The sequence below is a fragment of the Rhamphochromis sp. 'chilingali' genome, assembly GCF_963969265.1.
Source record: "Rhamphochromis sp. 'chilingali' genome assembly, chromosome: 10".
NCBI classification, from domain to species: Eukaryota; Metazoa; Chordata; class Actinopteri; order Cichliformes; family Cichlidae; genus Rhamphochromis; species Rhamphochromis sp. 'chilingali'.
In genome coordinates this window covers 29441280-29574986 of record NC_137937.1, presented here as the reverse complement: position 1 = coordinate 29574986, position 133707 = coordinate 29441280, and the positions used below count along the sequence as shown (strand labels likewise).

The 133707-nt window shown below is 38.3% G+C and overlaps 3 protein-coding genes across 6 annotated transcripts; all 3 read right to left on the bottom strand.

Moving 5' to 3' along the window:
• Positions 1-23356: 23356 nt before the first annotated feature.
• On the bottom strand, positions 23357-59255 carry tmem8b (transmembrane protein 8B). Its single transcript, XM_080894822.1, has 13 exons — positions 59100-59255; positions 54437-54626; positions 53494-53701; positions 50110-50243; positions 49239-49507; positions 44112-44494; positions 38118-38214; positions 37803-37926; positions 35224-35366; positions 33720-33898; positions 30641-30787; positions 27307-27423; positions 23357-24461 (listed from the first exon to the last, which is right to left on the bottom strand). The coding sequence occupies exons 1-13, from the start codon at positions 59182-59184 to the stop codon at positions 24126-24128; spliced, it is 2412 nt and encodes an 803-aa protein (XP_080750948.1). The 5' UTR covers positions 59185-59255; the 3' UTR covers positions 23357-24125.
• A 4731-nt stretch (positions 59256-63986) lies between these two features.
• On the bottom strand, positions 63987-82056 carry mccc2 (methylcrotonyl-CoA carboxylase subunit 2). Its single transcript, XM_080893998.1, has 17 exons — positions 81845-82056; positions 79881-79947; positions 78752-78836; positions 78365-78466; positions 77980-78107; positions 77070-77182; positions 75586-75699; positions 75342-75406; positions 74004-74103; positions 73815-73910; positions 71738-71810; positions 71545-71621; positions 68437-68503; positions 67984-68140; positions 66954-67068; positions 65534-65619; positions 63987-64398 (listed from the first exon to the last, which is right to left on the bottom strand). The coding sequence occupies exons 1-17, from the start codon at positions 81974-81976 to the stop codon at positions 64281-64283; spliced, it is 1695 nt and encodes a 564-aa protein (XP_080750124.1). The 5' UTR covers positions 81977-82056; the 3' UTR covers positions 63987-64280.
• A 7292-nt stretch (positions 82057-89348) lies between these two features.
• On the bottom strand, positions 89349-133392 carry LOC308403493 (transducin-like enhancer protein 4). Of its 4 annotated transcripts, XM_080892956.1 has the most exons (21): positions 133099-133392; positions 132708-132901; positions 132280-132377; positions 130091-130154; positions 129856-129900; positions 116726-116788; positions 111898-111972; positions 111192-111393; positions 106629-106645; positions 101795-101917; positions 99907-99960; positions 99665-99817; positions 98629-98761; positions 98201-98388; positions 96786-96862; positions 96391-96640; positions 96032-96279; positions 95678-95825; positions 94649-94799; positions 94355-94431; positions 89349-93553 (listed from the first exon to the last, which is right to left on the bottom strand). In XM_080892956.1, exons 2-21 carry the CDS (start codon positions 132750-132752, stop codon positions 93446-93448), a joined length of 2319 nt encoding a protein of 772 aa, XP_080749082.1. In that variant the 5' UTR covers positions 132753-132901; positions 133099-133392; the 3' UTR covers positions 89349-93445. The 4 variants fall into 4 exon arrangements, with proteins under 4 accessions (XP_080749082.1, XP_080749081.1, XP_080749083.1 ...); XM_080892955.1 differs by having other exon boundaries at positions 132708-133392; XM_080892957.1 differs by having other exon boundaries at positions 111192-111390; positions 132708-133392.
• Between the last annotated feature and the right edge of the window lie 315 nt (positions 133393-133707).

Here is a 133707-nt window from a genome sequence, read left to right as displayed (position 1 = left end):
CATTTATTACATGCATTGCTTTATTCTAAGAATTTCCTATTGTATTTTTTATTAACTATAATCATTTGTGTGTTAAAATTAGACTTCACTGATCCTTGGGGTAATTTCATAGGCTACCCACCAGTACATAGCATAATTAGCTTGACCTTTAACAGCTGCAGCATTAAAGTGAAGTGCACAATAATTTCTGTTTAATTTAACAGAATGGTGTACAGTATTTTTTCATGCTGCATGGGTGCTTTTTTTTCTTAGGGTTCTTCAACTATGTTTGGATTAATAAAAAAATGAATGCATGACTATACAATAGTAGAGTGAAGTACTGCTCATGGTAGCAATTTATAATCAACAATAAGCTGAAGAAAGATATTTTATCTATAATAATATCCAGAATAAGAGTTAGAATAAGCAAAACTCAGATCCATATGGATCAGTACAATATTTAATATTATCAACATTATTAATATTATTAAAGTGGTAGTAAGTTTTGTATTTCCTAAAAAAATAACTATTTCAGTTTTGTTTGTTTTAAAAAAAAACATGACACTTTTATTTTCTAAATAGGAACAGCATGATAGCAGCTGTGGTATTTGTCTCCCAGATAACTAAACAAAAACTTGATGCTTTTTTTTCTGTTCTTACTTTATGAAACAGATCTTCCAGGGCACAATAATCTATTCACAAAGAGCAGCGAGGAAGGTATTGTGGAACATAAAATGAGACATGGACAATTCACCAGCACCTGCTGCAGAATCCTAGTAATGGAAGGGGAACACGAACCAAAAGCCAGTGAACCAGAAAGCGCATGAATAAAGCAGTAGGGAGATAGATGGAACGGGGCTTAAAGGCCTCCCTCCCTCCTTATTTCCTTTGGAGCAGGTCAGGAGGCATCCTTGGCTTTAATCAGGCTCACCTAAGCATACCTCAGCACCGCTATGCCAAAATGATGGATTGCCTGGAGAAATACCTGTAATGGCAAGCTCTGTGCAATGTTTTCTGTTTGGCATAGCAGGTGTTCACTCAAAAAATATGGTAGAGAACCGAAGGAGAACTACAGACCATGGAGTCATGTTCTTTTACATATTCAAGCCTTTCCCCCACCTCTTAATTTTTGCATTCTACCACAGTATGTTGTATCTGGGGGAGATAATCAACTTTAAAGCTCCAACCTGGTGTCTTGAAGAACAGTCAAAGCCACGAAGTGCAGGTGTTTGGGGCATTTCTGACATTTTGTCTGATATACTACAAATGTAGCGTCGTTCCTTTTTGCCTCTGGACTGACAACGTGTAGGGCTGATAGAAAGATGTCTTTTCACTCAGTCTTGAATGATACATTTTGTTCTTTGAGAAGTGCCAAAGGCTTGGTTTAATCTATTCACACACTCTTTTTTCATGCTGTTGCCTTCAAGGGCTACTGCTGCACACAGAACAGCTCTTGTAATTGTAATAAATAATGTATGATTAATATGGCTGATTAAACAGTCTGGGAATCCTCTCCCTGTGGGCAACACTACTTCTAGCAGAATAACAAAGATTACCTTAGAGCTTTCCGTTCTTGTGACACCATTGTCTGATAACCAGTTAGACAGCTGCAGCAGATCAAAGAACACCTTTATGAAAGTACATTTGCAAGTTACTTTTAGTTAGTTTGAAAGTAGTATTATAGCATACTGTATGCGGTTTAGGGAAGTAAAAAGTTTGTGCTAAAAGCAGCCTTTGCTGTATATGTGTAGCCAGTTATGGCTCTCAGATTTGTCAAATTTTATTTACTTATTAGTCCTTTACAAATATGTAAATATGATGCCACCTGAATCACACAAATCATATTGGAAAACACTAATGAGGTCACGGTGAAAGCTTCAACAACTGTAATTTAATGTCAGGTGGTATTCTTAAACATCAGTTTATGATAAACAAACTGACGGAGAAGATAAATGTTGGCATTCTGCATTATTTGTGTAACCAAATATTAACTTCTCTCCATTGAGGGAGGCTATGAGAAGACATTTGAAGTGTTCAATGCTGTGACGCAGCAACCATTCAGTGGGACCCCAGTCACATACTAACTGGATAAAATGGTTCATGGCAGATGAATACATTTACAATAACAATCACTGGCTCTTAAATTATGGGGGGGAAAAAGGTAGCAGGACCCATTGCTGCAATTGCCTCTTTTCAGTAAATCCCATGGACAGATGCTGATTTCTGTGACAGTTCAATCTGGAAGATAGAAATTGGCAATGTATGAGCGCTTTCTTTTCTGTGCTTGTGTTCTCGTAAACAAACAACTTTGACATATCAGCTCAGCCAAGCCGAGCACGACAAGAAGAGCAATTCATTCATGTATTTGTAAGAGGAAACTGGCACACGTAAGGAGCTATGTTTGAACATCTTTTGAATATAGCAAATAGCTTTCAGTGGGCCAGTAAAAAGATCCATTTGCATCACTACTGAAACAGAATTATTTTTCCAGCACAAGCAGGAAGTGCAAAAAAAATATAAAACACTGCCCTCCTTTTTTCAGTTTGTGTTTCTGGAAAAACAAAGTAACATTACAGATGCTGGATTATGTATATCACAAATGCAGAGTCAATATGTTGTTTATACAGCCTGTCACTGTAACATTAATTTAGTCAAAATTTAATTTGTCATTATTTTAATGTGAGTAATCTAATAAAATGTTTCCCAGTTATATTTAACCATTCAAAGCATGGCAGAAAACACTTGGTCAAGGTGCGGCCAGAGGAGGTGTATTTTGACATGCTAAACCGTGGTATTCTTGAATTCTCGAAGCTTCCCTTGAAGAAATCTTATTTTTTTTAAGCATAGCTTCTAAAATTAAAAAGGCAAAAACAATGGATACTGATAATCTGTGACAAGTTCAAAAACTGTGACAGAAATTAAACAGTAAACTATTAGACGAATCACTTATCATTAACATTTTTACCTAAGTGCAGAAGAAGCAGGGTTTCAACCACCAACCCCATGATCCAGTTTTCTATCTTAGCCACCCTGGCATTGTAAAATGCTCCTTTACAAATGTTTGCATTGCAGTACAGCACATAATACTGTTGTTTTATTTGTGCCATGCATACCTTTGGATTTAATACTTCAATACTGACTGTATGTCACGTTTTATTTATTTTACTCTACCATTTATAGTTTGGTAATGACAATAATGACAATTTTGCCTCAATGTTAAAATTGTCAGTTGGAAAATTGGAATTTTCTGCACCCTAAAGGCCCAGACCTCCAATGCTCCCTGGAGTCTCACCTTCTCTTCTGTCCTCTACTCCAACCTTCTCTTGTAGCTGGTAACACATCATCATTATTTGCCTTGATAGAAAATTTCTCCATCCTCCATTTCTCATTTTGAGATATTTCTTTCTTCGGAGAAATTGTGGAGTGCCCTTCTGTAAAGACCCTCGAGTATAAGACATAAAGTATGAAAAATTATATTTCTTGCTTGCACCACATAATGCAGAAAACAGAAAAACTTTTTTTTTTGCTATATACTGTCTTGTTTCTGTGGACTTGAGACAAGGTCACAATCTTTGTCCACAATAGACCCCTGATGTATAAAGCAAAATGCTATTACACGCTGAACCACTTTTGAGGGACATAGTCTGTGACTGCTTTTTGGCTAATATACCTGATGGGACTACTACCATGGGCGGTCAAGTGAGTGAAAGAATGGCGTGTTTCTAATTTAACTGCCATTGTCTTTGACAGCCATTGACCTTTGGCAGACAGAGGTCCTTAAACACTATTACAGGGTTTGGGGGGAAATAGAAGTTGTTTAGCCTAATGCCTGGCACAGACACTTAGAAAATCCAATAAAGCAGAAGGTTACAGACTGTCCATTCAGCTCTACAACAGAGAATCTGAAGAACACTTGCTATGTGCTGTGTGTTATCATGCTAGGTGTCCTGCAATTCTAACTGATTTGACAGCTCAAAATCGAAGAACAGCCGTTTGATTTAATGTAAGAGAGCTTTGAAGCCCTAATAAGCTCAGAGAAAAGCCTATTTGTTATCCCTTTTCATAAAAAGAACTTATTAGGTGGGTAGTAAAACTGCAGAGCAAAGGCACAAAGGATTCCTAATGAAACCCTTATGCCATCAACCCTACTAAACCATATCATTATGTTAAATTCACTGTAACCTCTTGAGAAACTCTGCCCCACACCACCGATGCTAGCTTCAGTTGCAATTACAATATTTTTAACCTTGTCTTATTTCCCATATAATATTCAAATACATGATTCAGACTAAAGTGTTTTCTGAATTTCTTTAAGAGAAAATAACATCTCTTCTGATCGTCAACTGCAGCTTCCTATATGGCTCGCATAACCTTGATACCGTCTGTTTACTGATGAGGAGCACAGACATATATATACAGTGTATGTTATTCTTTGGCAAACATATTCTTTGTTCTCTGAAAGCAAATACATGCTGCAAGGCAACTGCAATTGTTTTTCACAGACTACTTGAACAGGAGTATCCTGGCCTCAAAACAAAACACGGTGAAGTGGAATATGTGCAAACTGTCTATGAAAGAGTGTGTAGGAGGCGCTGTATATTTTTCAGAATTTCAAGTCTGGTTATGTGTGTAAATAAATGCAAAAAATATTTTCTATCAATACAAAATGGTAAGTGAATCAGACGGTGGCGGGGGTAGGACGTCAGTAATATTATTTCGTTAATACCAGTGGTATGTCTGTGGTAAACCTCCATACTGTAAATTATTCATCGTGTTGTTTTTAAGCAGGGGCCTGAAGTATATCACCACTGGGCAGGCCGCCAGTTAATAACAGGACTGGCAACAATAGACAGTCATTCAAACTCTCACTTTTGGACCAAATTGTATTTTCAGTACAAACGGCTTGCATGTGTTTGGACAAACTCCAAAAAGTATCCACACAAGTGAAAATATTAAAATGCAGCACAGCAATTGAGTCACTGTGTCTCCATTTTCCATATACTGCAAGTCAAACCTTTGAGAAGCGTCTGTTTTAAGAAAGAAGAAGAAGAAGGACAGTATCAAGGTTAATGGCCTGGCCTTCATGACTTTGGAGGGTGATTACTTTTTGTGGTAATTTGCTGTTTATATAAATAGCAAACCCTATTAATAATGGAGCCTTGCAGAGTAACAATGTGATTATGGCTTTGGCAACTCAAGATAAGCAAGCTGCGTTGCTCTAAGTAAAAGCTTTCCCAGGATTCACTTTCCTTGACCTAGAAAGTCCCGTCACTCCCACTCATCCACACACTTATTTTCCCAAGATGGTTTAAGAAGTCAGTTACACTCCAAGGCACCAGGTACTTTATTGCCCAAAGTAACCTAACTCTTGATCTTTTTTTTTACAACTACATGTAGCTCTCACACTAAGACTTCTACAAGGGTAATAAACATCAGAAACAATCTATAGTATTGAGACTGATTGAATTTTCTTTGAGTGAATTTCTAAATGGCTGTCATAAAGTCGTTGCCAAACAATAATCTAGACCAAATATCTCAGTGGGTGTTCTCTGTGATTGCCAGAAAGGATTATTAGTCAGATTTCTCAGAGAGTTATTCCTTAAATTATTAAAAACAGAAAATGTTTGATGATATTGTCCTTGAATAATGCAGCCAAACTGCTAACAGCATCTCTGTTGTTTTGTCTGTTAATTCCTTCCAAAATTAGTCAGGGCTGAAATACCTCAACAACCACTGGCTGGTGTGAGATTTAAGAAAGTCTGCAATTCTGTGGGAAAAAAAAAAAAGACTAAAAAAATAATACAAAGTTGAAGTATATGAATCCAAAAAGGTGAAAATGCAAGTTATTTAGTGGGATACAGTTTTAAATAAGTAGGACACAAACTGGACTCCAACATAATTATTACAAACTGCAGCATTGTGACGAAAACTGGCTCACTTCCCAATACTTCAGGACAAGTAATTAACATTGGTAAGCCAATCAGCACCAATAGCGGGTCAAAATTTAAATTTGTTAACATTTTGGTTTCTGAATAAATACCCAGTGTTAATGGTCTGTGCCTGTCTTGGTGAAAGGATCATGAATTCACAGAGCTGCTAGCACAGCATTAGGCTTATTCTTGTTAAATAATGTCTCCTATTAATTTACAGTCTAACATAAATGTAAGTACTTGCTGCAGCCATTATTTCACTGCAGATAGTTACCCTGCAAATAACAAAAGGAGATGTGTTAGACACTTCTAATTTACAGTGTATTCTTGCAGAATGGGGAAAATGGCATTTTGGATTAAAGGGTATGAAATTATTCCAGCAATTATGTTTCCGTATCATTAACTAATAAGATACAACTTTAAATTGACCGCACAACACTTTTAGGGACATTTTGTTGTGTCAGTGTGTTTTAACCTTTTGCACCGAGAAGAGATAACCTTGAATTTCCTGACAATCAAGTGTATCTTGTATGCTGTAGCAAAAGCAGCAGAGCATTTGCCTCTTCTTTGCAAGATAAGCAGGCCTGGCCTTAGTGACTCCTGATGGCCACTTTAATATTTTGTTGCCTTTTGAACCCCCTATTCCTGAAATGAATCCAGCACTCTTGTGTTCTCTTTCCAATCTGCCATTTACCTTGTCAAGCTTGAAGTTGTTATATATGTGAAAAGCAGTACTTTGGTCTAAAAATCTGGAGCAGCACTTTAAAAGGTTAGTTCCTGTGAAGAAAATGATTGACTTTTACTGATTTATTTATGACGAGCTGTGGAGCCACAATAGCTTGATTTGGCTCCATTACTCTTATGTAATGCAGCTTCTTGTGAAACATGCAATGTTTTTTGTTTCAAGTGAGTGATATATGTTTGCCTCTCAAGTGAAAAACCTGTGTGACTCATAGAAAAATCAGGGTTCAGTGTTCAACGTTTACTTCTTATTAGTCATCTAACTAATAAGAAATAAATGTACTGCATAAATTACACGCTGAACCTGCTTTTTTGAGAGCGATTTCTTCAATGCAATGTTTTTCAGCACAAGGACAGGCTCTGCCACTATTGATCATGTTTCCTAATTGTAGGTATATGGTGACGATTTGTCACCTAGCGTAAAATGTTACGCTTTGGGAGTGAGAACGGGTTGTGTGAACTGGTTCACATTTTGGGATCTGTCCATAATCTGTCTTTGCTTATTCTACAGGGGCTTCAGGGGCAGTGGAGTCTATCTGAGCTCAGTATTGAACTGACAACACCGAGCATTACATGAAAGAAGCTGGTTCAGGTTTTACAATCAACTTAGCACCTTAGGCAAGGAACACATTAAAAACTGCTCACAGTGGACTGAATCCATTGACTCAGCCACAGTGAAACATAATGAGCTGAAAGAAACTCTTCTCACTTTAAACGACAAAAAATAATTAAAAATGTACATACATGCAACAAACAGTGCTATATTACATCATTGTACTGCACTATATACACTATATATACTTTTTGGTATCACAGTGATGAAACAATAGTGTACTAAATTCAGTAGTCTCATTACAGTTACACTTACGTCACTACTTGCATTGGAACATTGATTCTTTCATAAATTGTGGATAGAGAGAAAGAACCATCAAGCATTCTTTTTTCTTGCTGTGGACTTGAGCTCCAGTCAATGATTTTAGTTCATTTGCAGGAAGCATTGAAACCTTGAAAAAGTACAGTTCAAAGAAATCTAAAATGTCAAAAAAAGGCCAAACTTTCCGCGACATTCATGTCCATGATCAGAGTATTTAAAGGTTTGACCACAACTGTGCGTAATCAGGGATTCAGTGTGCCCGACTTCAGGCTAAAGTTTCTGTGGTTCACTGGTAACAAATTACAGAGTACTGCAAAAGTAATGTAAACAGTAGTGTAACAATTTACTTTTTCTTACGAGTAATTGAGTAGCATAATGCATTACTTAAAAAAAGCTACAAACAATGTGTATGACATGACTTTTCTGAGTAACCATCTGATTGTAGCTGTATATACCATATATCATATCGAGTGATATAAAATGATATGAAATAAAAAGCCGCAATATGTGCACATATGTGTGATTTACAAGGTTCAATCTTTACATTTTTTGCTCCTTTCTAAACACTTATGTTGACTTAAAAATAAGAAGAAATTAGAAAGCACACAAGCAGGAAGACAAATATAAAATGAATCAAAAGCTTAAACTGTCCATAAATGGTAATAGCTTGTTGTACTAAAGGAAAGAGGTGAAATAAATTTGAAACCCGGACAGCGTGGGAGTAAAGTGTTTTTAGCTGTGAGAAAAATACCTCCATTTCCAAGTAGCTTTTGCAGATTTAATATCTACCTGATGAGAGTGAGTGATCCGTCTGTCATCATGGTGGTTTTGCATCTGTCACAATCACTCGATCAGTACATAAATGACACCAACAGATGGAAAGTGTGTTTCAGAGCTGTTTAATGCACCTGTTTTTAGCAACCTGCTCTATAGGCCTTCTGTTTTCAGCAGTATATCTTCTCACTAGGCTGTGATATGGAAATAATGATTGTCAGCACCATCTTCTTCAGTTTCTAAACTTTTTTGGAGTGGCTGCACATTAAAGACATGCAAGACTCTTTACAAGTGTCTTTTCTACTGTTAAATAATAAAACAGGGTCACAAAATTTATGCGTGCTGTGATGTACTGGCTGTTTTTTTGTTGTTATTGGTAGCTACAGTTAATAAGAAGAATATGTGTTTTGTACTGGATGCGTGACCTTTTATAGAGTCTCATTCTGTTTTAATAACATGCTGATGTGCGCATCTGCACAAAGGAAATCAGAGTAAAGCACCAAAATGTTCTCTACCTGACGCTACTTCTTTTCATCAAATTGTTGTCTCTATAGCCAAAGGAGTCCACGCTGGAAAAACACATGCACATTTTTAAAGCAGTATTTCTTGTTGAAGCACATATTTCGACCCCAGAGTAAAACATTTTTGTCCAACACAACTGAAAAATAGAATCAAGCATTTTTCTTATCAGCTTGACAATAAGACAAAGATAAAAACGAGTCTGTATATTTAATAATGAACCTTGCCTTTAAATAATTTCCACCCTGCAACTCAAATGCGGAGTCTTTTTGTCTCACACCACTGGTACAGAGAGGAGTACTTCTGCCTCATCATGCCCCCAGGGGGTCTTAAGACTAATCTGAAGGGTTACAAGTATAATAAAGGCATGAAAGAAAATCTTTCAAGTTAAAATAAATCATATCAGGCTTAAACATTTATTGTAAGGATAATTGCAAAGGTCCCCTATCTTTAGTTGTGCTTTTTCTAACTTAAACCTTAAATTTAATACAATCTTCACACTGCCAGATCACAGTGCAGATTTATTCTTCATTGTTAATTTTTACCACTTCTGAAAACAATGCCAAATTAAAAATGGCAAATTGTGCCATTCTGATAACAACATTCGAACATGCTGAAGGGGAGTTGCAAGTGATATTTTGCTGATTACTGTAAAGGACTTTGTTGGGATTTCCAGATAATTTTACATCTTACAAAGTCTAAAATGTATTCAAAAGACTCAGTCTGGGAAACGTAGATAACTCAAAGGATTTGAGTAGAGAGGAACTCTGTTGGATTTGATTTTACAGATACAAATACGGGTTAAATAAAAGGGAGTTTTGTGTTATGATCACATATGTAAACCGAAGTGTTTGAAGCCAAAGGGAATCGTTGTGTGCAGGGTGGCTAACACATTTTCCTTGGCTTTTGTCACCCACAGTAGTTTAACTTTACTGTTTGCTTCACCTCACTCAGTTATTAATGAACACATTCTGGCTTCATTTTTAACCCTGCCAACCACTTACCTTGTTCTGGATTGTTTCTGACTTAATTTCCCCTCGCTTATCCTAAGCAGATGTCACCCTCTCAGCAAATGACTTTGCTGAAAAACACCATCAATATCCCTGAGAGCTAATTCCAGGTGAACAAGATGATCGAGGCCTGTGTGAGATAACACTGGGAAATGGAGCCAGAGTTTAATATACTGCTGTCTTAATTTCAAAAGAGATCCATGTTGCCGCTTAAGCAGATGTTGGTACTACCCCATCATTTGCACTTTCCCACATCTAAAAAATAAAATAAAATAAATGCGATTCTCTACTGTGTGAGTCTCTTTGATTTCCAAAACAGCTGCACACTGTCAAAGATGATGAAATTTGCCTCACAGAACACTTGCACATTTCATTTCCACACTACTGTAGAACAATAACACATCATCTTCTCCACTGAGCGGCCCACAGAAACAAGCAACAAGCTATACAGAGCTGACCAGCCTCAACCCAGTGATTGACCCAACCTCCTGTGCTCCCTGTCCCTCACCTCCTACTGCAATACTCTGAGCGCCTAATTGGGAAGACTGTGGGCTTATAGCAAAGAATGAGCCAATCAGAATGTCTTCTTCTCCACAGGAGTGGAACTGCATGCTGGCTGTGGAGCTTGTTAAGCCATAGTTACTGGGAGCATCATTGGAGCAGGAGCACACAAACACACACCAGACGTACAGCACAGTTACTCAAATCACTGTCTATACACCATTAAAAATCACTGAGTGTAAATTTTATGTGGCACATTTGAGAAAAGTACATAACATCACAGTGAAAGAGTCTGTAGTTAATCATAGCAGGCTACCTCTCCAACCTTACAAATGAACAGGATGGGGTCAAATCAAACAAGGATTTGACAGATTTACAATAAAGGAAGGCAGCATTTAACAGCACAATTAGGGATTTCATTTTAAAACATGGAGCTAATGCAGTGTTTACACTAAGCAGCTGCACTTCTCTGGTGTTTAAAGGCCTGTAAAAGTGAGACTTTTGGAACCATCACTGACCTAGTTTTAGTTTGAAAACTCTGTGTTTTAGACTTTTGGGGGGGAAATGATGCAGCCACTTACATTCACTTTTTGACTGGATCTTATCAGTCACAAAAATTAAGCCAAAACATTACATCTAGGCTCACATATCTTTTGTGGTTTCATCTATCTTGTCTGGGAACTGTTTTTCCAATCTAGTGGCTTTCTTCTCTCTCTCATATCTCTCTCTCCCTTTGCTTCCCGGTGACTACCAATTTATTTTTTTCTGCCAGAGAGCCTGTTTTATACTCATGTATTACTTGTAAACAGACCTTATAGGTTTAAGCTAAGAAATCTCTGGTCTTACTGTTTGTCATTGTATTTCCTCATCCATAGTTTCTATAAACCCCAAATCCTTTTTTTGCATGCATGTCAGTGTTGAAAGATCTTAATTCTGAAATTGTACTAAAAGTCTGACAGAGATCATCATTGGATTAATTTGGCCTTTAATCTAATCATTTAATCATTAGGATATACAAAGTCCGAAAACTGCAATCAAGCTGCAGTTTTCAGAAATTGTATTTCACTGAATTCATACAGATATTTGGACGAAAGTGGTCAGTCAACTGACAGATTTAAAGTGTGTAAAAGATCCACCTTTTGTTGAAATCAGTCTAAAAACAAAATTATAAGAAAACCTAAAATATCAAGTCATTTGAAGGAATGTGACCTCACATTTCAAAAGCTGTGAAACAATCCAAACCCCCCAGAAATACTGAGGGTGCGAGAGACAAAAAAAAAAAACCCATATCTGTCATACTAATTTTAATCTTCTCATTTTTATGATTCCTGTACAAGTCAACCCATCCACCAGGCCAGATTTTAAACACTAAATAATAAATTGTCTTCTATGACTCGAGAAATAAAAGATGAGTCAAATAATGCCGATGTATGTGATCACAGTTTCCAAAAACAGGACATAGTTTAGCATGAAGGGGTTAATTACACCTGTCGACTTTGAAAAGAAAAGAAAAAAAAACATGTACAACAAGCACTAATGAATGACAGCCTCACAGGTACAAAGTTTGTTAGCAAAGTTTAGTTCTTTTAATCATGTAATTTAGAGTGATTTTCATAATTTCACAACACTCAACAGCTGGCACAGCCAGCATGTGGTGTGCTGATACTATTTAGCATAATGCATAACACCTCTGGAAGCTACAGGGAGGACAGATGTCTCTCATGATATGAAATAACTCCCAAAAACCAGAGGGATATTTGTGGCTCCACTGCAATTATAACACTGGAGAACTTTTAGGGAAAGCTAGAGTCTAACAGCAACATGCTTTTAAAAATGGAAATGAAAGCGGTGGGCTAAATGATATCAGAGTGTACAAAAGTTGCAGCAATGTGAGAGCTGGTTGATATATTTTGGAATGAAAGTTCATTTTTGGTGGCGTGTGCAACACAATAATCTCAGCTCAGGGGTCCACTAAGCAATTTTGGATATTTATATTGTAATGTGTATCTCATAAGAACATTTTAAACTGTGCATTTAGGTGCGATTTCATTCAGGTCTTCATCTGTTCTATAAATGGTGCTGTCTAAAAGTACATTGACAGCACAAAAGAATTTCAGCTACTTTCAATATTAAAATTTTAGATCAAAACATGACAGGGAGATGACGCTTTTACAGCATTGATTTGTGCAAAGTTTGTCATTGCACAAGGAGAAATTTTAATGTCCTCTTTTTTGATGTGCACAAGTAAGGGAACACATGAAAGGAACACAAACAAAAAGGAATGGAGTCTAATATTTTGTCCCTTGATGCAATGACAACACAAGTCTGTGGTGCACTGTCTTCACTAAAAGTTTACTAAATGCTGCTGTTTTTAGTTGATGTTTGCTGCATCCCTATTTTTGCATCCACTGGTAAGATGCTCAGTTGGCTTTAATTATGATGTCTGCCTTGGTCTGTCTACCACTTTCCAGTTTACATCAACAGTAAAATATGTTTTGCACGGGATGCAGATTTTGAACCATTGTTTTTGTTATAAGACGCAATCAATAATGATAAATGAGCCTCTTCCAAATGTAGCCATGTGCAAACCACGACATTAAATCTTTCCATATTTCACTTATAAGATGGAAAGGTTTGAACATGGGCAGCCCCCATTAACAAAAAAATCATCAGATTTACAGAATTGCAAATATTTTTGAATAAAAACTTTCCCTGAAAAAAACATTCATTTGACACCTATTCAACCCAGACTATGAATTCATGAATTTATCCATTTTATCCATTTTTTCATCTTTGAATATATGATCAATTCATATATGAATGGGTCTGATTATTTCTTATATGTTTGTTAATATTATTCTGCATAAACAGTTGCGGCAGATGACTGTCTCTCCCTGAGCCTGGTTCAGCTGGAGGTTTCCTCCTGTGAAAAGGGAGCTTTTCCTTCCCACTATGACCTAAGTGCTTGCTCACAGGCACAGTCTGATTATTGGGATTTCTCTGTCATATTGTAGGGACCTTAGAATATTAAGTGCCTTGGGGGACTGTTGCTGTGATTTGGTGCTATATAAATAAAATTGAATTGAATTGAAACTGTTTGTTTTGATAAAATACCAGAAATCAACCTTATGTTTGGTTCAGCATTGCACAATTTAATAATCGAAGGAAGTATTACATTGTTGTAAAATGTGGAAAGGGCAAACAATTTAAGATATTTACAAAATTTTTCACATGACTGTCGGCCAATTGTTTGTCAATAGAATCCAGAGAAGCATTTCCTGAAATATAATGCACATCTGTACTTGGCTTTGGTTAGTTTTAGGCATACCAGAACTGTATTTTAAAGGTAAAAGGTCAGCATTTATGCTCAAATTGGAGCCAAACAGTACAAACCACAACTACAATGGTTTAAAAACCAACTATTTATCGTGCTCTTTTTTCTGTGTAGACTTTAATGTTAATTCCGTAATGTTTCCTGTCATTAACTATTATGGCTGCTATAACCCACAGTCACATAAACTGCTGGCATTTAAATTATTTGTCAGAGGACAAACAGTAATTTTGCAGGCTAGAAGCTAATCTACAACTAGAAAAAAAACTCAATAAAGCTGAGGGAGTGAAGCGATTATGCTCTATTGATCATTTGCACATTGTTTTTACTTTGTCATTTCATACACTGTTATTATGAAAATATTGATGACCACTACTTAAAAAAGTCTCAATAATTTCCACCACTGCAAACCCATACTTGATGTTTTATAGGACATCAAGTATGAATACTGATTATGTGAAGACTCCATTTTTAACTGTTAATTTGGATAAAAATGTGATAAACTTTGAAACTCACTGAAAGAGTTGGCATCTTAACAGAAACCACAGAGTGCTGACAATGAAGAGTTATATTTCTTTCTGACAAGCAGCAGTCAAGGTTGAGACTCCTAATTCACAACTCCTAATATTATTGCTTGTTAAACTACAAGCATCATAAGGACTCTAACAACCCCGGGCTTTTTACTGTTTCAAAAGACAGTCATCATTTAGTTTTTTATCACAGACGTCTGTGTGGGGCTGCACATTGCCTATACCACAACAGACTTTATTAAATCTCACAGCTCCAACATTCAGCCGATCCCTTTCTACACAGCATCTGAAATGTAGCATGACCTTTCTGGTCCCATCAGACTGCCAGGCTGTCTGCTTGATGTGTTTGGGTCCAGTATGTGCTGACAGGAATCTGGAGGAGGAGCAGAGCGGAGCCAAATCAGAGATGTGAAGCTACTTATTCAGAGCAACCCTGTTTTGACAGTTTTCTCCCCCTTCTATACCCCTGTATTAAGGACACCCTTTAAATCCTCCTTGCTTTAAATTTAAAGTGACATTGACTGATCAGTATGTAAAAGATTCAGACCACTCAGAAACATAGACTCTATAAGGAACCCAAGATGTCTTTATGATGATCCATCAGCTTTCACTTTTATCTCAGGGTAACATGACCTAAGTGTTCATGGGACACAGATTTGAGATTATCTGTATTCAATGCGCATAGATGTCATTAAATACTCCATAATTAGACCCCTACTTCCTTTTTAAGTGTCAGCAATGGATGAATGCACACTCTCATGCATGTTCAATTTGTCTCATTTCAGTTTAGTACTTGAGGCTGATGGCTTGCAGGCAATTTCCAAATCTTGTGTACCAGGCTAATCATGGATTATGGAATTAAAAAAAATGATAGGAAATGTGCAACAGGTCTTTAAAAAGCATTTATGCCAAATCATAATGACGCCACATTTTTTCTCATATAGATTTAATTCATATTACCAAGTATGATCATAGCAGTGACATAATTAAGTAGAGTTTATATTAAGAATACACACTATGATTCAAATCGATGCAAGTCGAAATTTACCTTACACTGTTGCATGTGTGCACAATCATGTGCGCCTATTGTAGCAAATTATTTCATAAATCTCAACCTAAAGTTTCAGAGAACACTGCGTGCTTCACTGGACTTACCTGGAGATAAGAAATATGATGATATTTAAAAACGCACTCTCTGCCATCAGAGTTAAAATACAAAAAAAGTTATAGTTATAATTTATAATAAGCCAGAAGAGTTATCAATATTAGGTGATAATAGCTAATAATTTTACTTGCAAAACAAACCATATATTTGTTTTGCACATTTATTTACATGCATATAACTAATTACATGTTATTTTCACTAGTTTCAAAAAATGCACTAGTAGCTCAAGATGTAGCATTGACCGAACAAAGCTGTGTGAGAATGTTGTGAAAAACTGTTACACTGTAATTCAGTATTTTCGGAGTAAGCACAAGGAAACATGGGAATCTAAAGGATTAAGTTTAGTCTATTAATTTAGTAACATTGTGATAATTTCCTCAGGCTTCACTATTATTTTGAATGTGTGATGTGGTTTTCAGTTCTATGGTTTAGCTAGCAGTTGGCCACCGTGACTGTGACTCCTATAGTGATCAATCACACCCAGCCAGCATTGTTTAGGCTGTTTATTAAAATGTTGAATACAGCAGTCTCTTATAACCATGAGCAGCAGGGGAATAACCATGACAGGGGAACTGCTACAAAGCTGATAACACTCAATCAAGACAAGAAATGAATTCAAGCTGCATGGTCGAGGACATTAAGCTACAATAAAGTAATAAACTATTTACAGTAGCAAATGACAATAATGGCTGGCAACCAAACCACTGACAATATCATACTCATCAAAAATCATATATTTTATAATGCATGATATCAGTAATAAAACAGTTGTTGTAGATTACAGATGGCAGTACTTGTATGTGCATGCGGTATTGTAATATCACGATAACTACATTGTATAAAAACAAAAATAAATTCAGATTTCTAACAAGAGAATAAAAATCTGATGTGTTGAGTCTCCTGTTATTCCCCACTGAATTAATGGACATTTGCTTGGAAGTAATACAACCTACCATAAAATTTGGAAAAGCTGTAGACTGAATAATATATAGCTACACTCACTGGACACTACCCAGTGTTACCGAGGTACACCTTGGTAAACCTTGCTAGCTCCATTTAGTCTACAGTGCTGAATAGTTTCAACAAACTCCTACAAACATTCAGTGATTTTTGTCTGTATCGACACAATAGCATCACACAATTGCTGCACATCCACAATGCAAATCTCCTGTTGTCCCACATCCCAAAGGTGCTCAATTGGATTGAGATCTGGTGACCGTGGAGACCATTTGAGGACAATGAACTCACTGTCATGTTCAGGAAACCAGTTTGAGATGATCTGAGCTTTGTGATGTGCTGTGTTTTCCTGGTGGAAGCAGCCAACAGAAGACTCATGTTGTTTACAGTTCTCACCCTACCACCTGGAAGTTGTCATCAGACCAAGCAACATTTTTTCAGTCTTCTTTTGTCAAGTTTTGGTAAGCCTGTGCAAACGGTAGCCTTACTTTGCTATTCTTAGCTGAAAGGAGTGGCATCTGGTGTGGTTCTGCTGCTGTAGCTCATCTGCTTTATGGTTTGATGCATTGCATCTTCAGAGATTCTCTTCTGCATGGATGCAGGCATTATTTGAGTTCTGACAGACTGAAGTAATCTGGCCGTTCTCCTCTGACATCTGGCACCAACAAGGCATTTTTTTTTTCTCAGAGCATTGACATTAACTATGGTTTCTGAAATACTCAAACCAGTGCATTTCGCACCAAGAACCATACCACGTTTAATATAACTTAAATCAGCTTTCTTTCCTATTGTGGTGAGTGTATGTGAATAACAACATGTAATATTTAATACAGCAGAAACAAACACTTTGGGACTTGGCATGGGTGTTGATTGCCTGCACACAGGTGGCCAGTAGGCAGTAGCGGTAAAATGGGCTGCCAATAGGGACTGGACAAAATAGTGTCAAACAGTGTTCCTTTAAGAGGTCTGAAACTCTGTTGACTTCTTTTCCCTCCACCTAATACTGTGGACTTGTTCCCCAGTTCAGTATTTAACCTGCTGCCCCGAGGTCAGTAGCTGAGATAAAACTCAAGACTCTCAACTTTCCCTGCAGTCTCCGTACTGTTTGCTCCTGCAGTGAAAGAAGAGGCTCTCTTCCTCCTCCAACTGATAGAGTCACAGTAGCTGTAACAAATTAATCACTAGTTCTGCTCTCTTTCCTAACTTTTAATCTCCCTCATGGACATACACTAATCTCTCATTTATATTTAAATCACAACTTTATGCAGAATGTGTGGCTCATGAGGAAAATGAAGCTCATTACTGTTTCAAGCTCAATTTAAGTGAGTGATACAGTGATGAGGATGCTGGAAAAGTCGATGTTTCCCCCCCAATGGTTACACAGGAACACTAGCTTTGACCTCAATGAAAAGGTCAGTGAAACATAGAAATAAGAATAAAAATGAGAAAGAATAACATTTTCTTTGTGTATTTTCACTGTGATTGAATTTGTCTGTTCAAAATGTAATACATTCTTTATTAATAAACTAACATCATTACGAGCTAGCATTTGCACCCCAGAGTGCATCTGGTTCTGTAAAATGGGCTCATTTCCTGGTTGCTATGCAGTCATGCAGAACAGACACTGGACCTAATGACCCCTACCCAATGGACATCTTAACCACTGGAGACTGACCAACATGACGTTGTGGGTTAACTCGCTCTTTTGACTTTTTTCAAATTTAAACCCTTCCGAACGAAAAGCTACTTAGTCACGAGCCCTCGGGCATTTCAACTGCTTCGACCGCATTATGCATCTTTGTGTTGACCTTGTATATAAACTGTGCTCAGACTGCCTTTCTGTTCCTACTTTGGGATGCTCACGATGTGCAGCTCTGTTGACACCGAGGTCAAAATTTCTAACATGAGTAAAGTTGAAGGCTAAACTGTTGTTATTGCTGGGGCATTCAAAACACATAAAAATGTGCTTTGAATAAGTTTAATCGTTTCAGCAGTGTTCCCTGTACGGCACCGAGGAGTTTTTCTTCATTCCTTCAAATATGCATATTCTTCGTGTTATTGACTCATGTTATTAGCTCTGTGTAATGTTTTTATGTTCACATCTTCTGCACTGCTGTGCCGTTTGCATGATTCATTTTTATTTTTAATGTTTTAACACATTATTTAAATTTATGCTCTCCATACGATTTGTGCATCTGTTATAATTTATAGCTGGAAAAGTGCTCATTATAGTGAAACTATTGTCGATTTCTTACAAATGAAAATCCAATAGAATCATAACAAAAGTCATTACATTAATCAGTTCAAACTGAACCTGATGGAGAGCCTATAGACATGCTGATGCTTTGTAGGGTATATGTTAAAAAATCAGTTTGTGCCACCATCATCTACCAATTAAAACACCCTGTGAACTCCATATTTTTAAAACGTTTATGTATATTTGGGGGAAAAGTGAGATAACTGGCACCTTTGGGTTTAGGTTGCATTGCTTTGGAAAATATGAAATAACACAGCAGGCAATCATTTTTCAGTCAGTCCAAATCATAAGATTGCTGCATGTGCACTTTTTTTGCTTGGAATCATTTGTATGAGATTCTCTCTGGATATACTCCAAAAACTGTGTAGTCCAAAAACATACTTATCAAGTTAATTGGGGAATCTAAATTGGCCGTAGGACTGAACATGAGCATGAAAGATTGTCTTCTTCTCTGCGTTCGCCCCGCAGTACACTGGAGACCTGTCCAAGGTGTACCCTGCCTCTCCACCGTGACAGCTGGGACAGGCTCCATCCTCTCATGACCTTGAATCAGAAAGCAGCTAAGAAAATGAATGGATCATTTTGAAAACATGACTCTGTTAGCCAAATAGCAAGCAGAGATATTTGGCATGATCGCTAGATCTTATTTTTTTCGTCAAATTTCCTAGTACTTTGTCTTTGCATCCTCAAACTGCAGAAACTAACCTTGGAACAGCCATGTAAATAAGTGAAGACTAAATAGCTCTCCCACTGTAGGTTATGGAGATGTTTTAAAGTAATAAAAACCCTGTTATGTTAGCCAAGAATCTATGATAAAGATGCCTCTTGCAGCTTTGATTTCATGTGTGATGGAAGTAAAAGAATATCCAGTGTTTGAAATTTCAATATCTAAGACCTTGTCATTTTGGTCTAATTTGTCTCATTAAGTACAGTCTGAGGCTTTTTATTCCCGCCAAGGGGTGCACTCTGCACTTGGAATATTGAGTCTCTTATTACATGAATTTCCATTTCTTGGCTTTTCATTGATGTGGCAAGGGAGTGACTGAGAAAATGCCCTGAAATATACACAGCTTCACAAAGTTTTGTGTTAACTTAACCATTCTTTCATTTTGAATTTTAAAGGCACTTTATTTTCCTGTTCAGTACCAACAAGATTTTTTAAGAATAGTGCCTCTTAAATTCTTAAAATAATAATAATACAGAAAAAGAAAAAAAAAGGATGCTTTGATGTTTTGATGAGATGTCGAGTGCAGCAAAGGCTATAGGTTGTCTAGGTTGTGTGGAATATGTGGGCTGTACCTTTGTGCATTTAAAAATCCCTAATGAAATTCTATATAAAGAATATGAATATAAATATGATTCAACAAACATTTTAAGCATAAATAACTGTATGAGTCATTTTGATACTGTTTCTTATTTAATAGCACCGTAGCAACACAGTGTAGACATCGGGCTCCTGCGCCTTTCCCTTCAAACAAAGAGAAGAAAATTCAATGTAAGGACTTTATATAGCCTTCAGAGACCTCATTCTGTTATATTTTAAAGCTCAATAGTCTCTCTCAGACACACACACACAAACATGTGTTTTTATGATTTTTTGGAGGTCTTATTTGGACATATCCTGACACAACTCTGTTAATGGGCACAATCGTGCCTCAGTTTGTGAGAGAATAATGTAACTGTATGCCATGAAATTCTGCATGGACCTTTGCTGATTTCCTTGCACTATATGCTAGTCTTGTTATTTAGCTGGAACATAAAAACATACACAAACACACAAACACACACACACACACACACACACACACACACACACACACACACACACACACACACACACACACACACAAACACTTGAGAAATAATTAGCTGCAGTAGTTTGAGGCTTTAGTAGAATCTTCTATCTTCAGCTGTAAATAAAGACTTTGCTTTTAAAGGTAGAATTTAAAAAAAGAGTTGTTATTCAATTATAAGTGTTGTTAATAAGGCGAGTTAACATTTTAAAACAATAGAAGAGGTCATGTGTAGGAAGTAGCCTTAAAAAATAACCAAAAAGAAAACATCAGGTGGCAGGTTTTCTTTAGAAATATTAGTTTCCAGTTGCTATGAAAGTCTCCTTTGGTAAGCTCTGGTAATCCTCCGTTCACACATACTGTAGGTGGAGTTAAACAACAGAGACAGGCATGCTTATAGAATTCATCTCATACATTTTGCATGCCGGGCACATGTACTGTACATAAAAGATGGACATTTCCACAGTGACATCATCTAATAGACTTCAGAGATTCTTTTGAAACCTTTTCTTTGACATTTTGGCTGTTGGCATTTGTTTGTTTGTTTTCTAAAAATTCAACATAACCATATTTGGATCACGAGATAGTACCGAGGAGCTAATGCTAGTACTAGCTTAGTTTCCAAAAATCTAACGTGTGACTCTGTTGACTGATGATAAATGTTTTAGATGCCCAGTAACAGTCTTAATCTTGTTTGGTGTTCAGGTGTTGGACCTGTTTCCAATGCTTACCAAAAGAAACATTATGTGATTTGATATCATTTCAACCTCAGACACCTTGTCGCATTTATGGAAAAGGACATATAAATTATAATATAAGCACATATACAACGTGTGTTTTTCTTGTGTGTCTGTGTTCCAACCCTCCAACTCTCTGCTCCTGCATTCCTGCACATTTTACACTCTGTTTTGTGAGAACTACTCTGTATTGTTTCACATTCTGTCACAACTGTAAATCAGGGACAGGAAACAACAAGTAGCTGTGCCTGTGCCTGCTTTTCAATCAAAATGGTGAAAATATTCTCTAAGAGAACTTTGTGATTTCAGACAAAAGAGAAAGTCTGGAAGAAGATTTTTCAGTACAGAGTCCTTTTGCCTTTGTTGGATCCCAACCCTTCTTTATTGGACAGCAGGGTTGGGAGAGGAGGGGTTTAAAATACAGGAAACAGTCTGGGGCAAACTCAAACTCGTCCTGTGGTAAGGACTCTAATGTTCAATATATGGCTCACCTACTCAATCAAGTGAGCTACAGCAGGATCATTAATTCGGAGTATAACAGTGAGTTTGAAAACACCGATGAGACTGACCATCATTTTGCTCCCAAACAGTCCCATCAGCAGCCATCAAGGGGGGGAAATGGATGTCAAAAATGGTGAGAGCGAATGGTCCTCATGCCCAAGAAATAAGCCATCCCGCATGACTGCCACCACGATGCAACCAGGGCCAGCGCAAATGGTGTGACGTGAAATCTTTAACTTTATATCCTAGATGGCATCTAGAAAATCATCCTGACTGTGAGATGTTCCTTGATATAAATTCTCCTCCTTATCAAGGAGCAACAGAAGCATGTAAGAGGTGTGTGGGTCCAAGATAGACAGAAAGATAGATAAAGTGCATGAACTAAGTATGCAACACACAGAGCAAAACTCTGTCCCTTGTGTGGTTTATATGCTGGCACCAACAGGCTATTTATTTAATGGGAGCTGAACTACAGACTGAGATGAATTGTTTGGAATTGGGACAAAGTAAACATATGTTAAGTATTTTTACAGACTGTTATGACTAAATTGAATAAAAAAGACCCAAAATGCTAAAGTTGGCCAGGTATCAAAATGTGAACATCACATAAGGGAAACATCACATAAGGAAAATGCAATCAGTGGAGAAACTGAACTGATAACTGCATGGTCTCACAATGTCTTCTGACTGAGTAACAGGCTCATAATCATGAGATAGCCTTCACTCTAAAGCATTCCCTTCTTTATCATATATTTTATTCTAAATGAGGATCATAATGTACAAAATGAGGATCAGGCACTGATGAAGCCTTGAAACTGGCAATGGTGATTAAAAACTCATCAGGAAAAGTGTTTACTGAGGCCACAAATCAAGTGAAAACTAGGATCATTTTCTTATAGACTTCTTTACAATTGGACTTGTGTTTTTATACAGCTAGCTCTCTGCCTCCCCAGAGGCTATATTTATCTTTATATAAAGTCTAAGGTCCAAAGACATGAAAGTGTATAACGGTAAATAGATATTATGTATGAGGGCAACAGCAGTGAGAATAACCTAATATACTATATAACTGCTTTGCTTTTAAACTCTCAGCTGACTGCATTTACATGTAAAAAACATCTGATACTGTAGGTTATCAAGCTAAGACTCAAAGAACTCTTATATTTGGTTATTTAATATGATGTAAAACTGTTATTCCAGGTTTTCTGTCTTTTTTGCTGTAGCTAACAGCTACAGGGATGCTGTATCAGTCAAAGGATTAAATGAGCGTACTTTCAAAATGTCTCTCACTCTGAGCACTGTGATCATATCTTATTGGAGGGCTATCAAGCCCAGGTACAATTTTCACTTGTACACCTGCCAAAACAATAAATTATTTAATCTATTCTGAAATAAAAAGAACAAAAACCTGAAACCACCCAGAACGATAAATATTGAAGAACGACTGATGGATCATGCCTAAAAGGAATACAGCAAACAGTAATAAAACTTTCACAGCTTTTCTTTTCTTTATATAAGAAGAGAGTCTACATATAAACAGTATGGACTGAAGCGGCATTCATGCTCCCGCTCTGTAGGAGAATTATTTATCTTTAGCTCTATTCCTGGGAGGATGCTTTTGACAACATCTCATCTCACTGTCTGAAAACCACTGCCATCCATTAGGGCCAGGAATTGCACTACGATGTCTTTGTGGGAGGCTTTGCCAGTTGCACTACGTTTAAAAGCTTCGAAGGAAGCAAAGCAATACTGAGGCAAAGAAAGAAAACATTTATTGTTCATGAATGTGGTGTCACACAGGTCCTGTCAGAAAAGAGCAGGGAGGTGAGGTCTTGGTTTGAGGTCTCTGAAGTAATCCTGCCTCCCCTCTTCTCTAAGCACAGGAAACTGGACTTTGGAACTGTTCTTTTTCAAGAACAATCAGCACATTCGTGTAAAAGCAGTACATTGCAAAAGACAGTCTAACATTCCACATGACAGCTAGGTTTTACATTTGTGATGCCCACTGTAATTTATATCCTTATAAAAATTTACAGAATAACATTTTTTGTGTCTCAGTGCAAAAGATATATATTCCAAAAGAATTTCAGAAAAGCCGTGCCCTTGTTAAATGTCCGTCCATATCCCTCCCCTTATCTGTACCCCTACAATAGTATAATTGGCCTGTTTACTGTACAAGACCACCAATAAATAACTAACAGAAGCAGTTTTACAGTCACTGTCAGGTAGCAGCAGTGTTTCAGCTTAGACTTTAAATACATATTCACAAACAACAGTGTGTCACTGTACACCCACAATTCATCAGAACTTTAACTATAGATAATAATAATAATAATTACATTTGTATTGATAGTAATTACCATGACAATAACAACAGAAAAAAAGAAATACATAGTGTCACATCGGCATTAAAGTATTTACATTGCTTTTTCAAGTTCTGTGGCTTAATTTCCCGTGTGTGAATTTCCCAAGTAAAAGAAGGCAATGAAGTGTCTCTAAGGTAAAAGGTTGACAGTGGGGAGTTTATCAGCTGGTGCAGATGCTATTGATGGAAATGATGCCTGGGTCCACCAGGCCAAGCTCCTCATGCTCATTCACACACAGCTGATAGCCACAGCCCCGCCTACGCTTCAGTGGGGTCACCTTGGCATCAGGCTTGGCTCGAGGTGGCAGGAGAAAGCCCACACTCCCTGCAATCAGCATGTGCCAGATGCTGTGTATGTAGAAGTAGTTCTCCTCTGTCTCCACAAAGGCGTAGAGTGCCACGGCAGATGTGGCAATCATGGTGCCCGGGAAAAGGAAGAACACCCAGCGCTTCCAGGTGGGCGGGTAGCAACGTCGACGCCGGATGGTGCGCACAGTCTGACAAGGTCCACAGACACATAAAAAAAAAGATTATCAATATCACTATTTACACCTGTTTTTTTCTGAAAGCTCACAAAGTAACATTTTCCAATGGGAACAGTTTAATACCCACTCATAATTTCATACAGGAAATGACAGCTTCCAAAAGAAATTCCATGAAAAGAAAAACACAGCGCCAATCCTTTACTGAGATCCATTTACAGACCAAGAAAAAGACTTAATTTATTCCCATATGTGCTGTGGTGCCTGCAACCAATATAACCCTAGCAACAACCACTAAGAACCTGAAAAAATCTATTTTTGTATTCATGTGTATCTGACCTCATCGCCACAGACTAGAAAGCAGAGTTATAATGTGCGCTTCCCAGGGCTGTGTGTAAACACGTGTTTGAACACATTGTCATGTGTGTTTCTTTTATGCTCACATGTTAACAGCATGATGTGTGTCAAAGGCAGCAGAGTCTCGCGTAGCAAACCACAAAGTGTTTTATATAGTGAAGTTTATTTTCATAGATCATAGTTTGTTTTCCACATGAATTGATCTCCAAGGCCTTGTGTTTAACGGTCTTACTAATTTAATTTAATGAACTTTTTTATGTAGAAAGAGCATATTGAAGTGGGAGATCACACAGGGAGAGTCATTAAAGAACTGAGACCAGTGGGATTTCAGCGAGGGACCACTAGACATCTCTATTTTATTGCAGGTGGAGAGGGATGGTATTCTCTGTGAATCTCTTGTGGTTTTATTGTATGAAATTTTGTATTCATGCCTAGCGCCGCAGAAAAAGTCTATCATCTGGATCAGCTGATGGATTAGTGACGTGCCTGTCAATGCTTTATCTGCTTTTTTATGTTTCTTTGCTGGAGCTGGATATGAAATCTATTTTTGAGAATATGTGCTAATGCTTTCTGTAAGTGTCCCATGATTGCCTCTATTACAGCGCAAAGAGAAATGAACATTTAATTTCATTCAGTCTCTATTTTCATCGCTTCATAAACACTGATTGCTTGAATGATTTTTTTTCTTTCTCAAAAGGTTATTATGAAGAATTTGACACAATATAAGGGGAAACGTAAGCTGGTCGTGAATGACAAAAGTAATTACATGCACGAAACGGCTCTGTATGCATTTAACAATGAAGAATGCAAAATCCTTGCATACTTTTGTGGTTAAGCCAAATAATTCTAGACCAGGATTGTGTTTTTATGTATGAGGCAGGGACCTCATTTAGTTTGAAGAATTAGGGATATTTGGCATTGACAGAGTTGAACTTCCCCCCCTTCCTCTTGCTGCTAATGACACCCCTGCACAGCAGCAGACGCTCTGTGCCCTCCGCTTGACTGATCTAATTCGGTTGTGTCTGAGAACATTCAGAATGCCAAGCTTTGCAGAAACATGACAAGCTGAAATGAAAGGGCTCTTGTAGAAAATGTGCAGTGCTCAGACTCGGAGTTGGAGTACGGAGCGGAGAATGTTGAAATGCAGACATACGCTGTTGAACCGCTGATAAATTATTAAGTGTCAGGTAATCAAAGCAGAATCCCGGGTTTATCTTTAAAAACTGCAACATTAGCATGAGATTCAACTGCCTTTTATGGAAAGGTTGCTGTGAGGAGTTTATTCCTATGCAGTCTGTTGTTTCGTTTGCCAAGGGAGGATGAGATTATCTGTCTCTGTTTATACTTCCAGTCCGTAGACACTGTCACAGTATATCATTTGCCACTCGTCAAATAACATATGTCAACAAACCATCTATAATTGAATTACAAATCAGCCAAAGACTAAAGAAAATCAGCCAAATATTGAAAGCCGGTAGCTTTACATACATTTGCAGTGATTTATTTTAAAGCATTTAGAAAGAAGATATTTTTGACAATAGTAAAAAATACACTTTCCTACTTATTGTGCTAAAGCTGCAGGGTTTACATGGTGGAATTAAACAGTACTTCGTCTTCCAATATTTCTGTAGGATCCTCCAGCTCGCAGATAGATAACTCTCAGAGCTACAACTCCCACATTTTATTCAGCACAAAGCTTTCTCCAAGGAAACCACAAACCTTGTTTTCAAACTCATGTCAGAGGTTTGGTGTTAAAGGCTTTTTTTTCCACAAGAACCTTGCCTGAAAGACTATTATTTTTTATCTTCTCAGTTCAGGGAGCACATTATGACTCGAAGAAGAGTCAGTGAAAGTACAAGCTGAGTTATAATGGAACTACAACCCATGACTAATACCCACAGGCTGCAAAACTTTTAAAGCCCCTTCAATACTAATGTAAAATAGCTTCATTGGTCAGAAAACCACCAGTTTTTTATGCATGCACATGTTCCAAGCCTATGTTAGCTTACATGACAGATTTAATCCTTTTATACTTACTATCATCAGGGACTCGAGGGACTGTGGAGACGCATTTTATTTGCATGTCTGAACCAGCGTGAATGTTAAACACAAATTATGTATTAAAGTAACAGTTTCATGTTGTGCATAAATATAAAATAAAATATCTCCTATTGCACAATAATTTTACACCCTATAAATACAAGCAGAAATGCTTTTACACCTGATTAATACAGGTTTAATTTAATTTTAATAAGCATACATATAATGTGATAAAATACATTTTGGCACAAGAAATTTTTTTTTTACCCAGCCCACTATAAATTTTCAAAGGTTATTTATATATTGGATAAAGATTTTTAGTGTGATACTTGTAATATCCACATTTTTATTTTACTTTATATGTTCTTACCTTATATCATATCATATTTTTATTTTTACTTATTTATCGCTTTAGACTGTTTCTCTACAGTTCCTATAAATAAGGAGATCATTTTTCTCTTACCCATGCCACGGCCATGATGCCCAGAGCAAACAGGCTGGGTCCCAGCAGGTTCCACAGACCATGACGATCCAGCTGCAGTGCCATGGACAGAGACATCGCCCCCAGCAGATACAGAACCTGACAAAAAAAAAACCATGGATCAATAACTGCCCTCCATAAACACAGTCAGCATTGTTACATGTACAAGCAAGAACATATTTGTGCGGTCAGGCGATAGCACAACTCTACCTTTGGAGAGGTAAAGACTATTGTCAGTGTGGCAAAGCTGTAATCTTTTTTCCATACATATAGGAAAAATGGCTTTGCATCAAATCTCTAAACCATCAGGTGATTCATGTGTGGACTATACTTTCACGTTTTCTCTGTTTTGAGCTGACATCCTGTTATTTGGCTTTCAGAGTTATACTTTTCTTAACACACGTGTTTTTTTGCCATCAAGTTCTATTGGAGATCATAGCTGTGATGCTCCACAGAAATAAGTGCCTTACTAAAAGAAATGTTGTTGTGCTTTGTCAACAAGTTCAACAAGGCTTTGGATGTTGTTATTTTCTACTAGTCACCACAATAATATATTACAAATTTTAGTTTTCAGTTAATAGTCTGCTGTCGCATGTTTACGTGTAACATTGAGCTATTATTAAAGATGTCCATGTTATGAAAGAACAAACAGGTTCGCGGTTGAGAATCATAGACAGTTTGACAGTATTGACAGATGGTTTTGAGGCACTATAGAAGTATTTGTTCATGTTATCTATTCAAAACAAGAAAATATAAAATAATGGCAGCTATTTACTGCATTGTTAACTGCCACAACAAGCTACCTTTAGCACACAGCATGCAAGTCTGTGCTCCAAAAGGTAAAAGCCTCTCATTATGTAAATATACAAGCACTTTAATGTACCCGTAGGGAAAATAACTGCAGAGTTCAGGTGAACTCAAAATGGGTATTTTAAAGTGCTTATAGAAAAATACACTAGACCTCTTTTGAAACAGCTGAAAGCCCCAATAAAACAGTGAAAACAAAATGCTAACAATAGAGCCACATGATATATAAAATCAGTTATTTTATTTTATTTCATTGCCAAGCTCACAACTGGACATAAAGCCACAGGATATAAAAGAGATAAAGTGAGAATGAAAAAAATCAATAAGCTGTGCTACACATGCTCGGGGAGAACTTGAGCCCATCCAGAATGCCTAGGGTCTAGTAGGCAATGTGAGGAGGAATCGGGGATTTTTGAGCTGGTAAGAGATGACCTGTCTGCAGGAGAATAGAACTAATTGGCACACACCAAGGAGGAAAGGAGCAGCATGGTGCAGCCTGAGGACTCTTTGCAGCAACAGTCATCAGTCATGCTGCTCTGGTGGATCACACAGTGGCACAGAAACAAGCATGCATTGCATGCAGGCATGAATGCATAGTGACAAATGAGCCTGCAGGAATTCTAAAAAAACAATAACAATCTATTTTTATCTGCAACTTATATTTTCATGCTTAATAAGATATATAGTGTGTCAGATTTAATGTATATAGTATTGGTGCATGTCTAATGACCGTACCACACTGAGGTGTCATATAACGGCCAAGGAAACAGTATGTGATGAAGTGGAGCTAAGTAAAGGTCAACTTATCATCTTTTAAATAAAAATTTCATAATTAAATAATGCTGGAACCAGTAATATATTAACATATGCCTATATAAAACATTTTTACAAGGTTGTACAGACATTTGATGTACTAAGATTCCTGTGGATTACTGCTAATAACTGCTAAATTATTAGCAAGGTTACATACTCATTCATTCTATAGTATATTTTCAAATTTTCAAATTATTTGTGAAGTCACTTTACAAATATTAGGAATAATATCGGTTTAATTTCATATCATGAAAAGCAAACGGAAACAGAAAATTTGGAGCATCAAACACTGAAACAGAAAACAGCGCTTCTATTTGCAGCAGATATTTCAGGCATACCTATTTAGCTACTAGTAATTAAAATCATGTGGCTATTTTTTTCTGATTGACTGAACAAACATGTTTGATGTCCTACAGTGCAATTACATTGGTGAGAACAATGTTTTCAGAACTGTTCAGTAAGGAAGGGGCAAAATTACAAAGATGTGATGAAGTGTAATTATCTTCATAATTGTGATCCAGAACTTTCACCAAGTTGAGACTAACATCCCTCCTGGTGCTCAATCTTTATGTGAACTAGCATAAAATGATTTTCAGCCAACATTTTTGTGAGACATTAAGAGCTTTGCGGGTCCAAAAGTCGCATACTACACAGCGAGACAAACAATATTCCATGCTCTTAGGTCCTTTATCCTCTAGTACTAGTGTAACATACAAACAAACACACACATACACACACTCAGTGTCTCTTTCAAGTACACAAACGCACAAAGTCCCACTTGCCAGTCCTGACATGTGCGATTTGATTAGTGACTGCGTACTGCAGCGCTAAGCAAAAATGAAAACTCTAGAGGACAGCAGATGTTCATGCACTCCCCACCCTCCTCCTACCTCACACCCTCTCTCCACTCTCCCCCCTCTCTCTGTCTCATTTATGGACATGGACACACATTTACACATACGCACACACTTTCCCTCAGACTGCTCCATCTTGGTATGCAGCCAGGGAGTGACCCATGGAGAAGGTGCACCTGTTAGTGTTTACCATTACCCACACAATATGTCAGCAACCAGAGAATTTAGTGCCATGCAATGCTGATTTTAACACATTGATCTTTTCATTTATGACTGAAAATTGAGGCATATGAGGTGCTCGTTTATAGCGCTACAGCCTCTCAGTCCTTTAATCTAATCTAATCTAATCTCTCTTTGTTCATGGTCTGGGAGAGTGCAAAGGCATCAGGGTCTGAAAACGTCTGTTTCCGGATGTCTGAATCTACTGACATCTACCTACGACTAACATTTTATTAAGTAGCAAATGTGACAGGCTGAGTTGTTTTTCTAAATGGCTGTTTATCCATTTAGAAACATAATCTCCACATAAAAGGGTATGACCTAAGCTGCACTTCATGTGTCCAGGCTGAAGTGCCGCTTATTACTTTGCAGCTAGAGTGGGGAAAATTAGTGTGTTTATAAATATGCACTGTTAATGATGACATGCATTTTCTCAGTTCATTTGTGTTGAGATCAATGTATCGAAGAACTGTTGATATCACTATGCAAGCCTTACATTTTCATCTTTATCTTTATAAAGGGAAAAGTTTCTATTACAACAGGACTTTTCAGTTTTATAGAAAGAAAACAAATATCCAGTCTGAGTATCAGTAGAAACAGGCTTCGCTCAGAATTACACATACCTGTTTGATGATGGATTTTAGCCTAGCCATTGCAATGACGGTGACCCACACTGACATGAGTGACCCGAGGAAGTCACAAAACTGCAGAACATCATACTCCATGATGCAAAACACCACAATACCTGGCTGGTCGCATGCATGGTAGAACTGTGAGAAAAGAAGAGAAAGGCACAAAGGTTACAAAAACACGCAGATGTGTCAGAACAATAGACGGCACAACAGCACAAAAGTATTGATTCTGTAAAAAGCTTGAGCTGAATGATAAGCTGAATAAAATAAGCAATACCCAGGTTATTGCTGGTTACTGACAAAGAAGCTATACAGACTCTATTTATGTATGAAATCCCACTAGCATATGTTTGCAGCTATATTTCTTGCAATTTTATTTTTACAGCTTTGTTGAAAGAAGAAAAAAAAATTCCGGTATGAATACATTATCTATAAAATGTCTACTCACTACTGTATACACTATCAATAAATGATTATATACAGTGGGGCAAAAAAGTATTTAGTCAGCCACCGATTGTGCAAGTTCCCCCACTTAAAATGATGACAGAGGTCAGTAATTTGCACCAGAGGTACACTTCAACTGTGAGAGACAGAATGTGAAAAAAAAATCCATGAATTCACATGGTAGGATTTGTAAAGAATTTATTCGTAAATTAGGGTGGAAAATAAGTATTTGGTCACCTCAAACAAGGAAAATCTCTGGCTCTCACAGACCTGTAACGTCTTCTGTAAGAAGCTTTTCTGTCCCCCACTCGTTACCTGTATGAATGGCACCTGTTTGAACTCATCATCTGTATAAAAGACACCTGTCCACAGCCTCAAACAGTCAGACTCCAAACTCCGCCATGGCCAAGACCAAAGAGCTTTCGAAGGACACCAGGAAAAGTATTGTAGACCTGCACCAGACTGGGAAGAGTGAATCTACAATAGGCAAGCAGCTTGGTGTGAAAAAATCAACTGTGGGAGCAATCATCAGAAAATGGAAGACATACAAGACCACTGATAATCTCCCTCGATCTGGGGCTCCACGCAAGATCTCATCCCGTGGGGTCAAAATGATCATGAGAACGGTGAGCAAAGATCCCAGAACCACACGGGGGGACCTGGTGAATGACCTGCAGAGAGCTGGGACCAAAGTAACAAAGGTCACCATCAGTAACACACTACAACGGCAGGGAATCAAATCCCGCAGTGCCAGACGTGTTCCGCTGCTGAAGCCAGTGCATGTCCAGGCCAGTCTGAAGTTTGCCAGAGAGCACATGGATGATACAGCAGAGGATTGGGAGAATGTCATGTGGTCAGATGAAACCAAAGTAGAACGTTTTGGTATAAACTCAACTCGTCGTGTTTGGAGGAAGAAGAATACTGAGTTGCATCCCAAGAACACCATACCTACTGTGAAGCATGGGGGTGGAAACATCATGCTATGGGGCTGTTTTTCTGCCAAGGGGACAGGACGACTGATCCGTGTTAAGGACAGAATGAATGGGGCCATGTATCGTGAGATTTTGAGCCAAAACCTCCTTCCATCAGTGAGAACTTTGAAGATGAAACGAGGCTGGGTCTTCCAACATGACAATGATCCAAAACACACCGCCCGGGCAACAAAGGAGTGGCTCCGTAAGAAGCATTTGAAAGTCCTGGAGTGGCCTAGCCAGTCTCCAGACCTCGACCCCATAGAAAATCTGTGGCGGGAGTTGAAAGTCCGTGTTGCTCGGCGACAGCCCCAAAGCATCACTGCTCTCGAGAAGATCTGCATGGAGGAATGGGCCAAAATACCAGCTACTGTGTGTGCAAACCTGGTAAAGACCTATAGTAAACATTTGACCTCTGTTATTGCCAACAAAGGTTATGTTACAAAGTATTGAGTTGTATTTTTGTTATTGACCAAATACTTATTTTCCACCCTGATTTACGAATAAATTCTTTACAAATCCTACCATGTGGATTCATGGATTTTTTTTTTTTCACATTCTGTCTCTCACAGTTGAAGTGTACCTCTAGTGCAAATTACTGACCTCTGTCATCATTTTAGGTGGGGGAACTTGCACAATCGGTGGCTGACTAAATACTTTTTTGCCCCACTGTATATCACATTATCGTAGTAAGACATCATTCATTTTAAGGAGAACTGGGGTTTTTATCATTTTATAAAGGAGGATTTCTTTTGTTAAATAATATTTCAAAAAATTACACAATAGGCACTTTCTCAACAAAAGCATGTGAAACCTTTTCTTCAAGGAGAAATATTAAATTAGTCCCCTGAGATATGAAAAAGCATGGTCTGCTTTTAAATGTAGTTTTCTTTCACTCTATAAAACGCACTCTTCTTGGTTAGGAGGCGGATAAAATGCAGCAGATTATTAAAAAATAATGATGCCATACCGAGCATTGTTTCTGGCTCCAGCAAGATTTCATCCTTAGCATCAATAGTAACGTTTATTGTCAGTATTTCTTAATTGTAATTCTGTGCTAATATACTAGATGTAGCTTTTTAAAAGGTACTGTAGCTGAAAGAAACAAAACAAAACAAAAACAAAAAACTTCATTTGATTCTAACAGTTCTAGTTGCCAAACGGTACTTTTGGTGGGGGTGAAATAATTTACCCAAACTTAATTTTGTCGTCATTTTTGCAGTGAAAATGTTTTCTAAAACTCGCTGTTGCCTGGGGGAAGTTCCCGTAGTGGAAAAGTAATAAAGTTATGGCTCTGAGCAGGGGATCATAGTAGAGATACTGGAGCATTTTTGTTTTAATGAAGGACATTCATTTTAATGCTTCCAATGCAGAATAGAATTGTAAGCATAAGTATTTCTGACTGTGGTGTAGTTTGGAATGACTTACTCAGAAATAGGAGTATGTCATCTGCATACACGGGAATTTGATGCAGAATGTGTTTCCTATTAAAGCTCGCCTTGCCACAATCTGATGACTTTCGGAAAACATCTGCTTTTGTGATTCTTTCTTTCTTTATGCTTACTTTTGTGCATTACTGATACCAACTGTTTATTAGCAAAGTACCATGCTTAAATAAAAGGAAAATATACTTTAGGTTATCACTTTTCACTCACAGTGGAGAAAAACATGGTGAAGATGTAGACCGAAGCCTCCAGGAGGTAGTGGCTTCGGATGGCGATGGCCACGGGCGGGACAAACATCAGGTTACTGAGACAGAGTAGCAGGGTGGAGAGGAGCTGGAAACTGTACGAATAGGCTTCTGAGTTGTCTGTGCACCCCCATCCATCCCAGCCTAAAATACCAATACACACAGACCACCTTAGTAAATCTGGTACTTTCACCTAAAAAACTAAAGCTCTAAGACAGGTTTTTGTTTTGTTTTTGTTTTTTAACAGGCTTTACATGTTGGGAAAAGCATAAATGGTGCCTGACTTCCTTAAACCCTCAATCAATTCCAGGAAAAACGTGGTTTTGGTTTATGAATGAGAAGAGTTTCCCCAGCAGGTGAAACTGTTTGTTTCAAACCCTTAATCTCTTAAAATGTATGAAATATTTATTATCTCTTGACAAGAATAATGCCTTAGCAGCCTTTTGCTATGAACAGACATTTCTCTGCAAAAATAATCAAAAACAGATATGTGTGAAGTTGTTTATCCTGCATAATAGAGCCTCCTTGTGTGAACTCACTTCTATTTTAAAACACCCCCGCTTTGGTACATTGGATCTTTATCAAGTGGTTGATTGAATAAGACAGTGTGAATTAAATATTCGTGAGCACTGTTGAACAGAGGTTTTGCAGTCTGAGATGGGCCAAGGGCAAGTGCTGAATGCAAAGCGTCTGCCAGGAAGTAGTCACACATGTGAAGTATGACAATGAATTTAACTGAGGAGAAACCAACTCTGATAAAAGAAGATCAAAGGCAGGATTTAAAAAAGCCTCAGAGGACATGCTTTGTTTAGTTTCATAAGCTCATCTTTTATTGAAAAGCTGTTGGTAATTAAGACTGTGTTTTATTGTCTTATCAAAATGCCTTATATTAGAAGATTAATACCAGGCCACTGAATGAGTCACTGAAAAGTGGCACATACAATTTAATTGCAGAATTGTCAGCTCAATTTTGGAAAATGACCTGTGCCATCCCACCTGGCTCGCTCTCATTTTCTTGTCACTCCGCATGATGTATTTTCCAACAAATTAGGAATTCTTTGCAGCAGTGATGACCTATTTTCTCAAAGAAAAGTTCTGTCTTATCTTTCATATGCGAAAGAATCTTTTGACAGACAAGTGTAATTATACATTCAGGGTTGCACTTGCTTGCTGTTTATTAATTACTAATTAATTACTGATAAATATTTAAGGAGGTTGTTAAATATATACAGTACTAATTATTTTTCCCTTACATAAAACAACTTCCGCTCTTTTATTAATAACTGCATGACTTAGATATTAAAACAGAATCAAAAAAGACTTTACCGGACCACCTCGTTTCAATTTAATTGACAGTGTGCACTACAAGTTCAAATAAATAAACAAGGATTTAACAAAGCTGTCCATTTAAGCTGGAAAAAGTAAGACACTGTGATGGACTGCAATAGATTTTTAAAGTAAAATGTTACCTGCTTTGCATTCACATGCAGCATAAAGGTAATTGTTGGTGCGCAGAAGCTTGCACTGTCCATACGTCCCACAGTCATTGATGCACGGAGTCAGGTATGCACGCATATAAACCTCTGCAGTTACATTGCTGCATTGCTCAAATCTGGAAAAGGCAAAAATATATGATTGCAGGTGATGCCTTCACTGTTTTTCATCTGCATAATGATTTTTGTTTATGGCCAAATGTGTCAGATCTATAGACTGCATAGCTGTGCACACTTTTTAGCATTCCAAATTAAGCTGGTAAACAATATACTTACTAAATACAAATATAACAGCATTGTTATTGTGAACATGTTATCAGCTGACATTCACATATCACTCCAAGCTCTTTTAGAGCTTTGTCTCACAAAGCCGCTCAGGCGCCTGCAGGGTTTTGTCTAGTTTTCTTGTGTCCTCCAGAAGCCCTCATCACCACAAAACACTGGAGATCAAAAGGTTGTTTCGGCATTGCTAGATGTCAGACAACTTCATTCTATTAGGCCTCGGAAATCTCCAGCTTTATAACGCAATTACAAAACTAATTTTCTGTAAATTATGTCTATTCCACCAAGGGTTCTAGTTTAACTGTCATTAATTATTTTGAATAGGTAACTCAGCTGTAATTTCTCACAAAACTCTAAGTCTACAGGTGACTGCATATTCACAGACAGAGGTTACTTACTTAATTTGCTCATCTTTAACACTACAAAAACAAAAACTGCTAATCAATCAGTTAAAGAGAATAAAACTTCAAATATGTTTCTTTATGTGTTTCTGCAACATTTTATTTATTTTGTTTTTATTTAGTTGTATACATCAGCTTAACTGTATATTTGAAGGGCACCTGTCATTTACCATCTAATGACACCTGATTGGTTTAGTATATGCAAATGCGTGGAAATCTAGCACATAACACTCTGATCTTTGTCTGCATTTTCATACATCAGCTAAGTGTTCGTGTGAGGATGAGTCCACGTCCCACACCATCTGTTATTATCTGTTATTCAAATTCAATTGGAACTCCCAAGTGGGACGGGAAAAATCTGCTTAATTTCATTCTGTTCACATTTTTGTGCCATAAAGGCTTCGCCAGAACAGCTCAATCTGCTGAATTGCTAATACTTACGAACTCGTATATAACATTACAACAACAAAACTTAATGAAAACATTCGCTCTAACTTCTCTCTCTGACATGATTCGCACCGACTTTAAATAACCCTCAGAGAAAAATACTTTACTTCTTGAATTCACAAGTTAAGTAACACCTACATAAACATGGAGAGAAAAACAGAAAGAGAGGGACACTGGTGTGGCCTTTGCAGTAGGCCAAAGCCTTATTGGTACCTACAAAGTATACTATTAATATCCAAATACCACTACCAATAAAACAGCGTTGCAATAGCATTTTTTTAAAAAAGCTTTTTGCAAACTTTTCTTGGACCCCTTGAATTAAAACTGGATGTGTGCATTTCGATTACAACTTGATTGTTTGATTTAAAATTCACTATGACGTGTGCAAAAAAAACATTTCTTAATTGGTAAGTGTGAAAATATGGATAAACCTCAAAATCTACCCCTCCTTTATGTCATATGCTTGGTGTGCACCATACACACATTTATGAAGCCAGTGCCAAATCAGTCTGCTGGGTGACAGATGGCAGAGGATGTGGTTCAATGAGGGAGGCTTCGTCATTCAAACAGAAAGCATGGTGTCTTCATTATGGCAATGAATTATTTATTTTGGTAAACAAACTAGTGATTGTGTTATGCTGACAAATTCAGAAGATATGAATGTCCTATTTTGCAATTGTCTTTGTGTAATTGACAGCAAATATTGTCTCGTAGAGGTTGCTGTGGAGCATTGGGACCTGGCCGAAGAACTGATTATGAGAATGTCATAAATTTATGTCAAAATGTATGACGTTCAGCTTGTTTTGTTGAATTCCTGCTTGTAAAAGATGTTTTTGAGACTTTCTAGGTTGAGCACTCAGGAGATTATAGTTTACACAATTTTAAAGAATAGTTTAAAGAAGGCATAGCTGTAAGGATTCTTACCATTGGACCCAATTTATCAAGCCTTTTTGCCAAGTTTTTCAACCTCCTGTTTGACAGGAGGTTCATATTTAGTGTATAACCATAAAAGCAAGTATCACAATTTTAACAGAGCAAATATTAATTTCCAAAACTGAAATAATGTCTCTTTATAGGCATAAAAACACATACTAAAACTTGGTTTAATTCAGCGGTCCCCAACCTTTTTTGCGCCACGGACTTAACGATAAAAACGATTAAAAAAAAAAAAAAACAATAAAAACGATAAAAACGATAAAACCCCTGAAAACCAGAAATTTCACACCCTGGGGGTTGGGGACCGCTGGTTTAATTGATATATATTTAGGATAAGATGAGATGAGAAAGTTACAGCAGTTACAACACTATATGTAAAGCACAGATAATATATAGCAAATATGGAGACTGGTATGAAGCTCTATAAAATAGAATACATAACCAACAAACAGGTAAAGTTCTCAAGGGAAGCAGTGCTTTCTGTCTTACCCATGTTCAGTAGCACACAGAGAGCGCAGACTGAGGTACCAGGTGCCTGTTTGTGGGTAGGGAATCCTCAGTTTGGTGATATTAGTGGAGGTGTTCACAGAGAGGAAAAACCCTGCCACTGATTCTGAAGAAAAAGGTAACACAATAAAACACAGTCCAAGCTGTGACAGAGAAGGTTCATAACTAGATAAGTTTTGCGCATACAAGGCAAAAATATCGATTACTTGTGCTGTTCTCACAATTCTACTAATAAACTTGCTTAGATTCAAAATCACACACTATGTGGCTGTTTTGTTTAAGCAAAATTTGGCATACCTGATTCACATTTCAGTGATGTGTTTTCGCGTAAGAAAAGTGGCATCCTGTGGTTGAGGCAGCCAAACACTGTGAGATTAGCTCCTTTCAGCGTAGACTGCAGGAAAAACACATAATCAAACGTCATTCATCCGTCCAACCATCAACCATCTGCTGCTATCATTCTGGTGAGCTAACACTGTTCATGATTACCTTTAGGTCTATTTTCTGCACAGCCACGAGATAGTAAACTTTAAAACTAACAAATCAAGTAAAGTGCTCTCTCTCTGTCTGCCAGAGGCACCTACAGTAAGTGAAGATGTTGGCAGTTTATCACCTTGAAGCATCAATTATACATTAACATGCTCATGCATTGAAAGAAATCCAGGAGAATTATTCAAGCGTCGGGAACTGCATATGCTTATACAAATTGGTTCATTCTGCAGAGAGGTGAAGGGAGGCCACAGCTGTCCAAATTGGTCTATTGGTAAACAATAAATAGCAGCAAACTGGATGTGTCAATTTGCACTCAAGCACCAAACTTGACACTTTATTAGTTTTAAAATGCCCCTCCATTATTTACCCAGTCTCCATCTTTTGTTTCTGTGTGTGTGGGTGGGTACAGCGATGGGTCAGTTACTAAACCACAAAGTATGCTAAAAATCAGAAGACTTTCTGACGAAAACTTTACATTCAGAAATTCACCACATTATATACATTTGTGGGATAACTTTAGACAATTATTTCTTAAATACATAAGATTTCTATCACCCCCTTAGCAAAAAATGGGCATAATGTATATATAGGGAGTTGGCAAAGTTGTTGATTAATGCAATGACTAACAAACACTTTGCCAGGTGCTGAGATTTCAGGCTTCCTAAACTCACCATCTGGCCTCTATTCTCTTGGTGGGAAGACTAAATCACACCCAGTGGCATTTTGAGAGAGCCCCACACCCTCCCCCTCCTTCATCCTGGCTCTCCTCTACAGTTTGAGGATAAAGGATTAAGCAACAAATATCAAAGTGGCTCACCAGATGCAAACACGGGGAGAGCAAAGCAGGCAAGAGCCACCCCAAAGCCAGATAATATGATTCTAATTGGCAGGTCAAAGAGCTCCATCAAAGTAGAGATGTTTGTAGTCAATGTAGCTAGATGGCAAGGTTGGTGTGCCAATTGACCAGTCAAGCACTATTAGAGGGATTATTATAAAAGTACAAGTATGTACACATTAATTTTTTTGTGATTTCTTTCCTCTGACTTTTTCTTTTGTAACAAAGGTTTATCCAGCCATTCATGTCAGCAAAGGATGATTCCTGGTGAATCTTATTCGATAATCTTCTCCCTTGCTCTTAAACACCACTAAACGGTTAAATTTATACTTTTACTGTGATGTATACCCTGTGATAAACTGGCAACTTGTCCAGGCTGTACCCCCACCTCTCACCCTGTGACAGCTGGAATAGGATCTCCCCCTCACCCTGAATTGAGGATGGACTGATGGAAGGATAGATGGATAAGCAAAAAGTTCGGTATAGTCTGATACCTTAATGAGGACACATTTCAGTGACACTGATTTCCTAACTTTTCATTCAGAACAACAAAGCTGTCGGCTGTTCTTGTACACTAGAAAGCTCCACAAAGCTCAGTGTAAAAGTCAAAAGAGACATTTTTTAATTGAGCAAAATGAGAGTGTGTGAAGCGTTAATGATGCAAAGGAAATAACAGAAAACATACTTTAATTATTAGACATTTGTTTTTTAATTAGGGCAATTAAGATAGAGGAATTAAAATAAATAAATAAACATCCATATTACTTTATTATTATTTTAAGCATGTATGGGAAATTACGGCATCACAAACCAAAAAAAAAAAAGACATACTAGAGGTAACTGTAAATTCTTAGCATCTTGAACTGTTGTGATTACAGTCCCAGTCTTTTCTCAAAGTTAACTTTTTTGGAATTCACTCTTAAAAAACAAGTTACCAATCTTAACTTCCTTTTTTGCTGGCCTCATATGCATTCCTGAGCATCTGTTGATTCAGTAATACTGCAGTATTAAAGCCGTTTAAACTGACAGAATCGTGAGGTTTTGCACTGTCACACAAAATATACTTTGTCAAGGTTTAGCGAGGATTCAACTGTATGCTGTCGCATATGAAATAACAAATCCCACTATGGAGTGCTCGACCTACCCCAGCCTGCAATTCAAGCTGCTATGAAAATTGTTACAGGGTTAAAGCTTACATGAAGCCAAAATGTGACGATGTCCATCCTGTTTTTGGTGTATTTACTCAAAATAACATGACAGACACATGTGTGTAAATTATTTGCAAGTTAAAAAAGCACATCTATAATATAAGTGCACCCAACCTGGTTAGCCAAGAAAGCTAAAGATGTTCAAAAATCAATGGAGCATGTGTAGCTTGTTTTCATTTTTTAGAAATTATATCCCCTTTTAAAATATAAAAAACTATAAGACTATTTCAGAATCAATGCACTTTTTAAATATGATTTATTATTCCACCAGTAATGAATCTCAGTGATTCATTTATTCATTTCATTATCTGCCCATAAACATCCTGGTTCCCCAGGAAACACATGCAATTAAGGAAGAAAGATTATCTCAAGATACAGAGATGTGATATATGTGATCACTCTCAAATCTATCATCCAAACCGTTCATGCACTCGAAACAACGATATTCCCTTGCTTCTTTGATATTTTACTGATAACTTTTGAGGCTCATTCTGTCTGAAATAATTTCCCTTCAGCGTGGATGCTGGCTTTCTCAGCACACTGCATCATTTCTGTCCAGAACCCAGAATTTCTAAAAGGATTTCAATCACTTCTTAAAATAGCTTTAGCTGTCAGGGCATTATGTGATGTGTTGTTAATAATATTCTATTCTTGTTCTGCTTTAAGAACACATTGATGTCTGGAATTCTAATGTTGATTTTGTATGTTTTTTTTATTTACTGGCTTTACTCGTAAAGCCTTTTGTAATATGATTGTGAGCATTGCTATATTAATCATGTTTAATGTTAGGATTTATATGCCCGATCCATTATGCAGATGTTAGTTATGATTGGTGAATGTGAGTGGCAGACCCATAATTCAATCAGGGGTGCTATCTACCAGCAAAGTAAGGCTCAAGGTTAAAGACTGAAGAAAACTACTGTGGAAAATCTTTAAAAGGATCACTTCGACAGCCCTGATGCATCAACTCTGATTGCTAAAATAGAGGAGAAAAAAAAGGTTTGATGAATGCCAGTTTGTCTGTGTTGTATACTGACATGTTTTTGCTTTGCTGAGTTTAATAGAAGTTATGCTGATGACATGTGCCAGGCAGTAGATAATGCCAACTGATGCAAGAACATGGACAAGCTGTCATGTGCTGTATATACTGCCTCCATATTCCAGTGCCCAAACTAATTAAACCAAACTCCAATCTCTGTGATGGGTTTTAATTTTAATCAATAATATATCTGCTATCTGGATATCTTTTAAAGCACATGTTTCAGCCTCTGACCACATGAATGCTGCTTAGCAAAAGCAACAGAAGTTTTATTAGTTTGGGGGGTTTTTTTGTAATTTATTTATTGGTATCAATCCAAGTTTATTATTTTAAATAAAAGATACACGTAGTGCACAATTAAGATGTGAAAAATATTACATTTCTTTAGATTCATTATTTATTGTGCATATGTTTAATTATATATTTATGAAGATTTTTAAAATGATTGTTTTAATCAATATTTATTTTAGCATTCAATTTCACACCTCTCCTGTGTGATAATGACAGATGGTGTTGCACAACTCTGCCATAAAAGCGCCTAGTTTTCACTGGCTGATTAAAAATATGAAAATAAATGGCCGTGGAAATACTGGATGTGAACATAAACTTACAAATAGAAAAATGAACATAAGAAATTAATATAGTTTTAAAAAAACATATTTATTGTTTGTCCCTGGCTGTTTAGCTATTAGGACCTAGTATAATATGTAAGCATTATTTTTCATGTATCACACTTATTTATTTTTTAATCTACTCCCCCAAACACTTTTATGCTGCCAAAACAGTTTATTACTGTGACAAAAGTACTAGTGCATAAGGGTTAGCCAAAGCATTCATGAATATGCGCTCATTACACTGTTTCTAATTTCTTTTCTGCGTGAGCCTTACCAAAGGTAAACTTAAACTGATCAACTGCCAGGTGAGGCATCAGTGGGAATAAAAGCCATATGCATTCCTTTCACACTTTTGCACAGAGAGTGATGCAAGGCAGACAAGCAGGTCCAGCTATTGTCTCCTAAAGCCCTGCAAATCTGCCAGAGTCCCCCACAGGCAGCGGCTGACTGGATTCTGCGCCTGTGACAAGCAAGTGACAGATCATCGCCGAGGGGGGTTAAATCTGTTCATAGAATAATATAGCATGACAGTCTCTCTGAAGAATACATCTAACGGCTCATACAACTATCACACCAACCAGGTTTCATCCCAGCATACTGTCTTTGTGACATCTGCAGTGCGCACCCAGTTAAAATTAACCAACAGCACACACTTGGGAGTATACCGGGGTGTTGAATGGAGGGTGAAAGGGGTCAGGGAAAACACTTTGCTACTGCAAAGATAGCACCGATAAATACAAAGAGAGGTTCTGCTGCAAGATAAAGGACAGATACAGTAAACAGGTGAAAATGGGCACACCATGGAGAAAGCCAAGGGGCTCACGTAGCCTTTGTGGGTGGTGACAGCAGCCACAGCAATCCCAAACTCCATTGATACACTGTTAAATGAATTACCGTCAATTATTTTCATTTCCTTTAAAAATTTTCTCTGACAATCTTGGAAAGAAGGCTGTTTGCTTTCTTACCGGGGGTTAGATGAGAAGATCGATCATTAATTTCATCTGTGTGTGCGTGTGTTCAGTAGAGATGATGGATGTGTAGTCTGGCTTATTATAAAGTCTTGAAGCGGTGAGAAACAGTATATAAGCTGCATTTGGACAATTTCAAACCTGTGAGGACAGGATTGTACGGGGGGGAGGGGGCACTACACATAGGGTTTACTTTCATTTATGATTAATCTGACATTAATTTCCTCATTAATTGACTTATCTTGTCTATTAAACCTAGAGCGTAATAGATTTAGTGTTAAATTCAAGTCTGCTGCTGCAAATGCTCTTTTTCATCTTTTTTAATGTCTGACATTTCCTACTGTTTATATCTTTTGTGCTAAATCACTGGTACTGTGGGCAACACATTTTGTTTACCAGTATTTTTACTCTATCTTTAAATGTGGGGAGATAGACCCGATATTTTAAGCAATACTTCCCAAACTGTCAGGATGTTCCTTAGAAGTAAACAATCAAAGCTATCTGTTAGTGTTTTGTGCTTCATCTTGTTGCTGTCTCAACACTGGCTGGCTTTCTCTCCATTAGAAGTAAAATGTTTAAAAGTCCATCTGCCAGCCTGTAGCTCTCCAGTTTCTGGCTCCCTGTAGACCTCCAGAGCCAATGCAGGTGCATTCCTAATGCCATTACTATCTGAAGGACAAATCAACACAGACATATTAAATCCTGCTTGGCTGATTTTTGCACTTTGTTTGCTCTCAATTAGAGACATATGCCACAAGCCCAAACACTGGCGCCTGTTTCATTGTGAACTTTTTCAGTTCCCACAGCAAAGTCTATGACCATACGTGCATCCATATTTAGCAGGCGCGCTCAGCCAGGCACTTTGTGAGCCCAGTTATTCACCCTTGCTAGCTGCTGATTTTCTCCTCTATGACTGTTGCAAATTTACTTTTCTGATAACAATCTGATCCCTGCACAGGATACAGCAAGCGAAGGGTGAGAGTGGTGCCAGAGCACTGTCCAGCATCTTGGGCCAAATCCCTTCCTTGGACCAGGATGATAATACTGATTTGATGAGCTAACAGTGCCTCGCAATTTTACAAATACTGCGAGAAATTATGAAAGAAACAATAGTTGTATCATCTGTAAACCTCACCATGTTGAGTTTGAGCTCCATGTTTAGGACTCCTCCACTGTCTAAAACGGGCATTAGGTTGACGGCGAACACGGCTGCCCTGTCCGGTGGAATCGATATATTTGGACCGAAGAAGACGTAGAAGTGCACAGAAAAAGTGTCCAGCTCATTGCGCAGAGTAGGACGGATCGGCCAGCACTTGTTAGTGTCTGCAGTCGGTGCAAGGTAAATGATGCTGTCTTCTGAGGTGTGCAGGTGACTGCTGTTCTGGGACAGGCTTGGCAGGGCTGCCATTAACAGTGTATCAGATAAGGAGAAACCCATCGCTGTTCCAAAAGACTGAGGCATGTTCATCGAGGAGCTGGGTTGTGCTTGGTCTTTCAACAAACTGGGTTTGGAGCAATCTGTTCAGGAAAAAAAAAGTCAAAACAATGCTGTTATTTAATTTGCACTTATATGCACTATAAGCAACAGAGTCTCTATAAATGTTTGAGCTGGAGCTCTGTGTTTTAGATCCGTGCTTACGGGCAGTGTTTATTGTTTGCTATTGTTCCTCAATATCATTTATTCTCTCTCTGCTCTCTTGTGACCCCCAACTGATCACCAAGGCAGCCGCCCACCCTGCTGTTAAAAACTCTGTCTGTTAGAAGGTGGTTTTTTTTCTCACAGAAAGCATTTCATTAATGGGGATTAATGGGTTTTCTTTAAGGTCTTGACATATATGTAAAGCACCCAGAGTAAACCATGTTGTTGTTTGGCACTATATTAATGGAACTGAAACCTAATTATTTAGTTCAGCTGGCTTCCAGAACATATACAACAAGATTCAGTGCTGTGGATTGCCTCTAACTTGATTGTAGACTGTATGTTTTCCACCAACACATAGAAAATCAATGCAAAATGGTCACTGATGTCGAATGGCAAAGTATCATCCAATACCAACAGTCCCCAAGGGGAAAGGATTTCAAAGGCTTTTTAGCTCAACCTCGTTTGCATATTATTGTCTCGAAAGGGTTTGAAGTATTTTGATGTCCGTACAGGCAGGTGGAGAACGCCTAAAAATACTGAATACTGCAGCTGCAGGTAACATTTGTGTAAAATCTGTAAAGCCTCGTAGACGGAGGACAAAGATGGAGCACTTGAAGAATCCTGAAAAAAATCTATAGAAAAATCTATAGAAGAAGAGGCAAATGTCACCCATCTGTCTCAAAAAGAGCCAACCAGTAATTAAACCAGAAGACATGTTAACCAATTACATCATACACAATACAGATCATGATACGTTCGGCTGTGTGGTGGCAGACATATTAACTTATTTCTGTGATGATATAGATAAGTCCACCTTTTGTTTTTCTTGGCTTTCTGTATCTAAGATGTGTATTCGCATTGTATTTATTCAGTCCTGAAACCGAGTAGGTTTTTAAATTAAGCTGTAAACCTTCCATATTGATGTATATTTAGGTCTTGGTGACCACTACAATTAAAGTAAAAGTCTCTTATTAAAGTCTCTTTTCATTCATTTAGATGGGCAGTTGCTCTTATCCAACAAAAATGGCTGCTGAGAGGCAAGACTAAATGTATATACACAATAAGTACTGTACTGTATTTGTGTGGGCGGCTTTCCCCCCTTTGATTTAGAGCATAACACATGAACCCTGTTCAGTTGTCTGCTGAGGACAGAAAAGCTGCAGTGATGAAATGCTTTATAAACAGCAACAATAAATAATAAAGTGCAACCTAGTTTTATCACACTTTGTATTACTAGCGACCGTGACACCTGTAAATTGGACCAAATTCAACTATGGGCACATATTTCTGAGACAGCTCATAACAACAATAACCAATAACAGAAAGAAAGGTGAGGACTCCAGATGGTCTCCTCCCTCAACCTGAGCTGTTCTCCAATTTAAATCCACAAAAGGTCAAGTAAGATCTGCCTGGCAGACAGGAGGAGAGACAGAGTGTGAATAATTAGTGTCTGTGTTGCCATAGTAACAAAGTGCACTGTACAGTGCCGAGCAAAGGGAGGGGATCGCTACATGGAAGTGGACGTCCCACAGATTTGTGAGCTATCCCCATTGAGGGAGCATAAAGAGTATCTTGGTTCTCCACAACCCAAAAACAGCATGTAGCACTTAAGGATGGTATCATTTGCCTCTTAGCAATCCTGCACGAATCACCTCAGTTTGGGTTCCAGTCTTTTCTTGAAGAAGCCTCTTGATGATCTGACTGTGTCTGGCATCCCTTATCCCATCAAACATAAACTGTCAGATGCATGAGCATTTTGGACAGTCTTTGAAAAACATTTTCTGATTTGTGCTTAGATAAGAGTAGAACAGCCAAGATTTAGTCTTTTATGTGCATCTGAAAGCCATAATCCTCTATACTTTGACTGCATACCTTTGAATACTTGATATGGCATGCTGCAGAGATCCACTCTGAGCTTTTGTTTGGCCTAATTTATGAGGTAAACCACCCAAGCTTGGTCTTTTAAAGCAGCAGGAAGAAAAATAAATAAAATTGCAGACAAACTGCTCATGGATAAACACCGCAATTTATCTGCAGATAATAAGAAAAAAGAGAAATCCAACCGATAAACATCTAGTAAAGCAGTAAAATACTTTAATTGGCAAAATTGGTAAAATAGTTTAATTCAAAAACCTCACAGTGTGAAAAACCTTCAGTTCATTTATAGATCTCCAAATCACAATCACAACAGGCGCTGAATATGCCGTGTCATTAAACATTAAAGGGTAATTTAAATCAATCTATAACACTAATGCACAAAGATGTCTTCACTTTAAAATGTAAATGTAAATTTAAACAGAATACATTTTTTATTTATTAATTTTAAATCTCCATATCTATAAAGGTCAAATCATGAAATTTAGGCAAAACAGAAGGTAAGGGGTTTGTTTTTTTGTTTTTGTTTTTAAATCAGCATCTCAATTTTTAGTTTAATCTAACTCAATATTTTTTTATGTCATTTAAAGCGCACTTTTTTTATTCTTTGCAATTGCTTTTCCAGCACTTGTCCAATTAAACACAATAGATAAACCAGGTTATTAAATATAAAACTAATATTGGTTTGCAATATTTTACTTTCATAAGTTTAAAATCCAGATAAAAAATACAGCTTAATGATGAAATTCTCTAAAAGAAGAAAGAATATATGTGTTTTGTTATAACCATTTTATAAATTTTTTGATCTTTTAATATCTAAATTAATATAATGACAGACATTAAAGACTTTATTCAAATTTAGATGGAAATAATTTATCATTGATGAATGTACTGAATCTGAAACCGAGGAGGAACTATGTTACACCTGTGCATGTTCCCTCTTAAGTGGACCTGAAAAAGGTATAACAGGAACAACTACTCTGTCTGCAGCTGTCTGTGTCTCCATTCACAGCAGAGCACCATCCCCATCTTCAGATGCTTCATTAGAGCTGCTTTTGTAGTCCTTTCTGCCATCTGTTGTCTTTACTTAAAAGCATGTTCAACTGGGCTGAAATCAGGGGAATGTTACGGCTATTTAAGAACATTACATTTCTTTGTTTTTAGAAGCTCTTGGGTTAGTTTGCAGTATGTTCTGAGTCAATATCCCTCTGTGGATCACTTCAGTTTTGCAGCATTTGACTGAATCCCATGAAAAAACAAAACAAAGGCTATATCACTATACACTTCAGAATTTGCTCGACTACTTCTCATCATCAAAATACTGCACTGACCCAGTTCCACTGGTACCCATGCATGCCTATGCCATCAAATTGGCTCTACCATACTTGACAGATGATGCGGCATGCTTTGATCATAAGCGCTCCCTTTCCTTCTCCATACTCTTCTCCTGCCATCACTCCGCTAGTAGTTTGATTTGTATAAAGAATACTGGTCCCGAACTGGACTGGCTTTTTAAGATATCTTTGAGTTAAGTCTATTGTGGCTTTTCTATTCTTGAGCGTTCCCATACTGAGATAAACTATCTTTTGAATGGTAAATGGTCTGTATTTATATAGCGCTTTACTAGTCCCTAAGGACCCCAAAGTGCTTTACATATCCAGTCATCCACCCATTCACACACACATTCACACACTGGTGATGGCAAGCTACATTGTAGCCACAGCCACCCTGGGGGGCACTGACAGAGGCGAGGCTGCCGGACACTGGCGCCACCGGGCCCTCTGACCACCACCAGTAGGCAACGGGTGAAGTGTCTTGCCCAAGGACACAACGACCGAGACTGTCCAAGCCGGGGCTCGAACCGGCAACCTTCCGATTACAAGGTGAACGCCCAACTCTTGAGCCACGATCGCCTCACTGAAGTTGCTGACTACTTCAACATGTCTTTGGATCACATAAGGAGCTCTGTGAGCATCTACCAAGTGCAAATACCAATTCAAGTACAGACCTTGTATCTTCTTAATTTACAGGGAATTAATGCGGATTTGGGTTTTACCTGGCCATGACACTCCTTATCAGTCAGCTGTCCAATTATTTTTAAATCCATAAAAAGGAGTGACTACGCAAAGGAATATTAATTTAAAAAATGTCTATATGGTAATTCGTTTATGGTTAATGCAGTGTTATTATTAAAACCCCTGATTTAAAACGAAAAGTCTAATCTCAGTCAAACCTCAGTTGCAACATTATAAACGGTCACTGTCTAAAGGCAGATTTCCCCCAGACGTCTGTGGGAAATCTGCCTTGTAACTTATGACGTAACAGGAAACGCTTCTTAACCTTGCGATGTAACCTACCAAGCCATTTAGTTGTTGTGAGATGTATTGACCTGTACCATAATATACACATGTAGTTACATTTTTCATAAGATTAAAAGGGGTTTCCAGCTATGTTGTAAGTTACAACAGATTTCCTGCAGAAGTCTAAATCAGGCTTTACTGATCTATCTGAATGACCAGAAGCAAATAGCAGTGAAAGTTATGTAATATTAACCAACAAAATCCATATTCTGACTTTATGACTTTTTAACTTCAGGTCTGAAGCTTATTGAAATGATTGTAATTGAAATGATTTTTTATGTGTTTATAATGTGTTTATTCTGATATAAATAAAGAACACAAATTTGCTACAAACAACTGAAATTAACATTAGCCAGAAAATATGGCAAAAAAGCATCACACTCACCTGTGACCTGCACCCCGATGCGGAAGTAGACGTCAGAGTTACTTAGATATCTCTCCACCAGGATATAATACCATTGCTCCCAGGCAGGTACAAGGGTGACTAATTCACAAGGGTTCCACTCCCTGCAGTCGAGGGCACTTGAGTTATGCACTGGCGGTGCCCGCGCTCTTATCTTCAGCACCACGGGACAACTGTCACTACTCTTGTTCTTGGTGCTGCAGTTTACCAGCTGAACCTTCACCTTTGATATATAATTGGGGATGAACACTCTGCACAGGCACACATAAACACATGTTTTAGGCATTATACCACACAATAAAATGTAGACCTCTACTGAGTAAACATAATGTAAGTCAGCTTCATTGAAATAATTGTCTTTTAGATTTGTTGAATGTTGTGTATCACATCTATTCTGCAAAGGCTTCTATGTTAAATCTATATACTACATATTTTATCATGAGAAAATTAAGATAAAAATAAAATATAAATAAAAAATAAATATAGTATTATAGTCCCTTCACATCATTTATGCAGCACTCATAATAGCAGCTCTCCTTCCTTTAGGCACCATCGCGAAGACCATGAAAAAAATGAAGATTAACCTTGGAAGCAAAATCTTATTATTCCACTCAAAAGACTCAAAGTAGGTGAAGTTGATAAAGGTGTGCAAACTAATCACACACAGGAATTGCACCTTTTAAAATGAAATTGCAAGATACATTAAAAAAACATAACTTAAGAGGCAGATGAAGGATTAGGCTGGGGAAGTGTTATGCTGCAAAAAATAAAAATAAAACGCAATTTTCTCCTGGTGTCTTTTCTCAAAGTCAAGCCCCTGTCAGGTTTCTAGGAGCCCACGTAGGTGACTTACTTATAAAGTGCAGATCTATTATGGACTGGGATCATCTGGTCAATGAAGTATCCAGGGTAAAGTACTGAAATCCCAATCAGCCTCTGAACAATGAGCTGAGGCTGGAACAGATACTGGCATTCCTCAGACAGACCCTACAAAGATAAAGCAGCAGTTGTTCAGATTGTATTTTTGTGGTTAACTCACCAATTTTTTTAAAAGCTGGTAAAGAGGAGATTAGATATCATTCAGACCGACTGAAAATTCCTAATGGACTGTGTGCATTAAGCCTGTCAGCCTCCTGGATTAATATCATTCCGTCCTCCCCCTCCCTGCCACACAGCGTAACATGCACCCACTATTTCACTTGTGTTGTTCTGAACCATTAATGCTTGATGTGCATTACTTTGTGAGATGAGCCGAGTAGACAGACTGATTTAGAGCCAAGAGACCGTGCATTAGTTTCTACACATGATGTGCTGTAAAATTTGTTTGTAAAATGAAGAGAAGCCTTTTGCACCTGATTCAACAGGACAGGTGTGAATGCCAAATTAGGCCCTTCGTTTCTGTCAACTGATCATTGACCCCTCCTGCTCTCGAGTCACAATTACTGTGGCATGTCATTAGTCTGGAAGCTGCTGGGGTGACCCTTTGATTTATTACAGCCTGTCGCTTGGACATGCACATGCACCTTGTGCTTGAATAAAAGCTCAACCAACGTGGGCTTTTGAGAGCAAATGGTTTTACACTGTGAGCCCAAACGGTTTTGATGTTCAATAGCTTTACATTTGACCTTCTTCATACCAAAAGCGATGTGGGCATTCATTCATTTTCCACAGAATTTCACTCTTGGCAAGATGTTAAAGCCTCTAAAACTCCATTAGAGCCATAAAGCACTAAACCTCCCTAATGAAACCCTGTCTAAATGCATTATTTTAGCTCCTTCAGTCACAGCTGCCCACCGAGACGATGTAATTTTAAGGTTCGCTTTGGAATATACAGTATGTCAAAGTTTATCAGGCATACATGGAGAGCTGCAAAAAAACAAAAACCTTTTAGAGCTTGTGTTCTCAACTCTGTTCAATTGTATGCTATTGTATTTAAGATAAGATAAGATAACTCTTTACTGTCATTGCACAGTCATACATAGTACAGTAGTACAATGAAATTGGAAAAACTGTCCTACGTCGGCACTACATATAACACAACACGACACGATATGACACATCACAACGTAACAAACAACACAACACAGTATATTAACTTAGTATAAAAAAGAAGAATAAGTGTATGTGTATTGCACACTGTTATTATTGCACATTAATTATTATTGCACCTTGTTATAAATATAAATATTATTGTTATCGTTTTAAACATTGTTACCTCCCCCTAAAAAGTCCAGGGAGGTATCCAGTCAGGTCAGCTATTTACATTGATCAGGGCTATTGCCCTGTTGTAAAAGCTGTCCTTGAGTCTATTTGTTCAGGACCTCAGCAGCCTGAACCTCCTGCCAGACGGCAGCAGCTTAAACACCCGGTGTCCTGGGTGTGTGCAGTCCCGTAGGATGCTGCGTGCCCTCTTGAGACAGCGAGTGCTGTACAGGTCCTTCAGGGAGGGAAGAGGATGTCCAATGATTTTTTGGGCCGTGTTGATGACCCTCTGGAGTGCCTTTCTGTGTGCTGTGGTGCAGCTGGAGAACCACACACCGATGCAATATGTCAGCACACTTTCAATGGAGCAGCGGTAGAAAACGGTCAGCAGCTCCTTCTTCAGGTCCATTTTTCTGAGGATTCTCAGAAAGTGGAGACGCTGTTGGGCCTTCTTTAAGACCGCAGAGGTGTTAGAGCTCCATTGGAGGTCTGTGTCTATGTGCACACCCAGAAACTTGAAACTGGAGACCCTTTCCACGCACTCCCCGTTGATGCTGACAGGCTGCAGCTCGGACTTCCTCCTTCTGAAGTCAACTACCAGTTCTTTTGTTTTGGTGGTATTGAGGTCCAGGTTGTTGTCTGCACACCAAGTCAGCAGTAAGTATTGTTGTATTGCTGCTGCACTGAATTGACAGGACATAGTACCTGTCAACACATTCTCATCCCAAGGTGTCAAATACAACGGTTTGCCACTGGCATCACAGAGATAAGCAGAAAGCTGTCCCCTTTCCTTGGAAAAGGTGTAGCATTGGCCTAGAGGTTTGTTAGCAAGTAGACCGTGGCTTGTACCTTATTAGGGAACTTTTGCTGACTTGTTTTCTTTTCATTTTTTTTTCATTTGCACTCACGTTTTTATCTTGTATAGGTACCACAACTACCTGTTTAAGTTTAAAAGAACGTTTTACAAATGTACCTCTTCACAATATTAGCCCTTCGTTTATAAAAATGCTCAAGGGCATCCAGTGCGCTCTACAGAGACATATAAAAAGGGTATTACAGAACTCCAATTTTGCTCTGTAAAGAGTAGCATATTCTATTTGCAATAAAGGACATTTCAGCAAATGCAGTTATTCTCTTTGACTCTGTTTTCAGTTGCTAAATCCTTACTTACTCTTAAGATTGGTATTAAACTGAGATAGTTATAAATGCGTCGCACATCTCCCTTTTCTGCTTGCATTGCTTCCAATTGTGTCTATTTTCTAAAGGAAAAACATCTTAGTTGCTAGAAAATTGCTTCAGAAAGCAAAATTTTAAAAGGTTTGTTATTTCCATCTACAGAGTGTGTCATTGGAAGCTGGTCACATTTGAGCCATGGTGGCTTATATCCCCAAATCCCCCAAAACAAACCAATTCTTCTGTATATGTGATGCTGCTGGCAAGTTCTGATTATATTTTTGATTGTTGTGTATTTCAGGTGCACTTTTGCCAGTCAGTGGAAACCACAAAGCACAAGTGAACACCATGCCAGTGACACATAAATTCCCTGAAATGGAAATCAGCAGGTGTTTATGCAGCCAAATAGGAGAACACGATGAGATGAAGAAAAACTCTCTGACACTGTTCAGCCTCTTTAGGTTCTGCAGTACATACTGGGATACTAATGCCAAGGATCACTTAAATCATTTTTATTTTATTTATTTTTTTTCCCGTCACAAAGGGGAGTTAAGCAAGCATGAAGAAAATGATTTACATATCATTAGAGTTATGATACATAACACTCTGACACAAATAAGCTTACATTTTACCAGTCATAAGTGGTGAATGATGTGTAACACAAACATGATGCAGTCTTTTCATTTACAGCTCTAAACAACTGATGCTGGGTGCAGAGGGGTTTCTATTTTTCACAGCGTGGATGTAACGCTGGCAATATTGGTCTAGTGGTTCAGTAGTAAGAGAGATTCATTCGGAGTATTTGTTTTCAGTAAAGCTGTAGGAATTCTGGTGTTTATTTGTGATAAATGTGCAGGCTCACCTTGACTGAGATCTTGCCTTCATCCTTAGGTAAATGTGCCGCCAGGAACCAGTCTCCAGGGAGAGGGCTGGTCACGTTGAATGCTCCTGTTGTGCGGTTTGGAAGAGTCCAGGTCAGAGTCACAGCAAAGGACCCTGGGATGACTGTATCCCGAGGGAAGCGGGTGAACAGGGGGTTGATTACTGGAGGAGCCCCGGACCTGAAGTACCTATTAATCACAAAGCCACAGTTCAGCCTCCTTAGGCCTAATACTGTCATAAACAACAAGAACATCTGCTAAATATTAAAGTTATCCATGGGAACAGCTAACAGCAGAAGTACAGCTGGCATCCTATACACAAATAAGAATCACAGCAACAAGTTCTCAGACCACACGTCTTCAAAAATATTATATATTTATACACCAGACAAAGATGTTTCAAGCAAGGAGTTAATTTATTCAGCACATATCCATCTTTGACCTTTCTTTTGATCTCAGCTATGCACCTGTAGAGCATTGACTGTATCGCGCACAGTTATGACACCACCACACTGACAATCCAGACAGACAGGCATATAAACACCTGCCAAAGCACTCAAAATGGTCTTTGTTCTGGTTTCTGCTAGAGCAAGTGATTCCAAGGCCATGTTTCTGTATGACAAACACACACACACACTCACAGCTGGTACCGTTTCAGATACAGAACATTAATAATAAGCTCTTCATATCTGAATGGAACAAACGCGTCCATTATTTCAGACGCTATATCACTGAGACACAGGAGACTGACAAAAATACATAAAGCTTCATACAGCTAACGGCTTCACAGTTTCTCCTTGCGTGTAGGCTATAACCCCTTATTTTTCTAAATGTATTTAAGATGCTTATAATCAGCTGGAGAAGAAGAACACTTCAGTTGGAGAACAACAACAGAACAGTGTTAAGCCAAACTCGGTGTCTTACACAGTCACATTGCGGTTCGGGCAGCTGTCTCCAAACGTGCCCCCTTGCTCCTTGAAGGTGATGAGATTCCATACAGCCATCATGGTGTCGTCAGGCACATTGAAGTGGAACAGTTCCACACTGGCGAAGGAGTTGAAAGCACTCAGCTTACGAGGCGTACGGGTGAAGTATTCAGTCACAAAAAGGCAATCTGCAGGGAAGAGAATAAGAGGAATGTGTCCCAAAAATATTTGTGATGGTGGATAGCCTTTAAGCCTTATCGAGCCATTACTCTGCTTTGTCACAACTAAAAGTCACTTTCAACATACTGACGTGCGCATCATGTTTGGCATGTTACCAGATTAGTTTAGAATGTTACCAATTTGATCTGGTAACATTTCTTTTCAATGCATACAAACTATAGCTGAGGTTAATGGAAGTTGCAAGAAAATAAAAACGTGACCTAATAATGGTATTATATGAAAAGTCAGGTGATCAAAGTGATGTAGTGTCCAATGCAGGGCACTATATCACAGGGTGGAAAACAGTTTTACTGCCACTATTACTTTAAAGTAACAACGTCCTATAAATCTTGAAGCAAAGTTGCAATGAAAAGATAGACAAGACAGGCGGGTGCTTTGCTTTACTCTGAAGTGCAGTGGTTGGTTTGAGGAAGAGAAACTTTGACTCAACTGACTGAACATCCCATATGCTTTGACTCATGGTTGTAGCTGGGAAACTTAAAACTAAAAATGACATCCATACTGCATGCTACATACTACAGAAGGACTGCAGAGTGTACTATTATAATTTATTAAATGTGTTGCACAGTGTAGTATGACCGCTAAGCTGGAAACAACCCTGGATTTATTTGTATGTTCATGTATTCAGTGTATCTATAGCTCCACGGACATTTATGGTAGCCCATGAAATAACTGTCAGCACATCTCAATTAGGAAAGCTGTGTGCTTGGAACAACCATCTCACTAACAGACCAATATCAACATCGTTGAAAGCATTGAATCATGATTAAAGCTGTTGCTTACAAAGAATAAATATTTAATTATGAACATTTCCCAATATGCCTGTACTATCACTGCTGTGACTAGAGAGCAGTTTTAAGGTGACTCGCTGTAATGACTTACAGAGTTTCACCTCAGAGGCAGCAAATTATTTCTTTAAGAGGTAAATAATCAAAATATGTGATTAAAGACTTTTAACTCCTTCAAAAGAAGCTGCGGGAGACGGATATATGCAGGCTCACTCGCGTCCTGCATAATGTCAAATCCTTGGATTACACCCACCAAAGCCTCTCCATATAAATGCAGCAGACAAGCAGCAGGTGTAATCTGCCACATTACCTACATGAGCTGGGCTGGCATCAAGCACAGCCAGCGGGTGGGCAAAAAATGGGGGAAATTGTGTGCAAGTCACTTAATTGCTACACTAGAACATAAAGCGTCTTTTAGGCGAGGCGTTATCATAAATATAAACTCAAGTAGGTAGAAAAGAAGGCAGCAGATTATTACGGGAATAATGCGGTGGCACTTTGATGTTTCACTGGAGGAAAATGCTTCCACTTGTGGCGCATTCGCTTTCTGCGTGTCAGCCATTAAAATTGCAATACCTGTGGTGACATTGTTTGGGTTTTCTTTTTGTCTCACCTACAATTTGTACAAAAATATAAATAATTTCACACCACTGTTTTCAGAATACAGTGAATCTAAAAATGATGACAGTAAAATAACAAAACAAAACAAAACAAAAAATGATAAATAAAACGAGTGAAAAGGCAATGAGGTGCAGACGTGTAAAGAAATAGGTTGTCTTGAATGCGCAATACTTTCTTATGTTTGCGTAAAAGGAGCAAAACAGCTCTTTTCTGTTCTTTTCTCCCCCCACGACATTATCCACTCACCTATGGAGGCAACCTTGAATACTAAAGATGTACTACGGAAGCCGAAACTGAGAAGAATGAAGTGGTTTGCTGTCAAGAGTGAAATCCTAATCCCATACAAAGCTCCAGGTCTTTATTTGAGCCTCATTCCAGCCTTTTGCTGGACTGTTATCTCTGGTATATGTGAGCCTTCTTTACATTAAGATTCTTCTTTGCCCTTTCATTAACAGACTGTGACTGGGGTCACAGCCTGAAGTGCTATAACTCAAAAGGGTGAGTTTGGCGCTAACAGTGCTGGAGTCTGCAGTAAGCCTACAGTCACTGCTTGGCTGATTAGAAAGAAACAGACATGATTTTTTCTTTCCATTTACAGATTGCAGCTAAGCCCACAAAAAGTGTAGTTACAGTGGATCGGTCAGAAAGAGGTTTAAAAAAAGAAGCACATCTAGAAGTAGGACTGTGAATGGTGATTACGCTATTCAAGAGGAATCCTTAAATCAGAATTAATTGCTAATCGTCACTTTTTCCAGGTGTCATAATCTAAGGTACATGAAAGCCACCATTCATCATCAAAACTACACCTTCACACAGTCTCTAGATCACTAACAGAGGGTCAGGGCTGTCACAGTGGGTCAAGAGATGGTAGAGGGAACTAAGAAAATCAAACTCTTCCTTTTTAAAAACCTTTGCTTATTGTCATTTTGCCTCTTTACTGGCACAAACTAAAATCTTAGAGGGGTTTATAGCCAAAGGATTTTAAAAAATCGTTTTTCCTAAGCATAGCTTTTAATCATCATTTTTATCACAAGTTAATATTTAAGGCTTGATTTTGCTTACACGTGTTAATTGCATCAGTGTCTTGCAAGTACTGAATATCCTGAAACAGGGTGCGTTTCTTTGGCAACTGTCACAGCCTCGCGTTTACATTTTTATAGTTGTGATTTCCAATGCTCTCTAATGTGCAAGCTATACAGAGGTGGTTACCGTCACACTTAATTGACAAGACAGGCTACGTGTCAAACACGTCGAGATCTCAAGATCTGAGGTTGTTGTGACAAAATGAATACAGAAAATTAGAATAATGAACTGACATATCTATTTTCAAGCTACGCGTGAAAAGCTCCGGGCTCGGTGACACTCCAGCAGCCACGCACAGAGACTTCACTTAAGTCTGAAGGTGTAAACATGCCAAAATATCTAAATATGCTTGTTTGTTTGCCAGCCAAATAAAGACGTTTCATTTGAAGATAAAGGCAGCCGAGTGCTTACAGGCTTTCTCATAGTGTGGTTCTGGATTCAATAATCTCTTCAATGAGCACCTCCCTACCACTGTTTTACTCTGTTAGAGGCTTAATATAGACATAATCCTGCTTTTTGTCATCTCAACATGGGATTTATCCATTAATACTTAGCTGGGCTGTCTTTAAACTTTATTTTTTGGAACAGCAAAAAGTAATTGCTGCTTTTCGAAATTCCTCCTCCTCTAGCAGATTTTAAAATCTCTCAAAAAAAAAAAAACAGCTGCTAAAGATCAACCATCTGGAACAAGAGCCACTAAATGACACCAAATTTAATACTGGCCAGCGATAAAGTCAAATTTTGAGTCGACACTATTCTCTCCTCCATCCTCCTCACATCCACCTACAGAAACAAATGCCTCGAAGATAACACGCAGCCGTAAAGATTACTGGACCTTCCACTTCCACAATGGGAGATGCAGACACCAGAGATATTAAACATTAACAATTCATACACATCTAAACATGCACAATCTGCCTGGCAATCAAGTGGGTTAACATAAATTATTTTATGGTAAAGAATAAGCTCTAATTCTCTGTTGTCTCTGTTTTACTGAGATATATCCAAGAAAGCAGGGGGGAAGGGTAAAGTGGGTAAACTGGGCTTTCTGTCTAAAGCCAAATATGTCGAATGAGTTACTAGAATTGATAAAGCAAAACAGCAACAAGTCAGACAGACCTGTATGGTCCTTAGTGGCCACAGCCAGTACAGTCTGTGCTGTAGGTATGGATTCATTGTTATCACACAGGGAGATTTTTGTTGCACACCTCAGTCTTGAAGCAGCAAAGAAATTTTCATGGATAGACATTTAAAAAAAGAAAACAAATCAAGGAGGATACGCTTAGGTTCTTCTTTTTTAAGGAAACAGATAGAGAGAAATAATGAGAGCATGCTGCACTTTTCATACATTTAAAAACCTAAAAACAACTTGATTTTACAAAAGTCAACTTCAAAATTGTCCCATTATCCAGTTAAACCAGTTTAGTCCTCATCTCCTATCAAAGCAGGTTAAATTTAAGACGGGAAACAAGAAGGTTTGACTTAACCTTTCCCTTTATCCCATTACTATGGTCACATTTTGTAGTCAGCCGTGCCAGCGTGCACTAACTTGGCTTTGAGCCTTCACGTCTCCGCAAAACGAGAACAAATGAAAGGTAACAAGAGTCAACACGTCCGGACTGATCGGTTTTCTTGTGACCACATTTAGACCTCCGTATCGTAGCCTACAACCTATAGGAGCTTCACTCAGTGCATTGTGAGCCATAATTAGCAGCATCCTTCCCCATACGTAACGTAACCGAAGCAGGTCCGTGTTCAGGAAAACCGTTTTGTCAGTGGCCGAGACTGAAAGCAGCAGCTGTGGATGTTTCGGAGACTGAATTGAAGCCAGAGACAGGATGAGATGCTGCCGCCGCTGCTGGGAGGATTTCAGCACCCCGACAAAAGGAACAGCTCCGCGAATCAAACACTCACTGAATGGAAACTCACCTCCAACAGCGCAGAGATAGGTGTAAACAAGCAAGAGGAGCCTCGGAGGGCTACATCCTGAGCCCAGGCGCTCCAGTTGCCACATCGTTAAAAGCAGAATATTTTGTGAGGGGCTCCAGCCCGAGTGCAGTTCTCAGACGCTCTGCTGGTCTACATTTTTTCAGATATTTGCCAACGACCAGCTGTTTGTGCATGACGTCATTCAGACGACGACGGGACAGCGCCTCCTCTTTGGCTTTGATTTGACAACCTCAATATGTCGACTTATTTCATTGGACCTCCGGCCCTGTCAGTCCGGCGATAGTGCAGACGTAGATTGCACCACAAGGATTCACACTTCGCCGTCCTGGCCACCCGACACGGGCACGAGTGAGGTGTGAGGCTGCAGCTGCCCCTCGAGCCTGCAGCCTCTTCTGCCAGGACCCAGGACACAAAGTTGGTACTTTGGAGGAATGGAAGACTTCATCTTATGTGGTCGTGCACAAGCCTCAAAACTAATAAAATACGATTTCCAGCGATTAATAAATTCAAAGCAACTAATTTGGGTTTCTGTTAGACTAAAAAAAAAGTAAAAGTGCAGCAACTCCACGTGTCAGTCTAGTTTTAAAAAACTAGCAATATACATACTCCTTAAAATATAACATATTACGTGAGCATAAATAAAATGAAAGGCTAAAAGGATTTATTTTAATGATTCATAGTGGGCTCAATTTGGGCCTCAAATATAAAAGCAGTCAAACCACAGTTAACAAAGCACAAGTGGACAATGAGTCATTACATTTATCCAGTGAAAAATATTTAAAAGTGAATGAATACACAAAATATACTTGAGGAGTTTGAATTTTTCATTTTAAGGATCACGTGGTCATCGGGTGACGTGTTTGTCAGACAATCATCATGCTACCACCAGGACACTGCCATTAAGAATGACTCAGATTTTTATTTCTAGGCCATGGGGTGACATGAATCATAAGTGTCCCAGCTGATTTATTGGGATTGAGTATAATTGATCTGTCATCAATGAAACATTAAACTAAAGCACTAGAGCTGAGCTAAAAGAAAATGTGTGGAGGGTAAGAATGTCAAAAGAATGTTACTGATGTGCCCAACAAGATGTAACTCTACTCATCTAACACTAACTCACAAAGACTTTAATAAATCCAACACACAGGATGGGTGCCAGTTAAATTGCCTAGGGTTTAATTTAAGCAGCAAACTATAGAGTACAGAGTAGCTGAATTTTGTCTAAATTCATTTATGACTAGTACACAAAACAAATATTTGCTTTTTTACATCAGGTAGCTGGCATAGTTTGACATTTCACTGATCTAAAACAGAGAAATCCACTTTCTTCTTATCCTTGACCAAATAAAAGTCAAAGGTTTGACTATGTTACAGAACAAGGTGGGCGAGAAACAAACAAATTCAACACTGGAACCTGAAGTAATAGTGATTGTGGAGGAGCAGAGAGCTAAATAGTTACATATTCTTTAGTTGAAGATTGTATTCAAACTACAATCTAAGTAAAAACTGAGTGCAGAGGTGTAAGATATGCTATGCAAATGTGGTTTCTTATAATTACTTTCATGTGGCGATGGAACAATGCAGCAAATAATAAATAAATAAAAAAATTTAAATCTTTGGTTTGTTGCTATGATTCAGTGCAGTGTCTGCTGCAGCCATAGTTTACTCTGAAGCCTTCCTCAAAGTTCGAAAGATTGCCAGACTCCCTAGATACCACGACCCACGCATGGCAACCCACTGTGTATGGCCGGCCTCTCTATGAGGTACCACAATATTCAACTAAGGTACTGTTCTGTTTCACTGCGACTGACTGAAACTGCCTCTTTTAAAGCCGGCCTTTTCTTCTTTAGCTCTTTCAATGCATTTTGTTTGTGAAGGCGCTCTATACACAGACTCGATTTAGCACACGGGCACAGACAAGATGCACAGCACTCACACAAAAGAGACACAGGAAAGTATATGCTTATGGTTATCTAAATCAGTGCTGCCAGTGGCCAGGTCATGAAAAATCTGCCTCTGTCTTGGAAATTATCCCAACTACCTCTTATTCCTTTGAATCCTAGGAGAAGCTCACATCCTCAGAGGCAAAACGTTTCATAAGTTTAATTGCTACTGTAATTAAAAGTAGTTCAAGTCAGTAGGAAAGATCACTAAGGCTGTAAATAAACAGCTTCAACAAAAGCGAGTGCACACCTGTACCACTTATGTATCACATGTGAAATGAGTCAAAACTGGATCACCTTGCAGTAACTGCATTAACAGACCTCACAGGATGAATTCAATCCAACAAAAGTCACTACACCTTTCATTGTGGAAATTTAAAGCTAATACTTATTTATTTTTTAATAACACTCTCAATCCTTTTTATTGTGAAAGACACAAACATTATAGAAGCTCCTGGAGAGAAATAGTTGAGTCTGTCTTTTCCAGAGAGAATTGTTATTCTACATTTCTCTACTTTCTACTACAGAGGTATTCTGATCCAGGCCAGGCACATGCTTGAGCATTTCATAGTTTTTATTTTTTAAGAACACTTGTGTGAAACTCTTTTGCTGTGCGCTTTGAATTGTTGTCATGTTACACTATTCTTCTTCTGGCAGGCTTCTGGAGACAGGGAATTATCTAGTTCACGAGAATTCATGGTGCAATCTACAAATGTCACCTCTCCAACACCTTTTGCACTCACCAATAACATCAAACTTTGCTTCACTGTCAGGACAATGATTTCAGTCATTGTTCCAGGCCAACATCAGGCCAAACATGCCGGAATCGATCTGAGCCAAACAAAGCTCTCTAGGTCTCATGTGACTAAAGAATTTGCTGCCAATATTCAAGCTATTCTTTATGCTCTATAGCAAAGTTTTATATTGCAGTCTTGTGTCCTTTGTACTAAGCTTTTCAATGGAGACAGATTTCCATTGAAAACCCCTGTGCCAAGGCTGAAGCACTTGACCATCTGTGCTTCAGTGCTAGATTGTAAGTGGTGCATTATCTGTGGAATCATTCTAGGATGACAGCTACTGCACCTCTGATTAGAGTTATTATGCCCCACTCTTATCTTCCTGATTACTGTCACAACTGTGTTTCAACTGATTTTTAGTTGGTCACTGAATCAGATTTTTAAAATTCCATCAGGTGGTTCTTCCCATGAGGAACCATGGTGCAGACATGGAGATAGACAAAGGATATGTCCAAGAGTCGACTTACACATGAGTACTCACCTTCATTTCAGTATTTTCTTTTTAACGTTTGTGTCGGCGATTGCAAGGATAGTCACTTTTGTTGCATTGCATTTCTCCTTTGCCGGATCTACTTTCAGTAGAGTTCTTCTACAGCGTATGCTTTTGATTGTTTGAATCTGTGCTTCAGCTGGATTAGTGCTTTGTTGTCCTGTAGACTCATCTGCTGGCATCCTGTTATTTAACTATTCTTGGTCTGCTCCCATCTTACTTACTGACCTACATCAGTCAAAAATGCGTAGGAAGTTACTGTCTTCCCTCCCAAGACTTAGTTCTTTTATCCATCCCCAAAGCCTCTACTGAATTTGAGAGAGAGAAAAAAGTGTTTTCAAATATGCTGCTCCATCTGCTTGAAATCTGCTGCAAAACCAACTAAATCTTAGGAAGCTGAGCTCACTAAATATGACTAATCTGAAATGACTTGAAGGCTGTCACACCTGTCTAACTAGACATTGACCTACAGTGAAACACATTTTTCAGGTATTTCTATAGTGATATTTTTAATCTCAATACTTCATTTCTTTAATGTATTATGCGTGTGTTGTTCTGTGACTGTTGATTTCTATCTTGTGGAGGACGCTCTTCCAAAAAGGATTCTAGATCTCACGTGCATATCTCCTGGTTAAAAAAAAAAATGGAACAAAAGTAAATTTGACATTTAAGTGATATTTCACTCTCTGATGTATACTCTATGTTAAAACATTCTTAAAATAGGACTTTTCTGAATCATTATGGCTTTTTTACTTCAGTAAAAACTTTGAAGAAGGGTCCATTGTGCTCGGTAAGTCCTCCTACAGTGACATTTGGTGGAACACGAAGGAAGAAATAACCAGCAAACCAGTTTTAAAAAGTGTGTGTGTGGGTGGCATACACATGCATACACACACACCTTCCACACATATCATGGCCTGAGTATTTTTGCTCTCCCCAAAGTGAGGCTCTCACAGCCTCAGTATACCAGGCACACAGTCATACACAGAGGAGCATGAAGGGCTTCCAGTTAAGCATTTTAACCACCTGGCTTCATACAAACATTCAAATCTACTCCTGCACCAAATCCCTGGGTTCTGAAAATCCTTCGGAGGAAAACCTAACTTGTTGCAAGGGGGAATTCAGATGGTCTATACCAATATGTGAACATATCAACTGTGTGCAACATGTTCAATTAAAAAGATAAATTGACAAAATGAAAAACCGGGAGGGCGGGAAAGAGAGGCTGGCCAGCTGGTAAAGTGAAGAACTCGTTCTGAGGCTTAGCTTCGGCACACAGCACACTCTGTCTGCAGCATGAGATATAAGACCACATCCTATTTGTGCCTTTGACACAATAGTAGCACAGCACCTTTCCACAGCAGACATCACAAAGTGCTTTACAATAAAAGAATAAACAAGCAGAAGCCCCAGAAAGCCAGACAAGAATAAACTCTCCAGTGTCTCTAAATAATAAATAATTACACTAAACTTGGAAATCTTCAAAATACTTTTTCTCCTTTTATATACGCAGGTCCTTCTGTGCGTGCTTGTATGCTTCCTCTACACTACCTCAGATATTTATAGCTAAACAGTGCCCCCTTATGAAGATTTCTTTCGTTCTGGCCATGCACGATTGATGAAAAGGCAGCAATTTGAACTTTTCACATTTTTTTTAATTGTTTGCATTTACAGTACTTGAGCCAACAAATGAAACACATTTAAGAAAACGTGCATTTACACTGGAATGAAAACAGTTAAGGCACAACTTAACAGGGGAAGTGTCTCACAACAGTTCCATCATCCAGTCACAGCTCAAGGTATCCAAAGTCGAGCGATCCCAACTCTGTGAGAGTTTTTACTCAATCTGGTAAACTACGAGAAATACTATATAAACAGTAAATCTATACTAAGTCTCGTGTCTCTATATGTACAAACTAAATGAGCATTACATCCGGAAAACTCCAAAACGTGTCTTCGTTGTTGGTGCATTGAGTGCTGCACTGAGGCTCAGACCCAAAACCATACGAGTTTCAGCAGGATCAATAATCCCGTCATCCCACAGCCTGTAAAAATAATAAAGTGCTCCACATTATTAGATGGCACATTACTCCTCACTCATGCGATACTTCTTGCGGTGCTTGTGCAGGACTATAATCAATTACTTTAATAGAGTGTCAAGGTTTTGTCTTCCTCTCTTTGGACAAAACAAATTTCCCACGTGTGGGACTAATAAAGGTTATCTTATCTTATCTTATCTTATCTTATCTTATATTTCATTAAAGAGCAAACAATATGGCTGTTGTTAATATAATATAGTATATGTATATCATAAGCGTATCATCAGATAAATGATTATAATAGACAAGCAAGACCTGATATTTAAGAAACTAATACCAGCTCCTGCTTAAGTCGTAAATAAATGAAGAGATAAATCAGTTTTCAAAATTCTTACTCTTTTGCAGTTAGCTAATTTTTTTTATTCATTAACTGATGCTTCCACAGCAAGCAATTCTGATACAACAGGTTTCAAGCATTAATGACACACATAAATTTGACAAGTGCTTTCAGGGTAGCTTGTGATTAATTAGTGTGTAATGGGGCCTTGATTGCCCCTTGGCCTTTCTCTTTCTTTATATTTTATACAATTAACTGCAAAAATAAGCACCGACATGCTCTGAAATGTGTGTTTAACCTTCATAACTATATTGGTTTTTAATGTCAGTGAGGCAGTTTCCAGTTAGATAAATATGTACAGTATACTATCCATCTCATTTTAAGACGCACATGTAATCACCACATGAGGATTTGTACTCTACGCTTACAAACACACAATGAAAACAGCTCAGGGACTAAATGAAAAGAACACGGCTCTTATTATTTAAACAACAGGACATCTGATGCTAAAGAAAAACATCACAGCATCACTGGTCCTGCATGAATAGTCTTGTGGTTTCTTAGTTCTTGGAAAATAAGGCTAATGTGAGATTACTGAAAAGAGTCTAAAAAATAAATTATAAACACATGCTGGTGGCCTGCTGATAGTTCATTTGTGGCCAGTGCTGCCATTCGAGAAACAACATTTTATCTTAGCAACAGTAGTTAAACCAATTTTGGAAATTCAAAGACTCAGTTATGTGTAGTCCTTCATTTTATCACACACATCCCTAAAATACAACATATTGGATGAGCAGATCTCACCTAGCACTGGAGTAATACGGACTGCCTTCCTCTTCAAACCGCCGCACGATTGGCTCCTTCATGGCAGCCTCTTGCTCTGCTGTGAACTGTGAATATATTGAGAAAATAGAATTAGGCGGTAAGGACCTGCGCCAGAGGCGTTTTAAAGGTTGTCTGAATTATTGAAGGTGTAGTGAAATGTAAAGCTGAAAGCACACAGCCATTTCATTTGCCATGAAGGTCAATTTCCCCAGCTTGAAAACACCAAGCCAATCTTTGTGAACACAATAAAAACAGATCAAACACTCGATAAATAACGCAAAGCTAATCTTTACTGATTTAAATGGGCCAAACTGTTGTAAATATCAGAAACAATTTTTTTTAAAAAGGGGGAAAAATTAAATTAAACAGCAACAAAAATATAAGAAATGGTATGAAGAAAAACTGAATTCATTAAACTGTAATTCAAGGTCTCTATATTGGACTGCTTTAATTTTAACCAGGAAGACATGTTTTCACACATAAGCTCATCGCCCTAAGTTATCCTTTCTCACATGAAGCACATAATCGAAGATAAAATGCTTCAGATGCATTCTCTCTACTGGAAACACTTCATTTGAGGGGTACCTAGTGTAGAGCCTGCAGGAGGCACGACACATGACACCATACTGCACATTCACTGCACAATTACCCCTGCTGCACTCACATGGCTGCAATCGGACACTGCAATTGCACTAGGAAGATGACAAGGAAAAGACCATCCTGTGCTCTAAACGACTGAACCAGATATTTGAGTTCTCACGTAAAGTTCGACTTATGTTGGTTAATCACAAAGGAAGTTCTTATTTTGGTGGAAGTGATGAGTGGTGCAGGCTCAGAATACTATCAATTGTGTTTTCGTGGGGCAAACAACTGTAGTACTGACTGTACACCTAATACATGTTTAACATGTAAGCTGTATTATACTGTATAATTTAATAAGCTCTCGGTAGTTCAACCTGTGTTCCACTGTGAAGACATGTAGAATAAAAGCAGAAAAAAATAAGAATATTTGATACCTGTTCAAAAATTGACCCAATGATTAGTTTTTACAACCTTTTTGAGTTGAAACATTTTAAACATCATCAAAACGGCTGTCAGCAGGGCACTGATGTGAGGTGTCATTCTGAAGCTATTAATGCACTGGTTAATAGCCCCATAACAGCATACCTGACACAGTTTAATGACAGCCATTTGATGGCTACACTATTCAGGATAAGTCATCACAGTCACACTTAACACTGAAATTATTTCACTGTGCCATGTCAAACCATTATTGAAAGAAAAGTGTCTTTCATAATGTTTATGCTGTTGGCAGGAAACCCACTAAAGTCAATTCAAGCCTTTCCAGCGGAGCACAGATTTTAGTCTGCCGTGTCAAGCGATTAACATGAATCATTACCTCCTTTCCCTCACGTGCCCTCTGATCCTTAGTGATGGTAGCCAAGACAGTGGCAGCTTGCTCACCACCCATTACAGAGATTCGGGAATTTGGCCACATGTATAGGAAACGTGGGCTGTGAGACAAGAAACAGTGTCAATTTGAGTATGTTTCGAGAGCCAGAATAGTCACCTAGATCACAACCAATAGGATAACAAAAGAAACCCTGAACATCAAAAATATGATTTGAGAGACTAGGAGGGCTTAACCTGGGGAAAAGTACTTCTTTGATATTTCATAGAAAGACTAAGGGAGGGTGAGTATCAGCTCCAACTTTCCAAAACACTAAATCATTTATGCTTATTTCAATTTACATGAGGACGCTTATTACAGCTCAAATAACCTGATAGGAATTAAACATGAGTGTGCCCACAATAATATTATCATTCCACTGACTTCATACATGCTTAAAGCTATTTGAATGGTAATTTTAATACTGTTAAAACCATTTTTTTCTATCCAGAGGGAGCTGTGCAAAATCTGATAAACTTCCTCAAGTGATTTTAAGACTTCTATCCATCAGTCTATCTACCTATACAAATACACTGCACTCTGTTGTAGAGTGCTCTTCACTAAGGATGCTACACATCAATAATTCAGCTTCTTATCACTCCTAGTCTTTGAAAAATAGCTGACAAAAATTAAAAAGACAAAATAATGATACATCCTCGAGTAATAAATGTCACTTTATTTTGATTAAAATTGATTTTTTTTATTTTAAAATACTTCTTAGCTTTGAAAGGGTTCCACTTAGAAAGTCTCTTTTACTGTTACAAAAGGTCACTACCACCTACACGCAAGAAGTCCAAGGCTATCTGATGCACAAAATGAAAGGCAATTGCATTTTGTACATTTTGTACACTTGAATTTCGCAGAGAAGCAGCTAATGTGTTTTGCAATAGTTCACAATGAATTAATTTACTTTAGCTGTTACCAGGGCTGCGTTTTTATTCCAACAAACCTCTAATCCCTACAGAGAATTTCTTCATACCTGTAGGCTCTGCCACACATGCCATAGTTTCCCGCACCATAGGAGCCGCCAATGATAACAGTAATCTTGGGTACACTGGCACAGGCAACCGCAGTAACCATCTTGGCTCCATCCTTGGCAATTCCTCCTGCTTCATACTCCCTACCCACCATGAAGCCTGAGATGAAGATGAAGACAAGAGATAGCCTAAGCCTGTGTTGTTATTTCAAGGAGGAAAGTCTGGCTGTGTTAATCTTAAACACGAAATAAGTCAAACTGGGAGATTAATGAAACAGATTTGTACATCATATAATAAGATTTGGTTATGATGTAAATTATAAAATTATCTGTATGATCACAGATCACATTGCAATTAAAGTAAATAATATTCAGAATTGTTTGCCGAGTAACAAACAACATCTAAACCCCACAACAGAACAAAATTACCGATGTAAATAAAGAATTCCCACCAACCTGTTATGTTTTGGAGGAAAACAAGTGGAATGTTTCGTTGGCAGCATAATTCAATGAAATGCGTCCCCTGAAAAGAATTTCAGATATTCATTACATGTAGTACATTCTCAGACCTAAAGAACAACTGCCCAGAGTTCAAACATGTATTACCTTAAAATAGTACAAGATGGTAATGATTTACTTTTTGGGCCTCTCAAGAAATAACCAAGAGACCATAAACTTTAAATGAACTGCCAAAGGAAAGAGATGTGTAAATTTTTAAGAAAATATATTCAAAGCACACAAGTTTATCCAGTGAAGTGAAATCTGGGTAATAACCCACTGAAAAGTTTGGATTACATCTGGAGTTTGTATTTTCACAAGAAGATGTAAACTGTCACAATGTTGCCTGAGGTGATGCTTTTGAATCTTGCATTACACCTGTTAATACAATAAATAAATAAATAAAACAAGCAACAGAGTTCATGGCCTCCCCTCAATCCATCCAGAAATAACAGAAACCAGTTACTTTGGGAGCGAGCTCACCTGCCGCTACACTGACTTTGTATTTTCTGTATTCTAGTTTAAATACGAAGGCGGTGAATGGCCTTCAGTTATGTCAGAAAAAATCACTGCATAACACAGAGCTGCCAGGAAATATTGAACAGACAAACACATACAAAAGACTGAACTATGTGGAGACAACTCATTTCCATATATTTGTATTGCTGAATTACTCAGGTGTTTTCTTTATTTTGGCAGTTTCCTCCACTGGCTCTCTTTCAGTGAAGCATTTTTTTGTGTGTTGCAAAGTGCAAACAACAGTTGGAAACAATGTGAAATATGACTGCTTCTCTGTGAAATTATTCAATTTCAATTCAACTTTATTTATATAGCACTAAATCAAAACCCTTCTTTGAGCAAGCAACAGTGAGAAGGAAAAACTCCCTTTTACAGGAAGAAACCTCCAGCAGAACCAGGCTCAGGGAGGGGCAGTCATTTACTGCCACCAGCTGGGGGTAAGGGAAGGGAGACAGGACAAAAGACGAGTAGCTGATGATTAAATGCAACACACTCTTTATTAGTATAAACACAAAGAGTGAAAACAGATGAGTGAAGAAGAAGAAACACTCAGTGCATTATGGGAAGCCCCCAGCAGCCTAGGCCAATGGCAGTATAACTAAGAGTGTGTTCACCTGATCCAGCCCTAACTATAAGAACAAAAGCCTAATCTTAAAAAAAGAGGGGGTCTCTGTCTCCCAAATCCCAAACTGGGACCTGGTTCCGTAGAAGAGGGGCCTGAAACCTCCTGTTCTACATTTAAATACTCTCGGAAACACAAGTAAGCCTGCAGTCTGAGAGCAAAGTGTTCTATTGAGATAATATGGTAGCATGAGGTAGTATGAGATAAGGTTATCTATAACATTGCTCCTGACCCTAACCCTGCCCTCCAAGGTGCTCAGGAACTTTTACTCCTGCACCATAGAGAGCATCCTGGCGGGAAACATCTTAACCTGGTTCGGGAACAGCACCATGCAGGACAGACGAGCTCTACAGAGGGTTGTGCGGTCAGCTGAGCGCACCATCCGCTCCGAGCTCCCTGACCTGCACTCAATCTACAGCAGGCGGTGCTGGACCAAGGCCAGGAAGATCGTGAAGGACCTCAGCCATCCCAACAACAGACTGTTCTCTCTGTTGAGGTCAGGAAAGCGATTCCGCTCCCTGAAGACCAACACAGAGAGACTGAGGAGGAGCTTCTTCCCGCAGGCGATACGGTCTCTCAATCACACCACCACACAGTACTGACCCACACATACAGTTCTTACACACACTGGACATTCTGGACATTGTTTCACTTCATTACTTAAATCACGCTGCTGTTATTGTGTATATGCTGCTGTTATTGTGTTTATATTTCTTCATACATTCTTATATAGTTCTATATTGTGTATTTTGTTGTACAGTTATTTTATTTTCAACTTTAATTTATATATTTATCTTTATCTTATTCTCCCAGTTAAATTTACCCTTCATTCTAATTTGTGTTGTACAGTTATTTCATTTTTAACCTTAATTTATATTTTATTCCTTCCTAGTTAAATTTACCCTTTTTAATTTTTCATATTTATTTCCTATCTTATTCATAGCCTTTTCCTTTTTTGTTTTCTTTAGGTCACGAGCAGTTGTCCAAGCATTTCACTACATATCGTACTGTGTATGACTGTGTACGTGACAAATAAAATTTGAATTTGAATGTGTGAACAACAGAAATCTAATCGTATCTCTGATACCTCTCCCTTTTATCAAAACAGAAAAAAATGGAAAAAGCTTTTAACAGTTTAAAAGTTAGCATAATGGAAGCCTGGGCATGTCTTTAGCGATGACAGCGTGTCTCAGAAATGCAGGTACTGTATTGATTTTTCTTGAATATGCTCCCCGAGCATGTCTGTTCCACATCTTTGTCTGAGGCACTGTATCAGACCCTTTTGAAAGTAATTATAGTGACGAGATAGCCAATGCTTATAATGTCATGTTGAGACCTCGCAAAAAATAAAAAATAAAAATGAATGAAAGAAATCTTCGTTCAGGTCAAGCTTGTAATCCAATTCAAAACGTGCTTAGAAAAACTTATTAGTCTATAATCACAAATTCGGCCCCTCATCTTCCCTAAGCCTGTATAAAGTTCAGCTCTGTGCACAGCAAATTGGCTTGAGAATTAAGTGAATTACACTGAATGAAAATTATTACTGTTCTCCGTGCATGGTTTCTAAATGCTATCATAGTTATCAGACTACTCGTGAAAGGATGTAAAGGTGCATTTTAAGGCTTCTTGCATAGGAGAAACACTACAACTCTAATGTGAATGAGAAGTGCAAATAACCTACAAACAGAAAAATGTTGGTGTTCATAAGCAGCAAATATCTGTGGAGCACGCTATCTGTACTATTTCCACACAGTGTTTAAAGTCCTTGACATTTTGAGAGGCACAAAAACAGTACAAAGCTCAGTCTCCTGGAAATTCAGCTTTTAACTTTGTATAGGTTTTATTTATTTATTTATTGTATTGTTTTTGCAGATAAAAGACAGTTTTTACAGTTTGATTTATCTGTAGCTATAAAGTGCCTTTACCTTTTTTGCAGACTCTGAGAACAAGACTCCATTGTTCCCAATGATTCCAACGGGATAACCAAATATCCTTGAAAATCCTTAAAAGGTACAAATTCACAAGAATGAACTCAAACAATGGTCAGGTTTTAAATTTAGAGAAGAAAAAAAAAATCAACCATGTCTTGGAAATTGAAATCAATACTAGTTCACATACCTGTAACAAGCGTGTCTCCATAGAATGCCTTGAATTCATCAAATTTACTGCCATCTACAATTCTGGCAATGACCTGCAATCCAATCAGTAAACAAAAGTTATAAAAAATGTGATGCAATGTCAAATAACACAGATAGTGACAACTTTTCAACAATTTCTACTTATTTAAGTGATTTTCACTCTGCTAAAAGCAATGCTACACTTGAAAAACTCCTGTAAAGAGGCTGCACTCAGTTGATCTTACAACCTTAAATGGACTGCCAATACTATTCTACACTACAAACACTTTGGCATCTGTAGAGTAAGCAGTAATTCTAGCTCGCGGGTCTACATCAAGAATCAAAGGGCACAAGCTTTAAACCAATAGAGAATATCTGGCAAGCACTGCCACACAGCAGAAAAGCAAAGTGACTGATGCCAGCCACCTTATTATTGATTCAGCTGCTGATAGGAGAACATGACAACTCAACATTGTTAAAGTGCATTCTGAACCTCTGACAGCCAGATTTATAAATAAACCAATCAAAATTGGTTTATTTACAAATCTTAAAGCAGTCATAGCACTTCCACATTGTGTAAATCAGTCTTTTGGCTGTATTAAACAATGAGATGAATGAATGATTTTATTATATTTGACTCACATTAAAGAAATAATATCATAGCAAAGAAAAGTCGTATTATTTATCTCACCATTTTAAACTAATTACTAAGAGGTTCAACACAGTATCCTACAAAATATCCAAATAAGATTCTGAAATGTTCAGAAATGGTAAAGAAATCTTCCAAGCAGTCCTGTGAAAAGCTTAGTACACTCTTATTGCTTCAAAGGAATTCCATAGGAACAGGATAAGTAGCAGCCAGGTGTTGCTAACCAGAAGTATTTGATTTACTGATCATCAGCAAGTGTGACCTATAAAAGCAGAAGCTTTGAGAGTTTGTTGTGAATTGGAGCTGTATAAATAAAACTGAACAGAAATTTTCTAGTCTGGAATATTCAGGTGTGTGTTAATACAATGCCACAATCTTCCCAGGAAATCGAACCAAAGTTCAGGCCCAGCAATGCTCTAGCTTCTAGCAGCTGCACCCATGGTAAAGATTTCCAAATCTGCATCGCATCTTTCTTGAGTTATTGTATTTACAATTGTGGGTGCCCACACTGCCCACCTGCCCACTCACCCAGGAGGGTGACAACAATACTCCATCAGCCTTTTATTTCTGTGGCGTAAAAAAAAACAAGAACTTCATCTCAGATTTTACAGGGTCCAGTTAGCATGTTAAATGTTAACATTCATGACAATACAATTAGAAATACAAGGGACTTGTTTGTTAGTGCAGCCTGGAGAAAGCCTCTGCTCTCTGAAAAGAACATGGCAGCACAGCTTAGGTTCAAAAAGTTGCTTCTGAACAAACTACAAGACTTCTGGAACAATGTCCTTTGGACAAAATCAAAGTGGAGATGTTTGGTCATAATGCACAACACCATGTAAGGTGAAAACCAAACCCAGCAGATCTGCACAAACACCTCATGCCAACTATCAAGCATGGTGGAAGAGAGATGATTTGTGCTTGTTTTGCAGCACTTTACAGTCTCTGAGTCAAGCATGAACTCCTCTGTACACCAGCATATTCTAAAGCCAAATGAGGCCATCTGTCTGACAGCTAAAGCACGGGCACAACTGAGTTGCGTAACGGGATGACGATCTCAAGGACAGCAGAAAATTTACAACAGACTGGCTGAAAAAGAAAAGAATCAAGGTGCTGCAACAGCCCAATAAAAGCCCAGACCTCAAACTGATTGAAATGCTGTGCAGGTATGTTAGGAGAGCTCTGCAGAAATCAATGAACTGAAGAAATGTTAGAATAGTGGGACAACAATCCACCACAATGATGTGAAACACTGATAAAGTCACACTGAACATTATTACTCCAAGTTATTTCTAGTTCTACAAGCTAGTGAATAATAGGGTGTAGTCCATCACAGATCTACACACACTCCTGTGAAAGCGTATCACTTAATATAGAAGGGAATTTTTTTAAGTGCGACTTGAAACCATCGTTCTGGAAACTGGGCAATTACCTCTCTGACATCAAAGTTACGTTTCAAGTTATCTCCGACTATGCCGTAGAGTTCATCTGCAGGATAGAGAGGACTCTCAGGAGGTTCTATAGTAACCTAAAAAAAAAAGCAAACAAAAAGACTCAGTGTCAATGAAGCTACAGAGAGAACAGTTTGATTTAAATTGTCGACTGTAAACAACAGACTGACCTCGATATTTTTTCTGTAGTTAAGGCTTCTCACTGTCTTTCTCGCTAAATGAAGAGCGTGGTTATCGTCTAAAGCATAGTGGTCTGTCACTCCAGATTTTCTGCAAAGTAAGAAAAAACAAAGGCAGTCATTGGAAATATTACCTTATAAATCATTACTGTGGGGGAAAAAAACCTACAGTACTTTCTATGTAGTACATAGTGTAGGTAGAAAGTTTCCTGAACATTTCATGCTTTCGATGAAAGGGTTAATAATCGGATTGAGTTCATTTTTATATGAAACAAAGACAAAGCCCAAAATGTATTTTGTTAATTGGTTCAAAATAAGAAAGAAAGAAACTGAGAAACACTTTAATTACCCAAGTCAAATCAAATCCTTTGCTATGACACTCAGAGCAATGATCTTTGAGATGTCTATATAACTTGACTGGATTCCAATTGTGCCTAACTTAATTAAATAGAAATAATCAGGAAAGGCACACACAGCAGACTGTAGATGAAAAAAACAAGTCATGATGTCGAGAGAACTATTGGTAGGTGTGCTAGATTGGATTGTCTCAAAGCACAGATCTGGGGAAAGACACAATAATATCCAAGAGAACAATAACCTCCATCATTCTTAATCCTGGAACAGTCATCCTAAATTTGGCTGCTCAACTGAATTGAGTCATCTGGGAAGAAGGACCTCGGTTAAACAAGCAACTAGAATCACACAAGACTAACCTGAAGCATACTGCCAAGAAAACAATGGTGTTGCTTGGGGAAAAACTCTGTCAGGGTCCAGACCTGAACCTAACAAAGCATCTAGAGATGTCTAAAAAAAAAAAAACCTGGTGAAGCTTCTACCAAACAACTATCAAGAGTAATGGGACACGTGTCTAAAATGATGGTGTTCCAAGCTTGTAGGAACTTTCCCAACATGACAATAAGGGAAAATAACAATAAGTAGTTGGATATTTAAGTAAATGGGATATTTGGATATTTTAGTCTTTTTCTTTTGTGTAACAACACTTTGTCATTGTTAAGTACTGCCTCCTCATTGACACAGAAACAAGGAAAGTGAATTTGCTTTAAGGATCTGTATAACATTATGATTTCAGTAAGAGAACAATCTACTTTTCTATCAACCCAGCTTGTAATTAGCATCACTTGAATACCCAAACTGGACGTATAACACAAGGTCACAGAGGACATTAAATCGTCATTTTCAGGGATTCGAACATCAAGTCCTGATGTATATATTTTGCGAAAACTATTTAGCTATCTCTTTGGTATTTAAAAGTCAAGATGAGAGCTAATATTGAATCCCACATATCCCATAAAAATGATCTGTTCATACTTGCAGTGTAGATCAGCACCACCAAGATCTTCTGCAGAAACTTCTTCCCCAGTGGCAGCTTTGACCTATTAAAGAATTATATTACCAGGAAATATGCATTTCATCTCTTGTATTCAGTACAAGTTCAAATATATAGCTTGCTATATGAACAAACATTTAGCTCTATAAAATGAAACACAATATTTGTCTGTTTGTCAGTTACTTAATGTTAAATAATAACAGAAATAATAAAAAATTAACAAACCAGTGGAGGTCCTCCAAGAAAAATGGTTCCTTGCTTCCGTACGATGATGCTCTCGTCTGCCATTGCTGGCACATACGCTCCTCCAGCAGTGCAGGAGCCCATCACGACAGCAATCTTGAAGAGAGAAGAAAAATAGTTAGGTCTCATATCAGACATGTACAATATTAAAACATATCCTTCAGGCATTTTCAAAGATATCTTCATTACTCTGCTTTGAATAATTTGCATATGATTAGGGGGTTTTTTCTCTTTAAAACTTCAATTAACCTTATGTGCAGTTATAATGCCACCTATGACTACTCCATTACCAAAAAAAAAATCTGGTTATAGTTTCACTTGAAAAGTTTAAATACTAGAAACAAAATAGCCATTACATCACTGAACAACAACTTTTAAGCTATGAGTACTGCAGACTTTATGATGCCTATTGGACAGGGAATGGTATTCAATTTAGATGTGGGAACTACAACTCTTATTTCAGGTGGGCTCATAGAAACATTCCATTTTCAAGAAAACCACTCTTCCAGAAATAAATTCTGAACATATATTATTCTGCCAAGAGAAGGATAAATTCCAAAAGAACATTACACTGGCCAAAACATTTTATAGCTCTGAAAAACTTTCGTCTTCCTGCAGATGAATTTGAAAACAGCTTTCTAACTAACACACAGTGAAGGTCGGTTTGGTGAGCAATATATCCTGCTTTTTATCATCCTTGAATCAATAGAGATGTGACTGCAAGACAGGTGCAAAACCGTGCACAGTGCAAAACCGCTGCAGTTCTCTTCATCATCATATATAAGATGGATTTGAGTAGCCTGCAGGTGCAAAACATGAAGAGCCTTCAAGCGTGGAATTCATTTGAATATACCACCTCTGCTCTTTGATATTTTTCTTGTTTCAACAAGGATGTAAACACACGTATGGTTGAAAAAAGAGAGAGCTACCAGAACTGCAAAAAATACAGACACTGAGCAGTATAATGTGATATAACCCTGGTGATAAAGGCTCTTCTGTGTTCTTAAATAAATATTAAATTCAATTTAATACAGTTTATCATGTGATTGCTGTCAATTTCTGTTCATGGAAGCTTTTCCCACAATGTTCCAACAGGCCATGAATGCCCCTGCTGCCATAATTAATTTCTTTTGTGTATCTGTCGCTCAGTATTTTTATTGCCTTTGCCTTGCAGCAAAATGGCCTTTGCCCCAAGACAGCATGGTGAAAAAAATTAAATAATTTAAAAAATACATAATAGAGGACTGTGACTTTCATGTATATTCATTTATATTGCCTTCTACACGTATAGAATGAAAGAATAACAAAAGTCATTATTTAAAAGGTAAACAAATATATCGTGGAAGCCCAATAATGGGCTTTAGTAAAGATGTAATCGGGGGAGGCAAGCAAATTATAAAGCCACTCCGTTAGGGTTTTATCATTCTGCTTTTGTGCCCATTAAATGAGTTAATACAATGCATCACCTGTGCTATTCCCTCTGAAGACAACCTGGCCTGGTTGTAGAAAATGCGCCCGAAATGATCTCTGTCTGGAAAGACTTCAGCCTGCCTGGGCAGGTTAGCACCGCCAGAATCCACTGAAGGAGATAAAAACATTACAAACTCACTTATTATAAACATCTCGACTATAATTAGATTACAGAGACAGACTTCCCTGCTATCCTCAGGCAGGGCATTCTGGGATGTCTCTGGTGTAAATATTGACCAAAAAAAAAAAAAAACAACCCAAATATTAGGATTTTTCCCATAAGGTCCTTAAGAAGCTGTTATAGGGTTTTAAGCCCAATACTGATACTAATATTTGGTGATTTAAAAATCTGATATACTGGCCAATGTTTTTTTTTTCAGATGTGTGAAACAAACAGATTTCCCCAGCAGTTATTTATGAGTGTTTACTAAGATATAATGAAAATGTAGTTTGGTTTACTGTTACAAGTCATTGATTACTCATTTACATTCTGCCAACAACACGGGTAAGCTGGTTTGTTGTGTTTGTGGTGAACCAAATAAGTGTTGTCAACAGGGAAATTGCAGAGTGTCCTCTGGTGGACAAACTATGCAACACCATCACTTATAACACAGTTAAAGTGTTTCATCCATCTCGCTCTTACTTTTGAAATGTTTATTTTTTTAGCCATTATAACATATTGCATATATCAGTCAGGCTCTACTTGCACAGGTGAACTGACAAACCCTAACCCAACAGTCCTACTGTATTTTAAAGTTAAATTCTAACAGGGATAGTAGAAAATTATTATTACTATTATTATTTTTTATTACTAATAATTATTATTAATAATATTATTATTCTTTGATTCTGTAGATAATCGTTTATTAGTGTTTTACAAACCCTTACAAATATGGAGATACTCACCCAAGTAAATGCATGGCAGATGGTTCTGCTGGGCTATTTCTTGTGCACGAAGGTGTTTCTTCACTGTAATTGGGTAGTATGTTCCCCCTTTGACAGTAGCATCATTTGCAACAATAATACACTCCACTCTATGAACATTTAGAAAAGAATGAATAAATAAATATTAGATTATGCACCTGGGGTACTCAATTGAGATTCTAGTGGAAAACCTACACTGTAATTACTTTGGATCTGATCCTGTGGTTAAAAATATAAATTTTCATCTGTGACAAATTATTAAACTGAACCATTTTTACATATGATCATCAGAACGAAACACTTTCACTATTTTTTAAAGGCATTACATTCAAATCTGGTGAATATCATAAACATTTATAGCACTTGCCCTGAAACCCGCCCAATTCCAGTAATTATACCGCCTGCTGGGACTTCCTCTTTTCCATACAACTCATATCCTGCAAATTGGGAAAATTCCAAAAATGGAGACCTGCAATAACATGAAATAAAAGCGGGGAAAAGAAGACAAATTCATATCCATGCATCCATGTTTTTCTGCACAAGTTCTTTTAAAATAGTACATTTTAGTTTAGAGAAATATTATCCTCTTTTGCTTCTTCTCATTGTACAGAGAACTGTACTGTAGACACCATCAGACATTTAAAACTAGTGATACCACAGTTTGTGTAAGGACAAATTCTAGGACAAAAGCTAGGGGGGATGAAACAGCCATGACTTTTAAATCTGTGACAAAGATAGAAGTAAGCAGTAATACCCTGGATCCAGCAGTCTGTCTATGCGCTCTCTAGGCAACAGTTTCCCACGGGAAGTATGAAGTCTTCTTGCTTTTTCTCCTCCTCCTGAATTAATTAAAAAGTAATAAATGAATAATAACAAAATTACAAACTTAACAATTTGAGAATATTTTGCAAGTACTACTACTACTCTTGCAAGTAGCATTGATGACAGTGCTGATGGTGTAAGACAAATAAAAACATAAAATTACCAAGAATTGTTAATCCCTGGTGGGACAGGCTTTTATTCATTTCTTTGTGACTTTTGTAGTTACTGATGTTTTTCTGTGTGCCAGTAGGGTTGAAAAATAAGCGAACGTGTACCTCGGTCGGGGTCACAACTTTCTGTGTTTTACTGAAAATCATTTCTATTGTCACTTTCAGCACATTTATTCCTTTTGTTGGGTCAATTAGTTGCAATGTTTTGTCATTTTATTTTAGTCATGTCATCATTTATCAAAAGAATAAAAATTTGAAACCTTATTACACCTATACTTTTTACAGAACTTGCTCTAAATAGCAATACTGTACTTTTTTAACTACATTTCACCAAAAAGAGAAAAAGAATTAAAAACAAATAAACAGAAGAGAAAAACAAATGTTTTATAAACAATAACAATCTTACACAAGTCTTATATTTCTTACTTTTATTATATATTTATACAGTAGACTACACAATCATAATAACTTATACATTTTTTAATATGTCTTGTCTACTGCTTTTAAACATAACTTTTCTCCTGAGTTCCAGCTACGCCTCTCTAATAATAGCAACCTCTCATTACAGAGTTTGGAAGTAGATTATTTTATGTTTTTTACATTATGTTAAGATCAAGTAAACAGCTAACTATGTGTTAAACGGCATGCAGTTTAACACATACTCCCATATAAAAAGTGCTTTTTATGCATTTACGTGTTAGAGCAGGTCCCTTAAGGCTTAATCATCTACAAGTGGAACCTGATTACTTTACTAGAACACATAGGTGTAAGCAATGATGTTTGGGCAACAATTTCATCACCCAGGCACTAATTTGAACTGCTGAAATGAAAACACAAAGTGATGAATTTATCTCTGGGATAGTGCGTAACCTGCTGTGTGCGAACACATACCCAATTTAATATTTTCTGTCCGGCTTTTCAGCTCATCAAGAAGAACTTTCATTCGGTCATAATTCTCCTAAAAAACAAAAAGAGAGAAATTCATTTGTTAGAGTTTCCTCTTAATCCAATTTCTGTAAGAGATTTGCACTAAAATAAGAAAATGTAAATGATGATGATGTAAATGCTCTCCAGTCATTTGTTGAGTTTATTTAATATAAAAAAAATTGTACTCATAAATATACACTGATTAGTGTTTAGTTATGTGTTCCAACAAATTGATAATTTTATTAAAAAACACAGAAGAGGTCAGCAGTTTGTGGAAGCTCCCATGTTGCTCTGCAAACTGAATACAATGGACAAGACGGGCATCACCGTTCTGCCAAATAACCTTTTATATGTGTGGCCAGAGACGGACCGCATACGTGGTACGCCAAAGGCAGAGGAGACGAGAACACACAGGCAGTACAATGGAGGCAAATTTTAATTCATGCCTGCACCTTCAGATTCAAGATGTGATATGATTTAAGGATCATACCTATGGTTTTTAAACTGAGAGTAGATCTTGTTCACCAAAGAAGCAAAAATGTGAAGGAGCAAGCGGCATGTGGTTAGAAACTCATCCTCATCCTGCTCACCTCAAGCCTTATTTCCTGAACTGAAGTCAGGGCTCTAACACATGGAAACATGCTTAGATATTGTCACAGTGACTTATTGTCATCAGATTGGACAAGCGAATCTCCGATCTCTGGACAGCTGTCTACAAACCAGCTAAACAACAGCAACAGCTGGTTATAAGCGAATATTGTGTCTGTTAATATTATGCTTGATTGTACTAAAAATCACACTTTGCCTCTAACAAACAGTTTGATTGGATTCTCACCTAGTGAGAGTTTATTTGCTAAGAGTCTGAGTCCAGAGATGTTAGAGGCACTTGATAAAACAGCAGAAAACAGCAGCAAAGACAGCAGTGCTTCATCGATTTGTATTGGACTCCTTTCACAAGGTTTTGCAGCCTCCTCCAGTAAATAAACGTGGACATATACTACATGCACCTACTACACCTACACGCACTACAGATTAATGGCAGGCAGAGTTGTTTGTCCTACAGTGGTCAACATAGCTAGTACTATGCACTTGAATTGGTTAATGTAAGAAAAAAAATTCAGTTGACTGCAATCGGCAATCGACTGATACCTCGTGACATGGTGAGATTTTTACACAGTTTACCTTCAAGGGCAGTTGATCATCTTGTATTTTGAAACTTGTAATTCACATATAAATTGTGAATGACAAAAACACGCTGTCATAAAAAACAGATTAACTGTTGAATTAAAACACCACTCAACCCCAACAGTAACCTGCTATTAACACCAGTCTGATTCATACAAGACATCTGTACCTGTAACTGGCTTCCACTAACTAACCCTTAATGGCGTAAGTGGGAAAGCACTACAGTCCTTGTGTGCATATGATTTTTTTATGTTGTATTTAAACAGCTGATGATTGTGCCACTGAGGATGAATTGACTGTTTTGTGCCATTGATATAATCACAAAATTATAGCTTCAAACTAGCAACTTTAAGCAATAAAACATCAAGCCTCACTAATCAGTTATTCTAAGAAATGTATTGTTGTTGCAATGACATGCAAAGCTGTTATTTGTGTCTTTCACTTTCAGAGGTTGCACCTTCACAGTTAGACTGGTAGACTTTTTTGCACGCTGTTTAGCTCCACAACTCACTTAATTCTTCAGCGCTGATATTGCTGATAAATTCTTAGCTTTTAAGGAGTCTGACCTCTAGAGTGAACTTCAACATAGGGGACAGACTAAACAAACACTTTCCTTCGTGTCTGGGAACGTTATTAGTTCCTGTTGCCCGTCAGGTGTAAAACACCTCACCTGGATGCGTCTGAACTCTCCGAACTGTTACCTTACTGTTTGACTAGCAGGCGTTAGCAACAGGCTAACCTACCTGATATTCAGAAGTCTGTTTATCAGGCTGTGAGCCAAGTCGAGCGACTTTATCTGCGTGGTACGCTCTTGTGCAAGCCAACGGCAGACTCCTGCAACGAAGCAGCCACGGTTTGAATGACTGCAGGATCATTTTAAAATGTTCTCGACTAACTAAACGGGATCAAATTTAGCAACTGCTAGCCTGCTAGGTAACCTAGCGGTAATCTTCTTTTGTGGTTTTTGGCAGGGGAAGTAGAGCTCCATATCGCCACCTTCTGATTAAAGAAACGGTTTACATGTGCAGATTTGTGAAAATGCACCACATTTTTTTTATGAATATTGCTTGTTTTTTGTTACTTCTAAATCCTACAATTATGTCATATGGTTGAAATATTTAAATCAAGCTCCCTATAGCAGCCTTTTCTACAGCTTCACACAAATAGTGTAAAGAGTGGTTTTAAATGCAGCATTTTCTATCACTTTAGTTTTTAAACTTACTTATATATAGCTCTGATGTGCAATTCTTTTGTCAAGCTGTACTGTTTACATCCTCCAAAATCACATATTTATATATAATATAGATAGTCTTATGCATATCTACATATATTTATACATACACACACATTAGTATATCTGAGAGTAACGAAATTTCTATTCTCTGTATGTCCTGTACATGTGGCAGAATTGACAAATAAAGTTGACTTTGACTTTGACTTTGACTTGATCTGTTATTTGAATTGTATGCACCAGTAAAGGTATAGCTATAATTAAACAAAATATAAGTAAAGAATCTTGCATCTTTTTAAAAGCCTAAACACTTTTTTTTACCATAAGATCCCCGTTCAGGTTCTTCTTGTTATGAAAACAGTACTGCTGTAACTGAAGTAAGCACTGTTTCATATTTGTTGCATCAAATTTAGAGTGGCTGCTAAAACCTTTTGTGGTGTAGCTTAGGTGTAGCTTTTAAATTCTTTCTCTAGCCTTGTGATGGGAACAAAAAACACCCATCTAAATATTTTCCCAACTATCTATTGTCCATAGGCCTAAATTGGTAAATTATTCCTCAAGGTTGTAAATCGGCTTCTGAATAAATTTTTGCAGATCCATTTTCAGATGGAAATAAAAAAAATAATAATAATAATTATGCATCGGCTCCAAGGGCCAGAACTGCAAACTTCTGTTGATATTTCTCCTCTGAAAGCATGAGAGCAAGCAGAGCATCGCACGTCAAAGCTGCCATCATGTGGATTTTAAAAGCACTACAGCTGAGCTGAACTTACATGTGTGTGCTTGCCTTACTCTTCTTGTACATTATTTACACAGTTACACTCTGGGGATCTGTCTTCCTTGTGAAAACAAATAATCCAATTTTAAAATGAAGACTCAATTCATTTCTATTTATATATCACCAAATCACAACAACTGGTCCCTCAAGGTGCTTAAGTTGAAAACTGGACGTTTTCAGATTGGCTGATTGTTAGGATAATCATTAGAGTAATAATGTGGTCGTTTCAATCGGGTAAATTGTCTAGGAAATGTATTCGGTCAGTGTAATTTTACAAAAAGTGTTAGTATATTAGAGAACTGTGCCTTTCACACAATTATGCAGGTTAAAATATACAGTTCTTTAAGAAAAGCCGGAAAGTAACTGATCTGTTGGTATTAAATGTGCATTTGTTTAAATGTGAACTGGACTCATATGTGCATGAATAATGGCATATTCAGAATGCACATCTTTAATTTCTTAAAAAGGTGTGCACTGAACATTTCACAAACTGTGGCCACAAATTGGTCTTTTACAACATGCTAAAGTAACACTGAAACCAATGCAGGAAAAAGGCCTTGCCTTGTTTAGAAATGGGAACTAAAGTTGGTTTTAAGTGGGAATGGGAGTTAGCCTAAAAGCTTCAAAAAGCATCCCTTCTGACCTGAGTGCTTTATTCGAGGTAGAGTAAAGTACGGGCTGAAGAGCATTCAAACCAAGAGCTTTTAGTTCATTTGGTTTTAAGAGGCCTTTCTCCTCCAACGCTCCCACCTATTCTATCAGTATGCATGGAAATGTCCATGACCTCCACTCAAATGACTGCTCCTGTTTTCTTAGGGAATATACAATCCTCCACTCTCCGTGTGAACTTAAACCCTCTCACTCATCCAGCTCTCTCTACTTTTCCGTGACCCTTGAACTCTTCACAGCAGCAGCCGTGAAGTGACAGAATAGATGTAGAGGCATGAAAAGCCTCTTTTAAAGTAAAGCAAAAAAGAAAAAGCTAAAACATTTTGATAGCTGAGAGGTTTAGAAAAATGACTGAATTGCAAATGAAAAGGAAAAAAATAGAAGGCATGAAACTGATTAATTTTTTAATACTGATATTTTTATTATATTTGTTTTATACTCTAAAACCACAAAGTTTTGGGTGGTAAATCTGCTATCAGATTGAAATTTTGATCTAAAGGAAACAGATGCAGATGTACTGCAGCTTATCCCTTCATGGATCCAGGGATACTCCAGTTTTTGAGCTATTTATTTCAAAATCACAATGATTAACCTCCTGCCGGCAGCATATTGCACAAATCCAAAGATTGGGCACTGAAAGATTTCAATACACAAGCAAATTGGTTTTACATAAAAGCTACAGGTATTTTTACTTTTTCACAGTCTAATCAGAAAAGCGCAGATAATAACATTAGGTGAGCTGGTTCCATTTAGGTGAGCTGGGGTCAGGGTTCTGCTCATGCTGACTCACTGAAATTGCTTACTGGTATATTTGAATAAAAGCCACCATTATCCTTGTTTTGCCTGAACTTTGTCCTGACCAGTTCATTTTTTCCGAGTGATTAGACTTCTATGGCAGTTCAAGCAGCAGCTGAAATGAATTATTCTGGAATTATACTTCAAGTCATGAACCAACTCATGATACAGATGTAAATTCTCCCACCTTATCAACTAACAGGAAGGTCACTCAAGCATGCTCCGGCATCATTTCTGAGGTAGTTATAAATCAGATATTTGAATAAGTTGAACTTTGATTTTTTTTTTTTTTTTTGGTGTGATTTTGATTACAGCCCTAAAAGATGCAGATGCAATATGATCCTCAGAGATATCAAGGTTATCTTCCATCCATCCATTTTCTTATGCTCATCCAATTCAGGGTCACAGGGGGGTTGGGTCCTATCCCAACTGTTATCAGGGAGGAGGTGGGCTACACCCTTGATGGACCGTCAGTCTGTCACAGGCCTAACACTTGAAAACAGACAACTCATTTCATAGCGTACATTCACACATTCAGTTGATGTAAAGTCAGTAATGACTCAAACATGGATGTCTTTGGACTGCGGAAGGAAGCCAGACTACCTAGAAAGAACACACACAGGCACCAGGAGAACATGAAAACACACAGAGAAGGACCTGTGCTTTCCCAGGGAACAGTGGCAACAGTGCTAACCTCTACACTGTGCTGCCCTCGGCTCATGTAGCTAAATGTTTTTCCCCCAAAACTTGATTGGTTTATGTAGATCTATACACACCAAAATCTACCTTTTCCATCCTCTGACCCAGGTCCAATTCCTGTGCCGAAGTGTCTCACATACACGCATACACACACATAGTCAGTACATGATGACTGATTCCTCCCCTGTCTTTATACAAGTTGAGCTGAAATCTCTCATCCTTCCCTTTTTGGAAAGAGATAATGACGCTCGTTTCATAGCTCAAAGAAGTCATTAATGTGTGACACAGCCTTGAATGTAGGATATCAAAGCCCTGCGGAGTGTGCCCACCCCTCTCGCCCACTAACGAGCACAACCTTGTTAAGATGGCAGAGATATGAATTAATCATCAGTCCACCCTGTAACAGGGCAGGAAATTGTTAGCAGCATCAGCTGTTGTGAGAAATGCTGCTTTTGAATTGCTCAAAAGTATAAAGCTTCTTACAAATCTGTCATCTCATTACAGAATCACTCTCAAATTTACTTCCCCAGATAAGTTAATGGACATGCTGACTCCTATGTAGTCTCATCCAATCTTTTTCATAGATGTGACGGTACAGGCAAGGCAGAAAATGGAATAAGATGAAAATTAGTAAGTCAGATATGACAGTCAAAGATTTGGCCAAATGCATGGCCATAAAAGACAGTACAATAACACTGATATAATCCCAGTAAGCCTAAACTTTGGCATTTCTATATCCTTTGTGCACTTGGTGTCCTCTGAGAAATAAAAGACTAAAGACACACATGCAGTGTCTTATGGAAACAGTAGAGTTTGCACGCACATTGCTGCTGACTGCGTAACACACCCACCAAACCTACCTCTGACACACTGGACTTTGAAGGACTTCTGCTAAAGTTTGCCCCTGTTTTCAGATTTAACATGATCCAGATGATGAGGCTTGTTAAGAAATGAAAATAAAAGCTAAAGTTAACCATAAGAGCTTTTGTGCCTGAATAAATTGTTGAATATGAATGAATAAACCATAGAGTAATTCTTAAAGCTGACATTGTAGTTGATTTAGTATGGTTTAAGTTTATTTTATGGGTCATTTATTGTCATATCTGTCTGCATATATGTTTATACCTTGTTTATATCTTGAGCTAATGTCAGTTATCTATTTGATATCTATCTACAGTTTCATTTCGGTGGGGTTTTGGCAAAGTCATTTGATGTCCTTTGTTTTTACAGAGAAGAACTCTGAATTTGTCTGGTAATAGATTGATCCCGACTGAGATATAATTTCTCCCATAACTTTTCATTTTCAGGAAACTGTTGCTACAGTTGGCTGTACTGTCACTAAACTAAGAACTTGCCTGTTACACTCAGAAGAAATTTTAAATTTTCTCAAATTTTAAGTTTCATTTTATTTATCACTGTGGGATTAATTTACAAAATAAATGTTCAGTAACTTTGTTTCTGACAAAGTATATGCAAAATTTATTAGCATCAACATACTTTCAGTTTAAAAACTCCAACTTTAGCATGCAAAGCTAAAATGCTAATCCTGCTAAACATCATTATCTGATGCTAGCTTAAAGAATCCCTTTTCCTAAGTAGATCGCAGAGCTTTTGCACAGTGTTTCTAGTGAACTGTGTCCTGAAGGACACCCTCACAGTCTTTGTTTGGAACTGCAGTAAATATTCACTCGGCTACTATAATCCTCTAGATTTTCGAGAGTGTACTGCCAGAGCTGTAAAACAGTGAGTTGATTAAAGCAATTCTGACAGTGCGAAGTCAGCAGAGTATTGCAATGATTCTGTTAAGTGGTACTCTGCGAACATTATGCCTACAGACTATGACACACATGGGCAAATATGGTGCAAGGGCTGGAAACAGAATCGAGGTGAATGACTACAGTGAGTCTGCACAGCTTGTTAACTCGGTTGCAGTGATATCACTGATATCACTTTAAAGACGTGTGATAAATTAAATGTTAACATATAATTTAGACAGATTTTACTTTTATGTTAGTAAAATTTAGACTAAAACCTGTAACCACAGTTTTGTTATCCCGTGTGTGGCCCTTCGCTTGATCAAAGTCAGCCCCGTCCTTTAGCCTACCCCGGATTATTGGAATCCTAACGGTTTTTGGAAGGAGAATAAATGTAAATCTGTGGTCACAAACATACCTATTTTAGATATCGAAATATGCAGTTTTGTTACAAAGTATATCTTGCTTTATGAGCCATATCTAGCAACAGTGTGATTCACCACGTGGACACTAACACCATGTTGCTATTGTGTGGCCTGTTTGTTTAATCCAGCTTCTGTGTCTGTCAGGAAAGTGGGCAATTTGCATGCTGCAAGTGCTCTTAATATAAAATGTTGAAGTAGGGTGGCTCATTCCCACATTGCATCCCCACCTTTCCTCCTTCTCTCCCACTTTTGGCTGTGTGAAGTACTGGTTGGAGAGCTGTAACAGGAGTATCATTCACTGTAATGGTGGAGCGTCCTCCTCCACAGCCCTCACTTAGATCACTTAATCCACTGTAGCAGTCCAGTGCTGTGCACTGTGTGAACACAGCACGTTCACAATGGGAGGTTAGAGTGAGACGCTGACCTGTCAGTTTGCACTAAAATGCCACACTAAAACACTCGAAACCCTTGTTTCTCGCAGCTCATTTAATATGGATGTAGAGAAGGCCTGCTACACACTCCAGTCAAAATCGGGATCTTTTCTGGTAAAATATATTTTTTGGGCACACAGTATACTTTAAAATGAACATAGATGGTTGTGTCCTAGGAATACTTTGAAATCAGTGAATATGTGGGATTTCTAAGCAACAGTGGACACACTGGATACTTTATTTGACCAGTTTATTCAATTAAATTCTATCAGTTCGGTGCAAAGAGGATTCTGAAGCAGGTTTCAAAATGTAAAGATGGGAATATATGGAAGGTTGTTTTAGTAGATTTAATGTTAAATCAGTTAAACAAAAGACAATCTGCAAACTGCAGCTTAGATTTTCAGTTTAAAATGAGACACAAGTGATTGACCTGCATGTCATAAAAACAATCCCATGTAATCTACTCAACAAAACTGACAATTTGAGTGCACTTTCTTTGGGTATATCCCACATCGCGTCAGTTAACCTTTCTCAGTGCATTACACAACTAATTCTTTTAAAAGATATATCTATGGTGTACCTTGCCTGTTGCCCAGTAACAGCTGGGACAGGCTCAAACCACAACCCTGAATTGGATAAATGGAAGGAAATAGATTTATGGACAAAAATTATGTCTACATTGGACATTTGCAATTTTAAATGAAGAAACCCCAAAACTATTTTAATGACTGTCCTCCAGTCTCAGTCCATCCATCAGAACAATTTAGAGAACCAAAAGTAATACACAGGATGTTCACTCATCTGGAATTCCCTGACTGTTTATTTTTCACCAGAAAAAAACAGTACAATAGTGCAGACCAGTATTTCTTGATTGACATTCCAGGTTAGGGTTAGTAATTTAACTCAAATAGTTATCCCAGCATTGCATATGTATAGACAAGCGGTGGCTGGGTTTCACATTTGCACTGAATAGTTACAGTTAGGGGTGAGGAATACTAATGCCCATTAGTATTAACAAGTATAACTAATTACAACATTTTCTTATTGTAGGTTGCTTTATCTAAAAAAATATTTTTAGACTGAGTGCAATACAAAAGTGCAAGGTGCCACCAACACAGGTATTGTAGGGAAAATCTACTTATTGTTATATTTCACATAGTCCCTAATACGTTAAATATAGCAGTTCCATAGACATTCACCTAACAAGTGAAAGATCCCTTGCTTGATTGGCAGAAGAAACCCAAATCTCTCAGATCCTTGTCACTAATACGTTTGCTGCAATATGTAGCAATAAATCTTACACTTTCTCTGATGCTTTTCCAGTGCAACTACAATGTGTTTTTTGGGGGGGAATTTAATTGCAATTAACTATGTTATCTGGTAATAAAATAGAACCTAAACGATACACAAGTCCTACAGACTTCTAGCTTAAACAGTAAAAGACGCTCAGACAAAACAGTCCACACAGTAATTTAATAAATTCAAGCACAGACTAGAAAAAAGAGAGCAAAGGCATTTTGTATCGAATGAAAAAAGCTCAACTAGTAACAGGAAGTTTCTGCTGTAAGCTCGAATAATTACATGTTTACAGTAAAGTTATAGCCAGTCAAGCTAAATGCTCTACACATCATTACTGTTTAACAACATTTCTGTGCCAGATCTTGTTAGCCTTCTAACATGTAGCAGTCAGATAAGATGAGTAACATTCAGATTTGACTCTTGACATGACAGCGACTACAACCAAAGAGCATTTCCTTTTTTTTCCTTTTTAATGTTTTATCTAGATGAAGACTGAAGATAGTACAAGGAGGTGACACCAGATTTTATTCATTCAAGAGCAGAAAGCGCAAAAGAGCACTCAAGACAGCAAAGTGAATGAATCGTCATTTTGATCAGAAAGCATAGCTGAATTTAGCAAACAGGAATGTGAAAAAACATATTTATAACCACCTTCGAAATGTACAGTGTCTGTGTAAAAAAACAAACAAAAAACAGCCATAACAGTAAATTATTTTCAATACAGTCTCTCCTGTATGAAATCCAGTCAGCTCAACATACCATACTGTAAAATGTCTTTTTGTATTCAGATCAGTGCATTTATTACAAGGCTTTCTTTCAATCTGCCACATAGCCAACATGCTTCTATATAATGTATTTAATTTAAACTTTTCTTTTCCTAAAACAATCTGCCGATATATCAGTACATCCCTAATCAAGACCTTATTAAAATAAGATAGGTAGGTAGATCTCAGGCAGGTTAACACTAAGCATGAGTGCTTTATCAATTTTCAAAGTAAAGCAGTCATTTACAGTAGTTAAAAAAATGTGGTCACATTTCTTTTTTCCCCCCCTCCCATTTCATGAAATGAGAGCAAAAAGCGTAAACAATGAGTTACAGAAATACGTTGCTGGCAACATGTCATTTACCTCAAAAGGAAATAGATGAATTCAGCAATAGTACAGGATGGATCTGAGTAATATAAGAACAGTTTCATTCATAGTCTTCAAATTCATTCTGACAGGCACTACTAGTACATCCACAAAGCAAGTCTATATCAGTCTTTCTTGTTGCCAAATTACTCCAAAATAGTAAAAATCTCATATCAAACTAACCTAACCTAACAAAAGTTACTGGCAGTAGCTAAACCAAGAGATTGGGTTTAGGCACTCAATTTAAAATTATTACTGTTTAACATATGCCTCCTGATAGTTCGGTTTAGTAAGAAAGTTTAAAATGCCTGTTTAGGATAAGCTGGCATCCATCCTGATTGGATGATTATAGGTTAGAATCTTGGTGACATAAATCTGTGCTAGTAACTTATTGTGTTGTGTTTACATTCCTGTAGATTAATGTGATGTGGGACTGATGTTATAACTATGTAATAACACAAATGAATTACAAGCAACAAACAAGTTTTTAAAGCTTAAAAACAGCAACAAATATCAAAGAATAAACACTTTTTAACTCCAATAGTTATTTTTTCTGGTTAACTCCACTGGTCAATAGTGTGTTCCAAGTGTTTGAAATAAAGTTTGGTTCTGGAAATTTGTGATCATTTCAGCAGTACTGTTGATAAATGATCCTTGTAATTAAAAAGGATCCTTAAATGTTCCAAGACACTCAAAAACACTTCCAACAGAGGAGACACATTTCAGTTCTGCGTATGTAACTGAACGCAGCAGGACAAAAGGAGGGCAGAAGTATAGCGTAAAGGCACTGTGTTATTTTTACAAGCCAACAGACGTAAATCCAAGACAAATCAAGACCACATCGCTGACCACTTGTTTTTCCCAAAGGTTTTAACAGAAAATCCAGGCTGGAGTGACTGACCTCCAAACACCAATAAATCTGTTTTACTGAAATCTATCAGTAGGAAGCCAGCGAGCATCCAGAGAAGTCCGAGCTAAGGGACAGAGACAGTGCAAAAGTCAGTCAGTAGAGAGGGCATTGAGGGCAATTCTGTTAGTTTGTTCAGTGCCCACAGAGTCGAAAATACAGAAATAAATACAACACACACACACCCGTGCACACACAAACAGCTCTTACTTCACTCAGAAGCTGAACTACAAGAACAAATTCAGGAACACAGGTAGAAAATGATGCTGTAGGTAAACAAACAACGGTATTTAAAGGAACAGTTCTTCTTTTTCTTTTTTTTTGGCAAAGATTTTGATCAGAGCTGTGATTTCCCAAAGCGTTTGTGGCTGCCTCCTTGTGGCCTTCAAAGGTATTTCAATTGGGTCTTGAAAGGGCTTGCCTGCCCTAAATCAAACGCCCCCAAACAGTATTTATGATCATATTTTATGTTTATATATTTACATTTTAAAACATAACCAGAACTCATATATATACTCATAAAGTCAAGCTGATGAATTAAGTTACTGGCTTATTCTACCTATGTTTTGTGTATTTTCTAACTCATCGTTGTTGGGAAAATGTGTTGATGAGAGCTGTGATTATTGTTTTTGGCTGGTCGCACAAAATTTTAAGATTTCAAATCGTTTGGCAACATTTTTAAGTTTGGGAATGAATGGATTAGAAGATCAGCACTACACTCTGTTAGTCTAGGAACCCTTTCATTTATCACCTGATGGAACAATAGCCAACAGTTTGGACCATCCAGTATAGCCATTAATTACAAATGAAGCTAATAAATACAATGAAAACAAAAACCATGATCATTATCTCATTAGACTACAGCTAGTAGTTTCTAGATTGTATTTAATAGGATACTTTTATGTATATGCAACCAGTGTCTCCTCAGAGTAATAGATCAATTCTAACTACACATGGTAACCGGAAAGCTTGTGGTACCTGAAATATCATCCCTTGTCTCCAAATTTTGCATATTCATATGCAGTGTTCCTTTATCAGATATTTTTAGGTGTAAATCCTTGTTGCCTGAAAATCTCACAGCAATGACCAGATATCTTGTAGTAGGCATAGTTGAGTATCCATACTAATCTGAGCCAGGCTTAAGTCCTCCTGGCTGCATCTAGCATTCAGAAAGTCTTATTGATCTTATCTCTAAAAAAAACTGAATATATGAACATGTTTAATAAGAAACTATTCTAAACTAATTCTTGATGGACAATACTATTTTAAGCGGGTCTGACACAACCTTTTTAGATAGATTGTTATGAAATTTGTTGATGTTTTTCACAGGTGGAAGCTTTTTCTTACTGTTATTTAAAATAAAAATAAAAAGGTGTATATATTCATAGCCCAAAGAAGGAAAAATCAGTGTGTTGAAATAACACACTGTACATGAATTCAAGCCATAACTAACCAATTAAAGATGAATATACTGTCTCACATTTCGATACCATTTAAAAAACGGAGCCTCTGATATATTTGCTTGAAAAACCCATTCACATGTGCGCAAGTGCTATATTTTTGTGTGTCCTGCACCCTTTGGATGAATGTGCCATCGTCACAATTAAGGCGACACATCTGCAGGATGCAGTTAAGCACAGAAATAATGAGGGGATGTCAAAATGGGAAGAAAGCTCAGCTGCAGACTCAAAACACATGGCAATATAAATGGCAAAAAAGTAACCAAATTGTTGCCCCTTTATTTACACCATCAGCATTAGTTGTGTGCAGGTTGGCTGTTGATATTCCAGAGTAGCCCAGAAGCACTACGGCTCTGATCTGCCACCTAGTTTGCATACATTTTAGCCTCCATGTATGTATAAAGTACACAGGCAGATTAGTATGTATGTGAACAGTCATGCTTGTTTTACAGTCTACACACTGAAAAAAGAAAAATGATATAAGAGGCTTAAGTGAAAAGTAACATAAAGGAATGTTAACAGCCCAACAGCATTCACTCATCCTCACAATAACACAAAGTCAAAAGGAAAAAAAAAAGATCTGTGCTTGGGTCCGCTTGTTGGTTTTGATCCTCGACTAGCCAGAAGGTCAGGAAGTCATGGTCCAAGAAAATGTTTGGTTTGTTCCTTTTAGGTTTATCCTATACACATAAAAAAATTTACACAGATGAAGGAGACCTCACGGTTGGATGGAAGGATGGCCTTCTTGTTTAACAAGCACAGCTATTAGTAGATGACCTCATAGACAGTTGCCTTCTTATCTCCTGATCCCGTCACAATGTACTTATCATCAATGGAGATGTCACAGCTCAGCACAGAGGATGATTCTTTTGACTGTCGGGGGAATAAAAGATGCAAGAAAATGTATAAAAAGGGTGAGAAAGATGAAGGCTACGCAGACACACGACTTTCTTGTTATTGTAAAGACACAGAAGGTTGTTGAATTCACAATAGCTGCAAAAGTTCAGTCATACAGACTGTTGTATTTTCATTAGGAAAGTAATTTCATCCAAGGAATACCCAAGAATTACTTGTTAAGAGTTCTTATTTTTCTTTATTAAAAATAAGAAATAACACCCCCACTTGCGTGTTTTTTGTTTTTAATCTAGTAATTCATTCAGTCCAGTTTATTCATTCCCATAATTGATTCTCACCTGCTTCACTTTCCCACCTGCTGCATCACCTGTTCCTCTCATATGTTTTCATTCATCTAATCAGCCCCATCAGCAGGCTACTCCCAGTCTCACATTACCTAGCGCTTTAGCTCTTTGGTGTTCTGCTGCTCAATTCCGTTTTGCACCAGATTAGTCCCAATGTATGTCTTTTTTTTAGAAATAACGGTAAGTGCCCAGGATTCTGCATCAGCTGCTCCTTGTGCTTGTTTTTTTATAACCTTGAATCTCCTTGTGTGACTAAAGCTCATCTTTTGCTTTTTACCATCTGTCTTTTGTGTCATACTCTTGGGTCCTCTATATAGAACCCTGATAGCTAAACTTTACAATCAGTGAGCAAAAGCGGTGTTTGATATCTCTACCTGGGTTATTTCTCTAAAATCCATAACTCTTGGCTATTACGCTGTGCTGCACTTGGCCTCTCAGTTGCCTTTCATCCATGGTTGTGTTCTTGCCCACTTACCTGGAATATGCTGGCTCCATATGGGGTTCTCCATGCATTTAGCAGATTGTCTTTTCCTGTACTTACAAACCACTTCCCTGCAGAGGATCGACAACTGCATTAGTCTACGGCAACGAAAAACGCTTTAAATCTTTAAAAGCCAAAGTAAATTATTTAAGTGAAGGTTAATTTGCTCGCTCAGGTGCTAAACCATTATCTCATCGTTAACATCTCAAGACCTGGCACATATATTCATTTCATGTTGCAAAATACTGGTGACAACAGAATCATCTCAATAAAGTTGTTTATGCTTACCACAGTGCGCAAATCTGAGTGACAGCACACAGCTTTCATGCAGGTGGAGCTGGTATTTGTCAGGTTTGGTGACATGCAACACCTCCACATTACTGTTCTCCATCCCAACTGCCAGCCACTCTCCCGTTGGACAGTATCCCAGTGAGAAGATCTGCAGCCAACACCAACATACCCATTTTAATGACAGCTATGTCTCCCTATATTCTGTGTAAATAATACTCAGTATATCTCTTATATTAGGGTAAGGTATGCATCTGTCTATTGGAGGTGGGCACAGATAGATGTTCCAAAAATATGTCATAGTCCTATACCTCAACCTTTTACATTACAAAGAGGTAGATGAATAGTTAAGTCCTCATTGTTTTTTAAAAATCCCTTTTTTACACCATGGAAGAGCAAAATGCATGCACAGGATACAACTGATAGCTGTAAAAACTGGTAAACCATTACTTCTTTTCTCTGTCAAATGGTTCCAGATTTGCTCAAGCTGTAGCAGGGGGGAGTGGGGCTAGACCTGACATTACTGGAAAGCCTAAGAACTCTATCAGCCATGACTGTCCTCTCTGAGCTCTCTTTACTGCACACTCACCTCCTCATGTGCACACTGAAATGGCTCTATTCAGGAAAATTGCAGTAATGGTCTATTATTGCTGCTTTTCTACTCACAAGGGGGAAAAAACTAAATTCTACCTGCACATATTATTAGTGTTAAAAGTATTTGAGGACAGGGCTCAGCCGGGCTTTTAGTGTGGGTTAAATGTTCTGAACTGAGCTTGTAAATGACTGCAATAAATCAAAACCCGAGACAGTAATCACACAAACTGCAAATGGCAGTGACTTGTCCTGGGGTGCACAATTTTCATCTGTGACATTTTACCACCAAATAATAATAGACGTCCGTGCAAAACCCAAATTTCTGAACCCTGAACACACACCTGAAAGCTGCCGGAGGAGTGGAACAAATTCCACACTGCTTCATTATGATCGCTCCCAATAGTCACGTGATGCAGTACGTGTATAAATGTGTACCTGAGAGGTGAAGTCGTGCTGTTGCAGCTGGCGTCCCTCTCTCAGGTCCCAGGACCGGACAGTGTTATCCAGACCTCCGGTCCAAAGCTTGGTCCCATCATTAGAAATGTCTATGCAGCTGGCTCCATCTGTGTGGCCCTGGAACTGCCTGCAGAGAAACAGACAAACCCATAACTAACAATACTGTTTTTCTTTCAAGTTGGCTTGACATCAACCAGATCAGCATCTTGACTAAACTAATGGGTAGCCAACATGTGATGCTGTTTTGGTTTAATAGCAGGTTCTTTTTTTTTCTCTTTTTTTTTTCTTTCAGCATAATTCAATAACCTTAAATTACATTCCCCAGTTCTTTACCTAACCAGAGTCTGGTTGTTAAGATCCCAGACGGCAATGTTTCCATCAGAGCAGCAGGAAAAGCAGACTTTGGAATCCGGGCTGATGGCCAGAGCATAACATGCAGGTGCAGACGAAGTTAATTCCGCTTTGATCCGAGGAGTCGGTGTAGCCAAATCCCAGATTGATAAAGTACTCGCTTCTCCCCCAACGATAAGAGTTCGTCCATCAGGAAGTAGCCGACAGGATCGAATATAGTTATCCCTGTTCTGATGTGCCAAAAAAGAACTGTCATTGAAATGTATACATGCAAGCAACTAGTGGCTGTAAAAGTGGTATTCTAAAAGTATGTTACATGAGGACCAATGTGTTGAACTCACAAGGCAGTCCAGCTGGGAAACAGGGGTCTTGTTGCCCGGGTGACTGATATCCCACACCTTGACACAGCCCTTGCCGCCGGTATAAACGTGACGTGTAGGGTTACTGATGGTAACGGCACACACCACCTCCCCGTGGGTGAGAGTATTGATCTGTCTAGCATGGCGCGGGATACCAGGGCCGATCAGTGCATCCGGAGGAAAAGGCACAGGCTGCATTTGTCCGTCAGCGCTCACATGAAAGGAATAAGCTCTGAAGCAAAATAAAAGGGTCGTGTGAGGTGATAAAGGGTGATGAGAGAAAAGTAAGAAAACATAAGCAGAGGGGAATATATGTGTGTTTCTGTGAACTTTCTCAGTATGATTATGCCATTTAAGAAAGACTAAAAAAGACTTACGGTTTTCCACCAGGAATGCCCGACAGGTTAGGAGGAAGTCCAGGAACACGTATGTGGTGGTGAGGATCAAATCCTACCTAAAGAACACAAGAGTGAGACGTTTTTAAAATATACAAAAATGCTTAAACAAATAGAAGACTCGAATGAAGTCAGGTGTGCAGGGCAGGAAGGCATTTATAGTGACGTGACAGGAAAGGAAGTGTGTTTTTACATCCAGCGACCTCATTTATAAAATTAACAAACGATCAGTTTTAATCCCAGCTATGACTCAAGCAGAAACCAAGCGCAAGTAGGTGTTTTTAAAAAACACTCTGATGTGGAAATTATTTTCTCTCTCAGAAAAGTCTAGACTTAACCTAAGTGATTTTCCCACTGTTTATGTTGGGTCATTACAGATACCCAGTAGGAATTAATTGCCAGACATCAAGGTGTTTTGAATTAACAGGAGGATTAAAATTAATTAAGAGAAGGACTTTTTTTATAAATAGCATGTCAAATTAGAAACAAGTGCCCTCGCCTGTTCTTGCATTATTGGAAAATCCTGGTAAGTGTGCTCTAGAGGCAGGAGATTTTTCAATGGCTGCGATTACTTTTTTTTTGTGAATCATGATATGTGGTTATAATAACGTCAGAAACAGTTCAGTCTTTATGCTCTACCTTGTCCACACTCCTTAGCTGCAGGTTTTGCTTTGCTCATCAACTCATTAGTTGAGTAAATACCACATGTTGCCCTGCTTCAACCTCCTCAACCATCGCCATGAACAGTTTTCATTTCTTTTTTTGCACAATATTTTTAAGCATTTTCCTACTAATTGAACATAAGCATACCATTGGGATTAATCTTAAAACTAATTAAAAGTTGAAATACTAAATGCATTTTTTTTTAATGAAGTTGTACTCCTAAATTACCTTGAAGTAAATTTCCAATCAAAATTTTTGGTACAAGATACATGCCAGCATTTCAAAGCAGATTTAAGCAACAGTCAACTGAAAAATAATAATAAAATCCTGGTGAGACCACCATTTTTAGCTTTTATTCTAATTCAGTTTAGTTTTTAATCTCTCAAAAACGCTTGCATAGTTTCAGTGGGGATGGTAGTTAACGGTACTCTGTTTACCTGCTACCTGGTGAAAGATTGTCATCACACAGAGAATATTTGTTCATACATGGTTACCATTTTAGGACAGTTTCTCATTTCACACCTGACATAAACGGTTGAAAATACAGTCGTAAAAACGCACCTAAATAGAATAACTTGCAAAAAATTGACTAATTATTAGAATCCCCAAAAATCACAATATTAGTTGTTTTCCACTAAATCATTTTTGTCTTTAAAGTACATTTTTAACACTGACAGAATAGGTAGCTAATGTTTACGTCTGCTGTCTGCATGCATCTGTGAGTGTTCAGGTACCACTTGTGTGCGTCCGTAGGCTGCCACAGCGGCCGCGGCCACTGCACTCATCTGTGGGGAAATGTTATGCAAGCCAGTGTAGGCTGCTCCTGTTCCACTCAGCTCTCCATTCATACCAGGGTGAGGAACCATTCCGAATGGGCCAGGGTACGAGCAGGGCACTGCCAGGGGTGTGCGAAGACCAGGAGCTACAAAACAAGACAGCCAGATTGTGACGCAAACATCTATCTTTTTCAACTGTGGTGTACAAAGGTTATTTTTTTGCTTTAAAGCAAAGGTTTAGTCTTAAATACAGAGTTTTTTGTTAAGCTAGTCTATGGTAATAGGCTTTTTTTCAAGTTTTCAAAAACATATACTTATGTATTTGCACTGAGTCATATCTGACAGATGCAGGCAGAGATGTTTTATGTTATGCTTGCAACACTTACTCAGTGCCTCAACTCCTGATGATTTACTGGGTGCAGACCTCAGGCCTGTGGTGGAGGCACTGCTGGGTGTGGGGGCTTCAGAGCGGGATGTGGGAGTGCTGGACTTGGACACGGGAGTTGTTGACTTCTCATTCTACCAGAAAAATTAAAAAAGAAAGATTTCTACATACAGAAGGGTTTCAGAGGTGAAAGACATGGAAATAGATCTTTATGCTTTTTTTTCCAAATATAATAACAGTGCAGGAGCATTCATGCGTCAGTTTATTCTAAGACTCATTAAATTGATATTCTATAAAAATGTCGAATAGTGTCCTGTCCGTCAGAGGATAGACTTTAAAGTTCTGATGCTGGCCTATAAAGCTCTGAATGGTTTAGGACCAAAATACATCAATGACCTCCTGACCCAGTATGAACCATCCAGATCCCTCAGGTCATCTGGATCCGGTCTTTTATCAGTTCCCAGAGTCAGAACCAGACACGGAGAAGCTGCATTCAGCTTTTATGCTCCTTATATCTGGAACAAACTCCCAGAAAGCCTCAGATCAGCTGAAACACTCAGTTTATTTAAATCCAGGTTGAAGACTCACCTGTTCTCAGCTGCATTTGAATAAAGCACCAAATCCACACTTTAAGCTTAAATTTCAAAACTTACATTTAACTACTGATTTTATCTACTGTTCTGATTTTATCTGTTTTGATTTTATATACTGTTGTTTGTTTGTTTGTTTGTTAATTAGTTAGTTAGTTTATTTGCTTGTTTTATTCAATTTTAAATCATGCTTTTTATTTGTTCTTGTTTCTAATGTCTCTGTAAAGCACTTTGAATCACCTTGTTGTTGAATTGTGCTATACAAATAAACTTGCCTTGCCTTGCCTTTATCTCTTGGATTTTATCTTACATCTTTCATGTGGTTTACAGTTTGCCAGATTTACTATTTGATCATTTTTACAGAAGCAAATAAGCATTGTTTAACCCTTTATTTAGAGGGTTTCTTGAAAGAAATTAAATGAAAAGGAGGCTACACAAATGACTCACCATATTAATATCTTTAGACTTGGAGGAAGGTGTGCTGCTGGAAGAAGCAATTGAGGAAGGGCTCAGTGGTGGGTCTTTCTTCAACAGGCGACTTTTGTCCAACCCATTCTCCCGAGGAGAGTGTGCAGGACTTCCTCGGGGAGACACTGGATCCTGTAAGCATTAAACCGAAACAATTCACATTTTCTCAACAGGTAACACGCAGGATGGTAGACTGGTAGTGTGCAGGTAATATTTTGTACCTCGTTGGAGACGTCGACAACCAAGTTGTCATCACTCTTTTCTCCATCACTTTCCTGGGTCAAACACAAACAAGGACCATACAAAGGTAAATAAAATAGACCTCCCAGAATGTAGATTTGAGAATAGGCAACAAGCAAATTATTCTTTGTTGAAAAGTGTGTGTGCTCATGTCTGTGTCCACTTTTTTTTTTACATTTATTTAAATGTTTTTATTATATGAACACAAATCAGAATCAGTTTATTGAACTCAACACCTAATAACAAATTCATGTACAAGCAAGTAGTTCCCTCATTGTGAGAGAAGACCATAAAATAGTGTAATAATATATTTTAGCAGAAGAAGTCTGAGGCCACACCCCACATGTGTTATATTTGCTGATGGGCATCATTAGGTACACATTGCTAATACTGGGTTGGACTCTTCTGCCTTCAGAACTGATGTAATGGTTCATGAAATAGACTCAAAAAGGTGCTAAAAATATTCCTCAGAGATTTGGGTCAATGTTGACATGATAGCAACAAACAGTTGTTAGCTGTACGTCCATGATGTGAATCTCCACCACGTCAAATGGCCATTTGATTACAGTGAACTCACTGTCATGAAGAAAACACTTTGATCTGAGCTTTGTGGCATGGTATATTATCCTACTGGAAGCAGCGAGAGGATGGGTACACTCTAGTCATAAATGGATAGACACGGTCAACAACAATACCAAGGTAAGCTGTTTAACCCATTAAAACCAATGGGGGCATCAAACTTTTAGATCAAACTACCGTAACTCTTGAACCAATCAGAAAATTCCAGTGGTTGCTGAAAGCAGCAACTCTGTGCTTTACAGTAATCCCATGCGGGGCGCCACAAATAACACAGAAAACAGGAAAAACAAAGCAATAAAATGAACCCAAATCCCTGATAAGATGTCTGTTTTCTGTAGAGCACCATCAAACCACTCACTCTGTCTTGTTTCAACCAAACTTCAATGGTGCTGCGACGCGTGGGATTACCGTAATGACCCTAATATCACTGAAAAGCGCATAGTCCTTGCTTTTAGAAAGCAACTGTTACCTGTCTAACACCAGTGACAGGTTAGGCTTTAGAGGGTTAAACAATGCCTATTTGCTACTGAGGGGCAGAGTTTGCCAAGAAAATATTAACCACATACCATTACACTAACAGCAGCCTGAACCATTAATACAAGGTGGAATGGGTCAATGCTTTCACATCATTGGTGCCATATTCTGACCCTGCCATTCAAATGTTGCGACTCATAAGACAAGCAAACATGCCTGGTTTAGACTTCAGCGGGTCATCTTGACCATGTCTGCATGTTACTGACTTGTAATTGGTCAGATCAGATATTTGAATTAACATGCAGCTGAGCAGTTGTACCTAACAAAGCGGCTAAAGGTGGCATTTGTGGGGTGGTAAGGTTTGAAACAGGTATGGTTGGTATATAACATGATGTGAGTGAGGGGTGTTCCATGTGTACAGCATGTGACTTGCCTGCCTGAACTAGCTCACAGGCTACACGCCATTTGTTAAATATACTGGTCAAAATGGATTCACTAGAAGCATCCCAGTGGGTCATCTGACCGAGTTACAGGCCATAAACTGCATCATCCTTGGTTCAAAGACCTTTGGTGCGCCATGTTTCTACAAGTCTCTAGCATCTCTCCTAATTTCATCTCTGAAATAAAGAACAAATAATCTCAGTTTACTTCATTTAGACAAAAAAGTGTAGTTACTGTAGATATGACAGTACAGGGCCATGTAATCACAAGAGAACTGAATAATTGAGCTCTCCCTGTCCCTAATCCTTTCTAATGAGCTTGATAATAAATCTTCTCCGCAGCTCAAAAACTATTCATTTTAGCATATTCACTCACATAGCGTGTGGAGGTCAGCTCCTTATCATCTGTCTTCTGTTTTTTGCTGTCAGAGGAATAATCGCTTGAACTTCGATGCTTCTCTCCAGTTCGAAAATTGGCTGATGGAGAGACAGATGAGCTCTGGAAGAAAAAAACAACCATTTACTTAACTGAAGCTGATTAAAACTGATCTTTTTTGTTTGTAAAGTACATAAACCCTGCACTGGAAAATCATAATAAAATCAGAAATCAGGCAGAATCAGATAAGAACAGGCCCGTTTTCTAGCTCAAACATGTGTGGAAAATAGCTATTAGAGCAACGGTTTTTGCTATAGAAAATCATTCATTTCCATTGACATTGAATTCCAGAAACACATATAACTCAAACTTGTGCTAATAGCAACAAAACACACTTCCGGACAGAAGGAAAATTAATATAAAATTACATTTGTTTGTATTCAACAAAAACATACATTTAAAGATTAGGTTACATTTTCTGGGATGTGAAACCCAAACCAAATGGACACAGAAAGAATCATCCAAGCTCCACTGAAGAAGATGTGATTATCAAAGGCAAAAAAAGTTGAGATAAATTACTAATCTTACCCAGGACAGACTGATAGGAAATATGTACGCTGCAGCTTTTACCGCTAGAAGAAACTTGGAATGTGTTGAGAGCCATGCGGTCAGTCAACAATCTGAGCAAAAAGACAAAGCTGAGCGGTGCAGACACAACGTACGCCGCGGCTAGATTTCTGTATCGCTTTTAAAATATCCCCTGGCTGTCAAAACAATTTCCTTTTTACTGTATCACACAATACAAAAGCAGCACTGCAGCCTTGACAGTTTGACTACAACATCGCAGCTTTACGGGGAGGGCTTGGCTGACGTCTCTCTTTCTTAATCAAATATGGCATCCTTTAAATACCATTACTGAAGGATTAATCTTCTTTGAGAAGCAAGGATCAAAATAAGGTCAGTTAAACATTTCCCCTCCAGCTCTGCCTGCCTCTGCTGATCTCTCTCTCTCTCTCTCTCTCACTCTCTCTCTCACTCACTCATTGGGAGGTCCTTCTTACCCAGCAGACGATGGACAGAGAAGAAAAATAAAGCAGGACCTTTAGCTCGACCTTTCCACTAACTCACGCTTGTAACCTTTCCGCTGCCCTTTGCCGTGCTGCAAGTGTTGATGACAAAGATTCTGTGGGGGAGGAGTGAGGGGTTGACTGTGTGTGTGTGTGTCTGTGTGCGTGAGTGTGCTGCTCAGGCAGCACTTGTACCTGTTTACATTTTAGTACTCCATATGTGCAAACAGTGTTAAGGAGTCAGTGTGTGTACAGGTGTGTGTCTCGTCTTGAGTGAGACGAGGCAAACTGAGCCCCTGACTCTGTGTCGCTCTATTTCCAGACTGATTAGATTAATTAGCCTGCAAATTAGCTCTTTCAAAAACATCAAAGCAAATTAATTCTGCCGCAGAGACAAATGAAGGCGCTGCCGACAGCACGAGCATTATGAACGTGAGGACCTCTGAGGTGTGGTTGAGTGAGAGTATTCATTTTCATTCACATCATAATTATATTTGCCTCCCATTTCAAATTGATTCTGCAGGTCCTGATAATGATATCTGCAACCTCGAGTGTTTTGTATTTTTCAGCTTTACAAACAGTCTCGCTCCCTAGTGTCTCTCGGGTAATTAGGAGCACGGACGTCCAGGATGAGGTTACTATGCCGTTGTTAGGCATTGTAAATTTATGTTCAGCGTGGATGTTTGGGGTGCATCTCAGGGTTATAAAAATAGAGTTCAAATCCAGTTCAAATGCAGTCTGACACTGAGAAGTTGCTGCACCCGAGTCTGACACCTTTTCCAAAAAATCTAACTTTGTCTGTCTTCCGCTTCTAGTCTTCCACTGGGAGCAACAGGTCAATTTTGAGGGGTTTCTGGTGTAGCCAGTGGACACACAAGACTTTAGGTACAGTAAAGGCAATAAAAAGACTAAGCTTTTTCAAGATTGCATTTGAGCAAATGTATTTTTTCTTTTGCTCTCCACAGAGACTGTTTAACTAGATGCAACCAAATCCTGCTCAGGATTAGAGCTACAAGCAGACGACCAGATGGAAGCCAGAAAGGTTCCAGGTGCCAAAAATCATACATTTTACTTACAAACTGCATATTTATAAGAAGATATGTTTTTATAGAGATTACACACAGAGCCACTTGTTCAATCAAATTATTGCCAAACTTTATCACAGAAAATACTAAATAGCATGCTATCTGAAAATCCTGTGTCATTAACATGCACAAAAACACAGAACTTCCCCATGTGCAGCATGAAAAATGTGTGTAAATGTGTAAATCCTCTCATATTGTTCTCCAAAGAAACAGCTTCTTTGTTCAGAGACATTTTAGTGATAATCACATTGCCCAAGTAAGTCCAATTTATCTAGATCTAAGGGTAGATTTACCTCACAGAGTGTCCATATTTATGCTATAAATTCAAAACCAGCCTTTCAGTTTTAAACTATTTAAACTACGAGGAACGTTCTTGTTCTCTGAAGTCATCAGCAAATTTGCACAGATCGAAGAATTGCGAATTTATAAACGAATATGTCTTTTTCTATGCTGGACCACAGGGGGCTCTGCACAAATGATTTCTGTAAAAACCCCAAATCTTTAGAACTCTGGCTTGATGTAATTTTGTCTAATAGTTCTCTCACTCTGCTCAGCTCAATTTGTCACTTATTATTCTGCAGCCAACACAGCATGGCAAGCCAGACTGCACATTGTATGCAGAGCTTTTAAAGAGCATCCCGGCATAAACAAAGACAAGCAGACTGCATCTGTACAGCTTGTTTACCAGCGACAAAATTCAACACAAAAAGCATAGAAAGAGAAGACCACTGTAGCGATCGCACAAACTACAAGCTGCACTGCATTTATACTTCAACAGGTGATTAACTGTAAAGGTCAGTCTAAACATGAAAGCGACCTCATTAGAAATGTATTCCTCCTGTTTCTTTTAAAAAGAAGACAAAAACAATCCCGCAGACAGACAAAGATGGTTACAATGTTACTATGTGATTCTACGCGTCTAATTTGACTTAAGGTGATTAAAAAAAAGAAAACCTGTTTGTGAGAATTGGCATTTCAGAAATGACTTTAAAAAAAGCCACAAACACTAAAAACACAGAATTAAAATAAAATTGTCATTGACCACTGATCCAGCAATTAATGTGTACTCATAATCAGGTCTGTGAAGTTGTAGTCCTTGAACACACCATAAAGTAACTGCATAACTGACTGCCTGTACTGGCGTCTATACACACATAAGCACACACACAAGTAGCGTTTACATTCACGTAGCTTTATCAGTGTGTGAGGTGCTAACGCCAAGGACATTAAGGCACAGATGTTCATGCAATTCACACACACTGTACTCTGTGGACTGTTGCCAAGGCAACTGCAGACCACTGACAAGGGGCTTATTGGTTTCATGAAGTGACTGTTGGCCGCCATGTCAAAGAGCAGCTCTGCATGTGTGTGTGTGTGTGTGTGTGTGTGTGTGTGTGTGTGTGTGTGTGTGTGTGTTCTCACAGGGCACTAATGAAAGGCATCCATCATTCTGGCCTCTCTCTATCTTTATCAAAGCGTTCTTGTGACCTCACACTCACACACACACACTGCTAATCTCTCCCATCATGGTGCCTACACCTCTGAGCGTATGTGCATGTGCATCCAGGTGTGTTTGAACATGTGTGTGTGTGTGGAGGAGGAGAAAACTACATGGGGGGCAAGAGATAACAAACATACCTCCAGTTAGAGCATTCCTCCTGTTTCCGCCTACTCCAAAACACCAAAGAACACACACACACACACATGCACAGGCTTCTAAACTCATGCATGTTTGTGTAAAAGTGTGTGCGCTCAGGCTGCTGGTATAAAGAAATGCTAATCTGCTCATTGAGTATTCAACAAACCAAATGTTTGCCTTGGGAAAAACGCTGCGCTTAAGGGACTAATTACTACAAGCGCTGGATAGAACAGTGATCTGTTGCGCTGCCTCTTTCTGCTCCCTCCTTCCTTCACTAACCATACTGTGCTTTTTTCCCCCCACTTTCTTCTCTGCTCACCTTGGGGTTTCTCTTTCACACTGTTTTGTTTTTTTCTTCCCAAGCTGTTACCAGTTTCCCATATCTGATATTTTTATTACACACAAAGCACAAGTGAAGAATATGAAAATGACAATAAGATCAGAAGCTTATAATGTTTTCTTTAAGCCTTAGTGTGGTCATTTTCATTTCCAATTACATTGACAAGCATAAAATAAAATTTCATAATAGGACATTTGTGTGAACATCCATCCATTCTTTTTCTTAACCACTTATCCAATTAAGGGTGGCAGGGGGGCTGGAACCTATCCCAGCTGTCATTTGGCAAGCGGCAGGATGCACCCCGAACATGTCGCCAGTCCAATATGTTCGGAGCTTTGTGGGAACATATTAACAATATCATTTTACAGTAATGTTTTAAATCAAATACTACATGTGTAAATATTTAGGATCTTGGAAATGTCACAGAACTGTTTTCAGTTTGATGGCAGTCTCTAACAGTCTCTTTTACATAAACACAGACGTGCACATAGACATCCTTAAAGCCAACATCAAGATTTCATCACAGACAGGCTTTTTGTGTGCGTTATGAATAAAAATCAAAACCTGTCTATCCTTTTATATCAACAAAAAAAATAATAATTCAAAGTACAAAATGACACAGAGAAGTTGAGCGAGCAGAAGTGAAGCTATGCTCTAAACATGTCTTTTTTTAACAAAGGGAATAAAGAAAGGAAGGACTTACCTTGACTGAGTCTCTGTCTGAGAGGGCGGAGGGCATGAGATAGAAAAAAAGAATGACAGATTCAATGTCTGAAGCACAAGAACACACTGGCAAACACACAAACACACACACTGCTGCATATAACAGATACATACAGATACAAAAAGAGAGCTAATGGCGAATTTATGATATTTTTGATGAAGATAGTGGGGAATTTCATTACTGTTTATGGATCTTGAGGGGTACTATTAGAGTACTACTGCAAATAAATAGCACTTACACCTCTTTTCCAAATTAACAGATAAATCTCTTACAGTTTTGCTCTCAATTAACCATTCACGCACGCTTTCACACATTGATAGTGACAGGGGTGTCTTTGAAAGCAGACCTCTACACATTGGAAACTCTAAGTTCATTATTTTGCCCAAGGCACTTCGACAAATGAACAGGAGCAGCTGCAGATTAATCAATCAACCTAACTCTTTGGAGAACCTTTTGAGGATTCAGATAAAGTAAGAAGTGGAAACCTCCGTTTTTCGGCTTTAAGACTTGTGTGCTGATGTTTGCAACTTTATTGGGGCAGAACTCAGCACACTGGTAACACTAAGGCTCCGTCCACACTCACTCTCCGTTTTTGCCACCCGTCCACACTGAGACTGTTTTCGCTGATGGAAAATGCAGCGTTTTGAGAACGCTCTTGAAAATGCATACATTTGGAAACGGTGCTCTCGCGTCGCAAAAACGCAGACTTTCTAAAACGATGAGGCATGTTAGTCATCTTAGTTTAACTGGTCGCAGCCATGCGACCAGTTAAACTAAGATAGCGGAGGGCATTATACAGCAGTTGTTTTGTTTGCTCTGAATTTTGACAGCCCTATTAAAGATTAGTATCAGTTTGTATATGCTCCAGGTGGCTTTTCTTCAAATTCTTTAACTCTCACTCGATTTTGCAACTTTGTACTTTTGTGTCACTCGCAGCAACAACTCGGTGCTTTTCCTCAACATTTTGCCGCGATGTTTCACAGAGCTGGAAAGTAAATAAGCGACAGACTAAATGAGGCAGGTCGAATCTTCTTGTGTTTCATGCATGCACGGTAGTGGAACGTAAGCATTTTCGGCCGTTTGTGGATGCACAACTCTGTGAAAACAACTGAAAAAAGTGGACGTAGCCTAAATGCTAACCAAGTGGCATTGGTGCCTAAACCAAATCATACCATACAAAAATAAAAGTGGGCAGTAAGATAAACACAACTAAAGCAAGAAAGTAGAAAAAACAACTCAGACAAATGTTGGAGGATTTGTTGGTTTAATTTGTGTTTGCCTCAGTACTCTGCTCTCAGCTGACATAGTGAATAGATTTTTATTTATTAGAGTTTGTACATTATCCGTCATTTTCAGTGTCAGTCTTTTAACACATTAATATTAACCATTATTACTGACCAGTGAAGTTTCTAAATGTGGTGAAGAAGTCCAACGGGTTAAAAATACACTGAGGTTAGCACCACAGTCACACAATGTTCAACAGTGCAACCTGCAGAGAAAATGCTTTTTAAAATACTAAAAGGGGAAAAAAGAAAGTTTTTATTCCCTTTGTTCACTTAGTCATTTCAGGAAGCAAGCTGTAGCTGGAACTGTATTCTTAGTGACTGTGGTCCTTAGGTGGATAAGTATTACCTCAGTTAGCAGCCGTTAGCTTTACTGCAGCTACAGAGCAAGGTTAACTGCTCTGCTGCACTGTAAAAACCCTCACTGACATGCTGCAACAGAGTAATTAAGTGCTGGCGCACAGTTTCAAACCTACACGCACACGTACGCACACGTACACACACATGCACACACATAGTCTCAATGAAGAGTAATTAAATGCTTGAGCTCAAAGTCAGCTCAGAGAAGAATTAGAAGCGCTCTGTGTGAACAGGAGAAAAGAGGCATCATGGTGGTTGTGTATTGCTTCCTATTAGGCCAATTAAAGTGGCATAAAGACAAATCAGTTTTTAATTGTTTAACTGCTGTTCATTCAGAGCACTAACAATTAAGCATCAGCCATTACAAGTGGTAATTCGTAATGCTGGGTGAATACTTTGACATGTAAAAGTGGATTTGGATCATTAACTGAACAAAAGATTTAAGCTTTGATGTTTATGTTTACCAAATATATTTAGCATCTGTCTGTGAGTGAAATAAAACAGCCAAGTTGTTGCGAAGTATTTTAGTCCGCTTCAAACTATCGCACCAAGAGTCACGATAAAAACAAAGTGTACTTTCTTCCAATTATAAGGCTGCACACATCAAGGCATAATCAAAACCTCTTGTCCTCAGCGGGTTTTAAATGAGGGAAATAAACCTCAGCTGAAAGACAACATGTGATATATTATACTGTGCAATTATTTGTTGAACACAAATAAAGCCAAAACACAGAAGCAGTGTGTGTAAGTAAGTAGCAGTCAGGTTGTGCACACCCATTTAATTAACTGATCATCAGCAAGTGTGAGCACCTCTATAAAAACAGAGGCTTTGGCAGTTTGCTCGTCGTTAACATTCAGGGGTGTGTTAAAACAATGCCAAGGAGGAAAGACATCAATAATTATCTTGGAGAAGCAATTGATGCTGCCCATTAATTAAGGAAGTCTTATAAAGCCATTTCCAAACATTCTGAAGTCTATTATCATCATTAAAAAATATTCACAAGCAGGAAACATTCAAGAATGCTGCTAATCTCAAGCATGCTGATCCACACAGGTATGCACACAGGTGTACACACGGGTATTCACAGACGCGGACTACAGCTTTCTTGGCTGCTGCCTCAAAGCACATTGTGCGCTGTCTATCTTGCGTGCTGCACAATATCGTTTATTATTTAGTATCTACTGATATCTACTGCTAGATAGTTTATTGTGATGGTGCTGTTTTTTTTTTTATTATGTTGCTCTTTGTTGTTTGCTTTCTCTTCTGTTTTTTTTCTCCATACAGGTGACCCAGGTGTTTTGTTTTTTTTGTTTGTTTTTTTTTTTCTTTCTTCCCCCCTTCTCACCGTCTCTTCTCCCCTTTGGTTTTCTTTCTCTCCCTCTCTTTCTTTCATTCTTTCTCCCTGTCCTATCCCCCAGTCATGTCTGTCCCGTTTGTAGCAACTGAAAATAAAATAAATTCATAATTATAATAAAGGTCAATCAAATGGACCAATATGGCAAGGCCATGATGATCCACTTGGTAAAATAAATCCGCTTGGCATCTTTCTTGGCCTTAAGACAACAATTCTGATGGCTAAAGATCCAAACGGGACACAAAAAAAAAAGAAGAAAAAAAAAAGAATGCTGCTAATCTTCCCAGGAGTGGTTATCCCAGCAAATGTTACCTAAGATCAGACCATGCAATGCAATACAGAGAAAGAGCTACATTCCTGACTCTGCAGCCCTCAGTTAGCATGTCAACTGTTAAAGTTCCTGACAGTGCAATTACAAATATGGCTCGTTTGGAAGGTTTGCCAGGAGTAAGCCCTTTCTCTATAAAGAGAACATGGCAGCACAGCTAAAGTTAGCAAAGTTGCTTCTGAACAAACCACAGCATTCCTGGAACAATGTCCGAGGACATACAAGACCAAAGTGGAGATGTCTGGCCGTGATGCACAGCGCCATATCTGGCTTTAACCAAACAGAGCATATCCAAACAAACACCTCATATCAGCTGTAGAACACAGCAATGCAGGGTTGATGATTTGTAATCACAGAATCTGGGCACCTTGCAGTCAACGAGTTAACCACAAACTCCTCTTTATAATAATAGTGAGGCAATCTGTCTGAACGCTTAAGCTTGGTTAAAACTGGGTAATCCAACAGGACAATGATTCTAAATACAACAGCAAATCCACAACAGCAACAAAAGCAAAAAAGATGCAGCAATGGCACAGTTAGATCTCAGACCAACTGAAATGCTATGGCAGGACCTTTAGAGAGCAGGAGATATAGGTCTGCTCTCAAATCTCAGGTGACTGAAACAATGTTGCAAAGATGAGTGGGCAAAAATGCCTCCACAATAATGTGAGAGACTGTCAAAAGGAAGGCATTACTTTAAGTTATTGCTGTCAAAGGTGGTTCTACAAGCTATTGAAGCATTTTCACAGGCTGCTTCTGCGTTTTGGCTTAGTTTTTGTTAAATAATGACATGATGCAATATATCATCTGTTGTTATTTAACTGAGATTGTGTTTACCTGATTTTAAGACCTGATACACCTTGGCTGAAAAGACTAGATAGGTTTATCCCAATTGGGGAAACCTTAGAACTGACAGAGGGTGTGCTTTCTTTTTGCCTTTACAGTAAACAAACTGAGAGCGTATCTTTGTATCTACCTTGTGTAAGAATTTGCCCCTGATAATCAGGTAACTCGCTTTTTGACTAAACCATAATTAGAGTAAACCTTAAAGCAGTAGTTTGAAAACTCAAATTGTGACTTTGAACATACAAGCAGATGTAACAAATGCAAGGGTAATTTCAGTCATGAAGAGACCAAGACTCACACAGAAACAAGCACGCACAAACCAAAATCAACACCTGCTATATAAAAACAGCACACACAGAGCAGACCTCACCTCGTGTGTGTTCGCTGTTGTTATCGTGATGCTTCCTCTCATCTTTGAGTGGCAGCTGGTGACTCAGGGCAGAGGACAGAGCCAGCAGGCTGGCAGTACTGGCCCCAGGAGGCAGAGGGGGCTGAAGGCCCGCTGGGTGGGGTGTTAGTGGGACAGGGATGGCATGGCCATGAGAGAGGTGCTGAGCCTGGAGTTGCTGCTGCTGAACCAGACACAGAAACACCAATTAAGACTTGAAAGATCATGCATGATAAAATACAAATGAGTAGGTGATAAAAGGAAAGAGAAGGAAAGACAAACACATTCAAATAGAGCGGGGAAAAGATAGCAACTGAAACATGTAGACTACAGCTACAATAGTTAAATATCAGATACACTTTTTTTAAATTTGATCAAAAACACCAAAACCTTTGATTTATCAGCCAACATAAACGGTGATATTTATATAACTGACAATTTCTGTGAAAGATGCTAAAACATTCAAATTTCTTGCAGAAAGAAGTTAGCTATTACTACTATACAAAATACTTTGGTTTTATTGTATATTATTATGAATACATCTGACTTTGTACTTACTCTTCTCCTCACATTATTCTTTTTCAATTAATCTCTTAAGCTATTTTCCAACATTGCTGTAAAAAAAATAATCTATGCATTTTGTATTTAATTGTGTGTGTCTGCGTGTGTGTGTGTGTAATACACCCACTCCTATGATGGCGTTGAGTTCAGCCATGGTGACCTGCTTGGCCCTCTCTACTGCCTGCACCACCTGCTGCTGATGCTGAGAGACACACAGAAACAAAAAACAAACAAACTGAAACTGAAACAGCAGCTGAGACGGAGAAAAGAATGATATGAAAAGAATTTTGTAGTTATTACAAACAACATCTTTACAAAATTCAAACAACATTTAAAATGGACTGGAATGGACACGTAAAATGAGCAGGAACTTATCTCGTTTCATCACATTGAACTTGCATATGCGTACAGCAATCATTCTAATGCATTCTGTGATATCTTTTAAACTGCTTTCCATCTGAATCCGTCATTGTGCTTTGCCTATCAAACCTTATTCACAGCTGTCAGTTAGTTGCACACTGTAACTTCACACAGCCTGCAATTTCTTCAGAATTAACAATGTACTGACTGTGAAATATGTCAATCTCATTAAAACAGATATCAATGTTCAGTAACACGAGCGTGCTATAAAATCACCTGAAACTTGATATATATTTTTTCCTTTTTATTAAAACTCAAGGTTCTGACCAGAATCAGGTCAAACGCCAGACAGCCAAGATTCCCCGAGGCCATTGAATCATGACTGCACTTCAGTGCTTCGCTTCAGAATCTGACACCCATCAGTGCATTCATTAAAAGTCATCAGGCAGAAGAAGCAGCTAGCAGCTAATTAGGGTATACTAGTTAGTCAAGTGTAACCTGCACAGGCTGGTTGATTTCCTCTACGTGGAGGAGAATTAAAAAACAAACAAACAAGTGGATGTCCAAAGGAAGCAGTTAAAGACGTGTATTACAAGTGGCCAAAAATTCAGTTACAGACTCGTACAATATTTTGTGGATTCTGTGATTGGTTTAATGTTTCTGATTTGAGATTGTTATTAAAATTTTATGCAGCACTGTTTTCTGATTTTTGCTCAGTCTGCTCACACGTCTCGACACTGAACAGCTCCAAAAAGTTCAACACATAGGGAAAAAAGATGGGTACCAAGAGAGGCAGACAGCTAACAGGGCAAAGTCATACAAAGGGTACAGAGCGAGGAAGACAGATCCAGACAGTGAGAGAGCAGCGAGATTCATCCAGGAGCGCAAAACATCAAAGTACGCCCGAGATGAAAGAGCTTATCAGGTGTGGAAATGAACCTGACCATCGAGTTCAGCTACACCTCTGCAGGCTCAGACTAACCTGCCTGAATGTGACACACACACACACATGGAATGATCCACTATATAAATTGTGCCAAACACTTTTTATGCAACAGTTCTAAAAAAAAATAGAACAATCCAAAATCAGTCGTATAATCAACAATAGAGTTCAATCTGTGCAGATGCTTTTCATTTCTTTGTATATTGTTACACCATAGGCTCCACTGGAATGTCACACTTGGGGAAGCAGTTTTAGATGTGCAGATGTTGCTAGTATAAGTTAAAGGCTTGGTGAGGTAAACCATTTTCAAAGAGGTATTGAAGGGAGGGGGGCATTTAAGAGAAAGAAATCAAAATAATAAGTCTACCTCAGACACTGTGATGCATTTCAAGAGTAAATACGAAAAGCTGAGAAAACTGAAAAAAGTTGAGAAGGACAACATGATGCGCGATACTAATGAGATGGAGTTGTAGAGGGTCGTATCCTAGCAGCCTGTTAAAATTTGCACAGGACTGAACGTAGATAATCAGTGATAGTTTGCATAATGCCTCTGCACTCTGACAGAGGACGTCTGAATTTAGAGGCTCTATATTTACCAATGTACATATTCTGTTGCCTTCAGATGGCACGAAGGATTCAGTGCACTGAAGTAGATTTTCTTACAGAATAAATGTTTCACCATTGTTTTTGTATTTGCCTAAAGAGGATTGGTTACTTATGATTTCTTGTAAAACTGTAAGGGAAAATCTGACTCCAAATATGAAACAATACCTGCAATCACAGCAAAACTGTGGCTCGATTGTTTAGTGATTAACATATTCACTTTACACCTGTTTTGGGACTTGGAGGGGACAAAAATCTAGCCTCGGGGTGGAGGTTACACGGTAATGTATTCCTAGTGCTGGTTGTAAAACTGGATAAATGAGATGGTTCTTTTGGGAGGGGCATCTGGCATAAAATCTGTGCCAAAATGAAAATATGGGGATCCATCCACTGTGGTGGCCCCCTTGGGAAATAAAGGAGTAGCCAAAAGCAAATACAATCATACAAAATACTTTTAGATTTTACCTATTCAGTGATTAATTATTCGGGTTAATAACCAACACAGTAAAGCAGACAAAATTTACTAAAATTATTATATCAAATTAATTGTGCATTCATTTGGTAGCTTGACAAGAGCAAAAACTGACTTTCTGACTGAGAAAGTTCAAATGAAGAGCTCAGAAATCAGCTCAGAAAATTTTGATACATGATCTGCTGAGTTGTTAATGTCATACATAAAAATATGGTGAGTTTAAGTAAATATCTGGTTGCTGTTAACCACAAGGAGGGAACTAGATAAGCATGGAGGTATTTGTTTGAGGTAAGTCAAGTAAGAAGTCAGGCAAAGCAGTTATTCGCAGAGAACAACGTGTCTTTTTCTTTTACTCTGAGCAACTGACTTAAACACATCTTGGTGTCCCTTCCAACTCAAAAGCACATGAACACCTTGAAATCAGAGGAATGATTCCTCACTGGGGATATGGCAACAACCGAGGAACATGTAAATAACGAGTAACTAAATGCCAGATTTTACAAATTATGCTTATTTCCAGTTTCAGATTTTCATTTTTGAAAACTGCTACAATAGCTTAGCGTAATTCCTCACCCCACCCAACTGCACCTTGAAAACAGATGGTAGGAGAAGCAGGTGGACTGGGTCCCTGCTATGCACATTGCCAGAGCTGTGTACCAGACATGACCAAGTACATAACCACCACTTCTGAGAAGAGCATATTAAGAATATTTCCTCTCTTTGACATCACAAAGATCCATAGTTTTAACTAGCGGCCAGGTGGTGTGCCCAAGTGCTTACAAGTGCTCTTTAAATCAGCCAACACCCCAGGCCACGCACCGGTACCAGTCCGTGAGTCGTTTGGTACCGGGCCGCAAGAGTTGAGGCTCGTGTGTGAAATTTATGGTTTTCAGGGTTTTTATCGTTATTTGTTTATCGTTTTTATCGTTAACTCCGTTTTCTTGGGTCTTTTCCCGTGTTTTATGAATAAATCTTCTTTTTTTTGGTACCGGTACTAGTTTTATTTTGTTGTATTTATCCACGACACCTTAAAGGCCGGTCCATGAAAATATTGTCGGACATAAACCGGTCCGTGGCGCAGAAAAGGTTGTGGACCGCTGCTTTAAATGATCATAACTCTGTTAGCGATGTGCTAGAGATAAAATTGAAATGGTTTCATAAAGAAGAGAAGACAACATTTATGGAGATATTCTGTGTGTCGTGGTTTCCCACTGTATTCCTGAAGTACTTCTGTCTGAACACCGACAGAAAAATTAGCTCCAACTAGATGCTATCATGTGCGCTTCACATTACTGTGACTCCTCAACCATTATAGGTAAGAGAGAAAATTTAAATGCTTGGTGAAAGATGAGAATTATTTTGTAATTTTACAGCCAAAACTCCAAAATAAGTCCAGCTGGTATGTATGATACTTGTTTGATAAAGAGTTATAATAAGAAAAAGTATAACTGGTAGACTTTAAGGACGTAGTTATTCCAAAACTTTCAGAAACAGATGGCACTTTTGTTGCCTTACCTTACTTGCAAATGTAAATGTCAATCAAGGAATGCATATGTGATCTTAAAAAAGGGGCCTTTTTATGGCAGAGACATAAAATCTGCCTCATGATAATGATTCTATTTATATGTTATGTTAATTGGGGGATTTTATTTACTCAAGTATATTTTTTCTTTATAAATTTGTCAGAAATAACATTTTTGTCAACTGACTTAACACAAACTTATTGCCTTTGCTGTAAATGGACCAATCATACTTACATGGCCCCAAAGGCCAATGAAACATTATCAGAAAATGACAAAAATAAAAATAGAAAACAAAGCGCTTTCACCAGAAATACACAGACACAGTCGATGTGATTTGCTGCACAACAATAAGATGAATGTGTTACATTTACTTGCACATGCAGTAAACAAGGCTGTGCACCAAAACAAAGCAGCTTCCTCTCCCTGCCTCCCCTCTCTGCAGGCCTCAGGGCTGTGTAGCAGCACCACAGTCTAATGCCATTATTCCTAATCCACCCTAAACCCTCCTAATCCATGGCTAATCTGGAGGAGAGCTTTTGGAGTCCACACTCACTCCTTCCTGCTGTTCCCACCCCTCAGCACACACACACACACACACACACACACACACACACACACACACACACACACACACACTGTCAGCTCCTCAGAGGAAGGATTTATCAGCTCAACACACGCACGCCTAAAAATTTCACAATAAACACTGCATAAAAACACTTCTCACACCCACTGCTGTATGTGCACACAATTATAATGTATTTTAACACAAAAAGTATTTTCTCACACACACTCAGCCGCTGGCTCCTGCATATGTTAGTGGGAGACATTTGATAAGTTCAGAGCATATCTGTCTATCCTGAGCAGGGGGGATTAGCCCAGGATAATCTGTACGAGTGTGTGTCTGCGTGTGTGTGCGTGTCCCCATATTTTCTTTCTCTTGCTTTAAAATCCACCACACAGTTCTCCCCTTTCCTGTCTCCCTTCCTCCCGCTCTCTGACTCTCTCTCACCCACCTCCTTCTTAACTCACAGTGACAGGCATTTTTGAGTCTTACCTCTTGAGAGAGGAAGGGGATGACTTGGGCGCAGATTGCGTTCAGCCGTTTAACGATCTCCGCCTGCAAGACAGAGAAGTGGGAAGCACACAATCATTTTTTTAATTTGTTTAAATTCTCTAGCAGACAAGAAGGCGTCATCCTGTTCACACAGCCTTCAATTCCTGATTCAGTTTATATCAAAGTAATAGCTCACATAACTTTCATTTCAAGACCTGTTTACTTCGTCACATGAAACTAATAATTTGATGAACATCTCTCATAAACTTGTGTTTAATATCTATTGTGTTTCCTCCAAAACAAATCTCTCGGTGCACGGGAACTTGTGTATTTTAAATGTCAAGAATATTTAGTTAACTCTAACTCAGGAGGTAGAGCAGATTGCTTACAAACTCTAAGTTATGCTATGACAGGATACTGGACAGACAAAGATATCCCTGTAAAGTGTTGTGTGAATGAGGAAAAGCACCGTAAGTCTTAAAAAAAGTGTTGCTAACCAAAGCAGAAAATTCAAGAAATAATATCTGAAAGTTTCATACATTGTGTGTATGCACACCGCTTAGCTTTAAGAAACTCACACACTGCTTGTGCCTTATTTCTGTTTCATAGCTACAACATTATTCACATTCACATTAAACTACAGGAAGACATTTCCATGCAAAAATATGGAGCATCACTATTATCACATATTCAATTCACTAAGCATCTAACCCATAACCAGCATTTTCTAAACAGCAACAACTTTTTTTACTAAGCCTACTTTTTGCTAAACCTAATTACCAGGAGTAACCTTATTAGGTACACCAGTTCAACTGCTCATTAAAACAGATTTCTAATCAGCCAATACCACAGAAGCAGCTCAGTGTATATAAGCATGTAAGCACAGTCAACATGTCCTGCTAAAGATCAAACTGAGCATCAGAATTTGGAAGAAAGGTGATTTAAGCTACTTTGAATGTGGCATGGTTGCCATAACCACTTGTTGCAGTAATACAGAAGAGCATCTCTGAATATGCAACATGTCAAACCTTGAAGCAGATCAGCTACAGCAGCAAAAGACCACACTGCATACTACTCGTCGGCTAAGAACAGGAAACTGAGGCTACAGATTGAACAGGCTCACCAAAAGCGGACAATAGAAGCCTGAAAGAGTGTTTCTCACTCATGGTTTTCATGAGTCTCAATTTTCAGCGTAACATTTAGATGACAGGGTTACATATGATGGATCCAACCCTGCCTTGTATCAGTGGTTCAGGCTGCTGGTGGTGTAATGGTATCTGGTACTTTTTCTATATATCTATAAAAGGGGAAGTGCACCAATTCAGCACTGAACTCCTGTAACACTCACAATGTGCATTATTTAAAAAATATCAGAATCAGTGCAGCAGAGTGTCTCTCTTTTTACAAATTCTTCTTTGTCAAATATGCCACGACCGCCAACAATGGACAGTTCACTGCTTTAATCTAAGATTATTGTCCTAGTAGCACTGAAAGAAGTCTTCTGCTGCTAGCCTAAAGCAAATCACGATACAGATTTGTGCTTAGGTCATGTCTTTGTACAGAGATCGCGTTTAATTCCTGAACAAGCCCCAATTTGATATGACCAGACCAGAACAATGGACTAGTAAAGACTTAATATAGATTTGTTTAACTAAGTATAAATCAGAATAATCTGTATTAGTGGTGTAAAACAATATGTAAAGCTACTCATGAAGTGCATGTTGAAAGTTAAAAACAAACCAAAGGGTAATGAATAAAGTTTCAGCCACACTTCAAGGAAGTTGCTCATTGCGTGTCTCTTTGAAGCTGACATCTGTTAACTATAACCCTCTAATGAATTTACTACTAGGTCATATATTAGACTGCATTCTCATTGGTAGTCCCTTCAATCAGTTGCCTGGAAGTTGTCAAAAGTTTATCTTGGGTTCTGCCCGGGTTACTTTGCCAATGGTTTCACCTGGAGTCGCGTGAAATAGCCAAATATTATTCACATTCTATGATTTCTAGTCGCTGCACTGCTTCCAACGTGGGTGCTGCTTCAGAGATGGACACAGTAACTTAGATGAAGTTTAAAGTACCCCTGCAGAACACTGGTCAAGTGGCAAGCCAACTTAGCTCTGCAACATAATGGGGAAAAGCACATACACAATGCACTATCGCTCACAATTCCATAATACTCACCAAGACCTTTAAAGTGACTCTCGTCTGTAACTAATTGGAGTAAACCTTTAAGTACCAGAGGAATGATCACAGCACTTAATTTGAAATAAACTGATAAACTGTGCCTTAACATTTAATGGGTGTTAGAGTCACTTGTAATGACAACCTCTGCAGATTTTTAAAGATATCTGAGAGAGAGTTTTCAACAAGATGTAGGCCACTTTAAAAGGCATCATAATTTCATCATATGCCAATCAGAAAGCTATGACATATCCATTTTTCATCTGTAAAGACTGGATGTGTATTTATTTCTATAAATTACAGCAATTATATTTGATTCATTTAAATTCTGCTATGCTAAAGCTAAATGTCTCATTATTGGCCTCAAAAGTCCAACTTTACATTATCAGATTTACTCCTTATCCTTCTACATCCCTGAAAGGTAATTCTCTGCTGCACTCTTTGAGCTTTATTCAGTTTAAGCTAAATGGATGATTTGTAAACATAAACCCAGAGAGAAAGTGGAGTATAGAAAGTGTAATCCTTTGCAGACAGATAAAGGAAAGTGTAACATTTTTGTTGACTTAACACATTAAATTAAGACCCTGGCTACTGAAAAAAAGCAATCAGAGTTTGAGATAATTTCTCCAAGGCCAACACAAATATATAAGTTACAGCCGTAACCTTGCCAAGCACTTGTTTTATGTACATAACCTTGGCAGAGGTGAACTTTGCTCTGGCATCAGTGGTAACAGAGCCCCCAGAGGCAAATATAGGCTTCAGACAGCAGCACAAGCAACGCTGCGGCAGTACGAGACACATAAACACAACCGTGTGCGCAAATACATGCACATGCACATACACACTCCAGCTTCTCTGTATTCATCAGATGTTTTATACTGAGCCCAAGGGCTAGCTTTTAAAGATTACACAGCACTCTCTCTTTCTAGATCAGGTAGAATTTTTTTAACAGGAAATTGCCTGATCCACTGTCCCAAAGGGAGTGCTAGTATTGCACCTCAAATACAAACGCCAACACAGACAAAAGACTCAGACTCACACAGAACCGCATACTAATGGTTACACAAAGATGAACATCACCTTCTTTGTTTGCAACACTAAGTGCATAAAACTACATAACTGACTATTTCCTCTCGTGATGCCATGAACATTATAGAGTCAGTTCCCATCAAAGCCAAATTCACGTGTGCCTGCTGGTGACAATTTAAGTTCTAAGTCCTAAACAATATCTCTGTTTCTGTTTAGTAAACTTGAAAGCACATAAATCAATCAAGCACTGAATCAAAGGTAATGGCGAGTAACAGTGTGAATTTATATGCGATTAAACTTGGGTTATTTTATTATTTTTTAACTGGTAATGAACAAAGAAATGGCAATTCATAATGTTAGCTAATTATTTAATAGCTGGTTTGAGCATTATTTCAACTTTTATCATAAAGTTTCAACTAACTTTGATAAAAGACGTTTTAGAGCCTGTATAAGGAGACAGTTTGGGTCATTAGGTTGTTAGGGTTGCAATATTAATCACTACCAATTATTAATAGTCGACTGATTGTTAAACATTCAAATAACTCTAACGTTTACAGTATATGAACACTTGATTAATCAGTTTATCTTTAATCTTTAACCCATGACAAAACACTGAGAACAATAAAACCTCCTCCTAATTACTATTTCTCAAAGTGTGCCCTATTTTTGTGACGAGACACATAAACTTGAATAAAAACAAGTAACTGATTGTCAAAACGGAGTGACTAACAAGTCTATTCAAATTCAAATTTGACTAATGATGTGACCCAGAACTTTAGTGAGAACACTTTAATGTTCTGAGAGAGACAATCTCATCTCAGCATTAAAGGACAAGCAGAAATAGTCATTTTTAGAAAAACCACCTCTGTGCCATCTGACCAGAACAGGTCAGATGGACCTGAAGAAAATTCTGCATCAAGCCTTGTAATAGCTTTCCTACTTTTGTTAAGCCTGGATTGACAGCTCGGTGGCGCAGTGGTTAGTGCTGTTATGTCACAGCAAGAATATATGCAGTGGGTTCTCTCTAGGTACTCTGGTTTGCTCACATAGTTTAATGTCATACAGTTATTGGGGATAGGTAAATTGTTGATTCTAAATTACCCATAAGTATGAATGTGAGTGCAAATGGTTGTTTGTCTCTGTGTTGTAGCCCTGTGAAAGACTGGCGACCTGTCCAAGTGTACCTTGCCTCTTACTTTACGATACAGGCTGGGGCATAATTTCTGGGTTATGCCCTAACATAATGTTAGCCAGACTCTAGACTTTGTTGAACATTATGTAATATGAAGACAACATGTAGTATTTAAGTGACCAAGTAGTATTGGGGTAAAAGTTATTAAAAAGTGTTGGAATAAAGTGAGAAAATTGTGAAGATTAAAATATTCCAAGAGCTCAACTTACTTCATCTAAACATGTTTCAAGCACATTTTATCAAGACAGCACAGCACAGGTTTATTGTGCATTTTATGAATAAGTTGTGTTGATTTAACTCAGTTGTTTAAGTTGCTGCCAAAGCAAAACATCTGTGTGCAACCAATGTCCACTATTGAATTAAGTAAATCCTATATGCTCTTTTTTCAGTGCATATATGCAATTCTGCAATCTGAACAAATTATTACAACAAGCTCTAGCAAAGTGTAAAGAGGAAAGGTGCAAGCAAAGGCGAAAGTGCCACAAGACCTGTGGATCAAGGTGAATAAATGTAAGCACTGAGTAAGCAGAGATCTTGACTATCTGGAGGCAGTGTGTAAAAGCCTTTTAACGTATCCATGTGCAGAGGCTATGTTATTTGGATTTTTTAAAGAATACTTAATGCAGGAGCTTGAAATAGTTTCCCCCATTTCTCCCAAAGTCACCATTTAGCAGGCAGCAGCTGTGTCTCGTCTCAATCGTCTAGTCAAACAAAAGTCTATAAAAGCCCTACATGCCAGGTGATGACTAAAAAAATAAGCTAGGACTCAGTAAAAATCGCAAAATTGCCAGTGCAAGGTCTAAAGGAGGTGGACTTGCCCATCACATATCTAAATCTGCCACTGGCTGGAAGCTGACTTTCACATTATTTCAACCAAGGCTGAAGTATGAAGAAATATAATGGCAAAGAAGCAGCACTAGCTCAAGTGAAGATTTTACAAGTTTAGAGTAGAAGCCACAGAAAAGGCATTTATCTAGAAAATATATTTTTTTTTAAAGTACTCAACCAGGCAGCGTGGATATATAAAACCATATGAAAAAAACAGAAGGACTGCTTCAAAGCGAGCCTATTCACTCTTGAGACTAGGAGACCTGAGGGGTTATTAACTCAAGGGGATTCAGAATAACTTCTTCAGTGTTTACTCTTGATGATTCACTTATAAATATCTCACAAATTATGACACTGTGTTAGAAAATACCTTTAAACATATTTGACACTCAACTTTTTATCATTTTTTTCATCAGTAGTGCTAAACTTTAGAGCTGAAGTGTCAAACAAAAGGCTCAGGGGCCACAACTGGCTTTCCAAAGACTAATCCAACGGCTTTGTGAAGAGGACATACTGTAACCGTATTTACTGTATGCCCCCCCCCCCCCCCCCACCTATCAATGGCAAACTACATCAAAGCAAACAAGCTCTAGACAAGCAGTCCATTCTTATAATTAAGAGGCAATCTGTGCAAGAAGCTAACAAACCTTTTTCTGTAATTTTACACCTTTGTTTGTTATAATTTGAGCATTTCTTTATCATATAGAAACACTAAGATGTCGTTTTGAAACTGACATTTGTTTTCTTATATTAAAATATCTCAGGGATTAAATGTATAGTTAAACTTCCTTACACTGACAGAAAGCAGAGTTTCACTGCTCCAACCCACTTAACATCAAAGTGGGTTATACGAGGCCCACAATGTAAAATGGGTTTGACATCCCTGCTTTAGACGATGTAAATTAAGAGCCTGCAGTAATCTTTAGGATGGCAAAGGAAGTACACAAAGGAAACCATTTAGTGTCATGTACACCTCAAATTACCTTCTAATGCATAACAAGACGGCATAGAGGACCTAAAACACTGACATTTTAATTTTATATTTAATGTTTATACAGGAAAAACTTGCTGAGCACACATGCCCTTTCTCAGCTAGACTCTTCTTCACATTCACGCACTGGGGAGCTGCTCAGTGTGTATCAGACCCAAGCTAGTTGATGTTCAACTGCCTTACTAAAGGGCGCCTTAAATTTTAGTGCTGAAAATGAAAGCAGGAAAGGAAGACATTCTTTTTTTTTTTTACAGCCAGGAAGTTATTTGGCAATTCTCTATAAGGCTACAATTGAATTTGATTATTGAAACTGTTGGGCATTTTTGTTTCTTAGTAAACAGAGAAAATGCCTAAGGCTACGACATGCTACAAACCCCCAAAAAGTTGTGTATACAATGATTTGTGTATCAAAGAACAAAGACAACATTTGATGTGATGTCTTTGTTCTTTGTTGAAGAACAAAGACATCACATAGTGTAAAACTCACATTTGTTTAAATATATACTTATTGATGCTTCAGACACATTTCTTCAAAGTTGGATCAGGGACATGTTTACCACTTTGTTTCATCATCTCTTCTTTTTACAGCAGTGTAAAATGTAAAGTGTTTGAGAACTGCAGAGAAAAACTGTTGTAGGTAAGAAAGCAAAATGTTTTCTCTCAAGTTTTTTTTTTCTCTGTCCATCACCGACACGGATTTCAAATCAAATAATCAAGATGTGACTGTTTCAGCTTTAATTCAAGGAGTTCAACAAAAGTACTTTATTACTGGTTTAAAAATTAGAGTAATTTTAATCCACAGTCCCCAGTTTTGAGAGGCTCAAAAGAAATTGGACAAACTAACATAATTTCAAACTTGAGAATTGTTTTTAACAGTCACTCACAACCCCTTGAATTCTAGAAGCCAAAGTAATCATCAAATGCTGTTTTTCCACCTTTGAGATGCTCTGCAAGGCCTTTTATATAACTGCCTTCAGCTGCTGCTTGTTTGTGGGTCTTTCGGTCTTTAGTTTAGGGGAGCCTTGCTTGAATTAATCTTGACTTCATCTGTCCAGAGATTACTGTCCACAGCTGTGCAGGGTCATTTCAATGTTTTCTGGAAAAGTCTAATCTGACCTTCTTCTTCTTAAACACAACAAGTGATTTGCACTGTAGACAGTTATACTACTTAAGGTGTCCCTTGCTTTTGGAGAGTGACAGTAAAACACCAAAACAACACCTCCTCAAAAGTGTTTTTGACTTGGAGAGATGTTATTAGGGGTTTTTCTCAACCAAGCAAAGAATCTGTGATCATCCATTTTAACTGGCTTACGAGGACTCTGGGGCTTTTTGATGTTGCTAAGCTGGCCAGTGGATTTCTGCTTTTTAAGAAAGTACCAGATTGTTCTTTTGACACTCATAACATTATTATCTCTCTAATAGGTTTATTTTGTTTTTTCACCCTAATTATGGTCACCTTTACCTCCATCACAACCGTTTGGACCTCAATTCGTGCAAAGCTACAAAAAGTGGAATTTAGTCAATTCCACGACTTAAAGCTGAAGCGCTGCACTGTAAATACATTGTCTGATTTAGAATCCAATGTGGTGATGTAGAGATGCAAAAATGACACAAAAAAATGCCACTGTCCAAAAGCTTATAGATGTAACTGTGTATAAGCATTTATTTTGAAAGATTTCAAAGTTACAACATCACTTGTAAAGATGCAGATCTTCCCTAACAACTCCAAGCAACATCTGGAAGAACTGACCCAAAGATATTGGCATCCGAACAGAAACAAAAGCACCAGAGCCGAAAAGGAAATGGAGGTGTTTTTCCATGAGGCAACACAACCAATTTCAGGTGACATTTTACATCAATGGCAAAATATTGTGTCTGCCGGCCAGAGTGCAGGGATGTCAGGCCGTTCGGCCAACACGTCTTTTCACCCTGAAGAGACCAAAGCAAAAAAAGCAAGGCTCCCTTTTTTCCCCAAAAAAATGTCCTGCAGTTCGTGCAAACCTGGAGAATTTGTTTCTGCAATGATCAGGGCCCAGCTCTAACACGCAGTATTCACCTTGTTGACAAAAATAAGAAACAACTGGCCAGAGATTGCACTGAGGTTGGGACTCAAACTAAGTCAATCTATGGAGCCTTTTGCTAGTTAAGAGTCTGCAGTCACATAAAACAGCAGCAACCCCTGAGATCATGGGTACTGGATTTTTCTTTTAACCTGTATGTGAGTCGCTGCAGAAATGTTCTACCAGTTAAAAAAAAAAGAGAAAATATCTTTCATCAGTAGCTTTGCAACATCAAACTTCAACAATACAGAGAAAATGCAACTAATGGTGTGATCTTCCTGAGCTATTGAATTTCATGACCACAAAAATTGACTTCTGCAGAAATTCTTACTTATTATTTCATTATTTGCCAGAAATAATCCACTTGTTATCGGTTTTCTTTAAAAAAAATCTCTTTGTGATAATGGGGTGGTAACTAAGCTCGTGACAGAGAAAACGTGTTCTGTTTTGTTTTTTTAGTTGAATTGTTATCCAAAAGAGTAATAAGAAGAAGAAGAATATGAGAGGAAAAACAGCCCCATAAGCCCCACTTTAACTCCTAACAAAAAAGAAATTAGATCAGGCAAGAGCCCTGGAGTCAGATTGGGTCAGAAAGAAGATCAAATGTCCATCTCCCCTGTGGAGCTTTGTAAGCACCACATCAGCACCACTTTTCACCACCAGCTAATACACCTAATGGACCCCACCATATAAAGGCTACTCTCTCTTGTGACTCTGTATGTGTGTGTATGTGGGTGGGTGTGTGTAAGAAACAGCTAGATCAGTGGAGAAAAACAGAGAAGAAAAACAAAGGGTGCTATACAGACAGGTTACAAACAGTTCAAAGGAAAGGAGCACTTAATGTAAAGTTTTCCTTCCATCTTTCAGTCTGACATGTGCGCCCCTTTCGTGCACTCCTCCCTTTAACTGACAGCATAAAAATGTCTCAGCTTCATGTTTGAATGAGCACCCCGGTCATATTTGCTTTACTTACTGGGTTTGGCCAATTAACATTTACATATTACTTTCAAGTCTGAACTGCGTGAAATCAGGATATGCACAAACTCACAGCAGTGCATGTCTCTGCCTGACTGTATTTTGTCCAGCTCACTAAATGCATGCCTGTTTTGCAGAATGTCCCGAATAGCAGCAGCACGTGTGTGATAACATAACTAAAAAACTTAATTTCTTAAGTGCAATTCGTTTGAGACATTTATGATTTTGTAGAGCAACCTCTCTCTCTCTCAGAGATTATGGCAGTGGTGGTGGGATACAGGTTTCTTTCATACACACAAACTAAGACCCTGCCTTACAATAGAGAAGAGAACCAAACATTCAAAAGCCTGATTAATTTTCACCAGACCAATACTGACAAGGCCCATTGCCACATGTATAAATCTTTTTGTTCCCCCCAATTACGTGGCTTTCTCTGTTGCCGTAAAATAATGTCTACATGCAGCCTAGTTTCAGATGAATTGTGTAGGTGTTATAAGATTGACATACCTACACATAATAAAAATACTCACACAAAAAAATTCAGGTCAACTTTTACAGAATGGAAGCCCTGAACAAGCTATATACTGAAAAACATGGAACAACAATCGTTCATTCCTCAACATAAAAGAGGGAATGGAAGTGAAAATGGCTTATTCTGGAGCTGACTTGGATTGTGAACTCTCTGCTGTTATTACCACACAGTTATTGTTTCTAGGCCTTAAATTCGACACCCTCCCACCCCGGGACCCATGCATTAGGTAGTGTTGTATTTTTAATAAGTTTTTAGCTAATGCATGTAATAAATCAACTATTATCATTAATTATTTTTCACAATTGAAAAAACATCCCCACGGCATTAGTAAAGATTAAAAAGGTAAAGAAAAGAGTTTAATTTAACTTGTGTTTATGTTACTTAAGCATGGCAGACTAAATCATTTGCCTCTCCTCTCTCCTCACACTAGCAGCAGATAATGTCATGACATGAACCTGAAGTGAACTGTTAACCTCACCAACACCAGGTCTTCCTGCTTTTCTGGTTGAAACCCAACTTTGCATCTTGTGCAGCTCCTGTGGTTACTGTGGTACTACACTTTTTCACCATCAAATATGAATTTTACTGTAAAAATACTGTTACATAGTGAAATTTAGGATTGAACAGATGATCTTTTTAACTATGTATATGAAAGTTTTACACTTTATAAATACTTACTGATTTAAATTGCAAATACTGTCACTTTGTATTACAGTGCTGCCATCCTGTAGTGGTTTACACATTTGTCTAATAAGGCAAAAGATCCCTGGTTTGAGCCGGGCTCGATGTCCTTTCTGACACAACCTGGCATGAAAATCTGCAAAATCAAACACGTGGAACAACCTGCTGTGGCAACACCTTGTAAATAAGGGAGTAGCTTTACTGTAGTTTTATATTACTAACTTAATGTTGTTCTCAATGCATTTCTAAAATCCCAAATTCAAAGTACCACTGGAACACTATGTGACCAAAATCCTCAAATCGAAATAAATGGCTCCCTGTCTGCACCAGTAAAATGAGCTGTCAGACCTCATTGAAATCGCTGCCAGTCTTCAGTATCAAAACGTCTTATTACTTCCTTCTTTTACCACTTTCTCATCCCTTCTCCTACCCATTTTCTCCTCGTCCTTCACTTTCTTTATTTCTCTTTCAGCTTTGTTAATTTGCAATTGATTAGCTGTCCTCTCAGTCAGCTCAGTCCCATGCTCGACATCCCTCGTACCCTCCTCCCTCCTTATCCCTCGCCCCCCTTCCCCTTGCCTCACAGCCTATCCTCTCTTCCATCCGCGAGTCAATTTCTCTTTAACGAGCATTGGTACATTTCACTCCCCGGGCACCGGGGCCCTTCTGTGTAAATAAAACACAGAGCAGAGTCAAAAATCAATGGGCCTATTACCCTCCGAAAATGCTAAACAAGCAAAATTAGCGACTCGCTTGGTGGTGGAGGCCTTAATGTCCTCCGCCCTCCCCTTCCGACCCTCAGCATCACCACCACCAGCCCCCCTCTCTTCAATCTCAGCATCCACTCAACAAGCCACATACTTTGTATCATCATATTGAATGCCATGGATAGAAAACATATATTTAAGCCTGGGCATGTTGGTGTAATACTCAAAATCATTTGCTTCCAAAAGTCTCTCCCTCACACAAGGACAAAACGTGCACCGCACACTGCTGGCAGAGATGAGGGATTCACTCTTCTGAGAGAAATCATTGGGCACCACACGGAGCTACAGGCCACATTTAACCGCTTTTTATTTTGCCTGCCTTGCCCATATAAACACAGCACACGCACACACAAACAGCAGCAGCCAGCAGGAATTTATAGTAGGGATCCCATATTTTATCAGACGAGTCTGATTAGTGTGGCAGTAAAAAGCTGCACGTGTGTCCAACATTTGCACGCAGAAATACACACGCGTACTGACAGAAACAAACACTAGAGCACACACAAGTAAATGTCTACATTGTAGGAGCACACGCACAATGTGAACAAATACACAAATAGTGCACACAAAACTAAATAAACAACGAAAGTGTGCCTACAGACAAACACAGACCAACACACACAATCACACATGTGTGCACACACACACACACACACACACACACACACACACACACACACACACACACACACACACACACACACACAGAGTAAACATGTACAGTATGTACAGGCTGTTAAACATACACACACACGCGCGCATGCACACACACAGCAAAGCAAACACATGGTATAGATACAGAAAACACACACACACACACACACAGAAAGACAAAGGCCAACAATTTATCACTTCCATTCTCTCTCACACACACACATACGCACGCACACACAGCCACACACACTACACACACCATTTGTCTGGAAATGAATGTGTAGCTGGTTAGCTGTGGTTCATTTATCCTGGCAGCTGATGTGTGGTTAACAGAGACATTTATGCTAATGACCTTCCGTGTTTAAAAAAGGCAGCAATAATGTAAAGGCTCGTTAAAGGCCAAATCCTCGTTCGCTTGAGTCATTTTTCAGCCCATTTTCTTGTTCAATTAAACTGATGAAATTATTATTCGCATGTGAAATGACTATTCAACCTCACGAGGCAACCGACCGCTCGAAAATAGAACAGGGGACAAATGGATCAAATTCTTAAATGTTGGTGGCTGATGTTCTGGCCTCATCCTGGGCTGCTCCCGTTTCACTATGACTCTTTACAATGATTCAGAAAGTTGCTAAATGTGTGCCGTGAAGGGAGTTTTTTTTAATGTGTAACTCATTTCTCAAGTTGGGAATTCTAATCCTATTTTAGAAAATCCCAAGCAATAAGAATAACATCATTTTGTGTGTAAATATCAACATATTGATAATGTAACTTGTTTTATGTTGGAAATGCCACTTTTTCAGAGCACTTTGTAAACTGATAGCAGTCTTTGACATCCAGAAAAAGCAATAACTATACTTCGGAAAATCAGCTGCGTTATCTGTATTATGGAAGCACATGACCCTTCGCTGTCAAAGAAAATGGTGAAAGAGAAAAGGTAAAGACCTCAAAAATATTCTTCCAGAATATTACCAGCATGCTGGGACATTTTGAAAACTGAGATATGTCAGTCCCTTGCAAGCCGTCCTATGTAATGGCGTGAATAAATTAAAGTGCCTCCAAGTTTCCTGGACTTTGCCCAGTGAGATATTTAGAATTTAAAAGCACTTACAAATTGGAATAAAAGTCCCATTTCCATTTGCATTCCTTTTGTCACACAGTACAGCGTGGTTTACGTCAGATGTTTTGTTTTGTTGGGTTTTTTTTTCCTTTTCATCATTTGAGTAAAAACATCTCTTACCTGCTTGTGCATCTCGATGTTCAGCCCGTATGACATTTCGTAGTACTGAAAGATAAAAGCAAGGTCGATCAAACATGTCTTCTCTGTTCCTCTTTTTTCTCTCTCACACACACACACAGACACACACACACACACACAGACACACACACACAGACACACACACACACAGACACACACACACACACACACACACTAATAAAATACTAATGGCAACACATGAAGTAAGCTGTCTCACCATGACATAGTGCCTCTGCATCTCAGTTTTCTCACTGGCCAGTTTCTCACATTCCAATTTCAGACTGCGAGACAGATAGAAAATGTTTTGTTAGCACGTGTCACCATCAAACACACAGCAAGCTGCATCCATGCCACACGCAAACACATGATCAAAAGTAAAACCAAAAGACCAAAAATCTTTTCTGACTTCTGACTTCTAACTGACTTATTTTGTAGGGAGTGGATAAAAGAGGATGAGCGAGAATGAAACAAGACTTTAGCAAACTGAAAGCAGAGATGATACTTGCACTATACTGCGCAGGCAAGTCACTGCATCCTGCCACTTTAAATTTGCATTTCTAAATATGAGAGCTACAAAAGAAAGACAAATAAGTTGTTTGGAATGCAGCAATTTCCTCTGCAGACACAGGCACTTACTCAGCAGGTGTAGTGCAGTAATTAATGGATCGATGGACAACCACACAAACCTCATCATATATTCTTATAGTGCGAGTAAAAGCCTAAACTGCAACATCAACAAAAAAAAGCAACCATAACATTAGGATCCATTTTGCGGAAAAGCTTAACTCTTTTGTGTCTGCCAGTGTGTCGCTCCTCATGAAGTTTTTGTGCATCTTTTAAGAAGGAACTCATCGGGTTTATATCATCATCAAAACCTTTGCGTGTACACGTCAATCACAGCAATGTAAAACATGAAAAGAAATGAGAAATTTCAACATTTGCTTAAATATAAATGCTGAAATCAGCTGAAAATCTGGGGCATTGCCAGACTTTAAATGTTTAATACCTCAACTTTATTTAAGTTTGATGATGACGGTGTCCTCTTCTTTATTTGTACTCTAAGGTTGGGGAATATTCTCAAAGAGATTCATTGTTTTAGTAAGGTCCATAACATGTTTACATTTCTTCTAAATAAGAACTACCGTAATAATAAATACTAATAAATTCATCCTTAAAAAACATGAAACATGTGGGACCACAGTAATTCTTATTGTAGCGTATTCCCAGAGTATGTCTGACTCACTGCTATTTTAAAAAATGAATAAATAAAATCTGATCAGCGCCACCCTCGTTTTGGATTTCAGTGGAACGAAAGAGTTTGATCTGTGCGGCTGTAGCATTAAGCATGCAGCGCACCATTCAGCCAGTTCAGCCTCAGGACTGGCCAACAAACTGGACCACTGGTTCATCTCACCAGGTGATTGGGTAATAATTATGAGGTGGCCAGAAGTGGGTGATTATTATGCATTGGTATTGTGCCTGTGGTTCAGCCCTGAGCAATGTATTTCACACTTCATCATGTCAGGTAAAAAAGTATTTCACACCACTTGCACTTGCAGAGAGAGAGAGAGAGAGAGAGAGAGAGAGAGATGTGCATGCATGCAAAGGTTGATGGGGGTTTACCCGTGGTTAGTCACTAGTAATAGATGGACCTTGGACAAATAGAGGCTACCACTGTTTTAGCTGCATATGGTGCATTTGAGAGGAATAGCAATATAACATCCCTGAATATAAATGTCAAACTCAACATACTGTATTTCTTAATAGAAACTTAAATTAAAAAAATACATTTCTGTCTTGTATTTCATGTTCTTGCATCACACATTTCCCTAATAATTTGGTCATACTTCGTGACTCATACATGACTAGTACACAGCAGCACAGAACTCGACCATTTCTTTAACACTATCTCGGGTTTTTCGTTTTACAGTGAGTCAATCCACAGTCAATCAATCAATTAATTCTTTTAGATTTATTATTTCTTTGGTTAGCATTTTCTGTGTGTGGATGGGGGGGGGGGGTCACTAGTATAAGCTCCTGATATCCAAGGTGACTTAGGAAAACTGGTTTCAACTGACCAAAAGTGCAAGAACCAAAAGGTAATTACGAAGAAAAAAAATATTATAGGTAACATTTAATAATCTAAAACCAAACGTATGTATTAATTATTAATTGTGCATTTTACATGTAAACATTTTTTAACATTTAATTTTTTTAATTCCAGCTATTAAAGTGATTAATTAACCCACTAATTACTTCTAATGCGCACTCAGAACAACAGGGATCAAATTCGCAATCGCTTCTATTGTGGGGAATGCAGAACGGTTCGTAAGTTTACTGCCGTTCTGGCTGACGAGCTGATGTTTCAGTGCAGCCCAAATGTCATGCTCGTATCCGAAATCCTACCTGTGATACTGCGCCTGCAGGAACTGGAACTCCTCCTTGATCCGGTCGCAGGACTCGGTGACAGTGAACTTGAACGGCTGTCCCGGCTGATGAGGGACCTCAATCCAAAGCAAACAGCGTGCGAAGGAAGAAAGGAAGAACTGAGCCACCAAAGTTCAGCGTCACGACACACACACAGGCAGGACTGTAGCTGACAATAGGCCTCTGTGATAAGGATGGCCTTTTTGGTTTCACTCAGTCTCCTTACACGTTAACTCACGCACACTCAGAGACACACATGCAGCTGTGGCAGTTTGACAATGAGCGCAATTGTCCGTGAGAGCGCGCAGTGGCACGGAAACTTGATCTAAACTGATTACGCATCAGGCGCGACTGTTAATCTGCGCTGTTTTGACACACTGCTCTTACCGCTACTGTTCTGTACTTACCGGATGCCGCGCCGGGGGGTACATCTTGCTCAGATCTCGAATCATTGAAAATGTATTGCAATGTTCATCCAGAAAAACACGAAAACAAAGTGTGTGAGAACCGAGCTTTCTCCGTGCGTAAAAAGTCAGTCAGTGGCTGGTTTGCGGGCTAAATGCAGGTTCCGCGAAGAGTGGAGACATCCTCGGACCTTTGGCTGACCAGAGACAGCAAGACAGTAATTCAAAAGTCCATTCAGCGTAATAATAAAAGCAAAAATTTTCTCAGTCTTTTCCAAAATCTTCAGCACCTTATTCTAAGCGCTTAACGCTCTCCTTCTGAACTAACAACAAATCCTCTATCTTCTCAGATTTCTCACAGAAAACATTAAAATCTCGCACACCATGACCCTACTTGTCTGCGAGTACGCTTCTCCACAGCGTCCCGTTGTCACGCGTTCATTGGTTTATTTCCTACAGTCTCCGTTAAAGGTTTGCATCCTCATTCAGCACCCGCCGACCGACCACCTCTCCGACTACAGCAGCCTGCCTCCGCGACGCCAAATTTAGAAGCAACCAGTCGTACGAGCTCAATTACATATTCACTACAATTACAAGGACCCGTAGCACGACGTCGGGACGTGTAGTTTAATTCATATTAGTCGATAATAAGCCCTACAGATGTGCGTCTGCTGTAAAGAACTACAACTTCCCAGCTCCTTCGCGAAACCCCCAAAGCCAATGGTGTGTGGTCCGAGGGAGGAGCGGCCATTAAAGCCAGCCAATAGCGACAGAAAAGTATACACGCTCCGTTGCACCCCCCTGCCAATCATCTATAAACTATCCAATCACATCCAGCAAGACGCGATTTATGCAGACCCCCACGTGGGGGCTGCTCTGGTACAAAAGGATGTCACAGGGATTAATCTGAAAACTATCTGTTGACTTATGTGTTCTTTTTTTTCTTTCTTTTTTTCCAGAGACTTTGGGGCAGAAGTGAACATATGGCCCCTTGGTCTCATGT

Excerpts from the sequence above, each read along its gene's own strand:
- LOC308403493 (XM_080892955.1), bottom strand. The coding sequence starts at position 132,752 with ATGATTCGAGATCTGAGCAAGATGTACCCCCCGGCGCGGCATCCG. Across the intron at positions 129,901-130,090 it reads TGCAGAGGCACTATGTCATG|TACTACGAAATGTCATACGG; the intron begins GTGAGACAGCTT and ends TTTATCTTTCAG. Across the intron at positions 99,818-99,906 it reads TTGTCGACGTCTCCAACGAG|GATCCAGTGTCTCCCCGAGG; the intron begins GTACAAAATATT and ends TAATGCTTACAG.
- tmem8b (XM_080894822.1), bottom strand. The coding sequence starts at position 59,184 with ATGTGGCAACTGGAGCGCCTGGGCTCAGGATGTAGCCCTCCGAGGCTC. Across the intron at positions 53,702-54,436 it reads CCGAACCGCAATGTGACTGT|GTACTTCAGGTCCGGGGCTC; the intron begins GTAAGACACCGA and ends TGTGATTAATAG. Across the intron at positions 37,927-38,117 it reads ATCACTGAAATGTGAATCAG|AATCAGTGGCAGGGTTTTTC; the intron begins GTATGCCAAATT and ends CTTTTTCTTCAG.
- mccc2 (XM_080893998.1), bottom strand. The coding sequence starts at position 81,976 with ATGATCCTGCAGTCATTCAAACCGTGGCTGCTTCGTTGCAGGAGTCTG. Across the intron at positions 77,183-77,979 it reads TCTGCCATGCATTTACTTGG|TGGATTCTGGCGGTGCTAAC; the intron begins GTGAGTATCTCC and ends TATCTCCTTCAG. Across the intron at positions 73,911-74,003 it reads ACTACAGAAAAAATATCGAG|GTTACTATAGAACCTCCTGA; the intron begins GTCAGTCTGTTG and ends TTTTTTTTTTAG.